This window comes from Xiphophorus couchianus, chromosome 6 (assembly GCF_001444195.1).
Source record: "Xiphophorus couchianus chromosome 6, X_couchianus-1.0, whole genome shotgun sequence".
NCBI classification, from domain to species: domain Eukaryota; kingdom Metazoa; phylum Chordata; class Actinopteri; order Cyprinodontiformes; family Poeciliidae; genus Xiphophorus; species Xiphophorus couchianus.
In genome coordinates, this window is record NC_040233.1 from 13,750,697 (window position 1) to 13,887,197 (window position 136,501).

General features: G+C 39.2%; 16 protein-coding genes, 2 long non-coding RNA genes and 1 pseudogene across 34 annotated transcripts in view; 7 read left to right on the forward strand and 12 right to left on the reverse strand.

The window, feature by feature from the left end:
* The first annotated feature begins 4,929 nt into the window (after nt 1-4,929).
* parla (presenilin associated, rhomboid-like a) lies at nt 4,930-9,800 on the forward strand. Of its 4 annotated transcripts, none has more exons than XM_028019934.1 (10): nt 4,930-5,063; nt 6,152-6,338; nt 6,600-6,704; nt 6,813-6,945; nt 7,047-7,142; nt 7,251-7,400; nt 8,134-8,204; nt 8,281-8,382; nt 8,638-8,735; nt 8,881-9,800. In XM_028019934.1, the coding sequence occupies exons 1-10, from the start codon at nt 4,984-4,986 to the stop codon at nt 9,026-9,028; spliced, it is 1,170 nt and encodes a 389-aa protein (XP_027875735.1). In that variant the 5' UTR covers nt 4,930-4,983; the 3' UTR covers nt 9,029-9,800. The 4 variants fall into 4 exon arrangements, with proteins under 4 accessions (XP_027875735.1, XP_027875736.1, XP_027875733.1 ...); XM_028019935.1 differs by having other exon boundaries at nt 6,822-6,945; XM_028019932.1 differs by having other exon boundaries at nt 6,600-6,945.
* A 473-nt stretch (nt 9,801-10,273) lies between these two features.
* On the reverse strand, nt 10,274-13,496 carry extl2 (exostosin-like glycosyltransferase 2). Its single transcript, XM_028019940.1, has 5 exons — nt 13,374-13,496; nt 12,108-12,553; nt 11,465-11,535; nt 11,229-11,341; nt 10,274-11,151 (listed from the first exon to the last, which is right to left on the reverse strand). The coding sequence occupies exons 1-5, from the start codon at nt 13,376-13,378 to the stop codon at nt 10,749-10,751; spliced, it is 1,038 nt and encodes a 345-aa protein (XP_027875741.1). The 5' UTR covers nt 13,379-13,496; the 3' UTR covers nt 10,274-10,748.
* Nucleotides 13,497-13,578: 82 nt separating this feature from the next.
* LOC114146129 (glyoxal reductase) lies at nt 13,579-20,260 on the forward strand. 2 transcript variants are annotated; one of them, XR_003595847.1, is made up of 8 exons: nt 13,579-13,823; nt 14,967-15,215; nt 15,423-15,524; nt 16,113-16,204; nt 16,386-16,568; nt 16,648-16,707; nt 17,338-17,491; nt 18,973-20,260. XR_003595847.1 is itself a non-coding variant. In XM_028019941.1 (7 exons), exons 1-7 carry the CDS (start codon nt 13,748-13,750, stop codon nt 17,431-17,433), a joined length of 858 nt encoding a protein of 285 aa, XP_027875742.1. In that variant the 5' UTR covers nt 13,579-13,747; the 3' UTR covers nt 17,434-17,995. The 2 variants fall into 2 exon arrangements, 1 of the variants encoding a protein (XP_027875742.1); XM_028019941.1 differs by lacking the exon at nt 18,973-20,260 and having other exon boundaries at nt 17,338-17,995.
* Nucleotides 18,239-38,693, reverse strand: rc3h1b (ring finger and CCCH-type domains 1b). Of its 3 annotated transcripts, none has more exons than XM_028019925.1 (20): nt 38,547-38,693; nt 36,331-36,752; nt 29,580-29,700; nt 28,504-28,743; nt 28,188-28,363; nt 27,824-28,024; nt 27,573-27,705; nt 26,745-26,863; nt 26,332-26,444; nt 26,012-26,248; nt 25,681-25,880; nt 24,827-25,233; nt 24,574-24,732; nt 24,279-24,431; nt 23,864-24,086; nt 23,478-23,565; nt 23,241-23,337; nt 22,825-23,016; nt 21,857-21,963; nt 18,239-21,520 (listed from the first exon to the last, which is right to left on the reverse strand). In XM_028019925.1, exons 2-20 carry the CDS (start codon nt 36,559-36,561, stop codon nt 21,364-21,366), a joined length of 3,354 nt encoding a protein of 1,117 aa, XP_027875726.1. In that variant the 5' UTR covers nt 36,562-36,752; nt 38,547-38,693; the 3' UTR covers nt 18,239-21,363. The 3 variants fall into 3 exon arrangements, with proteins under 3 accessions (XP_027875726.1, XP_027875725.1, XP_027875724.1); XM_028019924.1 differs by having other exon boundaries at nt 21,857-21,960; nt 22,825-23,043; XM_028019923.1 differs by having other exon boundaries at nt 22,825-23,043.
* Nucleotides 38,694-42,210: 3,517 nt separating this feature from the next.
* si:ch211-13f8.1 (uncharacterized) lies at nt 42,211-56,903 on the forward strand. Of its 2 annotated transcripts, none has more exons than XM_028019921.1 (10): nt 42,211-42,721; nt 43,603-44,811; nt 47,047-47,119; nt 48,678-48,827; nt 51,016-52,184; nt 52,500-52,650; nt 53,641-53,860; nt 54,188-54,300; nt 54,403-54,593; nt 54,906-56,903. In XM_028019921.1, the coding sequence occupies exons 2-10, from the start codon at nt 43,644-43,646 to the stop codon at nt 55,085-55,087; spliced, it is 3,417 nt and encodes a 1,138-aa protein (XP_027875722.1). In that variant the 5' UTR covers nt 42,211-42,721; nt 43,603-43,643; the 3' UTR covers nt 55,088-56,903. The 2 variants fall into 2 exon arrangements, with proteins under 2 accessions (XP_027875722.1, XP_027875723.1); XM_028019922.1 differs by having other exon boundaries at nt 52,503-52,650.
* Nucleotides 53,282-55,013, reverse strand: LOC114146134 (uncharacterized). Its single transcript, XR_003595849.1, has 2 exons — nt 54,904-55,013; nt 53,282-53,851 (listed from the first exon to the last, which is right to left on the reverse strand). It is a non-coding gene; the product is annotated as an uncharacterized LOC114146134 (long non-coding RNA).
* A 1,389-nt stretch (nt 56,904-58,292) lies between the features above and the next one.
* On the forward strand, nt 58,293-64,241 carry LOC114146126 (T-cell acute lymphocytic leukemia protein 1). Of its 2 annotated transcripts, none has more exons than XM_028019936.1 (4): nt 58,293-58,444; nt 59,697-60,294; nt 60,512-60,630; nt 62,366-64,241. In XM_028019936.1, exons 2-4 carry the CDS (start codon nt 59,735-59,737, stop codon nt 62,893-62,895), a joined length of 1,209 nt encoding a protein of 402 aa, XP_027875737.1. In that variant the 5' UTR covers nt 58,293-58,444; nt 59,697-59,734; the 3' UTR covers nt 62,896-64,241. The 2 variants fall into 2 exon arrangements, with proteins under 2 accessions (XP_027875737.1, XP_027875738.1); XM_028019937.1 differs by having other exon boundaries at nt 58,294-58,444; nt 60,512-60,600.
* Nucleotides 64,242-65,928: 1,687 nt separating this feature from the next.
* Nucleotides 65,929-69,144, forward strand: LOC114146132 (uncharacterized). Its single transcript, XR_003595848.1, has 3 exons — nt 65,929-66,298; nt 68,752-68,926; nt 69,020-69,144. It is a non-coding gene; the product is annotated as an uncharacterized LOC114146132 (long non-coding RNA).
* otol1a (otolin 1a) lies at nt 67,795-75,066 on the reverse strand. 2 transcript variants are annotated; one of them, XM_028019930.1, is made up of 6 exons: nt 74,962-75,066; nt 72,991-73,087; nt 70,751-71,202; nt 70,585-70,674; nt 70,374-70,445; nt 67,795-69,517 (listed from the first exon to the last, which is right to left on the reverse strand). In XM_028019930.1, exons 3-6 carry the CDS (start codon nt 71,199-71,201, stop codon nt 68,649-68,651), a joined length of 1,482 nt encoding a protein of 493 aa, XP_027875731.1. In that variant the 5' UTR covers nt 71,202; nt 72,991-73,087; nt 74,962-75,066; the 3' UTR covers nt 67,795-68,648. The 2 variants fall into 2 exon arrangements, with proteins under 2 accessions (XP_027875731.1, XP_027875732.1); XM_028019931.1 differs by lacking the exon at nt 74,962-75,066 and adding an exon at nt 73,427-74,583.
* LOC114146127 (protein phosphatase 1L) lies at nt 75,045-81,831 on the forward strand. The gene is made up of 4 exons (XM_028019938.1): nt 75,045-75,924; nt 78,480-78,654; nt 79,056-79,217; nt 79,784-81,831. The coding sequence occupies exons 1-4, from the start codon at nt 75,526-75,528 to the stop codon at nt 80,137-80,139; spliced, it is 1,092 nt and encodes a 363-aa protein (XP_027875739.1). The 5' UTR covers nt 75,045-75,525; the 3' UTR covers nt 80,140-81,831.
* A 2,330-nt stretch (nt 81,832-84,161) lies between these two features.
* Nucleotides 84,162-87,835, forward strand: arl14 (ADP-ribosylation factor-like 14). The gene has a single exon (XM_028019945.1). It carries the CDS (start codon nt 86,632-86,634, stop codon nt 87,169-87,171), a length of 540 nt encoding a protein of 179 aa, XP_027875746.1. The 5' UTR covers nt 84,162-86,631; the 3' UTR covers nt 87,172-87,835.
* A 666-nt stretch (nt 87,836-88,501) lies between these two features.
* LOC114146244 (zona pellucida sperm-binding protein 3-like) lies at nt 88,502-95,158 on the reverse strand (annotated as a pseudogene).
* A 3,638-nt stretch (nt 95,159-98,796) lies between these two features.
* On the reverse strand, nt 98,797-100,546 carry LOC114146366 (uncharacterized). Its single transcript, XM_028020327.1, has 7 exons — nt 100,534-100,546; nt 100,021-100,274; nt 99,857-99,943; nt 99,670-99,711; nt 99,425-99,547; nt 99,231-99,275; nt 98,797-99,111 (listed from the first exon to the last, which is right to left on the reverse strand). Exons 1-7 carry the CDS (start codon nt 100,544-100,546, stop codon nt 98,974-98,976), a joined length of 702 nt encoding a protein of 233 aa, XP_027876128.1. The 3' UTR covers nt 98,797-98,973.
* A 2,047-nt stretch (nt 100,547-102,593) lies between these two features.
* Nucleotides 102,594-109,501, reverse strand: LOC114147139 (schwannomin-interacting protein 1-like). Its single transcript, XM_028021700.1, has 7 exons — nt 109,347-109,501; nt 107,491-107,600; nt 104,937-105,054; nt 104,613-104,819; nt 104,149-104,272; nt 103,679-103,772; nt 102,594-103,593 (listed from the first exon to the last, which is right to left on the reverse strand). The coding sequence occupies exons 1-7, from the start codon at nt 109,374-109,376 to the stop codon at nt 103,542-103,544; spliced, it is 735 nt and encodes a 244-aa protein (XP_027877501.1). The 5' UTR covers nt 109,377-109,501; the 3' UTR covers nt 102,594-103,541.
* A 1,856-nt stretch (nt 109,502-111,357) lies between these two features.
* LOC114147137 (uncharacterized) lies at nt 111,358-112,955 on the reverse strand. Its single transcript, XM_028021699.1, has 4 exons — nt 112,673-112,955; nt 112,483-112,602; nt 112,292-112,410; nt 111,358-112,188 (listed from the first exon to the last, which is right to left on the reverse strand). The coding sequence occupies exons 1-4, from the start codon at nt 112,911-112,913 to the stop codon at nt 111,424-111,426; spliced, it is 1,245 nt and encodes a 414-aa protein (XP_027877500.1). The 5' UTR covers nt 112,914-112,955; the 3' UTR covers nt 111,358-111,423.
* A 1,565-nt stretch (nt 112,956-114,520) lies between these two features.
* LOC114146048 (leucine-rich repeat extensin-like protein 2) lies at nt 114,521-116,045 on the reverse strand. The gene is made up of 4 exons (XM_028019790.1): nt 115,698-116,045; nt 115,458-115,595; nt 115,265-115,383; nt 114,521-115,097 (listed from the first exon to the last, which is right to left on the reverse strand). Exons 1-4 carry the CDS (start codon nt 115,963-115,965, stop codon nt 114,555-114,557), a joined length of 1,068 nt encoding a protein of 355 aa, XP_027875591.1. The 5' UTR covers nt 115,966-116,045; the 3' UTR covers nt 114,521-114,554.
* Nucleotides 116,046-119,778: 3,733 nt separating this feature from the next.
* On the reverse strand, nt 119,779-121,763 carry LOC114146015 (pistil-specific extensin-like protein). Of its 6 annotated transcripts, none has more exons than XM_028019745.1 (5): nt 121,449-121,763; nt 120,945-121,082; nt 120,757-120,875; nt 120,461-120,596; nt 119,779-120,352 (listed from the first exon to the last, which is right to left on the reverse strand). In XM_028019745.1, exons 1-5 carry the CDS (start codon nt 121,714-121,716, stop codon nt 119,847-119,849), a joined length of 1,167 nt encoding a protein of 388 aa, XP_027875546.1. In that variant the 5' UTR covers nt 121,717-121,763; the 3' UTR covers nt 119,779-119,846. The 6 variants fall into 6 exon arrangements, with proteins under 6 accessions (XP_027875546.1, XP_027875552.1, XP_027875551.1 ...); XM_028019751.1 differs by having other exon boundaries at nt 119,779-120,276; nt 120,529-120,596; nt 121,449-121,762; XM_028019750.1 differs by having other exon boundaries at nt 119,779-120,272; nt 120,513-120,596; nt 121,449-121,762.
* Nucleotides 121,764-123,311: 1,548 nt separating this feature from the next.
* On the reverse strand, nt 123,312-129,487 carry selenot1a (selenoprotein T, 1a). Its single transcript, XM_028021358.1, has 6 exons — nt 129,250-129,487; nt 127,295-127,405; nt 125,175-125,301; nt 124,297-124,384; nt 123,925-124,091; nt 123,312-123,839 (listed from the first exon to the last, which is right to left on the reverse strand). The coding sequence occupies exons 1-5, from the start codon at nt 129,381-129,383 to the stop codon at nt 123,967-123,969; spliced, it is 585 nt and encodes a 194-aa protein (XP_027877159.1). The 5' UTR covers nt 129,384-129,487; the 3' UTR covers nt 123,312-123,839; nt 123,925-123,966.
* Nucleotides 129,488-130,346: 859 nt separating this feature from the next.
* The window catches only part of kif2c (kinesin family member 2C), an 8,750-nt gene continuing 2,595 nt past the window's right edge, over nt 130,347-136,501 (reverse strand). For all 3 annotated transcript variants that reach the window (XM_028021357.1, XM_028021354.1, XM_028021356.1), the window contains 17 exons: nt 136,374-136,501; nt 136,000-136,119; nt 135,361-135,458; nt 135,188-135,283; nt 135,036-135,090; nt 134,780-134,942; nt 134,453-134,543; nt 134,298-134,361; nt 133,530-133,621; nt 133,298-133,440; nt 132,823-133,036; nt 132,575-132,685; nt 132,398-132,465; nt 131,361-131,436; nt 131,195-131,275; nt 131,029-131,122; nt 130,347-130,899 (listed from right to left, as the gene is read on the reverse strand). The exon at nt 136,374-136,501 is cut by the window's right edge and continues 22 nt beyond it. In XM_028021357.1, the coding sequence (XP_027877158.1) occupies nt 130,838-130,899; nt 131,029-131,122; nt 131,195-131,275; nt 131,361-131,436; nt 132,398-132,465; nt 132,575-132,685; nt 132,823-133,036; nt 133,298-133,440; nt 133,530-133,621; nt 134,298-134,361; nt 134,453-134,543; nt 134,780-134,942; nt 135,036-135,090; nt 135,188-135,283; nt 135,361-135,458; nt 136,000-136,119; nt 136,374-136,501 (1,756 nt within the window). In that variant the 3' untranslated portion in view covers nt 130,347-130,837. The remainder of the gene's footprint in view (nt 130,900-131,028; nt 131,123-131,194; nt 131,276-131,360; nt 131,437-132,397; nt 132,466-132,574; nt 132,686-132,822; nt 133,037-133,297; nt 133,441-133,529; nt 133,622-134,297; nt 134,362-134,452; nt 134,544-134,779; nt 134,943-135,035; nt 135,091-135,187; nt 135,284-135,360; nt 135,459-135,999; nt 136,120-136,373) is intronic.

A 136,501-nucleotide genomic window follows, 5' to 3' on the forward strand; every position in this document is an offset into this window, starting at 1 on the left:
TCCGGGACCCTCTGCTTGTTTCGCTGGAGTGTCACTTGATGCAGAGCGGCTCTGTGTGAACTCCTGCTTCCTTCACTGCTGCTGTTTCTGAGAGTTTCTGAGTGAGGTGGACTGAGGGCTCAGGTAAAAATGATGTAGAGGGGAGGGACTGCGTGCGTGTGTGTGAGTGTGTGTGATTCGTAGGTTTGCAGCGCATGCAACGTGTGCATGTTGTTGCACAACAAATGGAGAGTGAAAAGTAAGAATGTATGCTATTGTGCATAATAATAACAAGTACTGAGATTGTTAACTTTTCCTGAATTTTTTTTTTAAGCAGGGGCGCCTCTAGAAAGTTTTCAAACGGGTGGCCAGCAGGGGCCTTTCAGGGATGACAAGTTAAAAGCTTCCACATAAAGTTTTTGGAACAGCAAAAATTTGTGTTCTGATTGCTTTCATCAAAATCGCAAAAACAACAAATATTCAGATTGATTCATTTGTACAGTTGTGTTAATATACACTGTAAAACCTCTAAAGGTGCTTTAATATAAAATGAAAGTTCACTTGAGCTGAAGTTAACAAGAAATTGGTCTTTGTTTAAATTCAGAAGTTAAATAAATTAATAAAACTTCCTACTGTAAAATTACCTTTCACACACTAACACATTTAGGTTCAAAATATAAAAAGTGCCATATTATGTAGAGTTTAAGAGCAGAAGTTAGTAAACATAACTGAATATGTGTGTAATTTTTTACAGAGTAATATAATAATATAATACAGTTATCAATAACATTTATTAACATTTTTTATATATATACAAAGCCTTAATGAAAACATCACACGCCACACAGTGAGCGTACATATTTTTAAATCACAAAGATATGACAATAATGGTGATGGAGAGCCACTTTTTTGTTTTGCAAGCCATGTGTGTTTTTTTTTTGTTTGTTTGTTTTTTTGGGTGACTAAATGCATGTCTAAAGAGGAGCATTTTGTGGCAGTAGCCAGTTAGACAGCTGACCAGCAGTATGCAGCAACGGGTGGAGGATGGGCAGCTCTGCATTATATGTAATTTACACTCACTGTTGCCGGGGTGCAAAACAAGGGTGTAGACTCTACCTGTCAACTGCGTGTTGCCACATTTTGAATAGCAAATCCACACTTTTGAAACCTTTTCTGCATAGCTCAAATGGCATTCACCGAGTAGAAAGAGCAGGACAGTGTAGTCTGAAAACGTTCATTTTCACTGCCACAGCCACCTGGTGCACATCCCAAATTCTTGATGCGTTTAAAAAACTCAAGAATTGTTTTCTTGACTTCAGGAGCAGTCTAAGCTGACCTAAAGCCTTGCTTCACAACTTTACCTTTCAGTATCTTTATTACCTACTAGGCTACCAAAACAACGATGTACCAGATACCCCAGTGAGTGCAGTGAAAAGTCACCACACTTGCTGACAACACAATTTATCAAGCATTTCTTTCTTTTTCTTTTTTTTTTAGGAAAGACATGTAATATTTTGCTGAGGGACATCAATATTTAATATGTGGATCAGATCAATAGTGTTCTGGGCATTTGATGCTGTATTGTTCCTGTTATTTGATTATGCTGCAGTGGAACTCAGATACATATTGTGCACTATACACACAGTGAGTGTACATTGAAAATAATTGTTCGGCACCTGTGTGATCGGTTTGTTCAAAAAGCTCTTGGGACTTGCTTGTGTTGCATAATCAAATTGTCATAGCACAGGCATACAGGATTTCTATGAGTGTGCTTTTTTTCACATTAATTTCAAGTGCTCCTCTTGTTACACAATTACTCTTTCTTTTTCATTTGAAATTAAAAATGATGAAACTAGAAAAGTGTTGTTTTTCCTCCAGTGTTTATGTTTATAACAAACATCAAGATTGACATCTCCCTTTGACATCTGTCCAAAGAAAATCACAATCATGCACCGATCCACAAGATGTATGCAGGGTAAAACAGAAAGCAAGCGTGGTATTATCTCACAGGCCCATTGATCACTGTCTTGGAAACTGCCCCGTCAGCACACTTATGGGACGCTATGACAACAGCTAGAGTTTCCTCTGAAGGTATAAAAAGAGCGTGCTGCTGGTATAAGATGTTTCTAGACTTTGTGCTGAAATAGAAGCCTCAAGGCCAAACGGCCTTTAGCCTCACGAGTCTGTGGATGTAAGTCTTAGAACAAATGCAAGAGAGTGCTTGAGCCGGCTTTTTTATTTAATCTGCAGGGATACGATTGCATTAGGGTGAACAGATGTCTAACACGACTGACAAGTTGTTCTTATTGCAGGCATCGTGCTTCCTGTCACATGGGCAATGACGTGCCTCCCCCTGTCTTGTTCTGAACACAAGCTGGCGTCAGTTCGCCAGTGAATCAATGACGGGACCTGAAAGAAGACACCTCTGCGGGGTAAAATGTGAACTGCATTGATTGAAAAACAGCAAAAATAAATAAATTAAAAAAAATGAAAAGGATGCATATAGGTCCTCCAGAATCTGACAAAGATTAATCAGTGTCTTCTTTTCAGCTACAATATCTCTTTGATATGCATCCATGCATCCTTACTTATCTGTTCCTGTGGCCTTCCCACCTCAACCTCTCCCATGTTCGCTGTTCTCACTCCTGCTCTGCTCATCCATCCAGCCTTTCCTCTCCCACATATCTGTGTCCTCCCCTTGCCCCAGACCTGCACCCACAGGATATCATCTGACTTCGCAGCATGTCCTTGGTCTATACAGTGGCAAAGGCATACTGCTCTCCTTTCTTTGTACTCTGGATCTTTGCCCTGAAACTGTAACCCCCTCCTCCTCGTACCACCACCACCACCGCCGCCTTTTTTGTGGGTTTGACTGTATAATGCTCTGTTTAGCTATGGAAATTAGATTGTATTCAAATTTGTGAGCGGGATGTGCTGTCTAATTCTGTTAAGATGAATTGCTCCTACTGGTAAATTCTTCCCCCTCCTCTGTCACTGCAGTTCTCTAAACAATTCTGTGTGGAGCGATACAGCTATGCAGATTTTGCATTGGAGTTGAGCCCTGCTCTGCAGACACTGCAGTGCAGCTTACTCACTGCAAATTCTACCTTTTTTCTTACCTATTTCTGGAGGCAGTGGGCAAGTAAGCAAGAAGTTTGTGGAAGTTGCCCAAATGCCAATAGGAGCTCCCAGTGCCATCAATACAGCCCACCTACTGGCCAAGACTGCTACCATTCTGAAAGGTGTCACAACAAACCTGCATAAGAAAAAGGATAAGGTACTATTAGCTGCTATTATATGCAAGATAGTGTGTTTTTTTCTCTAAGTTTTGCATTCATTATATTTTTTGAATGTGGCAGTAGGCTACATATGGATGAAATAAAAAAAAAAAAACACTTGTGGGTTTGACCCGCCTCATTAAACTGCATTAATTGATTAGTCTAGATTAGTCTGATACCAAGACGTTTGTCTGAAGAATAAATTCTCCTTATCAGTTAGCTGACTATCATTTATTTCAAACAAGGAACATGTAATTGAACATGTAACTGAATTATATATTATCAAAGATTCTAGATAAAAATCGAAAACATCTATTATTTAAAGGTTTAGTAGATAAAGAATTTTGCAACCAAAAACACAAAATATTAACGGATACAAACATGAAAGCACAACAAGTCCAATGTTATAAGCTCTTAGTTGCACTGACAGTTGAGCAACCTATAAATAAATACAACTAAATCCCACCGTTTCTGAAACGTTGAAACAAACCATAAATAAGATAACATGCAAACTAAACTTCTTAGAAAAGTTTTTGACAGGCTTGAACATTAAAAATATTCTCTAAGCTAGTTAAAGCTTAGAGAGCTTCAGCTTCTCATCAGAACCCTGCACAATGAAAGAATGAGTGCCTCGGTGGTCTGAATCTAGCTATGTCTAGCTAATGGCGAAATCTTTGCATGATCACAACCAGTCTGAGTGACCTTCATCTGTTTGGTTGCTGTTCACTTGGATGGGAAGACTTCAGCTTTATTGATGCCTCATGCAGTTTTTCACTCATAACAAGGTAACAAGCCCTAATATGTTGAAGTTTTAGGACATTGTCTTTGTGACAAGAGTAGCTAATTTGACAAGAATTCAAGTCGTGATGAAGGCATTTTAACATTGACATGTTATGGTAATCATGTAATAAGTTAGTAAGGTGTATCCTGGAAGCCCTGCGAACAAAATGATGGAAAATGAATTATTTTGAAGCCACAGTATCAAATTTATAGCAACCATTTAAATGAATTAATAAATAAAATGGATAACATGATCTAACGGATTTAATTAAAACAAAAACAATGATTCCTAATGTTGCTAAAATAATTTGACGTATTACTGAAGTTGTAAACGTTCATCTATACCTTCTTGCCATTATAATGTAGAAAACAGCAAACACGATTTTTTTAAATACTGCTGACTTGCATGTCTACTTAGGCGAAACGTCACTGAGCGTCACAACGTAGGTTTTCAAAATAAAAGTACCCCTAGACTCATATCTATGAACTAAGGAGACTATATTGATATAAAACTGTACAGCACTGGATCAAGAGACCCACTACACTGAAAACCTCATGGTCATTCCACCTAATATTGATCTCTGAACTCTTCCGGAGTCAAAACATTAGTATTGTTGTTTCTAAATAAATGTCAACTTGTTTTCTTTGCATTATTTGAGGTCTCAAAGCACTACATGTTTTTTTTGTTGTTATTTTCTGCCAATAAATACTAAAATTTTGCTTGGAATTTCGGAGACATGTTGTCAGTAGTTAATAGAATAAAATAATGTTTATTTTACTCAAGCATATAACTATAAAAAGGAAAAATCAGATAAACTGATCATTTTAAGTGATCGCTTACTTTTTTTTCAGAGCTGTATGGACGCTTTTTTACAAGCGTCCGTGAAGGCAGCATCAGTTCGAGTCTGACAGGGGGAGGGGCTTCTAGCAGGAGGTCACAACAATCATGGCGTGCAGAGGATTTATCACAAAATGGGGCAAAACAGAGTTCTATAGATCGCCAATTACCTTTTCCAGATGCTCAAGGTGAGCAGTGAAAGCGGCGTTCAGGTTCTGTCTGAAGAAGATTAACCCTGGCAGGAGATGTGTGTGTCTAGGTTTTCCTCTCGTCTAGTAATGTTAAGTTACCTAACCCTTCTGCCATTGTAAATGCAACTAACTTTGTTTGGGGTAGGAAATCGGGGTTGTCAGTGTCATCGACATATATTACTATGTTATTATTACTAATTTCTGATGATGGCCAGTGTTATTCCACTGCGGTTGCTTGTTTAAGGCTGTGCTAAATGGGCTGGAGTACACACACGCTGCATATTGTGCAACCCACATTAAATACTTCATGTGTTTGTAAGCAGAGGGGATTTAAAATTTTGCCATTTAGTTGTTAGGCTTTGATACTGTACGTAAACGTTAAGGATGGAGTACGTGGTCGTAGGTTTGTAGAGGTTGGAAACAAAACTTGGCACAGCTGTTTCAACGAGTGCTTAGGGACTGTCAACAAACAGCAACACCTGGCTATTAACTAGACATACAACTGGCAGTTTTGTTGCCAAAATGAACATTTTCAGTGCCATCAGGGCCCACTGGTTTTATTGTTGTTGTTTTTTGTTTGTTTGTTCGGTTCTGTTTTGTGTGCAGTTGATTGAAATTAGATAATTTATTTTAAGAGTAATAAAAACATAACTCACTTGGCTGGTTTATTAGTTGGCCATTTTTCTTATGTAGTAAGCTAATGGCGCATGTTGTTCAAATATTAGTTTAAGAATAGTATTACCTTATAGAGTAATGTGTGAGGTTTCTTCCACACTATGACTCTCCATTGTTTTCATGACTGAAAATATTTCCAAAAAGCCAAATTTCTCATGTTGTAAGCATAGGAAGTGTAAGGAGAATGTAGTACCTTACTTACTTACTTACTTACTTACAGCCAGCCGACTGTGACTTCTAACCAGCACTTTCTCTTGCATCTTATCAAGAGGATTTCAAACTACAGGAATGTTATTAGGGAATAATCTTTAGCCTATTAAACACTTCACTTTTTAAATCTTCAATATGTCTTCATACCAGCCGATGCCGTATGTAAAAGGTTTTGCTTGTTTGGGGGTTTTTTGGTACAGGCTCAACCCATACCAGCAACAGAGGAGTGGGTTCCGCCGGGAAGCTAAAAGGACGGATACCAAAAAGGGAAATGTCAACCAGCAACAAACCAAAACGTCAACCCCCGAGGCTGGCCCACCGGGACCCCCACCTCCTCGCAAAGTCAAACAGCCAAGGCTCTTTAGACCACTGATGTTCACAGTAGGGGTATGCTGATGTCCGAATTATAACTAAATCTGAATATGAAGTGTAGTAAGAAAAGAAGATCCGTTTTTTATTCTCTTGAAACACCAGAGACACAGCACAGGGCAATTATAGATGACTTGGGGACATCTCCTGAATGTGCCAGGGGGAATTCGATGTATGAAATCAGAAGACTGTTAACTTTGATTTAATGCCAACATCTGTAAATAGTTGCTAAAATAATATGTAGGACAGAAGATGGTTGGTTGTTTGACTCCTTGCCAGTTTGCAGGTTGTTCCTTTGGTGGGGCGGCCATTTTGCAGTATGAGACTCTGAAAGCAAGAGTTCAAACTGCAAAAGATGGAGAGGAGTTAGAAAAACTCGTAATGGTAAGGATTTTACAAAACTGTTTTACTCTGTCTACATCACTTTCAACTTTTGCTAACTGTTCAGTTAACAATCAGCTTGAGTCAGTTCCCCATCATTTTGTTAACGAGGGTTCCCAGGACATGGCGTACTGGCACGACTGGTGGAACCAACTGTCCAGCTTCCAGCGGCAGCTCCTCCTCCTGGTGTCCATGGTAGATGACTTCTGGAGAAGCCTTACAGAGGGACAGAGGACCGCTACTGGTAGCTTTAACAGCAGATATATTTTGGATCCCATCGATTTTGGACGTCAGCGTGTCTCCAAAGGTTTAAAAGTCATGCAATTTCTTCTTAACATCTTCCAGGAATTATGGCTATAAACGCTGCAGTTCTGTGTTGCTGGAGGATCCCGGCGATGCAAAGAACTATGATTAAGTACTTCACATCCAACCCAGCCTCCAGTGAGTATGGTTGTTTGTTGAGGAAAGCTAAAAGTAAATCAAATGCAACTGTAAGGAGTTAATGTTTTCTATGCTCTGCTGTTTGTCTTTTTATTTTCTCCTACCCAGAAACACAGTGCCTTCCCATGATTCTGTCTTCCTTCAGCCACTACTCCATTATCCACATGGTGGCCAATATGTATGTCCTATGGACGTTTTCCTCCGGTATCGTCTCCCTCCTAGGCAAAGAACAGTTTCTTGCAGTCTACCTCTCAGCTGGTAAGTGGAACAAAGGACAGAATCAATACTGGCCAAGTATTAAAACAATAGAGCAGTTTTATTTTGACCTAAGATAAGATCTTAAGTCAAAATAAGATTTACTTACTTCTTATAATGTAATTTTTTGTAGTTGTGCAAAATCCTGATATTATTGAGAAAATATCCACTAATTATGTAGAAAAGGTAAGTCTGGTATTTTATTTTATTTTTTATGTTCTGACAGTTTTGTGATTAAACTCAAGTCAAAGGTTTTCATATGCATAGTCGATTTAGATTAGGCCGCGTAGCTCATTCAAAATCCAATACTTTATGAACCAAACAGCAGCCTGGAGTTGGTCTTGCACATTTTTCATATTTTTGTCATTGTTACTGTTCTAGCTACTGTGTGATGTATTCAGGCAGCAGCAATTTCCAGTCTAACCACTAGATGATACAAAAGTATAACTATTGCCCTTTAATATCCATTGTTTAAAATGTGACAATGTCCAAGGACAAAATTGGTTTTCATTTACTGTACATCTTTTTTTTTAATGACTGAAAGTGTGTGCTGTTTAGCTGTTCTACCATGAGAAACAAGAAGACTTCAAATGCATCATTTAAGTCAAAAAACTAATATTCATGATCATGTTATCTTCTGACTGGAACTGGAACTCTGGTCCAAGATTCTATTCCCTTTACTCATCTTTTTAAGACATTGCAAAAATATGTTTTTGTTTTTTTTTTGCAATTTCAGGCGTGATATCTACTATGGTCAGTTATGCTTGTAAAACCGCCACCGGGCGATTCTACCCATCACTTGGGGCGGTAAGAATGTTTTTAACCTAGTATTTTATTATGAACGGTGAAAAGATCGTGATCTATGACTTTGTTTTATTCACAGTCAGGTGCTGTCATGGCTGTACTCGCTGCAGTCTGTACGAAAGTACCAGAGGCCAAGCTCGGCATTATCTTCCTTCCTATGGTCACTTTCACTGCCGGAAACGTACGTTTCACAGTTTCTACTGTTATCCTATCCTCTGTGTGTCAAAGGTCTCTGGGTGTTTGCTTTTTCTTACATTAAATGTGTAATGTCATTCCTACATTGTGTTTTTGCTGCAGGAAAAAGATTTAAATCTGTGCATGAACAAAGCAAACACGTGTATGAATGTGTGAATGTGTAAGTACGCATGACTGAATGCACGGCATTCAGCAGTGCCTTGTTTAGAATTTTAAATATCTGGTTTTTATTTGTTCTTAGGCTCTCAAAGCACTGGTGGCCATAGATACGGCGGGGCTCATCTTGGGATGGCGGCTGTTTGATCATGCTGCTCACCTTGGCGGAGCTCTCTTTGGAGTGTGAGTCCCTGATCCTTAACCCTCTTTTCGGCATTCTTTTAATTTGCATCAATCAAATTTAGCTTTTTGATTGACGCAAATGTCACCGAGAAGGGAAATCTACTCCTTCTGTCTCGTTTTAACCATCCCCTGTTTTGTCTTACAGCTGGTATGTGGCGTATGGTCACAAACTAATTTGGAGAAGGAGGGAGCCTCTTGTGAAGCTGTGGCATGAGCTTCGCTCTAAGGGTGGCAAGGGCTCGAGGCCCGGCGGTGGGCCTGAGGTCAGAGGTGGCGGTGGAGGACAGAAGTAGCCCTACCTAAAGATCCCTGGAGTTCTCTACCAACAGGAATTCTCTGGTCATGGAAAAGATCTGGATGTTTTCAATTTGTTGAAGTGGGTTGTTATTTTTCATGAATAAATATTAAAATATGCAAACATTTAATCTGCTCAGTTTCAACAGTGAGTTAAAGTTTGTTTTAATGGGGCCATATTGGCATTTTAGGTGCTTCCTTCCTAAAGCATGGGTACCACAGTTTGTTTCATTCTAATGCTTTGATATAAGTTTTAAAAAGCTCATTGCTGGGTTTAAAAAAAGAACATAGAAAAGTGTCATCTCTGATGCACAGGACTTTTTTATTGTTTGGATTTGTTTATGAACTACCAACCATAGTTCTGCCCAGTCCTGTGAAACAAATGTGATTTATATTTGTTTGCACAGATGAACGTTTTGGATCGGTTCTGCCATCTTTATTATTAGAGGCCATATTCGTTCTGTGTTGTTTTAATTATGCTGCCAACAACCATCTTGTGGACAGAGAACAAAAATAACGTTTGATTTTGGGTAATCAAACTGCTGTTGTACTGCAAGATTTAACTTGACTTTTTGCTACATTGTGCATACTGTCTTAGTGTCATTTGTCAGAAGTGGTATTTGCCCAGTTTTAAGACTAAGTCAGAACAACATATATGTTGCAATGTTTTGACAAGTGAAATCTTAGAATCTGAAAAGGATGGACTTTCTTTTTACCATCACTGAATGCAGACATTTTAACATAAAATGATGTCCAAGTTATAACAACCAACCAAATTGTCCTCTTTTGTAAACCTGATTTTATTTATTTTTACATTTCGCTATCTCTATTGCTACAACACAATATCTTCCTAATGTTCTGTGTGACTTGCCCCAACTAAGGATGAGCAGCACCTTTACACCTTTAGAGTAATTAAGATGACTTTAATCATTTTTAATGTAACGCTGCTATTTGCTATATGCACATACAGTTTATGGCTAGAGCCTAAAATTCTTCATACTTTTGGCAATCATTTTTCTTCCCTGGATATCGTGTTTGCAAGTAGAATGATTAGGATGATAGACAGGAGGCCCACCAACTTCAAAGACTTGGAGCTCATCACCAAAGGTAAACATGAAAATAGCGATAGAAACTTAAAAAAAGTTATTGTTCAGTAATCATAAGGAGTTCCTGATTGCTGTAACACCAATCAAGATTTGTCCATTGATTATTGAGACGGGGAATAAATCTGTGAAGCGAACTCATTAAGAATGAATAAAGTATTCTTTTATTGTTTTTAACTGTTTCACAAATAGGACAGTCCTTAAATTGGCACTTAAATTTTCTTCTTTGTTTCTTAGGATCTTAATACTTCTTTTCTCTATCTATAATTTAGAAATAGGTTAAAAAATAAACCATATGAATAATTTTCTGGGCCTGTATTAAATTTCATTTTTTTTAAAAACAACTAAATACCTGTATATGAATAACTCTCAGGTTTTTAAACCTACTATTCCCTTTGAATGATTGCAGTTCAGCAAGTGATTCTATCAAGAATACATTTTTATATCTGACTAGTCTGTGTTGTCATCACTATCCTGCGATGAGAACTACCTTCGGATCACACGAGACTAAAAGCATCGGCTGAATGGCATGAGGAGCGTTAACCAATCAAACAAGTTTACCAAACTCCTCAGCAGTCTCATCTCTTACTTTAACCCAAATCATCCATTTGTAACTTCATCCCCTACTCTTGTGATTGGCATAGCTTGGGAAACCAAACTGGGAAACCATGAGGTTGGAGTAGCAGAGCGGCATGAAGCCATAGATCTGCGCCAGCCGGTTCAAACAGTACGATCTCTGGAGAAGGTGCTCAGGACGATGCCACATTCCCTGATATCCACTGCTGGCATCTTTCTCAAGGTTGCGCAGGTCCACAGGCTTGACAAAGATCCCTGAAGGTCTGTGGACTGTGCCTGAATTTGAGTGTTTTCTTAAATACAGAGCAACAGCAAAGTTCACAGCTATATCGTCACAGTTTTGGGTTTTGTCAACTAAGGCGTGTACTTCTTTAGGCTGATCCTGGAACAGTTGTAGGTAGCGCTGATGGAAGAAGGCAGCACCGATCAGAACCATGGAATACCTGCAGGGAGAGCAGAACTAAGTAAGAGCAAACACAGCAAGGACCCCAAACTGAAGACAAATGCAAGGGCAACTTACATGTCTCCTCCAGCCGCTTCTGGATTCTGCAGCTCAAAGCTGCCATAACTGTAAACTCCAGCTGTTGAGACGTGTTTCCGAGGGACAAATCCAACTATTTGGTCTGGGAATTGCTTCAAGATATAGAAATGTAATGCTCAATTATATGACTAACATAGTAACACAGTTACTTTACAATGCCTCAGTCGTAAGACTGGAAATGCTGTTTTAATTTAATAGGCAATGAATCTTATTACCTTCCACACAGAAAAAGCAAAAGTGATGTCAGGAACACTGACAAGGGTGTCATCATCCAGCATTAACACAACTAAATGGTTGAGAGAAAAAGAATCAGAAGGGATCGAAAGAGAAAAAACTCAAATACTAGGAAAAATTGACAAAAAAATAAATAAAAAGTAGAGATGCACCATTCAGCCATTCCTGTCAGATATCCATTTCCATTTTTCTTTGAGGTCTCCAATTGATCAACTCCACTTTTTTTTTTATAAAGAGCTATAACATAAAAGAAAATAATGTGCACCAGGTGCTTTGATAGAATTAGTAGTTTACTATCCAACCAAAAATTACTAAATATAAGAATATAATTATGCATGTCTCTAACCTTCACGTTGTTTAAAATGTGCTTCAAAGTGCATCCTGTTGGTTGGTTGATTGAGTTCAAAATTTTATTATACAATAAATACAGGAAAAACTCAGGATTTTTGGTGTTTGTCTTGCCAATAATTTAATAGTTGATCAAGCAAAAATTGTCTAATTCCGGTCTCCGGTCTGCTGAATGGCACGTCTCTGGTTTAAAAAAATGAAATAAAAAAAATAAATAGATAAAATCTATGAATATTTTACACATTGCAAACTGATGCAAGTTAAAAATGCACTGACCATTGGTGGCAATTTCAGAGAACGGTTGGAGCCTGTTGCGCATTTGGTTGCTCGCCTGTTCTTTAAAGACCACCGGGACTGGATGAGGACCCAGGGATTCCCACAGCTTCGCCGGAGTCTGCTCCCTGACGTTGTTCCAAACTATGATGATCATCTGAAGATGAGGCACTGCCTGGTAATGGTTCAGGAGTTTGAGTAAAATGTCGGTGCGGTTGTAGGTTTGGATGATGATGGTAAACTTCTCTTCTGGGGCATCTGCAGGTTGACCCTGAGCAGGGTTTCCCTTTGGCGGCGCTGCTCTGCGCAGTACTCCCAGGACCGCAGCAACCCCTCCATGCTCCTCGGAAGGGGGCAACAGAGCTGTCAAGGCTGCTCCGATCAAGAGGATCAGCAGGAGTGGAAAAATGATACACTTTCGCCGAATTCCAAAGCAGCAACGCTGAAGCCTGCAAAGAAGAGGAAACATAGACTGAGTTTTTTTTTTTTTTTTAGAAAAAACGCAATGCAGTAACTGAATGCTAAGTTAAATTTTAATTGGTGATCATGTGCGGTACACAGCTTCAAACATAATTTCCTGACCCCTTTTCATCTCACAAAAGGAATTGAAACTTGGCAAAATACAATTTTCGCCCAGAGGAAACTACGTATCATTATGGGGAAAAAAAAAAAATTGTCTTCAAGCAAAGAAAATTCTGATGTTTGCAATAAGGTACATATTATACTCTGTAGATTTACGGTCTACTGTTACACTGAATTTTGCTCGTCTTATTTACTAATAAAATGGACACATTTAGTTTATGTAGAATATAGAGCAGACGAACAACACAAAGAAGTATTGATTCAAGATCACCTTCTATGCTAAAGACAAAGCAGGGGTTTATGCAGGAGCAGCAGCTCTCTTGTTTCACTTGCACATTGCAAGTGACATTGCAGGCAACAAACCCAAAAAACGTTTAAAAATATACTTAGAATACGTTTATTTGTAGCATTTAAAAATATAAACACACTTGTTATTCCTAATCTTAATGAGCTATATTATAGAATATGGATAAAATTGTTTTCCTTTGTTGTCCTGCCATTCGGAACAAGAGTCTCATGCAGTGATTTGAAAAATATTTCTCGCTATTTGTTTTCGTCACTGCTCATATTTCTCTGCTGATGCTGTGAACTTTGTCCGGTGCGTTGCAAATGTTTCTCTCTGTTGAGTTTAGTTTTTTTTTCACATCTCACCAGAGAAGCTTTTCTACTCTTTTATTTATAACTCACCTCATTTTGCTTGCGTTGAAATCATCTCGTCCGGGTTACTGTGTCGCCATCTTGGTTGCGTAGCTATGACGTAAGTAGCTGACATGAAAAAGAAGAAGAAATCTGCTCCAGAGCCAGACGTGAAAAGGTGGGTTGAGCCACACATTAGAGCTCAAAGGTGATTGGAGGAAATATGTGGGAGGTTTTTTTTATTTAAGTATTTTTGTCTTGGTTTGTTGGATAATCCCGAAAAGAGACTCAGCAACCTGACCCAACTCTCAGCTGCACAGCTCAGTGTATTCAGACGCGCAAGTGTATTTTTGACATAAGAAACGTAAATATTAACTTAGATTTTTTTCAGATCCAGGATTGTTTAACGAAAATAACAGAGAGGCATGCAGTTCTTTCCAGCCCTGAGGTGTCCCACAGTCCAACTCTTCAATGGTCTGGAAATCCCAGTACTTGGATTAGGTCTGTATTACGTTTAAAATGTGACAGTTAAAGTTGGAAGAGTCAAAAGAAAAATGTCTTTGGGTTTTTTGCGTTATATGTTCATGTTGTCTAATTTGCTTTGAAAGGCACAGACAGCTGCAGGTTCTCTATCCTGTCACTTTCTCTTTATTATGTATGTGCATGTTATACTGCAGTTGTCCACTGGAGGCACAGAGAGCGAGTTCTTTTCTGTAGGCAGCACTGTTCTGAAGAAGAAGAAATGGAACCTGTGAATAAAGCCAATAAATACATTGGTCCAAAACAATTCCTCGGATCGATACTCATCCAGAATTGTGATTTTTGCTCTGTGTTTTTAACAACGTTTTTGCTGAAACACATCGGGGTGTTGGGACAAGTTCACTGTGCTAATGTCTGAATTGTATTTTGAGGGAACCTTGTATTAGGTTTTTGTCAAGATTATAGAATTCATAGCCCATCTACAAGTAATTAGTTCACAACTTAATTAATTTGGTGATTATTTTTAAGTGCCACAATTAAAGGAACTGAATGCATATTATAACATGTACAGTATTGTGTATACTAACTAGCTTTTTGTTGGGGTCTTTTTGGTATTGGTCAGATTATTTTTTTCTTTTGGCTTTCTTAAGCTTTTCTCTAGAATTTGCCTCATTCATTCAGCTTGACAGTCATAGAACAATACTTTTGCACCTAGACTGTAATTCCCTAAAATTAATTGTCCTTAAACTAGTACTATAGTATGCCTTAGCCATTCCTTGCAAGATTTGTGGAAAAATATATCACATTTTGGCTCTCAAGAAATGGTCAAAGTGCTTCACCCTTAACAAAGTTGTATTGTAAAGTTGCCAGGACATGAAGCTTTCAAATATGATGTGCTTTTCCACCTGACTTGTGGCAGACCAATGGGAGAAGTCCTTGGCCCCCTTGTTTTTGATGCTGTTGTGTATCATCATCAAGAAAACTTTTTTAAAGATTTACATTAAAAGCCTGTAAGTCAAAGACAGTAAATTCTCAACAGTATTTCTTTATTTTAAAAACATCTGAGAGATCAAATCTTCATTGAATGCCACAATGTTCTGCATCTGTTCTTCTGGTGCATGTTTGGTCTCCTCATCAGAGATGTTTTTGTTCTTTGACTGTCAGGTACATCTCATCGAGGCGGATACTCACATGATGCCATCCTGTACGCGCTCACTGAATGTGGTATTCGCCACCTTGACACAGCAAAGCGGTATGGCTGTGAGAAGAAGCTGGGCAAAGCTATCAAAGAGAGTGGGCTCCAACGAAGTGAACTATGGCTCACTAATAAACTCTGGCCTGGGGACTATGGATACAAAGCTGCAAAAGAAGCCTGTCTGGACTCCTGCACAGCAATGGGGGTTGAATATTTTGGTATGAGCTGGGTACAATTGATATAGCTTTGTAAAACCAATGTAATAGTCAATGTGTTGTCACAAAGCCTCTCTAAATACCAGCCTTCAGTAATAAAAGTTTGCTTTCTTTACTGTCTTCATCTTTTACCTTTGAATAGATTCGGATATCTTCTTGTTTGTTTTTTGTTTGCTTGTGTAATAGTTAGGTTTTCTCTTGTTTTTTTAGATCTGTACCTGATGCATTGGCCGGAGCCATTTAAACCTGGTGGTTCTAACAGAGAGATCAGAGCTGACACATGGAAAGCTCTGGAGGACCTTTACAAAGAAGGTAGAAGGACTTGATGTAAATATTAAACTGATTTCACGGGGCGCAGCATGTTGCAAAAACTTTCCTCGTGCTGTTCATCTTTGCACCTTCCTGAGATTTTCTATCATTTGGGCTCATTTTAAACACAATTTGGAACATTTTCCGACCCAGACTAGGACCGTGTGCCGCTTCAGTGATTTTTAGGTCACATAACAGGAACTGTTTAAGGTGTTCTATAATGAGTAACTATCCCAAAATAAGAGTTGTCAGTCGACTGATTTCTCAAGCCTATGTATCAATCTGGATAAGTAGCCCAACCCAACCTAGTTTAACACAACAAATGTAATGCATTTACCTAATGATCTCCAGAGATTTCAACCCCACTTCTTACTCAGGTAGCTCCATCTGAATGTCCGTCAGCTTCTTTTAACTTGTTTGCACAATTGTTTTTCAATTTTAATTATGACTTTAATTACTTTACAGATGTTTCCCAATCAAAGCACAGACTCTTGTGCTTTTTTCTGTCTTCTGGAATTGTATCTGTAGAGCCAGAACACAAACCTAGATATAGGGCAATGTGACAGCTATAATCTGACCTTATCATTGCAGGGATTTGTCGTGCTATTGGGGTGAGTAATTTTGTGGTCCACCACCTGGAGCAGTTGAAGGAAGACTGTAGTGTTGTGCCACATGTTAACCAGGTAATTTTCCCATTCGTTCAGTTCATTTAAGTGTTTTTATTCTTCAATTAGAGGATTAGATTAGATTCAGGATTGGTGAACTTTTAAGATTGTTGTGCGATTCCCTGCAAAAATTTTTTTTAATGGACCTTTTTCACAGATGCTTCAAAACATTGTCCTGCTTATTTAATAACTTTGCCAGGTGGAGTATCATCCTTTCCAACAGCCCAAACACCTGATGGAGTATTGTCGGAACAATGGGATAGTGTTTGAAGGCTTCAGTCCCCTGGCCAAGGGTCAAGCCCTCAGCGATCCTGTCGTGCAACAAATAGCAAAAAAGCACGGACGAACGACTGCTCAGATCTGCCTTCGCTGGAGTATTCAGGTTGTCTTCTTGCTGCTGTAGTTTTTGTGTCTCTGCTTGTTGTTAACCAAAGTTATATTTTCTCAAAATTATTCCCCAGAATGGAGTTGTCACTATTCCAAAGTCCATCAAAAAGAACAGGATACAGGAAAACTGCCAAGTGAGTTATGAGCCTGTTGTCTTTTGAGCCTTATTAACATCCATACACTGAGGAAAGATCTTGATCTGGTGAACTAAGGATGATATTTCTGTCAATTATAGAGTTTTACCTTCTAAATGATTGGCTCTTTACCAGGCTCTAAAGTGATTTAATCAAAATGGCACAAAACAGATTTCACTTACAATAAATCACACTAAAGATTTTCCGTTTTAGGCCAGTTAGGATGTCATAATTTTAGTTTTCCAAGTTCAGAATAATGAGTAAAGTTAATATTTTAGTTTCCTTCAATTTCAAACGTTTACATAAAACTTAAGTACTTGTTAGAACCACCTTTTAAACTGTAAATCTTAGGTCAAAAATAGAATCTTTCTGCAAACATCCCTGAAAGATTTGATCAAATTGTAGCCCATTCCTCCTGACAGAACTATTTTGAGGTATTGCCTTAAAATACATCCAGAAGCGTGCGTCCATTTATTAAAAATGTTGCAGGTTAAAATCAGAATCTTACAAAGTTCTTTAAAAGGCATAGTAATCTTTGGCCTAATCTTTAAAATTTAAGTAATGAAAAGAAATGATAAATCTTTTTCTAGCATTTATTTTGCATTTCACTTTCTGCCATCTTTTACACAGGTGTTTGGGTTCCAACTTGATGAGGAAGACATGGTTGCTTTAGGAAATCTACATGATGGACGGCACATAAGTTGGGATCCTACAAATGTGGATTAAAATTTACCAGGAAAAACAAAAGGAAGAAAAATCCTGGTAATAACTTTGTGAGTGACAGGTGGGGAAATAGTCATTTTTTTTATGTGACTTCTTAAAGGGGGCCACTGATGTGGATTTCCTTAAAGTCTTAACTTCACATGACAAACTGCATGGGAATTCAATGTGGTTAGCATACCTTTTGTAGTTTTACCTCCTTTAAAGTTTAATATTTAAAACGTGACAATTGTACTTTTTTTGGTATTATTTGAAGTCTATTATCTTCAATAATTGTTGCAGTACTTCCATCATTCAATTTTAAAAAAAATATATCTTCAAATTGTGTACATTTAGTATTGGGAATAAATGTAATGTTTTCAACCATATCAATTAATTTAATAAATAATACTCTAATATATTTGGTTTTCAAAGTCTAGAAATCAAGACTATGAAATTTACCAGAAGTAAAATACACTTATGTGCTTTAATATTTGGTACATGATCCTTTTGTAAATACCTACATCGTAATTGATTGGAATCAAAAGTGTAAGACATTTAAATAAAAATAAAAGTATGTTAAGTGTGACAGTACCGTTTCATATTTTGCAGAAGTTTAGGAAATTTATGCGAGTTGTTGAACAATGTAGAACACGGTTTATGCTGTAAAAGGGTCAAATTGAATCATCGGCCTTGAATACACAACCCATACTGGATCTGAACGGAAACATCTGGAACAACAACTTTTGGGGGAAAAAAAATATTCTGGACTGTGTGGAACATTGCTACATTTCTCTTTAACTCTCAAGGACACAAAAGAATGAGAAAAGCCTTAGTTAGCAATATCATTTAATCTTTCCCCCTCAGAATCACTGTTGCACATAAGTTACATTTTGTTGTTTTTTTTCAATTTCACAGGTTCTTTTTTCCTTTCTTCAAACTTCCAGTTTGAGCTCCCTCTCGTATCAAACAAACACAAAAAAAAGAAAGCAGATTGTATTATACAAAAATGCAAACCAATTTTCACACAGTGAATTCTCTTACAAAGTCATAAAATGGCGTATTAATGGCTACATCCACATTGGAGGAAGATAATTCTAGACATTCCTTAATGGAGTATAATATACATATAAAAACCTTTTTTTTTCTTGCTGAAATCAAACCTGTACCTTAATTTAAGAGATATTTTACAAGGGAGTAATAATATAAAAATCCATTTGTGAATTTCCTCAGAAAGTCTGAGAATAAAATGTGAGCCTCAAACAGCAGTAACAGAGGTCAGTGGTCAAGGGTGTGGGTGGTTGTTTTATCATCAAAAGGGTGTAGGCAGCAGTTTCACTCAAAACAAAACACACAAGATTGAAATAAACATCTTTGCCATTTACTATAAAGTAAACTTCCCTCATACAATCACTGCACAAACGCTCTGCTAAGTGAACAGGTGTTTTAGGCTCATTCAGACCTGTGGTGACCCATCAAGCAGAACAAGCTTTTTGGTAGTTTTGGCTTACTCAAACTTAGAGCTCATTGGTACGACTCTAAACTGTGATGTGTTCATTTTTTCAGGTCTAATGCTCCTTGAACAAATAATGTAAAAAGAGCATTACAGAGGAAATGAAAGCTAATCTGTCAGAAGAAACATCCTGGTTATTGTCACTGGAGCGGTAGTGGGGCGAGGGGGAGAGAAGACCCAAACCTGTTCTAAAATCTCAACACTACGACCAGGTACAGCACAATTAAAGGGGAGTAACCAAAACAAAAACAAAAAAAGAAAGAAAAAAGAAATTAAAAAAATACAAAGAAAAATGAGGGTACGTTTCCTACAATACAATCTATCACACACGAAAAAACATCTCCATATAAATTTTTCCAAAGTTACAGATTTTTGTCTTCTTCGGAAGCATATTCTATAAAGAACAACTTTGTTTGAACACAAAAGATTTAAGTGAACACACATCAATGCACACAGAGGTCCTTCGTCTGGGAAAGGATAAAGTCTGTGTTGGCAACCAGTGGACAGAAAAACAAATAAAAAAACAAACAAAAAAGAACAACATTTAGCTGATTCTAAGTAGAGATCATTTAATATAAATGCTGAGCAAGTAGAGTAAGAGGTGGCACATTAATAGTGCTTTAGTATATTAATGTATGTATACATACTCATATGTATAAGTGAGCTGTGTACCTAAACAATAAATGTAGCAAGGAGCAGCCCGAGGCTTTTAAGTGTGGATGGAGAGAAAACAAAATAGCAACCCTTGTGCTGACAAATTGAAAGAGGCGCCCTACAATACCTGATGTTTATGCCTTGAACTGACTCATCAGTAATCAGGGATTTGTCCGACAGTTTATAAGCAAAATGAGGGCTCAATACAACAACTTGACTCAGAGCAACTCTTTATCTTTTTAACCGTTCGAGCACATGAACTCATGCTAATTGTTTACAGAAGGCAGAGAGCTCTGTGTAGAGAATCAGTGGTAAACAGTTCATCTGTTAAAGAAAGAGCTATCGCAGTAGTAATGGTGGTGATGAAGACAGCACGGGACGGTAGAACCAATATTGAATTGACTTTTTGGTCAGTTGTCGTAAATGCACTTCAGGACAGTTTGGAAGAAGAAGCAGATTTGCCTCTTCAGTAACTAACACTGCTGTTCTTCAAGCTGTAAACAGGTTTTGCGAATCCATTGTTGAGCCTCGACAACAGGAAGATTTCCCAGGATTAGCAGAAAATGCAAATAGTCTAAAGAAAGGAGGACACATTTTCAGCAATGCTTCATTGCTAAAGTTTTCAGGAGATAAGCTGCACCGCCCCAAAATTGCAACAATGTAAAGCAAACAATCAAAATTAAGCAAAAAAAAAAAAAAAACACAAGGGAAGGCAACTTCATAGAAGTTATGAGAACAAGTGACAAGATAATCCCAATGGGGAGGCCTCTGTGTGGCCAGAAGAGAAGCTCTGGTGAGGGAAATGCTTTTGATTTTTTTTTATTAGCCTTAATACAAGAAAAAATTTATATTTTATTATGAGCCAGGCCTAGCTGTGCTCAGAAACGCAGGCGAAAGGTGCTGAACGTAAACCACGTCAAGGTCACACCGCAACCAAGAGAAGCACAGAATATTTCCCTTATCGAAAAAGAAATCTCATTATCAACACAACTGCAATCTCTAAAACAGAATGCTTTCATTAAATAGATACTGCTTTCAAGTATGAAATAGAAATTATGCTGTTCATAAAATAAAATAATAAAAATGATACTTTCCGAAGAAATGCATTTCTAAAAAAGCACCTGACGTGTCCATTTTGGCTGAATAACTGGTGAAATTTCTGCGTTTTCCCTCCACAGACATCTGCATCTGGCCAACCTCTCGTTACAATTTTGGGGGTGAGCGCCGAGCCACACGTTAGCTCTTTCCTATATTAAAGTCACATTAAAAAGCAAAACTTTGAGATAAGCTCCTTGAAATGTATGTGATGTGAAAGTGCTTTCTAACTTGTGCACCTCTCCGTGTAACCGTTCAAACTACAAGTACGGCCCTACAGGCAGTACTCGCCCCACCCCTGTTTTGTTAGGGTGGCGGGGAATTCAGTTTAATTCTGCTTTTATGGCATTTTACCAATTTTAATAAATATACACATGTTGTCATCATCACCACCATTTATTTTTCCTGATGTATCAATTTTGAGCCTTGTTAATCAAATACCAGTACAAAAAAAAAAAAAAAAAAAGAAAGAAATAACACACAAGAAATGTTATTATATGCTCTGGTTTCCAGGCAAGGAAAGTCATAAAAAAGCTCATTCACAGAACAAAAAGAAAGAAAATCATCACGGCAGATACTGCTCATCTTCTAAATAGAATGGGTGTATGTGTGCCTGTGCATGCTTTTCAAATGAGCATCTTGTATGTGTTTGTGTGTGTGTATGTATGTGTGTGCGTGTACATAAGTGTGTGTTCCTATGAGCAGGAGTGGACAACACCATTCTTCTGCATCTCTGAACCAGCAACAACTGGATCAGAACACATGCTCAATGCAGCCGTCTTATTGGTCAGTGACAGCATGGACCCGCCCACTGCATTTTCTTGCAGACTGCTGGAGCCGTTGGACACTTCGCTGAATGAGAAGTGGAGAAAGAGAGCTGTATGAGCACATGTAAGAACAAAAGACAGAAAAGATGCAAGGAAAAAAAATGACATATTAAAAGACACCAATTTCTGACGGGGGTTTTAAGCTCCATATGCATGTCAAGATGTCTTTATTTCCTTGCTGACATAACTTCACAATAAAATGATTCCTATACATAGCAGCAGAGGGAAACAATTTAATCAATTACCTCCAAAACCCGACAGGTTGAACAGAAACTGCAGTGACTTAATAGAAGAGTGTAGAATTTGGCCATCTGATAAAAAATGTATGCCTCCTACAAAGTTGAGCTGAGGTTATACTCACCCGAGAGCCAGAGAGATTTCTTCCAGTTGGTTCTCGTGCTCTGGTTGTCCATTCTCTGCAGACTGCATTTTGTACTGTTGGACATCATGAGCTACTTGGTTTTCCTGCTATGGACATAAACAAAATAAATACGAAAACAAAAAATTCCCATCAGTAGAGGTGTCAAATAATGTAAGATTTGTCAAGCATCTGTACTTAAGTATTTATTTTTCTGTCAATTTCTTACTTTTACTCCTTATATCTTAAGACAAATATTTGTGCTTTCCACTCCCTACATTACTCTCATGGTGGGGGGAAAAAAATGATGTGAAGCCATTTTAAAATCTCCACCTCATGGACAGAAAGCTTGTCAAAGTGGTAGTTAACGCAACAGTCAGATGCCAAAAACACCAAAAACAGAAGAAAAACACATTTGTGTGTGAGAAAAACATGAATGAAGTAACATTGCAAAAAAAAAAAAAGGAAAAGCAAATTCTGAGGCTTTCCCCATCAATGTTATTATTTAAATGATAAGACCGCTGATATGTCGGCTCATACATTTCCATGTTGTCTGCTCAACGAACGAACGATTTGTGGCAAATGCACCGTTTTATCAACCATGAGCTTCTGGCGTTCAAGAACTTGCCTTCAAATCTTCTAAAACACAAACACGTAAGCTTGTATGTTTGGTGTTATTTAACAGTAGTTATCTGTGTTGTAAGGCATTTTGTATAACAAAAACATTTTTAGTTTTTTAGACTTAATTGAAAGTCATTTTGTATTATTGAAGGTAAAATTACTTTTTTTTTCTTACAAAATTTGTACTTTTGTACCTTTACTTAAGTAAAGGAGTTCAATCTGTCATTTTACCAGTTTTTTCATACAACTATTAGTACTTCTACTTCAGAAGAGAATGTGAATGCTTTGAACACATCTGCCTGTCAACTACACTAGAAACCAGTCATACACAGATACAGAAAGTTTCCTACCAAAGCCATCTCTCGGGTCCTCTTGCCAATTTCTCTCTCCACCTGGTGGAGCTCCAAGCTTAACTGCTCATTGGAGACAGCTGACACACCGGCACCCCCTACTGGCCACTTGGGCTGCGGTTGCTGTGGAATCACTGCCGCTGGGCCCTGGCTGGGTTGCACAGGCTGGACGACCAATGCGCTGGCCTCCCTCTGCAGAAGCAAAGAGTTACTGGCGGCCTGCAGCATTGAGACAAAGTAAAAAGAGTGTGGAAGCAGAAAAATGTGGGCAAAAAAAAAAATCTGCCATAAGATATATAAATCTAAACATTTTCATATCTTGATTTCATCAGAACTGAAAAGCTTTTCATTCTTCTTTTTTTTCACTTTTAAAGCACTACATTACTCTAGCTTAGCTTCAGATCCATCCTACATACCTCTATGTTGTGCATCTGTGTCTGTTGAGTGATCTGCTGATTGACCTGCTGCAGCTCAATCTTTAACTGTTCTCTATCTGGGGCTGTCATGGGAAGGCTGTGAAAATACAATGAACTGGTTTAACAATATTTCAAAGTCTCAAGCTTACTTTAAGGCACTCATAAGACTTACTAAATCACATCAAAATAACTGAAAAATCAACAGAGGTGTTGAGGGGGGGGGGAACAAGGGCTCACCGCTCAAAGTGTCCCTGAGAGGAGGAGGCAGTCTGGTGGGAGGGGTATGAAGCTCCAGCCCATCCTCCATGACTTCCATATGAGTAATCTTCAGCAGGAAGATGAGACAGTAAAAAACAAATACTACATGAGAACAACGTCCTCTCCCCAACCAAATACCACATGGAAAACCCAAGAGGAAAATAAACATCTGACGTTAATACTGGACCCGTTTCATTTGCGATCGCTGATATACCGGCTCATAAATTAATTCAGAGATTAATTGAATTAATGTACCCAACAGACAAAAGATGAAATCCATACAATAAAAATAAAAATTAATCAGTTAAGAAAAACTATTTGAGTGACTTTTAGGGCTTAGTTGGAAATACAAATTTAAATCTTACCAGGCATGGTCATGTGTTTAGAGTTGGGGTTCTGGAGAGCGGAAGCCATAGCTTGCACTGGGCCAGTGGTCTGATAGCCAGTCTTTGAAGTGCGGGAGATGGCGCCAAAGCGTGATACAGTGGGCTGGGGGCCAAAAGGTATAATAGGGTCATCATCTTTCACTTCCGTTCCCCTGCGAGGGGCCTCCAATGATGGCTCCCTCTGACCTTTATCATCCACATTCTGACAGAAACAAAGAGGAGACAGAAAAAGAGATCATGATGTCATTACATAGAGCAAAAACAAAGTCCATCAACATTAGAGCTTGAAATAAGGGTTCCTTAGTATAAACTGAATTAATGTGTCAAAAAGAAAACTTAATCCACATTTTCCACTCCAAGCAGAAATAACTAGGAGTCACTCATCTGAACTTACCATCATCTCCATGGTACCAGGAGCCATAACGTTCTTGGGTTTGGCATCCTTTGTGTTAATATAAGAGCCAATGGTTTCACAGGACCAGGGTGAGTACTGCCCTGTGTAGTCGGACTCTCTGCATTTCATCGTTTTGGAGCTCTCGTCGCCATACTGCACACAAGAAAACAAAGTTATTAAAAACATATTCTATACTGTCTATACTGAGCTCTCGAGCATTTTGACTCAATAAACACGAGTGCTTTTTGGAATTAAACAGCATAATGTGAAAGTAGAAAATTTATACTGTGCTAACCTCAGGGGGGTAGTCGCTGGGGAAGGGATGTGAAAGAGTGGGGGAGGCGGCAAATGGTGGAGGAGAGATGACCTTCCTTTCTGCCAGCTGAGATAACAGTTCCTGCCGTCGTCGGTGGAGATAGTCTAGGCTGGGCTGTGAACCGCTGTATTGTGACCCCTTATGAACCAACACATACAAAAATACCACTGCTCAACTCCAGATGGTCTAAACCACTTGTATTCAAAACAAGAAATATTCACAGCTGACATACCCTGACGTAAGTCCTCATAGGTGGAGGGTGGGAACCCGGAGGATAGTAGCCGTCTGGGGCATATCTGTCCCGGGAACTCGCTTCTTGGTGGTAGAGGGAGTTGGCCTGCCCTGCTGAGGGGGGCGGAACATCGAGGGGAGCAGGACTCATTTTGACAAGGGGATCTCTCTGAGACGGATAAGGCTGAGGGGGCGGAGGAGGGGCGCCGTAGGCACCGTGGTGACCTCTGTCATAGTGAGATGGGTGGGAGTAGGGAAAAGGTGGGCCAGAGTGCTGGGAGGGGTAGGGGCGGTCCGGAGCGCTGTAGCCGCTGTAAGGGTCATGGTAAGGGGGTCCTGACTCACTCGGCGGAGGGGCGTTACGGATGTATTCCCGGACATACTGTGTTGGCTGTTGGTAGGGATAACCTGGGGAAACATACAAAAAACGTCAATAACTTATTGTAAGACCACAAAATATAGATTTTTATCATACTGGTATAGGTAAAACACACCATGCTTTCCTAATAATTTCTTCTGTAGTTTACAGAGTAGTAGTTGTCAAGGTGCTTTAAAGATAAAATTTATGTGATATTCTTGAATAAGTCAAATACTTCTACAATATTAGGTAAAATATACAAAAGGAGCTAACTGTATTGTTTTATTCCCATTTTAGTTTGTTTAAAATGTAGAATCATTCTATACTACTGTGTAGCTTTTCTGGTCCATGCAGTAAATGAGAACTTGACACTCAACAAAGGCTCAGTTGTTTCTCTTTATTTTACTGTTGCTTTAAATTGACAGATTTTCTTGGGAAGAAAAACAAAAACCACACATTTTTCTTTGATAAGATTATTTGAACCCCTTTATTCCTACCTGCTGGGTACTGTGGTGGCTCATACTGAGAGGCAGGTGGGGGACGAATGTCATATACATCACGGGGTTGAGGATAAACTGGAGAACCCCTGGCAACCCCAGGGATATGCTTGACCCCTGTGAGGTGATCTGCTGTTATCCTGGGGTGAGCCATTCCATGAGGTGGCAGTGGTATACCACTTTTGGGCATGGGGTCCAGGCTAAAGAAATTGAACATTTCAGCTTTACACAGCGCACCATGTTCTTCTTTGATTACAACATACCCAACAAATCTGTACATAAGTAGAAATCAGTGTAACTAAATGGTGCCGGTCAGTTTTTAGGCACTTACACATCTGGTGGCGATCCAGGAACACTTGGACTTCCTCCATCCAGCTTGGCAGGTTTAGACAGCAACTCATATGGGACTGTGTCGGTGCCGCGGGCGACTAATTGGGGCAAGTTTGGTGCGCCGCTGCCATTGGTGACTGGTGAATGCTTTCGGGTCACTGTTACATCAGGAGTAAGGCCATCGTCTGGAAACACCACTCCTGAGCGACCTGCCATGCGCTTATTCATCTTACGATACCTGGTGAACAATAAAAGGCTTTACAAAAGACCAAACAAAATGCTGTAGATATAGTGGATAAAGGTTTAACACTTTACACTCACTTCTCTAGTTCTTCCTGAGAGTGGGCAAAGGTACAGCTGGCGCCACGAGGACAGCCGCCTTTCTGCTTCATGTCACGACACATGTATGTTTTATATTTGCTGTGCTGAGGAGGCTGAAGAGAACAAGACAACATAACCTTTGTGTTCATGGAACAAGTAAATACTTGTTGTCTGAAGACCTTTTGACATATTAAAATGGCAAAACTTTCAATGTACAAGAAAAGACACTAGTTTTTTTTGGTCAAGTCTATTTAAAGCCTTTGGATTTGGAGTAAGGCTAACAGACAATCAATAAAATTAGGACAGACCAAAAGGATATTATATTTACTGAACAGCACAGATTTAATGCAGATCAGAATTCTTTTTTATTTTTAGGTTTACTTGAGACTTTAAAATATATTTTTTAAACTGACCTGTTGAGGATCAGCTCCTTTTTTGCTGTGGTTTTGAATGAAATCAACCAGGCCATGGACCACTGTTTTCACTGCTACCAACCCCTTCTCAAGCTGCTCCCATGTTGGTGGAGGAGCATCTAAAAAATTGGACAAAGAAAAAAAAAAAGAGAAAGAAAATTAGAAAATTCCTAAAGTCAATATTTAGATTTAGACAAACTACAAATTATTTATACAAGTTCTCAAAGAACTTAGCTGCTGACCATAGGTGACCAATTTTCAACTTGATGGGCCCTGGCCAAAGATCAGTCACTAATTGTTCAAATAGCTACTCTCTTTAAGCACTTTCAGTTTTGTGTCTATGAGATGTTTAACATGTGCAAAGAGTTGCAAGAAGCTATTTAAAATGAAACTGAAAAAGCTGGAGAAAAAAAGCAAGATAAGTTTAGCATGTAACAGCATGGAGCAGCTAATGGAGTATTGCACAGTTACTCTGTTTTACTCTTCTGAGATTAAACTTACATTTGTCATCAAACCCTCTACAGTTTTAGTAATGTTAACAATGCCAATCACAAGTATGGGATGCGAAATACAAAAAAAAAAAATCCATAACCAACTTCTCTCTGTTTCATAATAAAAAGACTAAAAATGGTCTTATGTCAAATACCTTCCCAATTCAATTAACAGAAAAAAACAAATTTTAAATGCTGTTTTTATATTTCATGTTACAGTCTTTGGAACAAAATCAGAGCGTTTGAAACACATGACAGAATACTGATTGATGCATCTTTCTTCATCCAACTTGCAAGTTTCTAAAAGCAAGACAGTTGACGTTTGCATGCTTCTTACCGGGACTGGGATCGATGTTTGCCAGCAGCTCTAAGTGGGGTCGTAGTCTGTTGAGATTGGCTGGGTCCCCAGTCCTTTGCAGTGCAATTGTCAGCTCCTGCACACTTTGAGCAAAAGATGCCGGGGTCTGCAGCTGCAACGAAAGAAAAGACACAGAAAATAATGGCTTGCAGAAATCTCTTAATAACTGGAGTACTGTGACTACTCGGGTCAAAACTATGAATAAAGAAAATAACTGATTTGTCACATACCTTATCTATGATAGACTGCATATGTGACTTGTGTGACTGATCTCCATACAACAAAGAAGACCACTGGTCAGGTGCGATGCGCAACCCTCCTTCCATGGCGATCTGAACAATCTGAGAGTCATGCTCCCGCCGCAGAGCCTCGTACGTACGAAACTCCTCTTTCAGCTGCATGAGAGATGAATCTTCATCTCGTTTGGTAACCTTAAGTCACAGAAGGGGGAGAATATTTTAACGTCCTGCATTCAATACAATTTTTCTAAATAAATCAGATTATTAAAGTCTTATTTCTGCATAGACCATGTTACAGATATTTTGAGTCAACTAATCCCATTAAGCAGCACTAAAGTAACTTTTGTTGACGTACCTTGAAGCAGGAAGCTCTATAAAGCAGCTGTACCACATGGCCTATGCTGGTTTTAGAGGCCTGAGGGAAGCGTGGTTCAAGCCTTTGGACTACAAAAAGAACCAACACTTTTCTGGACAAAGCAGAACCATCTTCCAAAGCGAGGAGAACCAATTTGAGGGCTTCCTCCTGCATTGCTGGTGTCGGAGAAGAGACAACGGTGATTATTTTTGAGCAACAGTGGATTGTCAAAAACTTCTGAAATTTTAATTAAAACACAAGCAGAATAATTTACTGTCTGTGTGGCGGCATCACTTGACATGTAACAGACACCTACCTGGGCCAAGAAACTGACAGCCCCGTGCACGAACAGCGGCCCACAGATTAGAGGACAGCTGCTGGGGATTCTGGTGCTGCAAGATGAGTTCGGTGACAGTTCGCTCGCCAAGAGAGCGCGCCGCTCTCATGGCTCTGACCCGTCCCTCCTCCTCCACCAGCTGGCAGTGGACCAGAGTTACCAATTTCCTCTGCATGGGTCGACTCAGCATGCTTTGGGCTGTGCTGTTCAGACCCACACCTGGAAAAATATTTCATCGTACATTTCTTACAACCTATTCGCCACTGCAACCTCCTAATCTCCTCATTTTAATCATGGTACACAGTGATTTTCTCCGAACATGATATACTATGTAGTACTCTTAATAGGCTAGATAAAAACCCTTATCTGTCAAGTGATATTAACCTCAAAACCTGTTAAAGGGAGGTTCCCTCATTATGGCATCTTTCACAATTTCTCCTCAGCAATAATCTCACTGGTTATTTCTGGGATTCAGAATTGCTGTTTTACAAAATACTGATGAATAATTTTGTTTCAGTCATATACTTAATAATAATAAGTTCTAATGCAAAAAGTCAATTTTACTTTCGTTACAGAGGATATTTTCTGTTCCAAGTGTGTCCAATCGTTCAATGTGCAATTATTTCTCAATCTCATGTTAAACATTAACTTGGCCGAGTTTCTAAATGTTTTTAAATAATTAACAGTACATCGAGGCTTGCATAAAAGCAACCATTACATATTTTTTAAACTGCTTAAGATATTATTTGTATAAATTATCTCTACACATTAAATACTGGGATATTCCCATATATCTATAATTAGAAGGCAAATGAGACAGAAAATTTCAAATATTTTACAGAAACACAAAACTTGACTTTTTTAGGCTCTTTGTATAATCTCCTATTAAACAAAAAGGCTAACATATTGAACAAATTGTTATTTTCAGTATGAAACAGAAACATTTCAAAATTTAGATTTCTGTGTTCTACACCTGTGGAAACACGAAAGAGTTTACAATTTTGACCAAGAAATAAGTTATGCTGAATGTAGGCATCAAACAATAAGTTGGGCACCTCGGGTGTTGCTGAGGGGTTTGAGGTAGAGGGCCAGCTCCTCCACACACTGTCTAGCCACCTCATAGTTCTGAGTGTCCTCTGGACTTGTAATCAAGGCAACCGGCTGAGCCTTGGGAACCTGGAAGGGAAAATAAAAGAGCAAAATTATTGTACATCTTCCAGAAACATCCTGAACCTATTTGGTCACTATGTAGAGTGTTACGGTATATGTGTTTTGCACAGAAAATGTACTTCCAGAGGACCAAACTATTATTTATTGAAACATTTTAAAAGAAAGAAAAAACAAACCTAATTGTATGTATGTACAAGAGAAGGTTTGTATCCTTATAGTAATAGTAGAATATACTTCAGAAGCATCTAACTTATTACACCAATCCTGATTGATCTTATAATTTTGCTGTGCTGATAAGTAAACTATGCTCCAACATCTATTTAACTTAACATACAAATATTAATGCAAGTCCAAATATGGCCAAAACGGTTACTCCAATGATTCTGATCTACGACTGAGATCATGATGGTTTATTAAAAAATGTGATAGTAAAATTTGTAAATCTCACATTAATTGCATAAATCTGTTGAGTGTAATCCTTACTAAAGTACACCATGAAAGCTGCCTTTGTTATCTTCTGAAATTATGTTTCTGAAGTCAGGTGTCCATTAATTATATACATTTTTCATCTATTATTTTAAATACTAATGGTAAAATGTGATTCTTTAACACACCGCCTCTAATAAACCACTGTCGAGTTTGGGAAGAATGCAATTAATTAATAATATAATGCAATCCTCTATCCCTTAAACCCAGCAGGCTGACGAACTACTTACTGAAGGTCATTACATTTGTCTGTTACCACGGTCACAAAACATTTTCTGACCAAGCCTTGTTCCCACATCGGTGTGACATGCGAAATGAACAAGGCAGCAAGGTGGTCAGAGATTGAACCACCACTGCTGCTGCTGCTCTGTCCAACAGGTAGTGTCAGAGTGGAGATGATGAGCAGATGTGAAGTGAGCAGAATCACAAGTAGAGCTCCTCTGCAACTACACTGTTGTCACTCCTCTGATTCCTCAATACTGAGTTAACAGCCTGAGCAAACACCAACAAGGCACTAAACCAATTTTGTTTGCTGTGTTTGAACAACCAAAGAGGAAAAACGCAAGCTCCACAAAGACATTCTTCTTTTCTTGATAGATAACTATATGGAGCAAACTGTGGTGTGTTTTTGTACATTTTGGAACATATTTAAATGTTTGTTTTAGCTGGTACAGATCTTATAATTTAAAGATAAAAAACTAGAAGTTCATATATTATAATTAACATGACCATAAGGTAAAGAGATGGTGAAGAATGAGATTATTGTTTTGTGCAGATTGTAAGAAGAAAGCCTCATTCAAAAAAAAAAAAAACACCCGTTAGACAGAAAAGTCAGACTGAAACAACAATTCTCCTCCATGGGCTGCCACTCCTCCATGGGCTGCCACCTTATCGTGGTGGAGGGGTTTGAGTGCCCATATGATCCTAGGAGCTATGCTGTCTGGGGCTTCATGCCCCTGGTAGGGTCACCCAAGGCAGACAGGTCCTAGGTGAGGGACCAGACAAAGTGCAGCCCGAAGACCCCAATGATGAAGGAAAACCTTGGACTTGGTGTTCCCTCGCCCGGACGCGGGTCACCGGGGCCCCACTCTGGAGCCAGGCCTGGAGGGGGGGCACGATGGCGAGCGTCTGGTGGCCGGGCTTTTACCCATGGAGCCCGGCCGGGCTCAGCCCGAAGAGGAAACATGGGCCCCCCCTCCCATGGGCCCACCACCCGTGGGAGGGGCCAAAGGGGTCGGGTGCACTGTGTGATGGGTGGCGGCCAAGGGAGGGGACCCTGGCGGTCCGATCCTCGGTTGCAGAAACTGGCTCTTGGGACGTGGAATGTCACCTCTCTGGTGGGGAAGGAGCCGGAGCTAGTGCGTGAGGTCGAGAGGTTCCGGCTAGAAATAGTCGGTCTCACCTCGACGCATGGCTCTGGTTCTGGAACCAGTCTCCTTGAGAGGGGCTGGACATACTTCCACTCTGGAGTTGCCCAGGGAGAGAGACGTCGGGCAGGAGTGGGCATACTTGTTGCTCCCCATCTCGGCGCCTGTACGTTGGGGTTTACCCCGGTGAACGAGAGGGTAGGATCCCTCCGCCTACGGGTGGGGGGACGGGTTCTGACTGTCGTTTGTGCTTACGGGCCGAACGACAGTTCAGATTACCCACCCTTTTTGGAGTCCTTAGAGGGGGTACTGGAGAGTGCTCCTCCTGGGGACTCCCTTGTTCTGCTGGGGGACTTCAACGCTCACGTGGGCAACGACAGTGAGACCTGGAGGGGCGTGGTTGGGAGGAACGGCCCACCCGACCTGAACTCGAGTGGTGTTCTGTTGCTGGACTTCTGTGCTCGCCATGGATTGTCCATAACGAACACCATGTTCAAGCATAAGGGTGTCCATATGTGCACTTGGCACCAGGACACCCTAGGCCGCAGTTCGATGATCGACTTTGTCATCGTTTCATCGGATCTGCGGCCGTATGTCTTGGACACTCGGGTGAAGAGAGGTGCGGAGCTGTCCACTGACCACTACCTGGTGGTGAGTTGGCTCCGGTGGCGGGGGCGAAAGCCGGTCAGACCTGGCAGGCCCAAACGTGTTGTGAGGGTCTGCTGGGAACGTCTGGCGGAATCCCCTGTGAGACGGAGCTTTAACTCCCATCTCCGGCAAAACTTCGAACACGTCCCGGGGGAGGTGGGGGACATGGAGTCTGAGTGGACCGTGTTCCGTGCCTCCATTGTCGAGGCGGCCGATCGGAGCTGTGGCCGCAAGGTTGTCGGTGCCTGTCGCGGCGGCAACCCTCGAACCCGTTGGTGGACACCTTCGGTGAGGGATGCCGTCAGGCTGAAGAAGGAGTCCTATCGAGCCTTTTTGGCCTGTGGGACTCCGGAAGCAGCTGATGGGTACCGGCGGGCGAAGCGGCATGCGACTCGGGCGGTTGCTGAGGCAAAAACTCGGGTGTGGGAGGAGTTTGGAGAGGCCATGGAGAAAGACTTCCGCACGGCTTCGAGGCGATTCTGGTCCGCCATCCGGCGTCTCAGGGGGGGGAAGCGGTGCAGCACCAACACTGTTTATAGTGGGGATGGTGTGCTGCTGACCTCTACTCGGGACGTTGTGGGCCGGTGGGCAGAGTACTTCGAAGACCTCCTCAATCCCACCAACATGCCTTCCACTGAGGAAGCGGAGCCTGGGGACTCTGGGTTGGGCTCTCCAATCTCTGGGGGCGAGGTCGCCGAGGTGGTTAAAAAGCTCCGCGGTGGCAGGGCCCCGGGGGTGGATGAGATCCGCCCGGAGTTCCTTAAGGCTCTGGATGTTGTAGGGTTGTGTTGGTTGACGCGACTCTGCAATATCGCATGGACATCGGGGGCAGTTCCCCTGGATTGGCAGACTGGGGTGGTGGTCCCCCTGTTCAAAAAGGGGGACCGGAGGGTGTGCTCCAATTATAGAGGGGTCACACTCTTAAGCCTCCCTGGCAAGGTCTATTCAGGGGTCCTGGAGAGGAGGGTCCGTCGGATAGTCGAACCTCGGATTCAGGAAGAGCAGTGTGGTTTTCGTCCTGGTCGTGGAACACTGGACCAGCTCTACACCCTCAGCAGGGTCCTGGAGGGTGCATGGGAGTTCGCCCAACCAGTCTACATGTGTTTTGTGGACTTGGAGAAGGCATTCGACCGTGTCCCTCGGGGAGCCCTGTGGGGGGTTCTCCGGGAGTATGGGGTACCGGGCCCTTTGATACGGGCTGTCAGGTCCCTGTATGACCGGTGTCAGAGTCTGGTCCGCATTGCCGGCAGTAAGTCGGGCTCGTTTCCGGTGAGAGTTGGACTCCGCCAGGGCTGCCCTTTGTCACCGATTCTGTTCATCACTTTCATGGACAGAATTTCTAGGCGCAGCCAAGGTGTTGAGGGGATCCGATTTGGTGGCCTCAGGATCTCATCTCTGCTTTTCGCAGACGATGTGGTCCTTTTGGCTTCATCAGATCGTGATCTGCAGCTCTCGCTGGATCGGTTCGCAGCCGAGTGTGAAGCGGCCGGGATGGGGATCAGTGCCTCCAAATCCGAGGCCATGGTCTTGAGCCGGAAAAGGGTAGAGTGCCTTCTCCGGGTCAGGGGGGGTGTCCTGCCCCAAGTGGAGGAGTTTAAGTATCTCGGGATCTTGTTCACGAATGGGGGAAGAAGGGAGCGGGAGATCGACAGGCGGATTGGCGCAGCGTCTGCTGTCAAGCGGGCGCTGTACCGGTCCGTCGTGGTGAAGAGAGAGCTGAGCCAAAAAGCGAAGCTCTCGATTTACCGGTCGATCTACGTTCCCACCCTCATCTATGGTCATGAGCTTTGGGTCATGACCGAAAGAACGAGATCGCGGATACAAGCGGCCGAAATGGGTTTTCTCCGTAGGGTGGCTGGGCTCTCCCTTAGAGATAGGGTGAGAAGCTCAGTCATCCGGGAGGGACTCAGAGTAGAGCCGCTGCTCCTTCACATCGAGAGGAGCCAGTTGAGGTGGCTTGGGCATCTGGTCAGGATGCCTCCTGGACGCCTCCCTGGTGAGGTGTTCCGGGCACGTCCCACCGGGAGGAGGCCCCGGGGAAGACCCAGGACACGCTGGAGGGACTATGTCTCTCGGCTGGCCTGGGAACGCCTCGGGATTCCCCCGGAAGAGCTGGAAGAAGTGGCCGGGGAGAGGGAAGTCTGGGCCTCCCTTCTGAAGCTGCTACCCCCGCGACCCGACCTCGGATAAGCGGAAGAAGATGGATGGATGGATGGATGGATGGATGAAACAACAATTATCCGTCATCAGACAGACAGATCTTCAATGTTGAGTCATATGAACTACAATAACAGACTGTGTACTTCAATTACACATTCATCTAAATTCTAAAAAAAATAACCCAATTTATCCACAAAATATTTTCATTGACATTCGGTTTTCACAAAGCTGGACACAGCTCACCACTCAAGAGTAATGTATTTAAACAAAACTCATTTGAGAAAATACTGCTTCGTCTACCAGTGCATCTGTTGATATTGGTCAAGATGGTTGTTTTTAAGTGAAAGAAGAAGAAAATAGTAAAAGCTTTAACTACCCCGTTAAAACATTCCTTTTACGTTGCTACACAACATCAAAAGACCACAAGGAACCAGAGAGCTGGAGAAACATCCTAACCATTAAAAAGTCCAGTTTAAGGTTTTCTCAAGTCATGTAACACAAAAACTAAGGTTTGTTGAACTTGCTTCACAGAATACATTTCAGGAACATGTTTTAGCTTTACCTTAAGCAACTGCAGCTCAACTATGAATCCTAACTTCAATGAATCCATGTAATAATGCTCATACTTGGATAAATACTATTGTGTTTTTATGTCTAGCACTGATACTACGGGGGAGGAGGTAGGCTTAATCCATCTGTCTTCTGTGATAATTGTTAAAACATGAGAGAACTGTCACTGTTTCGGTTTCTATTTTCTTATAGTTTTAACGACTAATTTAACACAGACAGTTAAATTTTATCTGTTTTTAAAAATGAGTAGCTATAATATCTCATGGGGTAATGTCTAATTAAAATGAAAGCAAGCCAAAAATAGAAACAAACATTAAAAAACTAGACAAGAGACAGTCTTGTGTAATTTCTGGCACTAAAGTTGATTTACAGAGGCTGTAATTTGTTTTTGCTTTGTGTTCTGGTGGGAGGGAACAGATTGTTTTAATCAGTCCATTGTATGCATATCATTTTTAAAAGACAAAACAGTCACTGAGGTTAACATTTTATTATCTCTTCAGTCTCAATAATGAAAAGCATATAAGATAGACAAGAAATTTGCCTTAATAGCTCAATAGGTGACCAAATTCACCATATGAAATGATCTTTTTAAACAATGTGTTATACACAAACATTGCATTTTATGTAGTCTGCCACAATATAGAAAGGGAACCTGATCATCTATTTTCCTGATTATACACGAACTAAGCAAATTTCAACAAAATTGGTTTCCTGATGTTATAGTCACACCAACTTATGGCTATATTGCCCTAACAGGTTACCATCATTCATTTTGAATCTATTTTTGCAATACTAAAACAAGACTATAGATTGCTTAAGCTTGGGAAAGTACACACACTGGATCCTATTATTAAAATATAATTTATACAAGTTTTATATGGACTTCTGTCAAAGCATATTTATTAACTGAGAAGGAGAATAAAATGTACAAGGAACTTCTCTACATATGTAACTAGGGATATTATTTAGTCAGTCTGGTATCATATGACATAGCATTAGCACACACCATCACCTAGACTGCATCTGACAAAACATTAGTTTTACGGTTGATGCACACAGAGTTTCCATTACAGCACTACCGACGCCATCAGCTGTGCCTCAAGGAAGGAAAAAAACACTGTGCCTCACCCTGCTAATTAAACATTGCCTCACAGAAATACAGCTTTACACATTGTCCCAGCACTTAGTAAACCAATAAAATACAGTTCATAGCTTAATGAGGTTGGTGTAACACATTAAAGGAATCCCCATGCTGTGAGCGTTGTGTAAAAGAGTATCTTAAGCTGTTCTGCAAACCCAATATTACCTTTAGGTCCACGCATTGAGAGGATCTTTGCACAAACAATATGAACTGCTGCACTTGTTTGGTAATGAATGACAATTCCAACACAGGCTCATGTCTTACCTGGCCTCCCACCAGCTGCAACAGGGCTGTGTTCACAGGTAACTGCTCGATGTCTGTGCTGATGGCCGTCTGGTCAAAGGGACAGGCCTTGCGGTGCAACTTGTTCAGGCACATCTTGCACACAGTATGTCCACAGCCCAAGCTGATGGGCCGGCGAACAGTCTCTTCAAAGGTCTGTGTGCAGATTGGGCACAGCAGAAACTCTGTCCATTGTGGCGCTTGCACAGGCATGGTTATATGTTGATGGGATGGGTGTATATATAAATGTAAGTAAGAATTAACACAAAGAAAAAAAAAAAAAAAAAATTATATATAGATATATGGAAGATTCCACTGGAATCAAGATTTGTTTTTTTCCGAACTAAATCGTTCTTAAATGTCCTCACACATTGTGGATGGTGGATCACATCTCGTGATGAATACTGTAGAAGAGAAAAAAGAAAAGAAAAATGAAAATTGTTAAGATCTTTGGTAAATTAAACAATTTAGCAAACATGTCAAAACGTTGTGACAACTCAATCAACTCAACTCTTTCCAAGCCTACAAATACAAATATTGCCATGTTATGCATTTCACTGCAGGCTACTGTTTTTAATTCCCATTCATCACATAACCAAGGCTTATTGCTGCAGTTTTAGTTTGACAAAACTAAATAGTCTAAGAGCTAATGTTTTCAAGTACCTTTACTCCAAAACGAAACTGACGTATAATGAGAACACAATTTACAGTTTGTATCAAAAACTGAACACATAAATAAACTTCACAATTTATTTGTTTTTACATTGAAAAAACATGCAAGCTGAATGTCTTTATTCCAAGACAGAATATTCTTTGTTGCCGTTTATAATGGTGAAAATGTCATTGTATATCAGTTATCATTAGCTTTTGGTTGGTGGAATAAGAATTCTATTACTAATCAAATTTACAGATGTTTATTCTAACCACTAAAATGGCTAAACATCCAAAGACTTTTTGTTGAATACTTTGTAGGATTTTGTTTTTTAGCTTGTGGGTCACATAATCGGTTTTACATTTAAATTAAAGGGCATAAATTATTCTTGAAATTAAGCTTTTAGTTTGTTTTAGTTCCCTCAAGTTTAAACCAGCAGATTATTCTGGTATACATTTCAAATATTTTTATTGTTCGTGCAGATGAAATCGTTTGTTTTCACAGACAACACGTTTGAGCAATTGCTAACATCTCTGATCATATGTATCTGAAAACTACAATCTAAACAAGTAGGTCCACGATTTTACTATCGTATACTATAGTAAAATGTAATTTTCTCTGGCGTACACAGCTCACCCATTACAAACCAAATATTAAATATAAGAAGATATGCTTAAAATGCACAACCGAAGCGAACGAGAAAAACAACAGCTGTGGGGCCTGCAAACAGGAGCCTGTAACTACTATGACTATGGACAAAGGATACCGAGCTAGCCGTCACCGAAGTCCCTAAAGCAAGATGCCAAATCTCGCCATCAGAAAGTCGTAACACTACGACTTCAATGTTGAGAGTTTGTGTAATTTACTCGATGAGCACGACACATACGGTTTTTGTGTTTTGTTGTAAATGATTCTGTGTATGTGACAAACTAAGCGATTCGTTGGCTAACTACTAGCGAAGCAGGCTATGGGAGGCTAGTTGGCTAGCTTAGCTAAAAAGTAAACGGCGTTAGTTCAAAAGCAATCGATTTACCTGTTTTAGGCATTGGTGTATTTGGCTATAACATAGTTATTATCCTCAGTGTCACTGTAGATTTCAAATTCATATTCTGTCGAGAACTCCAGTTGCTATATATACCTTTGGTCAAGAAAACAATAGGTAGCAGATGAGTGGTAGACTATCGTTTGACTTGATGTGATATTATGTAACGCTAGCATCTGGCCCTAGCAAACAAACATTTAATGTAAATGTATTTGTTTACATAATGGGCACCTATTTCAATACAATATACAATAATATTGGAAGTTCGCGTTATTGTAATGCGTCAATCCAGTCTTAGAGATGTTTAACTGAACGCTTCTTGTAAAAAGAAACACCAAGGGGTAACAAGCTAACGAACAAATGTTAGCAACTCCTCCCTTTAGCTAAATATCTTTATGTCTGCTACTAACCATCGCTATGCGTCATTACTTGACTAAACTAACACAATAGCCATTAATGTTAGTTTCACGTGATGATAAAATGATATTTATCGTCACTACTCACTTATTCCAAATGACTTGGAAGTAGTTCATCTTTCTTTACAAAACTGTTGCGATATTTTCCTGCCATGTCGACTGTGCAGCTTCGCTGCTGCCGATGTTTCGGGGAGGTGCACTGTCAACAGTCCTGCTAGCCGGTTAGAGCTAGCTGGGCCCGGACGTGTTTACGTGCGTGTGCTTGTGCGCGCGCAACCATATCTAAATAGCGCCCTCTGTTGACATTTTACGGCATGCACAACACAAAACTGAGACATGGTGGTTGGTTTTAAATTGGTTTTGTGGCATGCGACCAGCAGATTTATTTCCAGGCTTACCAGGGGGGCTGATATTACAGAATAGTATTTATTAGTGTACGTAGTAAAACGTTGTTAAATGAAATAAATATTTTATTACAGAACATATTCTAGAATGTGAGATGTTAAGCAGAAAGAGGCTATAATTGAAATGTAAAAAAAAAAATAAAAAAGATGAAATGTGGACAAACAAACGAAGGTAAGTGATGTGCAGAGGATTATACAGGAAGAGACAATATCACTTTTGTTGCTTTTGTTTCGATTTGTTGGATTTTCACGTGGGATAGATAACCAATATGCAATCATTTGACACTAATCCCAGCTAACAGTCAGCCCTAAACAACCCAGCCATTGGTGTACTATAAACCAAAACATTTTTATTTTTATTTTTTTTTGTAAATTTCAAGGCACTTCAGAAAATGAAACTTTGTGAGTCACATTTTACAATAGTGAAAAACAAAGATCTGGTCATATTTTGAGGTGGGCTGCATGTTGCACAGTTACTTTTGCCTTTCAACAAGAAGGTCGAAGTTTCAAATCTCAGCCTTGGGGTCTATTTGTATAAAATATGTGTATCGTGTGTGGGGTCTCTCTGGGTACTCTGGATTCCTCCCACTGTTAGGGTAGTTAGTGTTTCTAAACTGCCCTTAGGTATGATTGTGAGAATGCATGGTTGTCTGTGCACTGGCTCTCTGTATTGCCCTCTGACAATCTGCTCAGGGCGTATCCCGTCTGTCGCCTAGTGAATGCTAAAGACAGGCACCAGCAACAATTATTGTTAATGACAAAAAATCTGAGAAAATAAGCTCAATTGCATAAGAACAACAAATATGTGTTCATCTGTAAAAGAATAAAGTTGTTTTGCCATACCATGTTGAATAGAGTTGTTAAAGTGAAGAAAGGTGACACTCAGGTAGCACTGAACTGGTTTTACACTGAAAAGGAATGCTACAAGTGTGATGTTTTCTTTGAGAGTTTTTTTTTTTTTGAGGAAGTCAAAATGATTTGCACTATATGCCCTATCAATGTTTGAGAAATTTTGGTGTGGTGCAGGAGATGTGCATTAGCTTAAGGTGTTGATGTTTTTCATCTTATAAATAAAAACTTTTTAGTTAATGTTACCAATACAATGTAGTTCATAATTAGAAGAACGCTACTTTTCAACATTCAAATAAAAATCTAAAAGCATAATTGATATTCAGTAGCCACAAGTCAACATTTTGTAAAGTCTTAGGGGTATGTATGTTTCCACATCTAAAGGTGAATAGAAAATGTCTGTAGCAAACTATAGGATTTAGATATAGACATCCTAGCATGTGAATGTGCATTGATCCAAATTAGGGGTTTTCAAAGCACTGAAGAGCTAAAACAAAAAACATCTCATGGCATGACACTGGCACTGCCATTCTTTATAAATAGGGGGTGATACTATTGGGATGAGACACCGTGCTAGTTTTCTGAAGCATTGCATTTTGTGTGAAAGTCAAGAAATTACATTTTGATCTTATCTGCAGAGCAACATCTTCCACATGACTGTTGTGTCCAATACATAGATTTTGGCAAACATGAGATCTAATGTCTTTTTCCGTAAAGTTTTCTTTTTGCACTCTTCTATAAAGGTCATCTCTGTGGAGTGCATGGCTACAAGTTGTCCTGTCAACAGGTTCTCCTACCTGAGCTGTAGATCCCTGCTGCTTCTCCAGAGTTACAATAGACCTTTTGTCTGCTTCTGCAGACGATGCAATCCTTTAAATAAACCACCATTTCTTGGTGGTTGGCAATTATTCCACACTCTTTCCATTTCCTGATGATGCATTAAACAGTAGGAGATTCCATAACCACAAGGCTTTCAACTTCTTTACAACTTTATATTTGATGTTGACCGCAGTCCTCTTTGTTCACTGTTCACAAACAAACCTCTGAGATCTTCACATGTTTATTTCTACATAGATTAAATTGCACATACAGACCTTGCTTAAAAAGTATGTGACTTCTAAAGGCAAGTAAGTGTTGAGGAGTGAGGTAATGTTACAGATGGGCTCAATAAAGAGATGGGATCACATCAGGGATCCTCTCTGGGACCTTTTCCAGTTTGCATTGGTGATGGACATGTTGACAGATGGGGTCAGGCAGGAGGCCCCATGGAGTTTGATGTTTTCAGAGTACACTGTCATCTGTAGTTAGAGTTGGGAACAGGTGGAAGAGAGTCTGAAGAGGTGGATACTCTGGAGAGAGGAGGAATTAAAGTGAGTAGAAGCAAAACAGAATGTATGTGGATGAGCAAGAAAGAGACACGTGAAGAACAGTGAAGCTCCAAGAGAACTTCTATAAAAAATGGATGAGTTGAAGTTTCCATGAGCAACTATTCAAAGCAATGGACATGGGTGAAGAAGATAGTTCAGGCAGGGAGGAGTGGATATACACAGGTGTCAGGAATGATTTGTGACAGAAGGATAGCTGCAAGAGTTAAAGGTTTGGTTTACAAGATTGGAGTGAGATCTGCCGTGATGTATAATTTGAAGGAGATGGCACAAACAAAAACACACAGCGTAGGAAGTGACAGAGCCGGAGATGTTAAATTTTTTATTAGGAGTGATCCAAAATAGACAGGACTAGACATAAGCACATCAGAGGGACAGCTTAAGTTGAAAGATTTGGAGACCAAGTTGAAGAGGCGAGGAGATGGCTTAGACACGTGCGGTGGAGGGATAGTGAGCATATCAAACAAAGAGTGTTTCATTCAAAACTGCAAGTGAGGATGAAAGGAGGAAGAATGCAGGTTTATAGATTTGGTAAAGACGTATATGCAGAGGAATGACATGGCAGAAGGGGTTGAGTGAGATGGAGACAAAGACAAGGTTTTTCCTCGACCATGCAGCCTTACATGCAGAATATCTTTCTTTGAATATGATTTTAATGCAAAGAGTGGAGGAGACAAGTTTGAGTCTGTTATAATATTTTAGAGCCTTGTTGCGCAATGTTTTGAATGCCTTTATATATGCTGACAGCATAATAAAACTCCACACATTATACATTGCCTTTGATTTTTAATGTGACAGCCTAGGGCGATCAGTGCCCCCTTCTGGCCAGCCTTCTCCAAAACATTCTGGATGCGCCCCTGCCTGAAACTCGAAATAGTTCAATTTCAGAAGAAAATATTGAAGAAGTGGAGTGTAAAAATCCGTTTCAACTCTGTTTTCTGCAGCGAAAAATGTTATTTGGAAGAGAATAATAGACTGATATTCGTAATGATGCAACAAAAAGGAAATTATACAGTCGCAAAAATTAACAAATACAAAAAAACTAACTATAGAAAAAAAATCACGTAGAACAAAGTTGTTGCAAGATTATCATAAATACAAAGGAAACCATGAATTGTTCCTTATGGTTTCCTTTGTTGCTTTCCATATCTGAGCTCAGATCTATTGTTGTATTGTCCAGCATGATTCAGGTTGACATACTCCCCAGGCAGAGGGGACGGGATAAAATTAGACGGAGGGATGGATCAGCTGTAGATAATATCCAGTAAGAATCAGCTGACACTTGTTTACACAAAACAAAATGTGACTTGCATTCTGTCTCAGTCGCAGATTCAATCTGGAATCGGGAAACTGGCAGCATAAGGATTTTTCTTTTTTCTTTACTTTTCCCCCTCCTTTTCATTGGGGGCATTATTGCATCGTGGGAATAACACAATGTGCACCGCGCTTACGCAACAGAGATCGTCATACTGCAGAGGGTTTGCGGGGCAAGGACGAAATTAAAGCGAGCATTTTTGAATTCCATTTTTGTTAATCCCACTGATTTTCTGAAGGGATTAGCGGACCGAGCATGATAGAGGCACCGCTGGTTCGCCTGGCACCGCTCGGATCGGGAGCTGCAGACAGTAAGTGCAACACAACCTAGGGTCCAGAATGCACTGAGAAATCTTATTTCTTAGTGCTTAGTCCTTTTCCATTTCTTTCTTTCTTTCTTTCTTTCTTTCTTTCTTTCTTTCTTTCTTTCTTTCTTTCTTTCTTTCTTTCTTTCTTTCTTTCTTTCTTTCTTTTTTCCCCTTCTTTTTCCATCTTGATCTGCTGGGGATATATTGCTGTTACTTATGCCTTTATTTTCTTTCTCTTGTTAACGCCTAAGAATGAGAAGCCGCGCTGGAATTCCCACCTGATTGTTTTGGCGCACGTTTTGTTGAGACGCACTTTAGTTTTTGATATTGCGCAAGAATTTATCCCAACTTTAGGGTGATTTTAGATGAGTGGACTGAAAATTCACTTTTACATATTTATCCAGGTACACTTTTCATTTTTGTTAATGCTTTAAATCCTGTTATAGTTATAAATGACCTATTTTGGTGTTAATATTTAGCAAAGGACGTAGCAATAAGTGATGGTTCTAAAATGCTTGACTAAAGCATAAATCTTTTTCTTTTTTTAAGTAAGCGACTCTTTTCTTTTCTTTGTTTTGAATGAATGGCACAAACAGAGAACTTATTCGGGGTTTAACACCCAGTATTCAACAAAAGAAAATAAAACATCTTATAGGCCTACTGCTTAGGATTGTAAGGTCTCAGTAGCAGACAGCAGTTGCTTATTCTCATTCTAAAGGATTATCCTGTGCCCTGCAAAGTAATCACTGGATAATGCAACGTGACTGAATCCACAATAAAGATCTCCTCCCAGGAGAGAAAGAGCAACCAGCGATGGATGTAACGGAAATGTCTCAATCATTCTTGTAACAGCTTCTAATTCTCTGCTTTTTTTTTTCCTTCAGAATATTTCAGAGCATAATCCCTTTTTTGTATCGTCCAACCAATGGATGAGGCTAGATCTGCAGGTAATGTTCTTCCTAAATCCACTTGCCCTGTACCAACTGGCCTTCCCATCAACTGGGGACTCATCACTGGCCCTGTTCCAGAGCCTGATTTCGGAGCATCTTCTTTAAAGACCTCGCTGCCTCCTCACCAGAGTTCAGCCTCGCATGCGCTACAGACCAAAGTGAAGTCGTTGACTCAGAGAAGAACAAGAGGCAGGGAGAGGGAGAAGGACAGAGAGAAGCTGGATGCAGGTGAGATGCGCACAAGTGGCTCACCTGGGCAAAATTCATCTGAAGTACTCCTGAGGCAGAGGCAGAGAGCCAAAGGCCAGTTGTTTGTGCCGTCAACCTCCTGGCGATCAGGTGCTGCAAAGAACTTGAGCAGCAGTGATGAAGATGAGGAGGTAGAGGTTCAGGTTCGATTGGAGATCCACAGTCCTCCTGTGGACCTACAAACGGAGCAGGGGACAGAGGAAAGCGATGAGGAGAAGTCAGAACAAAATGAGGGCCAGGTCAACTCTTATGGGCTCGAGGAAGGCACCAGTCTGGAAAGTCTTCTCTCAGATAACTCAAGTAGTAGCAAGGATGAGCCATCGCTTCCTCCTCTGCCTGCCGTCTCCTCCTCTATTTCTACTACGTCTGCTTCCACCTCATCCTCTTCTTCAGTGAGACACTGGGCACCTCCAAAGGGCTTCTGGAGAGTAGCAAGGCCAGAAACATTGCTTCTCAATGGGGTTGACCCTCACGACATACCCCCAACATTACCCTTAAAGGACTACACCCAGATGGAGGAAGTGGAACCGGAACCTCAGTGCAAGTCCAAACCTTCTGAATCAGTCGGCAGGAATGAGGCACAAAGTGTGGCTGAAGCCACTGAAGCATCATCAGTGTTCAAACATTCAGATAGTGTGGAATTTTATCTGGACAGATGTGAACAAAGCGAAGCAGATGTGGTGGATTCAGCCAAAGGGCTGTGCCCTTCTGACAGCTGGGAAAGCATGTCTTCTCAAAATGGAGTGCTGCATGCCGATCTGAAGCTTAGGGTGAAGGAGAGGGCCTACGCAAAGCTGAGGGAAAGACAACAAAACTGCAGAGAGGCGCGTGATCGCCACGGAGGAGAAAGCATCGACTACTATGGGGACATAACATACAGAGTTGATTATAAAGGTAAGCATCTTAACAGGAAGCAGTGTTATGTAAGGTCAGGTGGAAAAATGTGTAATCAATACTTCAAACAATCTATAAAAATACATGATGGTACCTAGATGCACTTCCCTTCTTTATCTTTCTTTGTTGATAGTTTTTTTTAAAGTAGATTGCGTCACATAAATGATCCCTAAGAGAGCTATGCAATGTCTGACTATTAAACTCGATTAAACCTCCAACAATTCATATAAATAAAAGTAACCTAAGAATCTTTTTTTAAATTTATGCTTTAGGTATTTAAATTTGATCAAAGTTTATGCAGGCTTTCTAATTAATAACTTCCTGTTTCCCATGGGAATGAATATGACATAACACAGAGCCCCACTTCTTTTAGCTGCTCGTCGATATAAAAAATAGCAAGAGGATATGCCATGCAAGAAATTTTAAAGAGATTTGATCTTCAAAAGTTTTTTAAATTGCCTACAAGAAAAAAAGACAACTTTCCTGAACATTTTATTTGACCTTTATTTAACCATGAAAGTCCCATGGAGATTTCAAACTTATTTTTCAGGGGAGTCCTGAGCAAGCGGCAGCAAGAGTTACGCAACTTGCACAGTCACATCTATAATTTAAAAAGCTTAAAACAACTCCAACTGTGACAAACATGGCTAGATGAGAACCCCATGTTATCTTGTTACTATGCACAGTAGCACTTGTCTAAAAGTTAAGAATAGTGGTACAAAGAGTGGGATTGTGGGCTTGGCAATAGGAGCAATTGGAGCTACATAATTATTTATGAGGCATGCCTGAAAAGAACCTCATATGTCCTACCTTCACAAATGTAAATGTGTGGAGTTTGATTGCTCACTACTGGTACTTTTTGTAAAACTGAATATTATGAGACTAAGAGGTAAGTTTTTTGAACAACAAACATTATTAGCTGGTTTTAAAATAAAAGCTCAATAAGGAAATTTCTTACACTTAGTTTTAAGTATGATAGAGAATCTGTGATGCAACCGGTGAGTTATCGGCCCCGTTTTGTCATTTTTGGGAGATAGGTTTCACCCTCTTTGCCTGCTGCTGGTGCTGGACTATGGCAGGCTCAATGCTGCCAGGCAGCTGTGGCTACAATATTGTGAATAACTGAATGCAGTGTAAAGCCCTTTCTAGCTTTCTGAACTAGATAAAGCATAATCCAAGTACAGGCCATTTAAAAAAAAAATGCATCTTAACGGGAAGCATGACGTCTTTCCACCGAATGAACATGTGAAATCAAATTAAAGATACATTTTCTCCAATTTTTTATCATACTGCTCCAGCACAAAGGGAATTTTATTGTAAAGCTTTTATACTTTTTTGTTTTTCCCCAAGGATGCCACTAAGTATAATTTTAGGCATGCTCATCCTTATTATACTTATACTTATTGAATTCTATATATGGGAGCAATTTATGTGTTGACATGATTTTGTTTTTGCATCATAAATCTAAACAAATCTTACAAAATATGTGGGTAAGTCCACTTTGTTTACCATCCAGCTGTTACAGTCATTCAAAGTGCCATTCACGAGCAGTTGCATGTCTGCTTAGGATGTTATGTTAAAATGTGGTTTGTAACCTGGCTGGTCCCCAGCTCTGAACAGATGTCAGATGTGCAGATGTGCATGAGGCTGTTGCTATTATTAGCAGCCAGCGCAGTGGGGGAAGTGTCCCTGTGTCGGTATCTCAGTTTGAGCGATGCTGGGTGTCTTTGTATGCTTGAGGATGAGAGATTATGTATTATCCCATGATGTTTATATATAAAAGTGTACATCTGCTGACAGGCGATGAAAAACATATAGAAGCATATTCATGAAAATACTCTTATTTCCTCCAGTGGCAAAATAGTACAGGTTTTCTGTTTAGCTGATATTAACTAAATTTAATTGTATCCAGTATATAAAAAACATAATAAATAAGCAAAAAACATATTTATTCAAAGCAGAAATGCCCCCCTTAGGTTTCAACAAGAATGTCTGCTTTCTTGGTTGCTGTGTGGCTCCAAGTAAGATCTACATGAGTAGTGAACCTTAATTAAGTACCCTGTGCTTTAACATGTTTCCAGAACGAAGAGTTTCAAAGACAAGCTGTTCTAGTTTTAGAAAGCCACATTATAAAAAATTGCTTTTTCAAAATGGTACATTTGAATTACAGCTTACTTGGTGTTCCACATCTCCTCTGACTTGTTTTTTTTGTTGTTTTCTCCTACTTTATGCCAGTATCAGGGGACCACGATGTTCTGGAAAACACAGACACCACACTTCTCGCTCAGGAGCTTGAACCGTATTTGAGGTAAGCTTTGAAATTCTTTGTTTGACATTTGTTGCATGTGGTGAAATACAACCCATGTAAAATCCATCTTAATATCTACTTATAAAGTCAGTTTTGTAGAAAATGTGGATGGTCAAAGCAAGGGACCTTTAACAAGAAAAGACAACCACCAATAGTAATCGCTAAAGAAGCAGGTCTATTCGGGAGGTGCTGCATACAAGCACATTGGAAAGTTGAGGTGACAGTAAAACAAAGCCCAGTCAAGAGTTTGAGTGAGACTCAAAAGGTCTGGACTTCTTCCAGAGCCACCCTTGAGTCAGAGGACATCTCAGAAGTGACTTATCTGGCTGGCGCTGGGTGGCTCAGTTCGAAGGGTATGCACACCATGTGCAGAGGCTATGACAATCATCTGCAAGTGTTGGTGTTCTGTGTTTTGTCAAGTCCAAAGTCACTGCAGATCCTTACCAGAATATTTTAGAGCACTCTATGTTTTTCTTCTGCTAATAAGCTTTATGAAGATGCTTATTTCTGGCAGGCTTGGTACCTGCCAACACTACAAATAGTACAGACATCTAGCTTAATGACCACGGCACTGATGTAATTTATTGTCCAGTAAACTCACCTGACCCAAACCTCATGGAGAATGTATGGGTTATTGAGAAGAGGTTGATGAGAGACACCAGGCTAAACAATGCAGAAAAGCTGAAGGCTGCTATTGAAGCAAGGCTGGTCACCTCCATACCTCACTGGGTTAATACAACAATTATGTCAAATTAGCTTGGAACATGGACAAACTTTTCAATGGGCTTTTGTACTAAAAATCTTTGCTCACTTGCCCATAATATTCAAATGTTCCATGGACCTAAATCGTGTGGTTTCATTAGCTGTAAACCATAATGATATCACCCTCTGCATAATTCATTCACTATAGTGAATGAGTTACACTTTAAGGACTGAATTACAACAATAAATAAAAATATTTGACTATATTCTCATAACCTTTACCAATCAGAGATCTCTTAGAATCGGCTGCTAATTTCCTGAAGGTTGTAATTGATTGGATGAAACAAGGTGACAAACTCTAATCTACTAAAACACACTGAGCTCTCATCTTGGCACTCAGGAGAGAATGAATCACACTCTGTCCATTCTAATGATAATCCACGTGGCTGATGTATCATGCTATCTTTATCACTGGGCCAGGGGATAAAGAAGTACAGACGATGAAGCACAATGCAGAGCAGCTTAGCTGTTGGGTGTGAGGATAGATGGATGGATGACGTTTCCCTTTGCTGCTTACCATCGGGGCCACGCCCCAGTCTTTTTCATCTTACATTGCATAAGACAGCTTAGGAAGATTCCACTCGATTCACTCAATGTTAAGTTAATCTTTGAAAAGTATGATGTTGAAATGTATCAGCACAGGCCGAACTATGCACATTTCAACATTACCTCAGGTATTAGCAGTACTCAAAAAAGTGCAGATCTATTTCAGTCTAATAATTCTTAAATCCATCATTCCCTTGCTGTTTTAATCTCATGTTTTGGTACTAATTTCCATTTTTATTTCGATCACCAGGTCACTTCTTGTAATAAGCGATGAGCTACCTTTAAGCCCAAGGCATGAGGAAGCCAAGCGTCTTCTAGAGCGAGCCAGGCTCAAGGCTCGCTCCAACCTCCTCAAAGACGACCGCCCCCGACGCTCTCAGTCTGATCAAAGATCCACAGTGTAAGTCGTTAGTTTATTGTGTTGTTTTTTCCTCTTTGCTTTCACTTATGCATGTCTCTTTGTTGTCCATCAAACTGCTCTTTGCCTGGTTTAGCGAGTTACGTAAGAGAAAGCTTTGAAACCTGACTGCCCTTTGTAATTACAAGGCTCAAACTGACAACTCTGTGAAAATATTTGCTCTTATTTTGTTTATGTAACACGGCAGCATCACAGCACTTCAGTTATTCCCAAAATACTTTGTTGTAAGCGAGAAGCATTTAGTTAATATGGGATTATGAATATTTGCAATATACCTTTCATTCATGAACATGATTACAACATGCAGCAGTAACTGAGGCAGAGCAGTACTTTTACACAGTCATTATATAATCTAAGATTGGATGTTTTTGATGAATTGGCAATGGTCCTGTGTTCTAATGCTGAGAACGTGAAATAACTTCTTCTGTATTGTTCATTTGTGTTTTTTTATTAGGCTTAATACTGGACAACATTGGTTTACATTGACTCATCAGTGGTATAAATTTATTTGGGACTTTAATGCATTTAAACCACCCATTGTTGGTGTACATAATGACACAACGTACAACTGCAATGACTTTTAGAAACTTTTCTTAGTAAAAGAATTGAGTTTGCTCCTCTGAACTTTGGTTTAAAATTAGACATCAAAGCTTAAATGTATTCATGCAGTCCAGTGGTTTTCAAACACAGCATAGCTACACTTTGAGGCTTCTCACGTTTTGTAATGTTTCAAACCAGCCATAGGGTAGTTTAATGAGATTTTATGTGATATACTTTTACTGACATTTTGTAGGAAGGAGAAATTAATTCATGTATTTTTTACAAATAAAAAAATCTGAAAAGTAAGACATGCATTTCTAATCACCATTTACTCTGATCCTACCAAATCAAAGCCAGTGCAAACAATTGCCTTTAGTTTTCTTTATTCCTTTAATATGGAAAACTTGCAAAAAAATCTTTTTTGAGTTTTGGATATACAAGGATTTGCACAACCCTTTCATACAATGTAAATCTGACTATTTGAGTTTCTAAATTAAAATATTGCATGCTTAATTTACAGTTTATAGTGTTTATTTGTAAAGAACAAACAAACAAACAAATAAACAAACAAAAAATATCCACAGCTCATTTGGGAGAATTTGTTGAGAGAAGAAATGAGGCTCATACATGCCTCAAATCTGGCCTATATGGAAGAGTTGGATGAAGGAAGCCATTGCTGAAAGAAAGCCATAAAAAGTCATATCCTCCTGAGACCCAGAAAAAAAAAAGTTTTTGAATTTTTTTTTTTCACTACATGACTCTTTGGAGTGAAAAAACATCACTACAACTGAAAAAGTTTCAAAACATGTTTTTATTTATTTTTTACAGTATGTCCTTTGGAGAGGACATCGGGACTCTCTTGTGGCAAATATGAACACATTTCGAGGCCCAGGATGTCCTCCCTAAGGACCAACAGGATTTAACACAGTGGCATGTATGGTTTCAGAGTTATGAACAAAAAAACCTATGTCCTCCACAGAGGACAAAAATATATTGCTGGGTCTCTGAAGATTGGAAGAGAGTCATGTTAAGGAGACAGAAAGCATAACAAAGGAGGGAATCTGGTCATATTGAACCAAAACTGTACTTTTTGGTCTAAATGCAAAAAGCAATTGGTATTGCCTTGAATAAACCATCCAGACCCTGATGGTGGTAGCTTCATGCTGTGGAGATCAAAAGGAATAGAGAACTTGGGCAAAGTTGATGAAAGATGAATAGAGGTAAGCATAGGTCAATTTTGAAAGAAGAAAATCAGCTAGAGGCAACGAAAGTCCAAAGACTTGAGCAGAAACTCAAATTTATGACCTGGCACTATGATACAATTATTTGGCTCAAAGCATATTAGCGTAATTGCACTAAAAGACAGTTCTACAAGTTACTGGTAACAAACGCATGCCTCATTTTTCAGGTTTGAAAATAGTGTGCAAACCATGTTTCCTTTTGTTTCCATTTCACAAACAACTGTGAGGTAGTCTTCTTCTGTTTGATACTGAAAAATGTTTTCTGAATCACGTTCTTCCTGTTAATAATTTCTACTTTCATTTATCTGAAAGTAGAAAAAATGTTGCACACATTTACGTAACAATGCTAGAAATGTCATTGATAATTACATAGTTTCTATTTTATACAGGAAAAATCATCAAGTTGAACCTCCCAATCACACAACAATACAGAAAACTGTTCAAACCAAAGAAGATTCTCCATCCCAAGCCTCATCTGGTCCTCTTCTGGTTCCCACACAAAGGGACTCTTCTCCGGTGAAACAAGCAGATCGACCAAGACGGTATGGCTGTTCCCCCACACGTGTGCGCTTTGAAGATGAATCCGAGAAAGAAGCTGAGTCCCGCTATCTAGACAGAGTGAGACAGCGTGGCAGACCTGGAATGCCCAAGTCCAGGGCGAAGGAAAGTAATACAGACTCCAGCAGTAGTGGCTCAGAGAAGAGCAGAGGCCACAGGAGTATCTCTTTGCCACCTTCACAAAAGCAAGAAGATCTTGTGACAAACGATGAAACAACTGTTATTAAAGAGATCATAGTGCTGGTGAAGAAATGTGAAGCGTGTGGCTCCGTAGTCAGGGAACCTCAGCTGGTTTCCTCACCTTCTGAACTTCAGAACAGTGAGCCACAGCAGACAGCTTCCCCAGAGGACCCGCGTGGAAAATCGACTTCTGTGTCGGTGCCATCAAACAAACCAGATGCGAGCACCCGCCCTAAAGCTCCTCTTACCGTCACGTTTGCCGGAGCTTATGTGCTGGGAGAAAATAAAGAAAGCAGCACAGGGTGGAAATCTTCTGGCTTTGGGAAACTCCGAAGACGAAGCAGAAAGGGGGAAAATCGTTTGGAGTCTGGTCACGGTCCTTACGGCCCATCTTGGGCTCAGCGACGAAACTCCAATCCACGGAACAGGGTCAACTTGAGCAGAACTGTTTCATTTGCTCCTGGGAGCCCCGTTGCCTTAGAGCCACATTTACTGGAGGCATCTGGTGGACTTAGAGAAGCATCCGCGCCATCACTGCCCATAAAGTCAGCCCTGAAGTCAAGCTCGAGAAATCGCTCATCTGCAGGTCAGTCCACAGTTCAGTTCCAGGTTTCCCCTGTTCAGGGAGGAGAAAGTGGTTCTCAATCCCCGGATTCCCCTGAAGCAAGAAGGGAATCTCCTGTGTCTACACACCAAGGGTCACCAGCAGCAAGCAGCCCAGTACCCTGCATTAGGCCCTCCACTCTTAGATACTCCCCAGCCAGAATCCCCACGGATCTGCCATCGGCTGAAATCTGGGATGCCACATCAGATGGAGCAGGTAAGTGAAGACAAGCTAACCGCTGTGCAGACATTAAAACCTGTAGTTTCTGTTGTTAATTTCAAGCAGTAAATCCAACTCTTGCATTATAAAATTGGTTAATCCTCCTATCCTCTTGTAAATGTACTATATACTGTAATACTCCATGAGAGACCTAGAATTAAAATTCGACTCTGTTTTAATTAATATTTTCAAAAGTTATACTATTTATGTTGATATTCATTTTCGATTAGGTAGAGCAGTTTTTGTTTTTGTTTTGTTTGCAAATTCATATGGATATTCTGATCAGTGTAACCATTTACTGTTATGATTAAGCAGGCGTAAGTGGAGAGACAGGTCCTGGTTCAGACTTTCGAGCTCTGCGAGGCATGGGTATGTCTCGGGCTGAGGACCTCAGAGCTGAGCTGCTGAGAGCTGAACATCTAAAAGCCGAGGCTTTGTGGGAAGAAAGCTCTGACGGCTCCAGGTTTGCACTTCATAATCTTACACGCGAATCTCCTCCTACACTAAAAATGCCACAGCAACAACTCTGCGTGGAGCTGTTCCAGAAGGAAGATTAAAACTAGAACTCTGACAAACAGCACACTTGATACTGCAGCTCAAAAGATTGCGTGAATACTTCCACAATTCTGCCCTCTATTGGAGGGAAAAAGCAAGTATTCTTTTGGATATTACATGAAATCATTTGGAAAGTTAAGCACAACATGAAGGGGATAATTCATAAAGCAGTCTCCTCCATAATTTACAATTCCCTTGCATGTGGTACTTACTGTTTTTCTGCACTGAATTCACAAAGCAGATGGCTCCAATGACATGCAGGTGCAAATATACCCATCCATAACACCAGTAATGTTTTTCTACCAATGTGAGGCCTTCATCTGATAATCTATTTTTACCAATACCGTGCAATAGACCTTGCAAGCCTAACAATAACCTCTCATCTAAGTTGTGGGGTAAAGACAGATCTTCTTTGCAGAGTTCATTTATTTATGCTGTGTTCATTTAACCTTAAAGTGTGACAACATGTTCCCAGTGAGTTTATTTTATTATTATTTTCACTGGAATATAGGATGAAATCAACCTTCTATAAAGCCAGCTGCACTGCAGGTCACTATTTTCTTTTTTATTTCAGTTTTCTGAACAACAATTTGGAGTATATTTCTTCATATATACATCCTACATCTATGAGAATACAAAGTAATTTTTTTTTTGGCTGTAGTTTACTTCAGCATACATAAGCATATATGTTCTTTCCTTTAAACGCATTTATCTCAGTGCAGAGACAGCATGCTAACAGTGAAGGAACTTCTGATCTTCTGGAGCAGATCTACATTAGGATAGTTTCAAAACTAGAAGGATATGAAACTTGTGCACATTTAGAACCTGAAAATAACTTGGTGAATTTTTGCATGTTAGTAAAAAAAAGAAGAAGAAAAAAACATTTCTCCTCTTACAGAAAATTTGATGGGAGGCCAAAACTTTTCCTGCGTCGTTTCTTTTCCTCCATCGGGCTGAATAGCGTTGGCAGACTGGTGAAGGGGGGTCGCTCCAGCAGCATGGAACAGCTCAGTCTCCCCACCATCCAACGGGCAAGCTCTGCCTCACCGAGCCCCACACGGAGACCGCAGCCTACCATTCGAATACAGAGGACACCCTCACTGCAGACCCTGCACACAGTGAGCAAGAAAAACAAACTTTATTTTATGCAAGATTTTATTTATCTCCATTTGTCATTTATTTCTGCCTGACCTCTCTTGAAATCATCAGTTACAAACTTGCTGTCTGACATTGGAAGCACAAGATTAACTCCTTCCATCAGTCATAACTTGATGCACTCACGCCACATTAAACAGAATTCAGCAAGCTCAAACTCTTATCAGTTGCAGTCACTTCTGTTTTTACATTTGTCATAAAGGCACTACTCCTCTGAAAACTGCTCTGTTGAGTTTTGCCACTGTACTATAAATGCAATACTTGTTACAATTCCACTTGTTTGCCACTAGGTGCTCCCACTGGCTCAGCTACGTAAAGCCTCCTCTGTTCAGAGTTTAGAGAGAAGAACAGAACGCTCAACAATACTGGGAGAAGTCCAAATACCATATGGCTTGGCACCCAGGTACAAAAAAAAAGAGAGAAAGCCAAAGAAAGTCAAAAACCAGTGAATAATATAAATATTTTTTTTAAAACACATTAATGAATTTAATCTGTTTTTCTTCAGCCCTGAAAGCCCCCAGATTGAAATTCACAGAGGCCTAAGTGATGAAGATGTAATTGTCACCAGAACAGCTCATCCAATGGGCCGGGTCACACAGGCTTTCCCTGATGGGACTATCTTGTTGGAGCTCATCAAACCTCCAAGTGGCCCCTTTGGTTTTGTTATTTCAAGAGGAAAAGGTCGACCAGATACAGGTAGCATTTCTTTACTTTGACATTTACTTTAAAGCATCGTGGTCAATTGAATGCCTCAGTTTTACAGCGTTAGTCCCCCTAACATGGTCCTCGATGTCCACTCTCCTGCATTTAAAAGTTTTGACAACCATGATTCACATAAATGGCCAATTCACAAGCCTCTACAAAAGCTGACAGTATACTTAAAAGGCAGTTAAACTAGCCGTAGGACCACCTCCACAAATATCATCTGAGCAGCTCAACATAGGAGAGAAAACACAAGAAAAATGGTATTAATCAAAACTCTCATTGTTCACTGACTGTTACCTACAGGTGTATACGTCGAGAAGGTCGGTGATGGCAGGGTGGAGGGCCTGCTGGGTGTTGGTGATGAAATCCTACAGGTTAATGGGGAGGCGGTGGCAGGACTCAGTTTGGACCAGGTGACACGCCTCATGACTCGGGAAAGCACCGCCACCCTCCGGATCTTGCCTGCCCGACGCAATCAACGCTGAACGGCGCAGGATAGACGTGGCACACAGCCATTTCCCTCTGGACGCACAGTTAGCCACTGACCATGCACTGCAAACTGACTAGAGCACAATGTGCACGTGACACAATGCATTTGGATGTAATTCTAGATTAATAGCACAACATAGAGTTAAGTTCTTTTAGAGCAAATAAATCCAGCTCCACAAATATCACAGAGAACTTAAAAATGTGGATATTATTGTGTATTGTGATAGGCTCTTCTACCAACACCTTTTGTTGACAGAATTTAGATAAATAAATTCATTTCTATTTAGTTTTTTGTATTATTATTTTAGCACTGATTTACACTAAATATCATATCAAGATGCTTTACAAGAAAAGTACTTCACGTTATGTAGAGAAATGCGTGATGAAATCAATTTAATCACATCGGCAGATTTAAATTTAACTGTATACATTCCAGTTTGATCATATTTATAATACAATGCAGTCAAATAGATTGTATAAGGCCTGCTGGCCTTATACAATGGAAATGGAAAATACTTTTCCATTTTCGAAAACCGAGATGCAAGCATGGAGTCATTAACTTTGCAGCAACAATCCCTCAAGAGAAAACGTGTAAAGACTCAACATCATTAAATCCAAGTGAATTGAAATTCAGTGATCTTAATTTAACAAATAGACACATTCTCGTTCAACAGCCCTTGAATGAAAAAACATCACAACCAGAAACTATTATTTAATGTATTGGGATTACATGTGATAGAAAAGCAGCAGAAACGGGGAACAGGTAGGAAAATAATGGATGGTTTTGAGCTTTCTTTCTTCTTTTTTTTTTTTTTATCACAAAACATCTTAAAAGTGTAGTGTGCAATTGTTTTCAGTTTTCTTCACGTCCATAGTTTGAATCCCATGTTGATTTTTGAAAATTAACACAAGCTTGGATGAATAGCTTATACTTGCAAAATTCTTTTAAATTCTTACCACAGTTTAATTTAGCCCTGAACATTACTGGGCCATTTTAAAACACTTATTGCTTTTAATGCTTTTATCAGAACTTTTTCATATGTGGGATTTATATCAGGCCGTTCGCTTTGGGTCATGGTCCCGCTGCAATGTGAAACTCCAAACCAAGTCTTTTGCAGCCTTCATCAGCTTTTCTTTTCAGACTGCCCTCTATCCATCTTCTAAACAATTCAGCCTTACCTTCCTGGCTGCCCCTCTCTCTAACGCTCTCCTTGCCATTGTTTAAGGTAAAAGTCCTTGCCCTTAATGTAATTTGCAGTTATGCCATACATTTGTCATTTTCATAGTATAGTGGGATGCATTTGAGCTTGTTCAAGTTTGTTTAAATAAATCCACATCACACTTTTGAATTTTATGGGGGTTTTCTGAAAAATATTTAAAACCATGCACCATTTTCCTTTCACTAAATCCCATACATTTGAGTTTGTGGTCGTGACAGGATGAAACAGAAGTTCATAACTGATATTTAGAAAGGGCCAGTTTGATGATAGACAATGGGAATCAAATCCATTTTTCTTTTTATATGTTGCTTAGTTTGGTCACATTTAACACAGTTTGATAGATTTCTATCATTTTTTTCACATTGTGGGACAATTTATGGCACTGTTCAATACTGATCATCAAAAAGACAAAACTAAAATCTGTAAAAAGCTAAAAAATAAAGAAATTGTTTTACCTTTTATTAAGTACATGAGAGCCCCTGTGTGGAGCACTTTATCCCAATTGTTGCTTTTACTCCATGAACTGTGCTTACTTTCGTCCTCTTCTTTTTTGATTTATTGATTGTAAAATAAAATATTTTATTTTGCCAAACATTATGCTTCAGTGTCATACATTTCTTAATTGTGCACTTTTGCTTCATGAAGCCATTTGTTCACAAAACGTTGGCAATATTGTGGACTTAAAGTTAGAATAAAGTAAGCAAAAAATGAAGATGTCGATCAAATAATTCCAACACTCAAAAACATTCACAGGAGATGTACTTATATATTTATTTATTTTCTTAATTATTGATTGTATTTGTTTGCTTTTCAGCCAGTTTTGTTGTTTGTCTTTTGTCAACCTCACTAGCGGAGATTAGTTCACGGAAATCTGCTGTGAGGACAGGATGCGGAGTGATAGTCGTGACTGGCGTTTTCCACAGGATTGATGTAGAGACGTGACTCCACCAATCAAGTTTTCACCGCCTATCTCTATCTATCTATCTATCTATCTATCTATCTATCTATCTATCTATCTATCTATCTATCTATCTATCTATCTATGAGAAATGGTCTTGTATCCATATTACTTTTACAGACCGGGTAATTAATAATTGAACTATGGGGAGAGAAGCGTGTGGAAAATCCGTTATTATGATGTACCTTCTACCATTAAGGCTTGTCCTGAATGTGCTCTGATAGCATGTCAGCAGTTGATGCTCTGCTCTATTATCTGATGCCTCCAGAGACCGATACGCTGTTATCTCCCCCAGCCATGACTGCCACCCCCACCTCCCATCCGTGGACGTCGGGGAACCGCCGGCCGCGGAGAACGGACCCTTTTCCCCCCGACAAAAAAAAAAAAAAAAAGTGGCACAGACGTTTATTTATTTATTTATTTATTTATTTATTTACTAAAGTAACAGTATCCAATTAAGGCATCGCTGGTTCCAGTGAAAGCAGTTGGTCCATCCTTAAGGTATACAATAGATGAATAAAGATATCCCACTCTTCTAAAGAGCTAATAAAACAACTTTTATTGCTTGATAAATGAGCTTATATGGAAGAAAACCTTTTGCTCAGAATACAAAGTTCCCCAAGGCATAACCTGAGCTTTTGTTTCTTTCTTTCATTAACACCCCCCCCCCCCCCCCCCCCCCCCCCCCCCAAAAAAAAGAAAACTAAAGCACCTAAGAGCGCAGCCAGTACAGTCTGCCATATACCTCACGTTGTTACAGGCCGTTGCGCTTTGCCTGTTTGCCTTTTTTTTTTTTTTTTTTTTTTTTTTTTTAATGCCTTGCCCTCCACAAGACTATATAGCCCCAACGACAGCCAAATAATAATGAATCATTTCATAAATAATGGGTTTAGGAGCTTATCGGGAATGAAGAGGCCGCCGCCGTGCGCTTATCTCACTCGGCCACATTGCGGCCTGTGTTCCGCTCCCCATACAGAGAGGGAGCGCACTGGATGCGGCGGGGAATAACTTACACTTGCAGACACGCGCGCACACACACATACACACACAGCTTCACAACTGGTAGGGGGAAAAAAAAGAAAAAAAAAAAAAAAAAAAGAAAAACCTCAGACATGGATGACCCACTCACAAAATGGCTCCACTTACACAGTAACATCAACAACACGGCTGAAACGGTAAGTGCGGAAAAACTCCCTCTCCATGTTGAACCGTCGTGGCGTCGCTCCTCATGTTGCGGTAGAAATACGGTTGGGTTTATTGTGTTGTTGTAATGAGCGACAGATTTAGTCTGTATTTTCTGGTTTTGTCCGATCGAGTTGAGACTGGGGGGAAAAAACGGATGCGAGGCCTGTAGGAGAATCCCCAGAAACAATAAAAAAAAATAAAATAAAAAACGCGTCTATTATAATCAGTCTGTTGTTCGTTTTTCATATTTGCAGAGCTTTATTCCATTAGATTACTCCTAAAAGCACCTTACGCGGATATATACTGGGTGATAAACAGAATGCCAAAACCCTAGCGCTCCCTTGTAGAAATAATAGTATTATGGCCTTCCCATTCAATACATTAAAAATACATCTACAAATTAATTTCCGCAGCTGCTTTTGCTAGTAAAACGACCCAATCCGAGCTACTTTGGAATATTTCAGAAGTAGCGAGAAGAAAAGGAGGAAAGATTTTATTTCGACGCAGAAATAGCCTACTGAGCTCCCGTGTAGATGGTGTCTACATTATGTATGAACGTTGATTATTTTCACCCATGAATAAAGAGCTACAATAATATACTCTTTAATTTACAAAATGCGAATTACAATTGGACATATATTTTTTGGTCTCACTTAAAAAGACATTTCTCTTTGTGGGCTGCGTTATCTTGAATCGAGCATAGCATTATAAAGTATAACCTACCAGACATTGCACACATTAAAAATACCTCTCGAAGCCCACATTACTGGAACATTATTTAGCCCATTCGAGTCTGCTGAATTTAGACAGTAACGAATTTTAACATTAAAATCGAATGCTCGACCTGTACAGGCAGGTTTTGTTGTTGTTTGCAAAGGTGATTTTCGGTAAACTGACTATTTAAAAAAAACATAACACGTTATATAAAAAATCTTTCACTTGAGAAAGATCGTCCGATAGGTCGGGTTTTTTTTAAGACGGAAAAATGTATTGACCAAAAGGAAATAAAACGGCTGATTCCAACTTAAAACGTTTCTTTTTGTATTTTTTGTTTTATATTAACTCAAACATTGTCTAAACGTGGTAATTATTAATAATGTCTGGATAATTAGAAAGGCTTCGTAAGACAAAACAAAAAAATCACTGATCATTCAAGTGAATTCTTATTTAAGATTTAAACTAGAGCAAATGCTTGCTGTGTGGAATAACGATTATATATTAATCGAGGACACTTTCACTTAGGACATTGTGGGACTGTAAAAGCGGGTCACGGTTCAAAAATGATGGAAAAACGGGAGCAGGAGCTTTGTCCTGGAAGTCCCGACGCGGGATCCGGTCCTGGAAAGCGAGAAGACTCGGCCATCATCTCCAGACACAACGGATACAAGGAGGAAGAGAAGCCGAGGATAGAAAGGGGGGAGGAGGGTGATGCCAATGAGAGGGTGAAGGAGGAGGAGGAGGCGGACAAGAAGGAGAGGGGAGGGAGCTTCAAAGGGGCTGAGGAGACGGATGACGTTCCGCTGCAGAACTCGAGCAACGGGACCAGCATCAGCATCATCATCAACGGCGTTGCCAGGGAAACTGCCTCTCTCAACGCCCTTGACCTGAAAAGGGAAGTGCCGGTGATCGAGCTCTCCAGGAGGGACGCTATAAAAGCACTGGAGCAGAGGACGGAGAGCCATTTGGTGCCGATCACGGAACTTCGCAGACCTCCACCGCTGCCGCTGCCGCCGCCGCACCGAGACGACGCTCGAATGGTCCAGCTGAGCCCAAACGCGTTCCCTGTCCCGGCCCGGGCGATGCTCTACAATCTGGCGCAGCCTCTCGCCGCCATCAACAGGTAGGCTACCTTTGAAGTCATAAAGATGTAGACTGTTTCAAATGCGCGTTTTATCTTTTGACGTTCGGACGGAAACTTGTTAAGGCAACATGCACTTTTGCATCTGGGTGTAAAAACTTTTGATGTGACGCAGCGATGTTTTTCCTGATGAAATCCGAGATTTCTCACATTACCACATTAACCTGTGTTTGTTTTCTTTCTTTTTTTTTTTTTATAGTCTTGGAGGAGAGTCAGAGCAGTACAGCATGTACCCCAGCAACAGGGTAAAGCGCCGCCCGGCGCCTTATGAGGTTGAACTCGACGAGGGTAGGCGCATTTTAGATCTTTATAAGTATGGTAAGATGCACTTCTGCTGTGTGCTCCTTCTGCCAGTACAGTCCCTCCTCCGCTCCCCCTCAAGTGTCCCTCCCTCATCTCCATTGTCATTCATCTCTTGACATGGATGTACACTGCTCCCAATCTGAGAGTTGCAGAAGATGCGTTGCAAAGGGGGGGGGGAATTTAGGGTTCAATCTGTGAGAATTGCAAAATCTTACTTCACAGAACAAATTACTATACCTGTGCCTGCTTGTAATTAAAACAAACCATTCTTAGGCAAATTGGGAGTTCATTTGATTTGAAACATCCTCTCCAATGCTGCCCACTCACTGTCATAAAGGGGAGGAGAATTGCGGGTGCTGCTGCCTCCATGCCAAGGTTTTACTGCAGAGTGGGCTGAAGGATTAAGATAGGCTGGGTGTGTTCCAAGAGCAACAATAACCAAAAAAAGACACATTTATTGGGGGTGGAATAATATGACTACCTGCAGAGAAGCTTCTCAGTGTGTCTAAATAAATAAAATTGAAAAAAAAAATCATAAATTGCAGAATGGGATAAACACACCCTTCCAAGCACAATTTCTTGAGATTTGGCAAGGAAAATGAGTGTTTTCTTGTACCCTTAAAAATCTGTTTGTACTGAGGGTGGTTTTGCTCGATATTTAAGTTTGCTTGTTACCTGTATCTAAGCTTTGAAGATGATCTAAATAAAAGTGAAATGAATTTCACAGTTTTAATGATGGAGTTAAACACTCCCCTATAATGCACACACTTTATTTTTGCAGTATGACAGGCAGAAGCACTTTCTTCTTTTATTCCTAAAATCCACAATTGAAAGTCAAATCTTTTACATGCAAAAAGCATGTGAGTGTATCTGGACAAAAAAAAAAAATCCTAGATTGCAGAAAGGAGTTAACATTCACTCCCAAAGCTTTTCAACTTCTATTTGATATTTGAGGCTGGGTATTTTGGGTGGGGTTTTTTTGCTGTTGTTTTTTTTAGCTACCTTCAAAGTAGCCTTCAAAGAAGTGTGTCCAAATAAATAAAAATTATTACGGATTGCAGAACAGGGCTAAGTGATCAACCCAAACATATTTTGCTTTTGAGATTTCTGCAAGCAAAATCTTGTATAGTTAAAACTTTATGGCGGAACAAAAGATAATGTTGCAACCAGCATATAATGCTTAGAGTTGAATATTTCAAATAAAGTTTTATGTCCCTATCTTCAGAGAAGCTGAAGAAGTGTGTGTAGACAAATGCAAATTCAATAGATTGCAGTATATAGTTAACTCAACCTCAGAAACTACCTTTATTCCTGAGGTTTGGCAAAGATAATAAAAAATTTTAAAACAGGACAGTTTTGCCATTTCTATATGAATGCTGCATCTTTTTTGCATCCTATAAATAAATAAATAAATAATAATTTATTTCAGGACGTCGTAAACACATCCCTCCAAATGGCAGTTATTTTTGAGGTTTGCCGAGCTACAGTGAATCAAGAATTTCTTATATATAATAATCCTTGATTATATTGAGTGCAAATGTTGATTACTGCGGTTGCTTTCTACTTTTTTCTTCTTACAAATATTGTGCACCCTTTTCGCTGCTACAAATGTTACGATTTTTATAACTTTTTGCTTATGAAGATCCACATTTTCAGTAATGTTTGAATGTCATGTTTTAGCTGCTTCACTGCTATGCTACTTTAGATTTCTTAAATCAGTATTTTTCTTTCTTTCCATCCTCTCCAACAGCTGGCCAGCCTAAGATTGTGCGTCGCATTTTCACAAACAGCCGTGAGCGTTGGCGGCAACAGAATGTAAACGGTGCGTTCGCGGAGCTTCGCAAACTCATCCCCACTCACCCTCCGGACAAGAAGCTGAGCAAAAACGAGATCCTGAGACTTGCTATGAAGTACATCAGCTTCCTCTCCAATCTCCTGGAGGACCAGGACGGAGGGCGAAATGTTGGCAACAGTACTGACGGAGACACGGGCCTGCTGGTTGGTGTTCCAACCCACGAGGGAGGCCCTCAGGGTGCGCCACATCAAGAAACCATGGTGGGCCTGGCGAGGGATGATCTTCTGGAGACAATGTCACCAGGCTCCAGCTGTGGTAGCCTACCTGATGGGGATGGGGACGGGAGTCCCGAGAGCTTCATGGAGGACCAGGACTCGCCTCCAGCTACAAGGACTCTAACAGCATCCCGCGGACCCTCACTGCATCTAGCGGCTAGAGATCTGAGGCGCAACGGACGACCATTAGATGGTTCCTCTCGACGATGATGGTGACACCGGGAGAGCACAGTTTGACATCAAAGACTGAAGAAAAGCAATTACAGATGATTTGAAACACCTCAAACACCTTTTATCTTGGAGTAATCAGTTTAGGAAGAGTTATCTCACTCGAAAGGGAAAGACAATGAATACCATGGTTAAATTTAAACTTGTAAATTGTGCATGTGCCATGTTCTTGATCTACCTTACTTCTACGCTTTGAAAGTTCCAAAGACACCCTCTGAAATGAAACTATAAAAAAAGAATGAAAGAAAACATTTTAATTCAAACACTTATTTAGAAGATGTTAAGCGTAAGGAGTACATTTTGAACTAAATCTGCAGTCGCCATTGATTGCAAAATGGTGCATAATATGGTATTGATCCACTTTGCTTGAACAGTTTTGCAGGTAAACTGGTCCAAAATGCCAAGATATAAACATAAAGACGTAAGTGGGACAAGTTTCATAGGGTAGAATAATAATAATAAAATAAATGTTTGCAAGAGGCTGTTAACACAGTGAACAGGTGGGCCTCTGATGCAGTTATGTATGTATTGTAAATAGTATTATATTTCCACTGCAAAATATAATAACAGTGACTTTCTAGTCATGAGGTTTCAGATGTACCATAGTGTGTTTGTGAATGGGTTTACTATCAAAACTCTCTTTAAAGAGGCAGGACTCGAGAAGAAGGAAGAAAAGAAATTCAACTCTACATGTAACTCTATAATAAGTGAACATATAGATGGAAGTCCATCAAATGTGGTACCGCTTCTGTCACACCCGGTGATTAGAAAATCAAACCGAATATTTCAATAGTCAAACAATTACACTGTGTGTGAATAAAAACCACATGTATTTGAATTGTTGTGGAGGTACAATATAAACAGTGCTCTTAAAGTGTACAAAACAGGGGTCAGATGAAATCTTGAGATGACTCATTAAGTTCTTTTGATATGAATGTTTTAATGTTTTTTTTTTTAAAACTATAATGCAAATGTAGTTTAGCAAGGTACACAAATAAGTCCCTTTGTTTCCGCATTTTACGTGTACACGTACACTCCCACCACAGCTACCCCTACCCACCACCACCACCACTTTGCAGTATTAATACCATGCGAACACCAGCAGTTTTCTGGAAGTGTTGCTCACTGTTGTTGGTTGTTCTGCTTTTGTAGCAGAATCTGGTAGCTTATCTTGGTACCTTTGGTATTTTATGAATTACAGTAAAGGGGCATTGTACGTTTGGTAATGACATATTTGTTGTATGATAGCTGTATCTATAAATATATACAATGTTAAAGGGATGGATTTTATACAAAAAACAGAATAAAATATACAGAGAAAATTTGAAGTTTTCTGTGGTGTGTCTTCATTTTAATATATTTGTGTTACAGTTTTATTCCGCTATCATTTGGGTTTAGCTCATCCAGGACCATTTTGAAAGGCAACAGTTCTACCAATTGCACCATCGTGCAGCACCGGCTCAATTCAATTCAATTCAATTCAATTCAATTCAATTCAATTCAATTCAATTCAATTCAGTTTTTTAATTTTAGTTATACTCATTTTGATTAAGTTCAACGCTTATAATCAGATTATTTCATTGCAATTCAATTCAGCTGAGTTTGTATGTCTGGTCAGATTGATTAAGTTTAGTCCTATTTGTTCAGCTCACTCAAGTTTAGTTCAACTTAATATAATTAATTGAACTCTACTTAATATAATCTAATTCTGTCAAACTGAGTTAATTTCAACTCAGTTCAACTCACTCATTTACATTTCGCCTAGTAGATTCAGTCTACTTCAGATGAATTCAGTTCAGTTCACTTTATTTCTGTTTATGGTACTTCACCTTTGTTTTGTTAATTAAGTGAAACTGAACTCAATTCACTTCAATCTTAATTAACTGAGATCAATGTAATTTATTTAATTGCAACTCACCTCATCATTTCAATTAATTTTAATTTGACTAATTACAGTTCATTCAATTCAGTTCAGTTTCTCCCCTGGCTACACATCAGTTTGGATCATTTCATAGCTCGAGAACTTATTTTTTATTCCAAATATTTTACCTTTTCTTTTTCTCACAAGGATCCTATGTCTCACTTTCTGATTCACGACAGTAAAACATAAATTACTTATCTAAAAGGGCAGGCAGTGTTATGCCATGCAATTATTTCCCGCTTCATTTGAACACAGAGCAAAGTTTAAAACCACAACCTCTTCAGAGAAACTCCCTCAGTGGGCGCTACAATCCTCACTTCCACCCCCAACAAGTGACAACTTCCTGTGGAGGTAACCATGGCTTGCTGACCTGCAGGATATCCTGCCATTGTGAAAGTGGTTTTTACAGCCTTTGCTGCACTCGTTTGCTCATTGTGGCGTCTGTGCATTTTGTTAAAACAGATGTTCAGATCAAGTATTCACTGAACATGAATAAGATTCTTGAGCAATGGAAGATTCACTGTTGTTTCACTAACATAATTTATAAAAAAGAAAAAAAAAGATTTATTTTTTTTTTGCAAAAAAGCAGCTTTTTGGTGAAGTTGACTTTAACTTTGTGCGACAGGGTATACTACCAGTCCTACTACCTCAATACTGAGCACTCAGATATTTCCAAAGGCTATTATTGCTTCCAGAGAGCATCAGAGACTACCAGGTGTTTGGAGACCTCTCCTGCGCTCCGCTCTGGCTGAGCTGCAACTCCACCGAGGGGCTCTCTGGGTTAATGCCTGCCAAACGTTTACCTGCTTCAGTTTTCCTGACTCTCAGAAAAGACGCAGGCTCACAAAAGGGAAGGATAGAGGGAGCATACAAGGGACTGAAAGCAAGGGAGTGAAAGGATGTGCATGTGTGAGAGTGCCTGCTTATGTGTTTTTGTGTGTAGGTGTGGACGGGCTGGTGTGTATGTGTCCGCATTTCATGGATCTGTTGGTGCGAGCTGTGTATATGAGTGTGTATGTGTTTACGTTTATCAGCTCTGTGCAGATGGGTGGCAGAGTGGCTCTTGCAGCCAAATGATTCAGTATGCTAATGAGTTGTTATCTGCGGTGCTGCAGGAACAATATACTGTCTTTCTCGCAGTGGGAATCCAGCCTGCTGGGAACAGATTACACTGCACACACCGCCAAGGTAGTTATTTATATTTTCACATCGAGTAGTTGAAAATACATAAATGTACAAACACACTTAGACACTTGCACACGTTTATGCCTCTATGTATGTGTGTGAGGGCGTGTGTATGTGTGTGTGTGTCCATAAACAAACAAGCAAAAATAACATTTCAACAAACTGACACAAATGTATTGCCATCACCACAAGCAGCAGCAAGAATAAGATGGAAATTTGACAAACACTCTGGGTCCTTCCGCAGTGGATGGAGATGTCATGGGCCTTCCTCTTTAACAGGTATCATTGTTGTTTCTGTCTTTTTACATGAAAGTCTACAAATGCTGTTCCCCTAATTATGGAGAACTCTTAATTAATTCTGAATGCTTTCCTTGAGATATCCTATTAAATAGACAGTTTTTGTGTGACAATTCTGTCTTTTTGAGTCAGATAAATCTTTAAGGCAAAATTAACATCTTCAAGTATCATTTGATCAAAGAAATGACGCAAAATATCTCTAAGCTGCACTAAACAGATTTGCATAAGGCATATTAATTTATTTCTACCAATTAACCTTTATTGCTGTCAACCCGTAGGATGTGACCACTGATGTCCGTAGTGTTTTCTGTACGCATGTATTAAAGAACACATGAAGCTCATTGGATGGTGTTCATAAATGTAGCATTCCAAATATCATTTCTTTCTTCCTAATGTTTCATATCATGGTAATTTTGTAGTAAACATGTATTCATGCCCTACAGTCCACAGGTGTGGTTAACGTCACCCTTAATGATTAGACTCCATTTGAAAACTAGAGGAAGCAGAAAGACAATAAAAACTTTTGTTTTGTTTACATTTCCATAAAACCTGGATTGGATTGACAAAATGTGAAGCAGTTATGTATGTCTAGTTTGCAGCTTGCAGGTGATTCAAAAAATAAAATTGTAAATTACGTTTTCAATATTATTTTGTTTGCAAAAGATGTTATTGGTTCAAATGATCCAAAAAAGGAAAAAGTTCTGTTGCATTGTCTATATACATTGATATTTTTTTAAAGTTTTATTTTAGGCCAGTGAAGACGTATATACGCACAATTTGTTTTTCATTCATCAATCGGTGGAATTTGACAAGGCTTCATCAGCAAAAAGGAAAATCCAAACTACTAAAACTTGTAGAAATTGCAGCAAAATCTTTACATTCCTGTGGTATTCAGGCATCACTGGCTTAGTTTTGTATCTTTTCCTTTATATTGTCAGAAAATAGCAACATAATATTTTTCTTTAAACAATTAAAATCGATTAAAGTGGGATTTAAATTAATATTTCACAAATATAACTAGGGCTATCCTGCTGATTTAGAAGACAAGCAGTTAAAACTGCTTGACAAAACTAAATTAGAAAAAAAAAAAAGAAACATGACAGCACCCATATTTTCTGGTTGCTGTCTGCTATTTGGTAGCAAAATGAAAGATAGTAATGAACCTGGAGGAACAGATACAGACACTAAGACAGATTCATAGTAACAACATATTTCTCCTTTTGGTAACTCATAAGTTTGAGTTTTTGTTTCCCAAATATAATGAGTAAAACTACTGTCAGTGTTCATATAAGTATCTGTTTACAATATTAAATACAATACACACACTTACACACGCCTGCGCGTGTGCGCACACACACACACACACACACACACACATGTGTATGTATGTCATGTTTAAATTATTTTAAGCTGGAGAAAATGAGTAATCAGTACTATGTATTTTAGTGGCTTTAAATCTCTGGTGTGTCTTTCAGGAGCATTGGAAGGCTGTTCTACTCCATGCACACAATCAGTTGGCTTGACAGCAATCATGAGAAATTTGTCCTGATCGTGTTAAATGTGATTAGTTACTAAGAGAATAAACCAGGATTATTAATATTCATATTTCCATTCTAATTATAGCAAGGTAATTCAACTTAACTATTATGAGTCAGACCAAGTCTTTGTGAATCAAGTAAAAAACCAAAAAAAGAAAGAAAAAGATTTTGAGTGTTTTCCATCCAGCTCTGTGACTGGTATCATGTTTAACGCTAATATTAACCTTCTCTGTTTGCAGACAGCTTCCTAATTTTCTAAGTTAATTTTCATTTTTTCGAGTGATTAGATTCAGATATTAAAATTACAGCCACATCGTGTTTTTAGTCTCTTTCCACAACCTGTTTGCCTGTCTTCTAATGCAAAACGCGACGTTAAGGTCCCCAGTAATTATTTTTTGCCAAATATGAGCATATTATGCCCTCTAGTGGTTACTTGGGGTAATTTAAGGTCTGAAGAATTGATGGGATTTTCTTACTGAAATCCCAAATCCTTCATGAAATTAGTACTGGCTCTCTTAATAAACAAAAATCCATACATAAGTGTTCTTTCAAGCAGAGTAATTTTAATGCAGTTCAACCAACAAAATTTGAAATAAAAAAATGATGCCCTCTCAGTGTCCTAGTGTAGTAAAACATGCAAAGTAATTGGTTTGATCAGAGTAACTCTTAAGACAAAAAAAAAAGAATTCTAAGCTGCAACATTTTTACAGAAACATAAGCTGAGAGATAAGCCTCTACAAACCACAGTTGGAAAAGGAGCTAACGTAAGAAAGTTGTAAAGTTAGAAGTTGCACTTAAATCTTTTTCATAGCGCTTGTTTTTGTAGTTGAGTTTGGGTAAATCAGGAAGCCAGAGAAGGTGCTATCGTCCTCGCTGCTGGAGTAAATCCCGTTCCAGTCTCTCAGGGTCTCCAGCCACACCTGATCTCCCTCGCTGAGCTGCATCAGGACAAGGTTGGAAGCCTGGTCGATGTCCTGGCCGTAAAGGGAATCTCGTGTCCTCACTTTCCGCACCCCATTAACCACCAAGGCAACCCGCAGGGGCCGGTTGCGCACAGTGATGTGATAAGTGAGTAAGTAGACTCCCGAGTGTGTGACGTTGAACTTGTTGAGTGCCGGGTCCCAGTGACCCTCCTCATTGTAATAGACCTTATCAAACTTCACAGGCAGTCCGGGTGGAGGAAAGGACCGACTTGGGAACAAACCCACACTGAAAGCAGAACGAACCGGCTCCAAACTCTCACCTGGATCGCCTTTTGGGCCCCGAGGGCCCCGTACACCTTTAACTCCCCTCTCTCCCTTCATTCCTGCTACTCCCCTTGCACCTGGAGGCCCTCTTGCGCCAGTCTCTCCCTTCTCTCCTGCTGGCCCCATTTCGCCTTTTGAACCATCACTGCCATTTGCTCCTTGAGGACCCATCTCACCCTTTGGACCAGGAGGCCCAGGATCACCAAGATCACCTTTCTGTCCTCTCTCACCAAGCAGACATTCTCCCAAACGTCCCTGTTCACCTTTCTGACCCTTTGTCCCAGCTGTCCCTGGAGGACCCATAGGTCCAATGGTGCCCATAGTTCCATTGTGACCAGGCTCTCCTTTTTCTCCTGCGTCTCCTTTCAGCCCATTGATCCCATTTTCACCTTTCTCTCCTTTGAAGCCCAAATCACCTACGGCATGTGAAGGGTTTATGTAAAAAAAGGGAGAGAAATTATAAAAGATTTTGTATCATGAGATGCCGTTTAACCATTTAAAGGTATGTTTGTTCATTTTAATTTTAAATATTGTGGCATAAAAGTAGGGAACACATCAATGTTTTTCTCCAAAATGTATCTGTAATGGTGCTACTAAAATGAAATTCACACCATGTCGACAAGAACTCGAGCTATCTACACATACAAATGATTCAGAAACCTTCACTGTATAAATGATGTGTAATACGTTATGATGATGAAATAGATCATAAACATTGAAGAAGAAGGTAATCCAAACAGGCCTACAGGAAAATTTATAGAAAATATCAAAAACCTTTCAACACAGCCCTGCTCTTTCAAACTAAATTCTGCCAGTCATCCGACTTAAATCCATTTTTTTTAAAATCAATGGAAATACCTGAAAATCAGGGAGCATAGATGCCTTAATAACTTTGAAGATCTCCAGACAGTTTGTGTGAAAGATAGGATCACATTTACAACTGAGAAGTCAGTCTTGTAAACAAAGGTTATTCTAATCTTCTGATTTAACTTGCATAGTGCAAAATATGTGAAGTGGAAGAATAATGATACTGGACTTTCCTAATCACCTATTAAAGTGCTAACTGTCTGTGTCATTCTTTTTTTTTTACTACATATAATTTACAGACATACTGTATGTGTTCATTTCTTTGTATATTTTATGTTTCTTGAATTTTTACTAACGTGGTGCCAATTCCATGTCAGTAGCCTCATTAGAAATATATCTGCAGAGAAAAACATTGCCGTGTTTTGACAGGTGATCCACATCTAGTTTTTGAAAGAAGCTACAAACCTTTTTCTCCAGGTTTCCCTGGGACTCCAGGGGAGCCCGGTAAACCGTTTGGCCCTTGATCTCCTTTTCCACCTGTGGTAGTTTTGGTGAAAAAAACAAAACAAAAAAACAAGCAAACAAGAAAGCCAATGTCAAAAAGATAACATTTTGTGGCAAGCAGACAGCAAAAATAGAGCGTCAACAAGTATCTTTCTTTTCATTCTTGTTGAACCTTTCTCTCCGTTTAATCCACTGAGCCCAGGTAACCCAGCGGGTCCCGGAGAACCCGGGGGTCCAATTTCTCCCTTTTCTCCTGGTAACCCTAAAAATAAGAGGATAAATTACGTAAGTTTGGCCTCCAAAATTTTATTCAAAGGAAAACAAAGATCCAATCTCACCTGGAGGGCCCCTTTCCCCCGGTGACCCCTTTTCGCCAGTCGGACCTTCGGGACCTTTCTCTGGTGGACAGCACTCACAAACATTGAAGAAGCATTCATTGTAGTCAAATGTATAATTTCCAGGGGCATTTCCAGGGGGGAGGATTGCATCAGTGAGGTACTCAGTTGGGTAAGCCTCACTGTTGAAGATGCTGCTGTCTGTTGGGGACAGGGAGTATCCATCCGTCATAAACCCAGTTGTTTCTTCTGTGTGCAGGCTGCTGGAGGGAGATGGGTTTTTTGTAGCAATCTGTCCAGACCTTAATCCCCCACCGAAACCACTGGTCCCAGTTTGAGGAGGCTTGTTGGTGTTCTGAGGTTTGGGCCAACGTGTGGTCCTGCCACCAGACGTGAGCGTAATAATGAAGGCCATAAAGACGGTGGTCACCAGGATGAGATCAGCGGATGGCATGCTGAATGATCAGGTGGAAGTTAGAAGATGGGTTACTGGTTGTTTATTTCAAAGATTCGCAAAACAAAAATGGCTGTTTTCAGGAGAGCAGCATCGTTTTCGAAAGCCAGTCAAAAAGTCATTTCTGTTGACGATGTAGGTAGAGGTGGAGTTGAATCTTCTCGTTCAAATGAAAAACAACATTCAAAATTTCAAAATGGGCTTTGAATAGCTGCATCCCATGCAGTTTATTTTGACTCATTTTGACAACATGTGTAAAGGTTCCAAAGGTTCCAATTTTCCTTATTGTTCCAAACCGTTACTCTTGGCATAAATGGACAATGCAATACAAAAATTCACATCTTCTCATACTTGAGCTAATGATGTCAAAGTACTGCAGTATGATGTAGCAGGTTAGTCAAACACAAAATAGGACAAAATTGTGAAGTGGAGGAATAATGATAGAGGGTTTTCCTATTTTGATTTTTGTAAATTAATCTCTGGTCTGCATTGTGTTCTTGTGTGTGCCTCTGAACTGACCCTAAATCTGGACTTTAACTGGACTATCATAACATAGCAATCTGATTTGATCTAAGCCATTTATTGTAGCCTGCTGTAGGGTTTTTGTCTTGGTAGAAAGCTAACAAACAACCAAGACTCGAAGCTGTGGCAGCTTCTCTCAAGTTTTCTACGGTAAAGTACCTGTGTTTATTTCCATCCAACTTTCAATAAACTCTTACCAGTTTATCTTTCCCTGCTAAAGAAACATAACGCTGCCACCACCATGTGGTAAGCACCTTTTTCTCCACATATTTTTTATGTCCCCTGCACTCATGAAATTTGAATAGAGTATTTTTTTTTTCTTTTGAAGCAAAACCACAAAGATTTCAGGTGACCTTCAGCATGCAGATCTTAAAAACTTGAAAAAGATTTAGAAAGCATGTGATAAAATCCCAAAGACCAGCAACCACTGTCAAATTCCAAGGTCACTCCAATGAACACGGACATTAGAAACCATCATGCAATTTTAACTTCCGTTCTCCTTTCAGGTTACAGACGCACTTTGGCAAAAGCCTGCCAGTCAACACGGTGCTGTTGTTTCTAAAATTGTATTGTGGAACTGAAATAAAAAAAGACGGAAGTCCTATATTGAACAGAAACTCTGAAATTCTCTGTGCAGCAGTCATTTCAGTTCAAAGTTAAAAAGCAGTCTGCTTTTAATGAAATGGGGAATGGTTGAGGCGTTTGTCAGTAACAGATACAACAGCAAGAGTTTGTGATAGAATGTGGGTGCACTGATGTCACTAACCTGGAAGATTACCTTTGCAGGAAACACTATTGATACATTAAAATTTCACAAGTAATATTCCATATGTAATATTTTCTGTCAGTTTGTATATTTGTCACAAAAAACATGCTTTACAAACTTTTATCATGCAAAGCAATTTGAATTGCCTTATTGCTGATACAAATACAAATAAACTACACTTGACATGACAAAAAGGAAACATTTTCCCAATCAAGAAGTGTAAATAACGGGAAATGTAGTTCATAACGTGTTAAAGATTTATAGCTCAAAACTTTCTTAAGTATATTGCTGATATCAAAATGTGTAATTCTTCATATTTTCTAACCACAGTGCCATTTCAGCTAGGAATCTGAATAGCCCTCTCCTATCAACATCTGTGTTGAAAAATAACAATATTTTAAAGTGATAAATGCAAGATTATTTTAAAGTTTAATTTCAAGATTTTTCTGGAAATAAGCTCTGTAGCAAGGAAAAGCATCCAGAAGCAAAATATATATTTACCTGGTTATGTAGACTGTGATGATTCTTCACTCCATCCCAACCAAGCAGGTACTGGTGGTGCCCCCCTTTTATTGCTCACGTAGCCTAACTTCGGCACCTTCACACCAATAAAAGAACAAAACACAGAGGGTTATCAAATCGTAGGTGGGCTGGACTGGACAGATTATGTGACTCTTGGATGGATACGAAACAAAGCAGGTTGTGTACAAAGAAGGACTTTCTTCTTTGCAAATGGGATATGAATACTGTCCCCCGAGACTACATCAACTATTAAAGAGTTATTTATGCACATTTGCTTTTCTGAAAACAGGAAGACATGCCATTTTACAAAAGGTTCTGTTAGCATTACGCATTTTGTTTAGCTGCACAAGTTCAAACACAGTTCGCAGGAAAAGGCATTTCATAACAAACTAAGTGTACAGGGTAGTGATCACACCGTCTGGCAGTACTTCAAAGCAGATCAATGGATCACTGTACACCCTGTGGGAGGAGGATCAATGTCTTGAAACAGGTGGCAAGGAAACCCTGAGCCAACCATTTACTTCCTTGATCAAGCACACCTAAAGATCAGCCCAGAAAACCAGAGAAGCATAATGGAAATTTAACACTGATTAACTGATCTCAGTGTGTCAGAATATCTGACATTAATGTCAAGCTTCTACACGCAAATCTCTTCAAACGTCTTTTGAGGTTTGCTCTTTCCATCAATGTGCTATTCAGCTTCTATGCAAATCTAAAACGGATTTAAGGTTAAGATTTACCCCTAAGTATTAGCTATACTCAAGCTTAGTTAGACTGAATGGATCTTTGGTCTTGGTGCTATTTCCTAGACACTGGACTTTGGCTGGTCCATTCAAATGTGGGAACAAGGTTTAATCTGGGGTATTTCATTATTGCCCTGACAAGCTGAAAGAACGTTGTTTATTTTTCTGTCTATGCTGCATGAGTTTAATCTTGGCTGCAATCTGACTGAATCTTAGAGCATGGAGGTTATGGGCAAGTTTATGCTTGAAAACCTTGAAACTGGAATTTCTGATTCCTCAAACAATGCACTATGAAAGCCATTGCCAAATAAGTAAAGGCATTTAGAGTCACCATGTCATAATATCCTTCATTTCTGCAGCAGGAATTCGGAGAAGTGGTATAGATTCCAACCTTCTTTTCAATATGTTGAACAAATCAAGTGTAAGTTGAAATTCCCATGCATATAACAAATCTGTGCAGGTAGAGCACCAAAAGCAGCTTTAGCTAAATCTGTCTCTGCCATATGAGATATGCTTCCCTATAATGGCCCAATTATTTGTATTATTTTTAGGCACATTGTATTTAATAAAAAAAAAAAAAAATTTAAACTGTTGGTTCTCAGGGACATAAGAAATAAAAGCTTGTTGTGACATTTATGGCATGCAGTTTTTGGTGCATATTGTTTTAATTGTTAAAACAGTGAATGACATAGCTACAAGTAGCTAAAAATTTAATTAAGTTAAAATAAGTTTATTTTAATCCACTGTAGTAACTTATAACCAATGCTGTAAACAATGTGTCTATGGACCCCTAATAGTGTAATTCTCATAGAAATGTTTTTTTTTTTTTTTTACATATTATTTTATATATATATCTTTAACCAATTTAGAGTATTATGTGAAATATGGCGGGGTTTTTTTCTGTAATGAGTTTTGTCTCATTGATAAATTCAGTTGCTCATTGTAGCGAACGGTAAATACATGCTATGATATATAGCGGAATATTTTAGATGAGTTGTGGTTGGTTCTGATGTCTAACTTGCGGGATGACGTTACGGTATTTTAAAGCCGTGGTGTGTGCTATTTGTCCAGTGTTTCGCTCGAGTTCGCAGCTGCGCACACTTGTCAGCGGACTGTATTGACTTTAGGGTCACTTTGTTCATTGTAGAAACCCCTTCCGCTTTGTCTTTTCAGAATAAAGGCTTCTCTATGCAAGCTTCGTCCACACCTTATTGTTTCTCTGTCGCGTGTTTAGCTTTATTAAGACAAGCAATCCACTTCCGGCTGCGTCCCCGTCGTCTCCCGTTTCTTGTGACAATTCTCAAGAAATGAGGCGTGTAGTGTGAAAAAAAAAAATCATATTAATACGGAGGCTAAATACACGTTTAAGAAAAGGGGTCAAAGGCGGGAAAAGAGGACACCTCCAAGTCTCCTCCGAGACTCTAACGTCGCTCTCCGATGTGCGTCTGACCCAAAAACTCGGCCATTGAGCGATGGGATGTGGGAGATCTGCTCAGCTCCCTTGCAGCTGTTCAGGGGGCCGAGGATAGGACCAAGACATCGGTCACAGTCACCGGCAGTGTGGCCTGTTGGTTCTCCGCCCGATTAGTGCGCGAATGCGCTTGGGAGTCGCTGGACAAACCAGCCCACGGAGGAGCTTTTTCAGAGCCTAAATTCCGTTTTTGTCCGTCATTGTGATAGCAAATCGATCTCTTCACAGCTCCTCGAAGCGGATGGAGTGAACCGTGCCAAAAGAGGAGGGGGTAGTCAGACTGCAGCTCGGTTGCGTGTGATGATAGGAGACACAATGACGCTCCTGTCTCTTTTGGGTCGGATCATGCGCTATTTTCTTCTCAGGCCGGAGACGTTGTTCCTTCTGTGCATCAGTCTGGCGCTGTGGAGCTACTTCTTTCACACCGACGAGGTGAAAACCATCGTCAAGTCCAGCCGGGACGCCGTGAAGATGGTGAAGGGGAAAGTGGCGGAGATTTTGCAGAACGACCGCTTCGGAGGCCTCAGCGTCCTGGATGCGGAGTTCTCCAAGACGTGGGCGTTCAAGAACAACAACGTAGCCGTGTACTCCATACAGGGCAGGAGGGATCACATGGAGGACCGGTTCGAGGTGCTCACCGACATCACCAACAAGAGCCACCCGTCTATATTCGGGATATTCGACGGTCACGGGGGAGAGGTACCGTATCGCAGCCCCGTTTCACTACAGCTGCTGCATCGAGTTTAGATGCGGTGGATGTTGCGTTTGTTTCCAGTTTAAAATCGATCTGAATCAATGAAGACAAATGTGAACAAACCCTATAGTTTCTGCCAGGGAAAACTACACTTTTCATGCGAGGAGGGAAATTTTTCCTCATGTAAGGGGGAAAAATTATGAATTATAAAGTTTTAACCAAAAATAATTTGCTTTGACTATTTGGATTTTCATAAACTTTTCAAACTAAACAGTCATTCCCCCCCCCCCTTTTTTTATTCCTTGTTTGTGTTTTCTTGCATTAACGCCCTAACAATGGCTGTGCCTCTCAGGGAGTTGACTTGAGGGTTGTAACAATGAGCTTTGTGTGCTGTGTGTATGTGTGTGTGTGCTTTTTGTCCCTCAATTCACTCCCTCCACTGTCAAGGGTCAGTATTTTCTCATGCTGTGCCTGAAGACTCCTGGTTTCAGACGCCATCTGTCACTGAGAGTGTGTAGTTTGAGACTTCTCTGAACAATGAATCCTATGAGTGTATGGGATTTTGGTATTTCTGGAAAAAAATAACTCAATAAAAAATGTACTGTTGTTAGTGTTATTTCAGTGACAAAAGTTAGTGCTATTTTTCCTTAGACAAACCAGAGGAACTGCTGATGTCAAGCTCAAAGTTTCCATTTCTGGTCACTGGCCAATTGCTTACATGTTTAAAAGAAAAAAAAACTTTACTTTTAATGGCTATTTAAGTTTAAATCTTGGAAAATTAGCACTTTTATGGTCTTTTGTCTGGTTTACCAGAAATGTCAGATGCGCCCGTCCTACATGCTGTTGCAACAGACACAGTATAGTTGGTATTTGCTCATTTGGACTTCTTTATTTTATTCCAATAAACTAATATTTGTTGTTCTTGTCAGTCTGATAAGAACAACATCCGCACCCCCTCAATAGCATTATCTCACAGCACCAGCTATTGTTTTATGTCAAGTTACTTTTTGTTGTTTAATGTACATTAGACAACAAATGCATATAGTTGTTTACCCATTTTTCCATATATTTTTCCACTCATCTCCTCTTAAGCGTCAAGACAGTTTCCTGCTTTGGAATCAGTTGTGAATGCATAGAAACTATATTGAACGAAGTGATGCTCCTGCAGAGCCATATGAGGAGAAATAGATCAGTGTGTTGTGTCCCTGAAAACACAAAGAAAAATTTTAGACACGTCTGTGTTTTCCCCTCCCTGCTGTATTCATTGAATCATGAGTTGTGCCCCTGAAAATGAAAGTCAGCACTAGCTGCTGCTGCTTTCAAAGCTTGATTTACAGAACTAATGTTGTGGAAACACACACACACACACACATTTACAACTTTGCTCTATCAAATTCAAGTTTATAGCCATAGGCTGAGAGAGGAGCAAAGCCATTTTGATATAACAGTGATGTCAGCAAGAAACCCAGGCTACACATCAGTCCACTTTTAATACCACGGCTCCCATATTTTACATTCACTAATTAAATGCACCAGCAGTAAAATCTTTTGGCTATTAAAAAGGTTTGCAACTGCATTAATCCTGCCGTTTTTTTGCCGTTTGCTGCAAATGGAAAACTGCACTTAAAGCTCTTTTCCTCATCCAGTCTCAAAGAGTACCACTCTATCCAATTAAATAATGCGCAAGTACTCTTTCAGCAGAGCGGGAGGTGAGGGGAGGGGCAGAAAAGTGACGGTGTTTCTCCCATGTTAAGTAGGATTTAGTTTTTATCTACAATTTCATAATCTCGGGCTAATACCTCTCCTCTGGTTCACACACCTTTGCTGCAGCGGATTTGCAATTTCACATTCTGCAGGATGACAAACTGACTAAAAAAACTGAAGAGAGGGTGTTGCGATCGTTAGCACTGTAACTTCGCTGCAGCATTGTGGCTGTCTTTGTGCTGCGCGCAGTCAAGTCACTGCCAAGAGAAGCTTCACTTCTGAAAATAGAAATTCAAAGAAAACTTTGCATGAAAGGTCATATTTGCTGGAAACTGTTTAAGCACATCGCCACATCAGAAAGCAGCACCATGAATAATGTGAAATTATTTTAATTATCCGTTTTTAAGGTGTAAGAAACATGGACTGTATAAAGAAAGGAATTCAGATGGTTAATTGTACTTTTTGGTCTAAAGAAAATTTTAGCAGGAAAACTGAGGGAAGAAGCAAGTAAGTAGATGTTTGTGAAGGATGAGGAGGCTGTTCAATGATTCAGCTCAGACTAGCTGCCTGCTCAATGCAGCTTAATGGCATACGGAAAAATTATACAAAAGACTCATAGAAAAACATGTCAGATCAGCTTATAATAAAGTTCTAATAAAATCTGGCAAAATCCGGTCAAAGTAAAGCAAACCTTGTTCTCTTTGTGCAAATTTCCATCACATTCATGGCATTTCTGAGCTCACTGACGGCATCCACGCAAAGCACAACTCTGCTCTGTGCCTCCACTTTCTTGTCGTATCTCTCTAATCGCCACTGTGGGTCTGTTTGTGTTCCTTTGGCTTCCTGTCTGCCGCAGGCTGCAGCTGATTATGCCAAGGCCCACCTGCCTGAGTCTCTGAGGCAGCAGCTGCAGGCCTTGGAGAGGGAGAAGAGGGAGAGCGCTGTCTCTTACGCCAGCATTCTTGAGCAGCGCATCCTGACTGTGGATCGGGAGATGCTGGACAAGCTCTCCGCCAACCATGATGAAGCAGGTCGAGAAGGAGAGGCGGGCGGCCAGAGGGAGGGGGATAAATTAACGTGAACCGCAGCAGCCCAATGAAGGGAGAAACTGTGATAAACTATAATCAACTTTTGGCGCAATAATTTATGTCACATACTCTCTTAATGTGATCTAGAACAATCTCTGATAAAAAAAAATAAAAAGAATCTGTTCTACATCATCCTAAACTTACCCTGTAGGGGAAGTTTCGTGAAAAGATGCAAATACACTTTTTGTGAAAAGAAAATACAACATTTACTCTTAGCAACAATATTTTTCAATTATGTAGTAATTAAAACAAGATATTGAGTAAATTTTAAATATTTGATTTTTTTATGATGGGATTTTAAACATGTTCTGGTTTCTGTTGTTCCCTTCGAACTTCTCATCCAGGTACAACATGCCTGATGGCTCTGTTGTCAGACAGAGAGCTCACTGTGGCCAACGTCGGAGACTCTCGCGGAGTGTTGTGTGACAAAGACGGGAATGCCGTTGCGCTGTCGCACGACCACAAGCCATATCAGCTGAAAGAGCGCAAGAGGATCAAGAGAGCAGGTAGATGCTGAGGCAGTACTGCAGTGCATCCAACATAATCTACTGCAACACCCTTCGCTGTGACTTTAGTGTTCTTTGTTGCCATCTATAGGGGAAATCCAATATAGCATTCTGTTAAAATATACTGCATCAGGAAAAAAAAATAAAAAATTCTACACACTGATATCTCTGCAAATTCTGCATATTGACTATGTGATACACTGCTGGCTTCTATATTTCTATTCAAGTCTTTTCCATTTTTTTTCTAATTTATTAGGTCGTTTAGGAATCTCTATGGTAAATCTGTAAAATAGTTCAGGTTTTTTTTTTTTAACAACGTTTGCCCACTTTAACCCAAGTCTAGATATCAGTTTATCCCATTTTACCTCACTAGACTTGTTTTTACAAAGTACTTAAACTTTTGCTCAAATGGTATTTCTTTATTATTATTTTCATTTGTTGCAAAACAGCTATACCATATAAGCCTTTTAGTGGTCATAATCACAACATAATTTGTTTTAATAGCTTTTTTATAACAGAAGTAGACATTTTTTCTGAAATAACTTTGTATTAATGTTTATTTGCAGGAGGCTTCATCAGTTTTAATGGATCCTGGCGAGTTCAGGGAATCCTGGCCATGTCTCGCTCCTTGGGGGACTACCCTCTCAAGAACCTCAACGTGGTCATTCCCGACCCAGATATAATGACCTTTGACCTGGACAAACTACAGCCTGAGTTTATGATCCTAGCATCTGACGGTCTTTGGGACGCCTTCAGTAATGAGGAGGCAGTGCGCTTCGTCCGCGAGCGCCTGGACGAGCCTCACTTCGGTGCCAAGAGCATCGTCCTCCAGTCGTTCTACCGCGGTTGCCCCGACAACATCACAGTCATGGTGGTAAAGTTTAAAAGTGGAGCTGGGGGCAGTAGCAAGGCTGGTGTGTAGGTCTGGGGAGCTCACACTGTGATCAGAAGGATTTTTTTTACCCCTCGTCTGGATGCAGCAGGAAGGTTACAGGAAAGCTGAGGTGTGTACTTATAACAAGTCGGCACATAAATTTCCTCATGTAAAAACAAAGCTATGTTTTTCAATTGTCAATTTATTCAGAAAAGGACATTTAAACATACTGTAACTAACCTTTGTATGATTGATCAATTCTTGGAAAAAAAACAAAACATAAGTGCATAGTAAGTACAGAACTACTACAGACACAGGGGATTTTCTCTTAACCAGCACATACCAGACTGTGACTGCTTTACTTCTGTTTACTATAAATTGCACACGGACAGTACAACTCCACTGGAAGCTTTTTACGGGATGCTTTAAGGAAAAACTGTGTTACTATAGGAAGGTGCTAAAGCTGTAAATGCAAAACCACAGGCTTGTGGTAATATGATGATGCTCTGAATTGTATGTATCTAATCTTTCTTATTGAACAGAAGCAGTTTGTCATATTAAACAAGGCTGCAGAAGATCCAATATACTTAATTAACTTGAAGCATTGCTGTGCACAGATCTAACCTTTGAGTGTACAAAACTTACCCCCTGCATACTTGAATGGTTCCTGTTTAGTGTTGACAGTCTCGCCCTTAGCATGCATTCAGCATTAATGCATGCTGAACTGCATGGATTCTATAAATAAGCTGTCGACACGACCAGTAGGGCGGCAGACAACACAGTGCTCCTGCTGTGACTTTGGAGGTCCTTTACTCATCGAGCTCTTAAGAAGCACATGTTTCTACATCTGTAAGCTGTCTTCCAAAAAGTAGTCAAAAACAAGTGTAAATGATAAAAGGGAAGCCTCTTTATTGCAAATTCTGAAATGAAAAATTAAATAACTAATTGTTTTTTTTTCAAACAAAATAGAATTTGCAGTTGATTATTTTTAATAATCTTAGGGGTTTTTTTATCCTAATGTGTAATCTAAGATTTCACCAAATCCATACAACAATTATACTATTGTTTGTTGGTTTTGTGTTACAAAGTCATATGAAGACACACAAACAAATAACACGCCGGCATCACCTTCCTGCATCTGAATGTCTGAATGGAAAAGACAAATCCTGATCTTCAGGTAAACCATCAATTTTCCACATATATCATAGCATTCTGTGGGACTACAGACTTTCAGCTTTGAGATGCTGTGGAATTATTGCAGCAATGACCTTATAAGAACATTTCAACCTTCAATATGCAGACACTCTATCTAGGCTGAAGAAGATTTGATTACCTCAGCTGAGTGCTTCAAGTGACTCCAGCTGCTCTAATTGTTTCGGCTAATAATCATTTGACCACTTTATGACACTTATGGTCCCTAAAGCAAAGTGTGCTTCCATTCTCAGGGAGTCAAGAAAAACTGAATTTAAAAGGAAACAGTGATTATACAAAGTGGGGCTGCCTAAAACCACACACACTCACACACACACACACCCTCCTACACATATTACATAGGTGTAACACATCCTGATTTTTTACAAAATACACTACATTTCTATCTGTTCAGACCCATGTCAAATGCATTCTTTAGATACACGTACATTCAAGGCTGGATAAATAACAGCATGGCATAAGTTCTTGATGATCCTGACTGTTAGTTTTGTCACAGCAAAAAAAAATAAATTAAAAAATTAAAACGTTGGTTGTTTTGTGTCAGCTGATGCACATTTGGGCTGTTGTTTCTCGCTAATGTTTGTTACTGATTTTCCTGGAAGTGATCGCTAAATAGCCTTTGCAAAGCTGAGATCATCGATGTAAATGGTTTTTTTTTCTGTGAACAGGCTTTGATGGAGTTGTTTAAAAGGTTTCCATCAATTTTCTTTCTCCTTTTCCTTTGCAGAATGACCCCTACTGAAATCTAATTTCACAAAAATAACTTCTTTTTTTTCCCCCATTTGGATTGTTTTAACTCTTTCAAGTCTGCAGAAGGTGGGCGGCACTCAAAGAGAAATTATGGCCAAAATGCCTAGTTCATTTGTTAAACATGCACATAAAAGCTGGGAAAACAAAGTAGTTTTTCAGAGTGCTCACAATTTTTAATGGTTGTTTGGACATATCAGCCAATAGTAACAGAACCCTTAGTAATATTAACACTAGGATGGCTCGGTTTTCGAGTCCTTCCCATATCGGCTCAACAGGGCCAAAAGGCCGGAGTCCACCCTGACGACTCTGATGGCTCAAATTAGCATCCCTTCTTCAATTGTAAATGTGGCCGTTGACCGTCAGGCCAGAGGGTAGGAATGTGAATAGTCCATGTTGGGGGTGGGTGCGATCTATGATGGAGGCAGCTCTACAGTAGACTCTCCTGTAGGTAGTGCTCTTCTTGTCCCCTTCCATTTTAACTCTTTTCAGTAGCAGGATATTGTACATGTTAGCTTCCTTAGTAATTGATATTTTACAAGAAAACTACAATAAAGCTGTAAGCTCAAACAAATTTGAAAGAAGCTAATTTAGCTTTCTGAAGGAACGGAGCATAATTGATGTAACTGGGACTAACTAAGAAAACTAAATGTGGAACATATCTTACAATAAGAGATATTCAAATAGTTAGTTCACCCATATTTTAGGTGTGGACATTACACGTCAATCTGTCACTGGTTTTTGAATGAGGTGTGTTCATTAAAAGGTTTTTATGTTTGTAAAACCTGATTCAGTATCTGAAATCTACATCTTTTCAATGTTTTCACCATCTGCAGCATCGCAATGTTAATGAACAAAGTACTGTACTTAAAGTGTTTGTCATAGCGCGCTGTTTTTGACCAGATGAGCACACAAGATTTTGGGTGGTGAAACAAATGAGATGATTCATCGTGAACTCCTTGCCTATAAAGGGAAGGCTGCTGGTAATGAAGCGGATATACTCTCAAAGCAATACAGCTGACTTCACGGGCAGCGGCGACATGTCAGAGAAAGTTCCAGTAAGCCACACTTGATTTGCTACTGCTTTCACTTCCTACTATTACCACTGTATACCATGACTATGTTATCATCTGAGAGCAACCATAAAAACTTTTTTTTTTTATTTATTTTTTATTAAACAGGTGGTTACCTGATGCCTTATTTATTGAGTTTTTGGATGTCTCTGGCAGATCAACAAGATCTGCATACTGTATGTTTAATCTGTCCTGTACCTCAGTAGAAGTTTACAATAAAAACATTTTACTCTGAGAAGCTTGAGTTCTGAGTATTTAAACCATGCTAATTCATATAAAATATTCATCTTTTAGCAATTCTATAATACCAGAAGCCAGAAAAATAATTTCTAGAACTTTACATGTCGATGTTTGTATAAGTGTTTTTATCTCGCATGTGGCAAGATAAAAGCATGTGTAAGATAACAGGTATTTAGAACCTGTTAGTTCTAAATACCTTGCTCAAGAGAACAGAACATGAAAACATAAGCAGTTGTCATCACATAAAGGCATCCTGTTGTGCTTTTTATCACCTGTTCTGGAATTTGAATAAGCTGTGTGCTAATAACAAGGACGCTGTGTCTAAATAAACACATTGTTGTAAATCAGTCAGTTTACAGTGGCTACTACATGAGTCACTACTGGTGAGCTAAAGCTGGGAAACACATGATCTTGTCGGACCGCACCAGCTATGCTCCCGTCAGGCCAGAAATAGCTTCTTCTCAATGTCATCCCTGCATCCTCGCCCTGAAAGGGAGAGTACACAACTCCTTATTCCTTTTCAAGCACCTCAATAAGTTTTGTAAAGGGGGCCCAAATGGGAAGACAGCGCTAACAATCTTAGAGTGACGCATCAAAAGAAGCAAACTCAAAAAAGAAGAAAATGGAATGTTCAAAGTTGTAGTTTTTGTGTAAATGAAATTATGCACACCGTAAAATGTTCCATTTTAATTCCAGGTTGATCGGTAGCAAAACACAGAACAATCTAAAGGAGGTGAATACTTTCGCAGGTCACTGTACCATGAAAAAAAACAAAAAAAAACTGGAACAAGCCTTTTTATATATATAGGCGTGGACATTGTCCCCCCTGGTGGCACCTCTGACTCAAGGTCGGAGACGGCGTGCAGCAGGTGGACTGCCTTAATATAGCCTGAACATGAGCTTATTGCACTGCCCACGCCCCCACATTGGTGTCTTAACAGCCCTATAAGCAAATGTGTCACACTTCAGTGTTACCGGAACACTTTACTTTGCCGTGTGTACTTAGCAAATATAAGCGAAAGAACAGAAGGGTATTGACTACAGAGGAAAAGAAAGAATAACATTTACTTCATTTTGGGAGCTGTCAGTAAGTCACTTGAGTTTTCAACCAGCATGGGACAACACGAATCCAAATCCTCTGTTGAAGCCCGCGTTATTTTCCACCGCTGTTGTCCAGAAGACATGAGCCTGAAAATGGATCCTACTCCATCCTCCGTTGTCCACATTCAGAGGAAGGTGCCCTCTCCGGTGAGATGCCTACATCATTCTGCCCAGACCACGGAGAAATCCTCAGCCCACTCCTGGCCTCTGAGTCGTTGTGACACAGAGGGACTGGTGTATGTGATGGATAACCCAACTGGTGGCGTCTGGGTGAAACCGAGGGAAAAATGGACCCGATCCTGATGGGAAGAAAGTTCGATCAATGGAATGCCATGGATTTTACTGGAAGAATCAGTCGAGATGTGACTGAATACCTTTCTGTTCAGGTTCCTTTCATTTGGGTTCCCTAAGGCTGATGTTCAGCTACTCTGCAGCTTGTGGAGCGGGGCGAGCGTGAAGGCCTGTTAGTCTCTGGGGAGCAGGTTGTGCACCGATCACTGCAGTGATTTAAGTGTTACTGTGGGTTACGCTGAGCAAGCAGAAGCCTGCGTTTACAAAGTCAGTGTTACATGTGTACTGCCATGTGTTGGTCATTTATTGGGCATTGATCCATTGGATTTTGCAATGGATACAATCGTTTGAGTAAAATATACTTTATTATTTTAAAAAGAAGTCAAAACAAAAAGAGAAGTCAAGTCGGATAAAGTGCTTGAACCACTTTCATTGGAATGTGTATCAGTAGAACCTTCCAAAGTCTGACCTAACCTTTATTTATTTTTCTCTCCTTTTTATTTATTTATATTCATTGCTAGAGCACTGAAAAGAAAAAAAATACAACCGATTTGTATTTATTATGTTTTGATATTTTAGTTTGAATGTAAAACCTTGAGAATTAGAACTGGTGCATTTTTTTTAAAGTCAGACCACATTTGTTTTCACTTTAATTATTATTTGTGCATATGTGTTTTTTTAAATTATTTATTTCTTACTGAAAGATGTGGTGTGTCTGACCCCAGTGTTTACATTGAACATTTTAGCCTCTGTTGTTTTGAGTACACAGACTCCCTGAATAACATTTTCCACACTTCATTGAAGTTTAGCTGCCTAATGCAACTTGATTTATACTTAAGCAAGGGGAAGGCGTAAAGATTTATAGTCTTGTATTATGATGGTCAAATATTGCTTATATTTAAAATATTTTATGATTAATTGGATTTGTCATTAAAACTGTGTTGAGTGGATTTTTAAATTTTTAAAAAATGGAAATTTATTGTCACAGTCACATGTTGACTATAGTACTTTCTGACACTTGGAGGAGCAGAGATATGTTTGTTTACCCCAAAGGGCTGTTTGACATGTCTGCACACCAACAGTGCTAGAATTGCTGAAATTAGCATCATATTTACTGATTCCAATTTGGTTATAAATTTAAAAAAAAATTGTTCTCTTTTGATGGAATCTGGTGATTTTTTTTTTGTTTTGTTTTACTTTTGTGGTTTCAAATGCACTTTAACTGCTCAGAGTTGAAGTATATGGTTCTGTATGCATACATTTTCTAAAACCTACTTTAAAGTGAATAAAATCCTTATTGATTTTGTTGTGAGAAAAGGGAAAGTTCAGTTGCTTGTTTTGGTGTTTCGATCACAATAGATACAGAAAAGTATAAAAGCCATCATATTTCGGGCACTCAAACTTGAATTATTACAGACTGTTCAAAACACAGTTTTGATTTGTGAAGTTCGAAAAGTAATATTCTGCTTTTAGGACCACAAAGAGGATGGCAGGGTGCCATTTATTCAACAACCGTCACTACCTGTTAAACAAATACCTAATCACCCATTAATGTTCCCATAAAAATATGCTGTCTAAATACATACATATTTTTTGAGTCATATGTTTAGCAGCATGTAAGCTAAATGGTTAAAGAAATATTGTCAAGAATGAAACTATTTCTGGTTGGTGGAAACATCGTTCGACTATAAATGAAGGATAGGTCGAAACTTTGCCCCTTTTTCCGCGACTTGTCAGTGTACAGTGAATCATAATCAGCACCGAGATAATAGCTTATCTATTAAACTCCGGGCAACGCATTGTGCAAACAGTACACCAGGCCGGTCATGCAGCTGCGCCTCACACCATTAAAGCGTCTGTGTGAATTCACGCCGCCATGGGTCACCCGATCTCCAAACAACCACAGGTTCAAGTCCTTCTTCTGGGCCTGGACAATGCTGGAAAATCCACTCTCCTCTACAAAATGAAACACAACGTTGGCGTCTCCACCGTCCCGACGATCGGCTTTAATGTGGAGATGTTGGACGCCAGAAAAAACAGGAAGAACATCTCCGTGACCGTGTGGGACGTCGGTGGTCAGGGGAAGATGCGCGAACACTGGCAGGACTATTACCAAAACGCGGCAGCCGTAGTGTTTGTGGTGGACGCCTCGGACTTTGGGCGCATGGATGAGGCGCGCAGCGAGATGAAGAAGGCGCTGCGCAGCGACCATCTGCGGGGCTGCCCGGTCATTCTGCTCGCCAACAAGCAGGACGTGAGCGGTGCGCTGACCGTCACCGAGATGAAGGATAAGTTCAACATGAGGGAGATGTGCGTGGGTCGGGACTGGCTCGTTCAGCCTTGCTCCGCTTCGACGGGTTTCGGAGTCGAGGAGGCTTTTAGGCGAGTGGTTCAAATGGTCAGACTCCCCCCTTAGCCTGGAGCTGTCAAAGACAATATCAATAAGCTTATTATGTAAGACTCTTCTAACTTATTTGCGCCAACAGCGAACTTAGCAGTCATATTATGCAAATAATTGTTCTGTGGAGTTCACAGAACAATACATGTCGTAATAAGTTACTTTTTAAGCATACTGCATTTCCAGTCATGTTTCAAAGTGGTTCGATTATAATGAAATAAATTACTTTGTTTTGATTATGCAACTTCTCCTAGACGTTTACATTGGTATTCAACAGAAGACAGAAGTGGACGGACATCGTCAGCATGTCCACCTTGCTGGTTCTGGATGCTCCTTAAACAGCCCCTTTTGAAATATGAATACACAAAGTACATTCATTGTTCAATGGACATTTTTGAAAACGGTCATTCCGAGTGTATGAAGTGCAAAAGAAAACTTTTGGGTTTTCGACATCTGATGCTTGGGAAACTCTTGCACTAACCGCATCGGCAAAAATATTTCGGATTAATTTAAAGTTGTGGTGGCTGAGCCTGTGTGAAAGTGTTTCTAGACGTTTATTAATTTACCACTCTGTTGTGAAATCTTATTGAACTGTGCTGCTGCTATCTTGCCCAGGTTTGTAAACAAGATCTGTTATCTCAATAGGGCAAATCAGGTTAAATTAAAAAAATAAGTCATTTTCTTTTGTGTCCAGTTTATTAGAAATATGTTTATTGCTACAATATTTAAACATTCTTTTACTGAAAGGAGAAACCTAACCTGGTTTTGTATTATTTTACTATAGAAAGAGATAGAAGGGCAAAATGATAGAGCGTTGTTTAAATGTAACTAACTTAGTTGAGTAAACATAGAAAATAAGTAAGAATCTGTTTGAAACTTCTTACTCTATTGCAATGTTTTGAAGATATTACATAATTTATGCTCAGAAATAATGATTAAAATATATTGTAAATGTTATTAATTTTTAAAACAGTGTATGGAAATTAAATCATCTTCAAAGAGACAACCATAGTACTGAAATATTGTTGTAGCACCAACTATTTCTAGCTTGAGCTGGTATTAATCGTTGTTCAATAACGCAATATCAAGAATTATATTATTTAAACTTCAAAAGAACAACAGACGTGTGTTCCTATTACCCTTCTGGAAATTTTCCCAAAAAAGCCACGGGGAGAAATATTAACATTTGTCAACTGATTTTACTTTGATCAGTAATCAAGAAAAAATGATGTCATAACATTGGTCAAACAAGGAAATACGGTGAATTCAAAACGTAAGCAGTTTAAGTCATAAAATAGAAACATTAGCTGGAGATCACAAATAATGACTTCTTAAAGTTCAAGCATGTTCAAACAACATCGGCGTCATTCATCCTGGAGGGGCCCGCTCGTCCTCTGCTTCCGTCCTTAATGGTCTCTTCGTAAGTCGGGAGATCTTTACATTCCTCATATGTGGGGAGAGTCACATCTGCAGCAGAAGCTAGAGGTGGATCAGCCAAGGTGTCCCGCGAACAGCTCTCCATGAGCATTTCCTGTGACATAGTGACCGGCGGCTGTCCGTTTTGCGGCGGGCTGTGCTGCCTAGATTTGGAGCATAGCATCCTCTGGATAAAGTAGCCCAGGGCGAAGAGGAGCAGCATGATAAGCACCCCTGAAAGTTTCCGGGTGACCATGGCGATGTTGTAGTAAGTCTTGTCCGCATGAGGTTTGCAACAAGGAACGAGCGTGGTGTTTTTACAGCAGATCTCGTCGTCCCTGCAGATGCTCAGTTCGCATCTTCGGTACGAGGAAACAAGTGTGCGGGTCAGGAGGCAAATACTGAAAACTATCAGTGTCCGGCGTATGCTGGAAAACATATCTGCTGGGATCGGAACCGGAAAAAAACAAACAAACAAAAAAACAAAACAATTAAGCTCTAAAAATCTACGCGTCGAAAGATTCCTGGATTGAAACATAGAAATAGAGAACCAACGAGTCACCGCATGCCCAGCGGAAAAACAAAGCGACCAGTTTGAGCCATAAATTTTCAACAATTGGCATTCAGCCCTTTTTTTTTCTTTTCCCAAAAAAACACTATTCCAACAAGCCCGGCTTTAACTTTTTATTGTACTCAGAAGTCCTTCCGACGCATCAGGCATTCAGTGTGTTGGTAAGTCGTAAGCCCACTCATGAACATAATTCCTAATCGAGAACTGGACTCGTGGAAACAAAGAAAAATGGTCTTCAAATCCCAAATGGCGTGAGGAAAGTCATGTCCAGAAGAGCTGTGGGATTGTTTCAGGACCACGGACAGCGTACACGCCCTCCGGGGGGAAAAATAATGGGCGGGGGGTCACGCTGTCTGTGGCGCTGACGTAGACCTTTTAAATTGCAAATAGTCTAAAACTCTTCTCTGGCAAGAGCGCAAGTAAGATCCATTTGCAATAAGGTTTAGTATTCACTTGTGGGTCAAGCTGGGTCAGCGCAGTGCAATGCGTTGATCCACTTAGACTGCGACGTCGATACAAAGCTCAACGTGGTGTCCTTTTACTGATGGGGGGGGGGGGGAGGGGATCACTACTCATTGGGCAGTTTCTGAATTTTACAAAACACAATAGCGCTGCACCTGTGCTTTAATTTTGCCCAGAAAAAAAGGGGGGAAAAAAAGAAGAAAAAAAAAAGAAAGGAGCTAAATTTGTATGGGGTCGTTTTACTGGCAATGTTGAAACCAGCATTTTGTGTTACGTCATAGCCTTAGCAAAGATAATCGATAAAGTGACTGCATGATTAGGTTGTGGGTTGTAATGGCAGGAAGTGGCCCTTAAAAGCATGTCTGGATGTCTTCTAAATTGACACGAGTCAGTGTCAAGTTACTGCAGATGAATCTTTGCTCTTGTCAGAGATGCGTTGTTTGTATCTGTGAAGCAAACAATGCATTCTTTACATGTACACGTCTCTCTGTGTGGTTTCAAGGGAATCCAATGCTAAATAAATTGATATAGCAATTTATACCAAGGTCCATAAACTGGCAGGAGGTTAGAGTTACATTACATGTTGCACAATGTCATTGGAAAAAATGTGACTAAATATGTTGAAACAGAGTTCTCAAAACATACAGATGAATCCAACGTGAAATAAATTGCATGAAATAAATTCAAGGAGAAACTCATATTCATTACATAACTGGATACATTTTTCAAACATTTTAACATAAAGCTTATGAAAATTCATAATCTCAAAAAAAAATTACAAAACAAGTCAAAGCTTTTCAGACTGCAATGTCAGCCTACAGAATTGGTCATGTATTGTACACATTATGCCCTCATATCTGGTTGGGACTTTAAGAATTACTCCATCAATGCAACATGGGACGAACGTGAATAGTCTGTGGCTCTACAAGTGTCACAGATTTGCTAGTGGTCTACAGCTCATCCATTCCTTTGGTCTGGTGTCAACTTTCATTAAGACTCCACAGATTCTCTGTGAGGATTAGCTCAAGTCAAAATGCCAGACCATCATGCACAGTCAGTCTTTAAATTAGGCATTTCAATGTTTGGAAATGTCAGTAGGTGCCAAGTTCTGCTGGAGGGGAAGAGAATCAGCAGCTCTATGCAGCTCTTCAGCAGGCCCAACAAATGAAGAAGAAATGGTTCCCCAAATCACAGATTGTCAGGCTTCCTCACCTGATAAGTCTGAGGAAGCTTGCAACAGTTTAGTCCTTTTTCTTAGCCCATATATGATCCTTCAGACATGGATACATCTACAGTGGTATTTTAAACACTTCTTGTGCACTCCATGTGTAAATGCCCGTTCCATTATATATGCTGATTGTAGGTTGTTACCCATAGTACCCAGTAGGGGGTGCTGTAGTTTGGTTCACGTTGAGTTAGTGCCTTCATTTAAAGCGAAAAATAAGAGGAAGTGTTGCTAGTCTCCTGTCAGTCAGCACTTTGGGCTGAAATATCCCACGGACAAGAGGAAGAGGATGATATTCTTCATCTTTATGACTCTGGACTGTAGCGCACATTTTCAGAACTGGCTAAAGGCTAAAGGCAGCACAGTACGGACTTTACCACCATAAACTTTGCAGCCCTTGGACAGCGGAGCGAGGTGCATCTTTAGAACCGCATTAGTTTGTAAAGTTAGCGTTACTATGTAATGTATTCATGTTTTGTGTCAAACAAAGGCACTTAAGCAAATGTATTTTCTTTTCTTTTAGTTTTCACGGTGTATTTGGAGCACGGTGTATTCAGCGCTATTCAACAAACTTGGTTTCAAAAGAAGTAAACACGAATCTACTGCACCCGTCGAAGCTCTCCGTGTTTTCTTGGGTCTGAGGGACTGCGACACCATGTCTTGCAACCTCAATCTAGATAGGGTTCACTAAACAATTTCCTCAGATTTTATTATCCTGTTGCTTGTTTGCTTCATCTGACAAATGTCTTTCTTCCACAAAACTTTCTACATCCAGCCATCTATTGAATAAGCTAAAAATTAGCTACTTTTGCAAAGGCTTCATTGCTCACTTCCTTGTGAAAGTTTGCCAATGAGTTTGTGTAGTACAATTCAGTAAAGCTAATCTTCTCCCATAATTATGTAGGCCATAGCAAGATATTTCACATAACTTATTTGGTAAATTAACTTTAATGATGCTGATGCACTTAGAAACATCTTTAATTAGGTAGTTATTAACATTTGTCTCACTAATTTATGTGTATGGAATACCAAGAAAACAACAAACCTGGTCACTGGGTTCCTGGTAGAACTTGAAGGCCACTAGCTGGAACCTCAGCTTGTGCTCCTCAACTCTTGGCAAGAAATAAGAATTGGAGTTTGTCAGGAAAGCATCAACTTTCATTGAGACAAATACAAGTTTATAACTTACAGAAACAACTGTATATTTTAATGCTGCAGCAAAATAGACCGTCACTGCTCACCCATAATGCTCATTGAAATCATATCTTACAGCTGCTTCTGCATCGGGAGTTGTAGTGGCAACACAGTGGTCAACATAAACTCGAAGAGGTATGTGGTGACCCATAATAATAGATACTTCAAAGCGAATGAGATCACCCACAAAAAATGTGGTAGATCCCCTCTCATACTGCCAATCATCTGCAAAAGGAGTAAAAATAAACCTATTATTTTCCCTTAAATGTGCTCTGTAGCTCATCCGATAATCCATATCGAGAAAAAAAACAAAAAACAACAAAAACCCATGTAATACCACTCATAATTTGCAGACTGAAGTATATCTGGCCATCTACAGAATCTATGGAGGTAAAAGGAATCCAGATGGGATATAAAGAGATGGCATCCTGAAACAAAAGAATGTATATGCCTTTAAAAATACAGTGGGGCTTATGCAATCTGTACACTAGAAGATCATATGGTTTCGGCAACAACTATCCACCATTTTGAATATAAAGTACTCACCTGTCATAATTGCATTCAACTGGTACAGCTGCTCCATCCAGTCTGAGCAATCCATCTAATGAAGGTTTGGTGAGTAGGCCAGAACATTGGAATAGATTATCTTCTCTTCTGTTGACTGGGAAATGGCAAATGCATGTGCATTAGTCTCAGTGGCATGATTTTTTTTTTTTTTTTTTTTACATGAGCATTAGTAACGGAGTCATATATTCTGTGACAACTTAAAAATGTTCCTTCACCTAAAAGGGGGGGGGAGGGGAAGAAAATACTGAACACTGGGTCATATTTCATTCAACAAATTATTAGAAATTACATTGGTCAGACGTAAGCTGGATAATTCTGAAACTCTTACACTTGTGTGAAACAGTGCATTAGAAACACAAAATCACCTGGATGAGTCAAATCTTTAAACAGATATTTAACCAACTCTTCTGATTAACGAGTCTTTTAATCCATTTGTGAAACACAAATCCAGATAAAGTGCAACTAACTCAGAAGAATTGAGTAGCTTAAGGCGCCATTCAAGCAAAAACTGAAAACACGTGAATGTTCACTTCTTGAATAAGATTTTTTTTCATAGTTTCGATCTGCAGCAGTCGGTGCTTACAGAAAGTTTGGTTCCACAGTCTGTCAGCCGGGCCAGAATGGTGAACTCTTCGTCACTTGACTGGACCGGCCCGCATCCTGCCCCTTCGCTCGGAGAGTTCGGTCCCAGTTGGAGATGTGCACCGTCCACCTTTAGGCTCTTGTCAAACATGTCCGCCTGCACCAGAACCTCACTAGAATCTGGTGGCACTTTACCACGACTGGTCGAGGTCGAACACTGAGCTCCGGCGCTTCGCCGACAGCTGAGGCTGGACTCCCCCATATGTTCTGACCAAAGCTTGTGGGCTGCTTGTTCGTGAACCCCGACTGTAGTCCAGCCGACCTTCTGTAAAAGTGAATAAAAAACGATGAGCCACCAGGACATGATTCGTCGCAGGTTGCGATCCATTCTAAGACACGTTTGGAAGATACTGGGCCTTCAATCCACGGAAGGTATGTCCGCAGCTGCAGGTGATTAAGGCTCCTCCGACACACCTGGTGAGGAATATTTATGACCAGCTCTTCATAACTGTTTTTTTCCTCGACTTTGCCCTGGATAAAAGTTCATAATGGATTTTTTTTTCTTTAACATTTTTTTTGTTTGTCATTAATTTTTTTAGATTCTAATCATAAGTCATAAGTGCTGTACGCCTAAAAGTCCACAAGATGGCAACAGAGCTGTATGACATTATTTCTGGAGTTTACAGGGACGGTAATAACCAAGAATAATACTATCAGTTTGTACATAATAAACTGACAGACTGAAAATCTCATGACTTTGAGATTTTTCAAACATATTTGTAATAAAATCAAAGTTGGGTTGTCCGAAGAAACAAATATTGATAATTAAACAATTGATTAACTTAATAAACACTTGGACCTCAGCAGTAAATGCCCATAATATTGTTAGTATTCAAAAGTACTTTTATGGTAAAGCTTAACATGCTTAACATTTTCTTTACATTTTCACAGCTTTCATGTATTTTTATTACATTTTAGGTTCAAGCCATGTAACTGATAGATTATTTTTTATTATTTTAGGAATTATTTGTGTAAGAATATAATAGTAATATTTGACCATGATATGTGTTTGGTGAACATAAACGAGTCAAATAAATCAAGTAGTTATTAATAGGTCTTAAAGTCCAAGTTGAAGTGCAAGTTCTCTGTAGTTTCAGCATGAATCAAAATGTGACAAGTGAAAAAATACATTTACCAAGGATTCACTTCTTCATTAGTTTCCTTTTCTCAATAAATACACTTTTCAGTAGACCAGATACAGAATTTAATAAATAGCATTTTAACACTGGAATGGTTAAATTAAATAACTTCCTTCTTCTATTTACTTGTTGCTTTTCTTGAGACCATAATGATATGACAGTTAGATGAAAAATAAATTCTTAACATTTAGAGCAACATGTGTAATTCAGTATTGTAGCAACTTTTTATAACGTAAATTTCTCGCAAACATTTTGTGAGATTGAAATTAATGAATGGGATGCCGATGAAAATTTCTAAAATAAAATCATGATGTGTATTATCACAGCAAGTTGAAATATTTCATAATTTACAATTATGAAAATACAGAGGACGTCATATGTATCTCTTACATGCACATCTTGATTGCTTCAGTTATTTTTTCTCAGAGACAAAACAACTCATATTTGATTGCTATAAATAAAATATTTTCTAACATTTAGATATAACATTTTTACGCCTGTGTTTTCTGGTTTCTGCCCAGATATAGCAGCTTAGTATCATTTAATATGGTGAATAAATTTGGAATAATAATAGATTGAATTTTACATCTTGAGTACCTGACAGTTTTTTTTTTCTTTTGATATATTCTCAGAGATTACATCCCAGGTCCCTCTTAACCTCAGCAACCACAAATATCCGAAGAGTTTGTTCACATGACAAGGAAACAATACAAACCAAAGCTGACAAAACAAAACCAACTATTCACTTTCAGTACTCTTTTATGAATAACATATGCAGATAACCTGCATAGTTGAAACATCCTTCCCGCAACTAACCTTCGTTTAGTCACTCCCAAGGTTGGCACATCATGGGATGCCTGGGAAAGATTCTTACGAGTGGTATTTTGGGACATCCACTGGGTGATGTACAGGATATAGTTCTGTGGTAAAAGATGTTGATACAGTGGCGTCTTAACACCTTGTTGTCATTTTTAGGAAGATAAGAAAGTTGCTCGCTGGATTACACTGGATACTATCAATATAAAGCAAGAAGGCTGGATAAGAGGAACTAAAGTAATTTTTTTCTCTTCTTTTTAATAGTTCTATTAAAACCCCAAAGCCTTTTACAGTGATGATTAGGCTCATCTGCATGTAAGACACTGGACTTTCCAAATGAAGTGTACGCAAGCATTGCTAAGCATTCAGGGTGAATTAAACAATCAAGGTAGTGGTTACAGGAAAATTCTTCTACATGTTTATTATCATGTGTTTTTATAGCAACCACATCAACAAATGATTGAGACCATCACTTTAAACAAATGAAGGTCTTCTTGTAAATCCTAGGTAATGTAAAAATCACAGTAAAATCAAATATTATTAATCAGAATATTAATAATATTAATATCAGTTACTATTAATTAATTAATATGATGTTTAACTAATATTAATGAATTAATATTTAGTCATTAAATATTAATAAATATATTACAGAATATGTTGATTTGTTTACTACAATTAATCCATTAATTTCCATTGATTGATTTATTAATCAAAATTAATAAATTAAGATTGATCAATTAATATAATTGAGCAGTATTAATTTATTAATATTGATTAGTATTAATATTCACTAAAAACTGAACAAAATTTTTAAAAAGCTTTATTATTTACTAATGTGATATTACTATTATCACCTTCCTAAAATAAGTTCCTCAGTCATTTTTTGCCAAAAGTGATTTTTTTTACCATCTTTTTTTATATATATATATCTGGTGATTTTTTTTTTCTTGAGAAAAAATTACATTGGCAATTATTTTAGGAAGTTGATAAAAATCACATTTATGAGAAGCACAGATGACTCCATTTACAGATAATTAAACATTTAATTAGGCTGTGATTTTCAAAGAATGTTTTGCTTATTAGTAAATGACAAAATACACCATGGAAGACTTAAGAGGATTTCTTTCTTGAACAAAAGTATATACTGAATTTTGATTGTTCTTAACTTTGAGCTTCACAACCTGTTGAGTCTCAAACATTAATATCCCAAGCAAACTTTCACAGATTGTAACTTTAATATGAGACTTTGTGGTTAACTTAAGTAGTTTTTAAACAGGTAGCCTGCCTCGGTTTAATTCATAAAGATGAATTAAACCATAAAGATGAATTCATAAAGATGAATTAAACTCTAGATGAGGGTAATCCTTGCTTCCCACAGAGGCTACCACCTCTGACATCACAGGTCTCTCTCAGCCTCAGCAGCCACAAAAAAACCAAATATTTACTTTCAGTACATTTTTTTCAGTAACAGACAGTGGATAACCTGCCCTTTCGAAACATCATTCCCTCAACTAACCTACGTGCACAACTTACAGGTCAAGTTGCTCATTTACAGACTGTTCAGGAATCTTATGACTGGGCTTATGAAATCATAATTATGTTCTGAGAAAATGATACCTGGTATGTTCACACATCAGCTCCTCAACATGAGAAAGGAATGTAGGCAATGCTACAGACTGATGTCAAGTCTGAATGTCAATGTCAATGTCAATGTCAAATTTATTTATATAGCACCTTACAGCAGACAAGACTGCACCAAAGTGCTGTACAAAACAACAACACAAAAACAACAACACAAATGACAAAACAGAACACACATCATTTAAATGCCAGAGAATAAAAGTGAGTTTTAAGAAGCGATTTAAAATGGTCCAGGCTGTGGGCAGATCTAATCTGGAAAGGTAAGTTATTCCATAAAACAGGAGCAGCAACAGAAAAAGCTCGATCTCCTTTCCTCTTAAGTCGAGTTCGAGGAACTGTAAGTAATAACTGATTATTTGATCGTAGCGTTCTGGACACAGACTGGAGATTTAAAAGGTCCCGAAGATAAGGGGGGGCTAACCCATTTAAAACTTTAAAAGTTAACAAAAGAATCTTAAAATCTATTCGATAAAAGACAGGCAGCCAGTGTAAAGATGCCAGAGTTGGCCTTATGTGGTCATGCTTCCTGGTTCCTGTGAGAAGCCGTGCTGCTGCGTTATGGATCATTTGAAGTCGCTGAATCTGTGATTTTTCCATCCCTCTATATAAAGAGTTGCAGTAATCCAGTCGAGTTGTTATGAAGGCATGGATAAGTCTTTCAAAGTCCTTAAAACCGAAATAAGATTTAACTTTTGCTAAAAGCCGAAGGTGGTAAAAACTCGATTTAACGACAGAACTAACTTGTTTATGTAGCTTTAGAGAGCTGTCAAAAGTGAAACCAAGATTCCTAGCAGAGGTCTGATAAGAGCGAGCTAAAGAACCAAGAATCTGATCTGGATTTGTAGTCTGAAGTTTCTGACCAAATAATAGAACTTGAGTTTTGCTTTCATTGAGGTGAAGAAAGTTTTTTTCCATCCATAATTTAACTTCAGCTGAACACTATCTAAATCAAGAGAAATCAAAATGATTTGTTATAAAAGCAGTTTAATATGAGAATAATGCCTGGTTTTCAAATTATTTTGCACAAAATGGGAAGACGGTCAACATTAATGGAAGATAGGTGAAGAAAAACACAGAACAGTCCTGAAAGAACTCTGAAAGACTACAGACTGGTGTGGAGGTTCACCTTCTAGCAGGACAACTACCCTAAATGTACAGCCAGAGCTGCAGTGGAATGTTAAAGACTATTAATGTGTTCCAGTAAGTCAAAGTTCACACCTAAACCAAATTTCAAATCTCTGGCAGGAATTGTGCCTTCTAATCGGTTTTGCTGAGCATGAGCAATTTTGTGAAGAAATAAATTGCAGTAGTGTGCAGAGTCTTTGTAGCTGTGATTGCACACAGATACATATTCAGATTTTCAAGTGCTGAAAATAAATAACTGAAAATTGTGTGTTATCTTTCATCTGACAATTCTGCAGGATTGTGATTTTAAATCTGACATAATGTAAACACTCCGAAGAGAAATGCATTCTTTCCTTTATTTTTTTCCCTTATTTTATTTAATCAGGTAAACCCCGTTGAGATCTAGATCTCATTTTCAAGAGGGACCTGAGCAAAAAAATTTGCAATACATAGCAACTTGGTTACAAGATAAAAACAATTAATACATATGCACAAGTATAAAACAATAAAAACAATTTAAACACAATGACATTCTTTTGAATGACACTGCACAGTTTTTATAAAATCCAGTATTTGGAATTAATCACTAGGTTTTAACTGTAATTGACATTTTTGATTTCAAATTGAATCATTCTGACTTACGAAATGAGTGAGAATCAATGATTAAAAACAAGACAGAACATCAGGTATCATGCAGGAAAAAAGTTTATTTGATCAGTTTTAGAACCAACTAAACAACATCACCATAAATAGTTAAAATAAATAGTCCAGAATAAAAAAAATATTACATTATGTAAACATCACATATTCCAAAATATACTTTATAAAAGTACACTGTCACATATCATCTTGATGTTAAATGGAATCATCACAGACTTACAAAATATAATAAATAATGTTATTATAAAACATAGACTTCAGTGTTTCTTTTACAGCTGGATTTTTTTTTTTAAAGTAGCATGCAGTTTAACTGTTTGAGAAGTTGCTGCTTGTTTCTTGCTCTGGAGATCGGTGAGGATTTAGTTAGTGTGTTCACCGAGGCTCATGTAGCCAATGGCTCGGTTGATCGTGATGGTGCGGACTTGGAAGCCTTTCATGATCTTGCAGAGACGCTGCCGTTGATTGAAGCCGTTGGCGCTCGAATGGCCCACAGAAGCCTGAAGAAATACAAAGGCATCATTAAGGCTTTGTGGAAGTAGCTCATCTGGTAAAGTTGTGCTTGGGTTTATCAGAAATATATTTCTCACTAGTTTTTGAGTGAACAGCTAAGGCTTACCTCCGCTGAGTTCCAGGCTGTTGGGTTAGATGACCTAAAGCAATTCTGTCAATTACAAAAAAAAACACTTCAGTTTTGTTTTGTTTTTTCATAAAAGAGTTCAATTTGTAGCATGAAAAGAAGTACAAATGTATCAATGCTTACAAAGCAACAAGTATCAGTTCAAAAAGCACTGGTGATAATGATTGACAAACCTCCATGAGCTCTTTGAGGGGGAGGAGAACAGAAGAACCAAGAGTACCGTCAGAATCCGGCAGAGCTGAGAGAACCTTGTAGTAGTGGCTCAGGTCCTTTCCGATGTCGCTCATACATGTCTCCTATACAGAAAAACAACAAACATCACCTTCAGACTCAAGAAAAGTGACGCCTTGAATTCTATTGACAGAAAAAGCATGCTTGAACACATAAAACTTTGTTAGGTAGCTATTTAGACGCCTACCCGATCAAATGCTGAAGTAGTTTCCCCAGAGCATACTGAACCCTGTGGGACAAACAATTTACAAAGACCCATTAAAACCACTTTCATAAAAAAATTGATATGCAGCACAACTTCTGTGATTTCTCTTTATAAATAAATTATTTGACTGTCAAATTACCGCCACGTGATGTCAGTGTATTGGCTGTACCTGCGGCGAGCACACAGTCGGCGTCCTGGTCTTCAAGTTCAGCTCCATGTTGTGCCTGGTGCAGTTCATTCCACTGAACATCCTTGTCTGTTGGGAGCAGAGAGGTTTAGCACCCCAAACACAGCGGCAACAACGTAGAATTCAACCTTCACCAAGTCACCTACTGGATCGTCTGGTGCTAGAAGATTTGTGATGTTTTCCAGAAGCGTCCGTGCATAAAAGACACAGGAGCCGGTCATCTGTCCGTTGGGCATCGGTGGCAGTGACCGACTGACCACCCATGCAGGACAGCTGAGTGCCAGGAGCAACAGCACAGGAGTGAAGTCTGGCAATAAAAGAAAAGAAAAACAGAGTAATGTTAACAACTTTAATCTTCTAATTATTTTCTTGCTGAGATCCACAGAGAAATCACATGATACTCACAAAGCTTCATGAGTGGCATCCTGGACTTGAGTTTCTCTGAGTGTAATTGTTCAAACTCAGGCATCCTCAAGGGTTTTATACCCTAAGTAGGGATTTTCTCTTTTTTATTTCTTGAAACTGAAAGTGCTATGTCACATCAATCGCCCTTTTGTGTCTAGTGGGTGAAACTGGAAATAACAAATCTGTGAGGCTACTTGTGTTAACTATTGGCATTTATACTACCAAGCGAGAATATTAGTTGATGCTATTTTGACCCTCCACAGTCATACTGCTACACAATTCTCCATTCAAAAATTTTCAAAGCAAAACTGGATGTATTTAATTTCTTGTAAGAGAAAAAAAGAAATAAGTTACAAAATAAGAAAAGGGTCCAAAGGTTGATGTGCACTTTGATGATAAGCAAATATTATTACAAGAACACTTATATGTAATTGTTACATGAACAACAAATCATATAATGTTTATTTGTGTTTTTAAAATTAACTTTTGAACCTTTTTTTTTCACATAGCTGCATTGAAATAATACGTCGTGTAAATTTTGGATTATTTTATCTTCATTAAGGTGATCTGAACAAAGTTGGTCAAAAAGCAACATTTTATTTTGGGTCACATTTTCACGTCAAAATTTTCATAAAATGAAAAAAAGCAGCAAATAAATTTTGAAGAATGAGACGTTCTAATTAAAACACTTTAGTGCAGATGCTCTTGAGCTTTACAAGGGCCACGCGTCACTTTTTTATTGGTTGCAGTTATTATGGTTATGTTGACCATAATCCAGCAGGCACAGTAAGACGTTATAAAATAACGTCATGAAACGTTATTTTTGTCGAAATAAAAAAAAAAAATTGTCATGAAAAAAAAACTGAAAATGAACCCTTTTTATGGTATGAGATATAGAATAAAAAGTTTCAAATTGTTTTAGAACCAGAACTGATCAAGTGCAGAAATGATAAATATGGAAATAACCCTTTAATTCTATTCATTACTCTAGCATGCTAGAGATCAGTTGTTTGCTGTAGCACTTTCAAAAACAGAGCACTGCAATTACACTATTGTATTACAGTCATGTTTAATAAATTGGAATATTATTGAAAGTTAATTTATGTCAGCAAATTAATTCCAGTAAAACACATTATACTGATAGATTAGACACAGCCTGATGACTGTGGGCTTATACTTAGGATCAGAATATTACACTAAACCAATAAACATACAGTTATAATACCGAAATGTGGGCTTCATAAAGGTATGTTTAATACCTGCTACAGTTTTCAAATTGTACTTTTAATCTGATGAACAAGCCTCACTGGAATCCATAGTTTAATTTATCAAATAAGACTGAATGTCTGTCACTCTGTTACACTTTTTTCTTGTAACGTTCTCTCGAAATGCTGTCCCAACAAGCAGCCTTTCCTTGATAACTGCCGTCACAACGTGGTAATAACTACGTCCTTTCTTGCATCAAAGTATTAGTCTCATTAGACACAACTGGTGTTATGTCTAAATTATTGATCTCTATTCTTCTCAGTAGTAGTCCACATTTATTTTGCCAGATAAAGTCACATGCTGACAGTAGGTTACAGGTCAGATTTCCTCTCGACCAGAAATCAGTATCTGCACTGGTGAACAAGATGAATAGTCTGTGTGAGAGGTTATGTTCTTGGTTCCTCCTTGCTCTGGGTGTCAAATTGCAAAGTCAAATTTCTTATAAGTTATGTTCTATACAGTACAATATTTGTATAATAATGGTTTTTTGTTACATTACATAACTACATTTAAAAAAAAAGTTAAATTCAATAAAATATGGTATGAATGAATCTTTGAAGCTAAATTTGGTTTTCCTATGGCTTCTTACGAGATATTTTTCTCATTCTTTTTGTTTATCTGTGTCTTTTCAAGCAGTATTGTTGAGTCCATGAAATATTGAATCAAAAGTGTCTTCTTCTAGCTATAATCACTGTTGTAACTAGTCTGATTTTCAGTCCAATTTTTCCTAGTTGCCATTTATCAAGAACCTCTGATGTCATTTTTTTGTAGGATACCTAATTATTTTTATCAGAGTGGTTTCCCGTGTGCTTCCTGTAACTCTTTTTCATAAATTGTCACACAGTCAGAAGTGTGAATGTGTGAATGAAGATAAAAACCCAGCAGTGGCTGGTTTGTAAAAGTAGAAAATAAACGTGTTAATGAGCGTTGACGTCACTCTGCCTTTCGGTTTCCAGGAAATCGCACATTCTATTAGCGCTTTCTGAGGAGCGTGAGACTTCCAAAGCACAAATTCTTCTGAAATCCAATTGAATGCAGCTCACAACAGTTCACAATTGAAACATTTATTACTGGATTTGTTATTACAATCATTGTACAGTACATTTCTTAATGAAGCAAACAATATAAAGTTCATCTTTGTGTGAATAGACATTCTTAGAAAGCTGAGTGTGGAAACACCAAACATCTAATCAATTTAATCATTCTTTAAATAAAGTCTCTTTTGACATGTACACACATAAAATAGATTATTCTCTGACTCTTATGTGTTAATATGTAACTGACATGTTTTATGGTCGGCATAAGCAAATAAAGCACAAAACATGATTTTGCATATTTCCTATCCGGAGGTTTGTACTTTTATTTGACTCCATTTTTTTTTATTAAACTATCTTGATGTTCTTACACTATCGATAGAAACAAAATGGTAAAATATGTTGCAAGCAGGTGCTAAAAGTGAATTTCAGTAATGAAACAGCTTTGATACAGTGCTCATAGTGGAATAAATGATACACTTTACAAATACACAGAGCACATCAACAAAATCAAGTGTTTGGTGTGCCACATTGAGAGGTTTAAATTAATTCAGTCCTAAGATGAAAGGCAAAACAAGAGAGTTGTTCCCAAAAATGAGAGTGCTGTGCAAAATTCACCAAATGTTAAAAGAACAACAAGAATACTGTAGAAACGGGGTAACAGGATTCCCCCATCCAAAGAATTATACAACATGACTTATCTTTAGTGGGAATGAGAAGCCTGCACCAACTCATTTGTGCCCATTTTAAATTACTGACCTCATTCTCTTTTGACTTTGGTTTGGGGCTTTTTAGACTGAGTCACGCGATACGATAAACTGCATGCGTGTTCATGCTATAGGCTTTTTTGGGGGGGGTTTCCAAACATCATGACCATGGCTCTAGTTAGTAAAAACACAAAACAACAGTCTGTGGCATGGGAGGCTGGATGGCGTGCAAATGGACACGTGTGGATAGGATGTTTATTTAGAGACCGCTTTCTCTGTTTGGTGCCGCTGATGGCTGTGCGCATGCCTGTAGCAAAAAAAAGAACAAAAGTCAAAGATACGTAAATTCACTAATTTGAAACACTGGCTCTCTGCTACAAGTGGAAGAATACCTGGTTAGGTCCTCTATGTCCACCAGCATAGCATCTTGTTCCACATGCAGCTCATCCCTCATTAGTAACAACTGCACCAGCTCCTCGTTTAGATCTGCATAAGATGATCAAAATGTTATATTTCAGAAAGCCCCTAAATAGTGCCAACTGATAATAATTTTGTTTTACTAATATGTTGCCCACTAAAGTACCAGAGCAAATTACGATATGACTGCCTTTAAATATAATTGACATAGTTAACCACAAAATTTGCCCTGCGACAGACTGGCGACCTGTCCAGGGTGTACCCCGCCTCTCGCCCGGAACGTAGCTGGAGATGGGCACCAGCAACCCTCCCGACCCCATTAGGGACAAGGGTGTACGGAAAATGGATGGATGGATGGAACCACAAAATTTGGAAGGTCATGGAACTCCCATTTCTCAGGTTTCTAACAGCTTGCATGCATGCTAGTGTTGTTTGGACTACTCACTCTGAATTTGTGAGTGTAAGTCATTTGTTATGACTTGCAGCTGTCCCAGACTCATATCCCTCATGTCCCCGTGCTTCAGGTTCCACTTCACCAACCCCTCACTGATGTGGGGCAGATGAGGGAGCTGAAAGACGCATACAAACGAATTGCTGTGCATCAGAACAGTACAAAATCGAGTTGTTTTCAAGAATTCATCAACTTTAAATGGGCCTTGCAAATATTCCCCATCTATAAAAAGTGGGACAAACTTGCTGACCTTCACTTACCAGGGGCTTTCTCTTGCATCACACACACAAACCAGACAATTGACAGTTTACTGAAGTCCAGCAAGTCCCTAATGGCATCTTTATTGTGTTTACTGTAAGAGCACCCATCCATCTAGTTTCCCCTTTTCATTTGCTGTGGATCTTTTATTGTCTTATAAAGGTGTAGCAGTAAATCTTATCTCTTTCTCGCTGACTAACCAGGTCGGCAACAGGCGAACGTCTGTGCAGCTGGATTTGCCTCTCCACCTCCACCTGCATGCGAGCCATGGGTCGAGCCAGTGCCAGCGCCACCCGTGCCTCCTCCTGCAGCCTTCTCTGCACCCGCCAGAAGCCGCTGCAGTCGTCCAACGGATCCGAGTCCTCTTCTGCCGTGTCCCGGTCTGATAGTGATGAACTCTGCTTGCTCTGCACAGGAAGTAAGGGAATTAGTGGAAAGTTGCAGCAGCCAGGGTGCATTTTAATGTGCTTGTGATGCACGAGAGGAGCTGGACACGAGAAACAGGAGTATCTGCTGGTGCATACCATCGGTGACAGCGGTGTGTCCAAGCTGGTCTCGGTCCTACTGTCCTCAGCATCACTGTCTTTGTCACTGCTGCTGTCGTTGACAAAGCAAACCTGCAGATTCACCCCGCTCTGCAGCCTGAGAGGAAAAATAAGAAGGTTTTTAGTCGACACCAAACTTAGAGTTAAAAGGGAAAACTTTTAATTCCATGTGTGTTCTTTCTTTTTGTTTTTTCACAAGACAGCAATAAAACCTCAAACGTTTGGGGGATTGATGTCTATGTAAAGACCCAAAACAACAATTCTGCATATCTAATGATTAAAACCCATCAAGACACTAAATTAAAATGAGATGTTTAAATAAAAAAAGTGAAAAAGGATCTATTTCTTGAATAGATCCACAAGTAGTAGCTTTTTTACCAAGGTTGTCTTTGAATACAACATCAACAAATCTGGCCCAAGCTGTAGAACGTAGATTGCAAATAAATGTTAAAGCTAATAAATTGATTAATCAGGAATAATTAAGAGTATGCAGGGCCTTAATTGAATTCCCAGGATCTAAAACAAATCACGATAAGCATTAGGAGGGAATGAAATTGAAAGTAATTATCAAAAAACAAAAAAGCTAAGCTAGTTACCTCACAGTGTCCCCAACCACAGCTTTTCCAAACCAATAAATGCGCTATTCATTCAATATCTCACCACGGCACCCCCTACTGAAAGGAAACCACTCAACAACCAGGATCAGAACAATTTGTTATACATCCCACAAACAAGATGAGGTGGAGCTGGAATTTCCACTTAGAGCTAAATCCTATGATAATGTATCTATATTGGGGGTCACGTGGCTCATATACCACAATCCCAGTTTAATGGATTGCATCACGGATCACTTCTCTTTTCACAGAGCGCTTCCTCAAGCTAACGAGAAAGAATCTCTGGGTCAGAGGGTAGGTGTGGTTTAAATAAGGTAAACAGGGGGTAAAATAGTGTCTAGAAGTTACAAGAGGTCAAGGCTGTTGTTGACCAGAAATGACGAAACAGTACTGTCACAGGTGTTATGAGTTTTTTTCTTTTTTGTGGGTGTTATTGGCCGTGATGTCAACCAACTCATTCCACTGCACGCCTTTTGTAGTATCCAAAACCTCAATTACAAATGTGAAATGTCAGTTTTGGGGGATAGTAACAGCCATCATGTTACTATGTAAATAAAACAAATGAGGCTGTGTTGTTGAGGCTTTTGTTATATAATCTTAACTGACAAAAAAAAAGAAGAGAATGGACAACTAAAACACTTAGTTTTATTTTTTTAAGTTAGCCTAGCGTAAAGGTACGGGCAATGTTTTCTGAACTTGATGCCACGGTCAGAATATTTTCCTCTGCAAAATGTCAGAGGGTAACTATACACCCTGTGACTTATACCAGTTTTTCCCGAACTCCAACCTCTTTGTTCTGCTTTTATTGGAGGGAAAAGGCATTTAATCCAATTCCTGTCTGTCTCCTTGAAGTGAATCTGTCCTTACAGGAAGCATTTTACTTTCTGTTTTACACTTCCGTCTGTTAAACCAAACAGAATCCAACCATTTTTATTTTAACATTTTCTTCTAAGTTACGCAGCTGCTCCTCACACTAATTCAAAATACATTTCCACAGACTGCTGGCACTGCATGGAGGCTCAGTCGGCCACTGTACCAACATGTTTATCCTCTGAGGACGTTGGAGCTAAACCCTCTAATAAATCCAACACACTATGATAAGTAGTATCCTTATAGGATAAACGTGTTGGATGGATGAAAGATAGGTTTGTCAAAAAGTAGCAGAATACTTTAGGTATACTAGGAATGTGAATCATTACTATAAAGGATTTTGTATTTTTATTAGTACTCACTTTTGCTGTGCTTTTAAAATATTAATCTGCACAAATAGGGCTCATTGAGGACCAGAACTGAACAATGAGTGGCAGCATCTAGTTCATATGCCCTGCAGCTCTGGGGAAAAAAGGCCTTGAAAACTATATGAAGAAACTGCTGGCTTCTTTTAATCAGGACTGAGGAATATGGCTATTTGCAACATCGTTCAAGTAAAGTTCAACTATTACTTTATCAGCTTTTTCTTTTTCTGTCATGTTTTAACTTCTTATTTGTTGTGTCGGATCAGCATTTTAATGTTTCTTTTTATGCTTGTCTGTTTTTGCACAGAAAGTAACACTGTGACTTAGCACATTTTTATAATGATATGTTTTTGTTGTTGTTTTGAAAAGTCAGTTCTTAATAGGGAAGTCCTGGTTAAAAAAAAAAAAAAAAGAGGTGACCACATGTTGGTCACTGACAATGTCGGGGTGACAAATCAAAACTGAACCAAAATATCAGGAGTTTTATTAAAGCCTTTTGTAATATATGTTGAATACGTGGATATTTAAAAAAAATAAACTTTTACAAAATATTAATGCTATCCTACCCATTTCTCAAGTTAATATACCGACAGTTTCAGAACAGTAATTCTGTTAGATTTAGTAAAAAAGGCACATTGATCAAACTCAAACCAAACACACTCACAGACACAGACTGAAACCTACCGAGAGGATGGGGTGCTCTTGCTGCAGCTGGTATAGATGACAGGCTCGTCGTCATAGAAACTGCCAAGGGCAAGTTTCTGCCTGATTGACTCTCTCTCATTCCTCTGAGCCTACCAGGAAAAAAAAGAAGCACGCATGAGTGATAAAGGATATTAATAAAAGTGTGGCTGCTACACTGCCACATCCACTCACCTGCCCTAGACATTAGCAGGGACTGAAGTGATTGCTTACAGCTACAAAGGCTTTACTAGCAATAATATTAGGGATGGTTAAAGGTTTCAAAAATAGTATTTTTACCCTTTCAAGAGATTATGTTTGGTAAACAATTATTCAGTGATTTAAATGATAAAGATCTGAGTTTTTCAGATGCCTCTCCATGTATATAGACTGGTAGATCACAAGAAGTCAGATCTGAGCTGCTGTCATGAATGAATATCAAAGGTATTAACTTTATTTTGTGTTACAGCAAGACTTTCAAAAAATGACAAAAAATTAAAAAGCAGCAGAAAAGCATGAATACATAATATACGGGTTTTTTTCTACAATTTGTGTGTTTATTTTGATTTATTCATTAAATCATCTTTATGTGAATTGGATTAATGTCTACATTTTTCTTCATCTTTATTTCTTTTCTTTGCCATTTTAAAGAATCATGTTATTTAAACAAAAACCTGTGGTAAATGCAGTTTTGATTTTTAATTGAAGCAAAACCCACAAATATATTAAAAATCTAAATTCCCTGTTGGAGAGTCAAACGTCCACTAGATGGCACTCTTTTCTTGATTTTTCTATATAACATTGAATTGTGCTTTACATTTTCGCACTGTTTGAAAAATTACAAAGGCTAGCGACTTTACAGATTGTACACATGTGCTAAAAAGGTTTTCTCAGCTCAAACGCCATCAGCTGATGTATTTCTCAACAAGTGTTGCATAAATTATATTCAAGGGTCCCTCGGGGTAAGCAATAGTTTGTAAGGGCTCACAAAGGTTTTCAATGCATCAGGCCAGTAATACTCTTACATTGTTATTTGAGACATTTACCGTTGTTCACAACTTCAACTCTTTAGCTCCTCTCATCGTTCATGTCATTCCATTTAGATTTCTACACTTTTGTTTTATCCTAATCCTGTATGGTATGAAAGCTGAGGAATCCTTCCATTTTGGAGAAAGTCTTGAATTTCAGTCTTGGAATCAAATTAGAGTTCAAGATTGCTCTTAGCACCAAAATAACAACAATAATCTCCAGTGGCTGTAAATATTTAACCAAAAATCATATCCAAATTCAGTCAGACTCGCACAAAATTTTATAAAGCTGCACCTCAAGTTCTGTGACGCACATTCAGATGAGGATGTGATGTCAGAGCATGAATCAGGTGAGACACTTTACAATTTTGCTTCCCCACGACAGATGGCCAGATGTCTCCCCCCTTCCTCACACCAACATAATTTTTCACCTTGAGACATAGTAAGTACATATTGATGAATGGAATGGAAAGCACAGACAACACAGTGAAGCCGTTTCATTCATCAACCACCTCAACCTATTTTTAGCCTTCAAGAATGTGATTTAAAAAAAGACAAGTGTCACTACAATGACTCAAAATGATTTATAATCATGTTAATCCGGATAAAGATTAAATTGATATAAATATAAGTGAGAGACTATTGAGAGATGCACAAATCGGAATCACATGAAAACATCCACTCCCTTTTCAGACATCCACTCATCCATTATGGCTGACATCTCCAGCTGCACACCCATTACGCAGATACCTATCCCCCATACCTGTGAAAATCATGTCACGAACACTCTACTCAGAATCTCCACACCAACGCAAACCCAAATCCACACACCTGGTAAACGCGTTTCTCCTGATGCACCATCTTCTAACGCATCGTACCAACACAGCCGTTCTGCCCTTCTCTACACTGCAGTGGAGCTCTCGTATACTGCAGGTCCATGCAAGGAGAGGAGAGTGAGGGAGGAGAGCACGGGGAGGGGAGAGGCAGCAGAGAGTGAAAGGAGGAGGGGTTGAAAGTGTGGGAAGAGACGGAAGCAGAAGAGGAGACAGAAATGGTAGAGAGTGGGAGAGGGAGGGGAGAGTTAGAGCTGCCACAGTTTTCCTGATCTGTTATCTGTGCCTCCATCTTCCCCACTTGCATTTAGCCTCCATCTTTCCTTTGCTGAAAATAAAAATACAAAATATGTAGATTTGGTGAAGGAATCGAGTTCCAGGTGAGTCGGACTATATATTAATTTCCGAATGAGACTGCATTACTGGAAGGCAAAACAACGAGAGAGGCCCTGTTTCATTTGAAAAGGGTTCTGTAACAGATAACACTAACACGGCCCTGCTATTCTGTCCAACTTCTGTCTCCTTGTTTCCTTTCTAGTTTTTGTTTGTTTTTATGTGAACTGATTAAAGCACAATCTGCCATAAAAGAGAGAGAAGGAAGCCGATGATGCATCTGCTCAAACATACTAAAACGCTCTGCTCTCAGAGTGCTGTATCACAGTGAAGCAGTGGGTCGATCAAAGCATTTTGAATCATCATTCAGCCGTCATCTGCGCAGAACTAAAAATACCCAGCTTACAGAGGGAACTTCTCTCAAGAACATATTAACTTTTAAGTTTATTTTGTGTATTGAGAAGCAGTAACTCGCACAACATGGTCACTCACAGAGATGCTGGACAGCCTGGATCGTCCCCCACAGTAACAGCCTTCAGCTTGTGGTACCAAGATGTCCTGAACTTCATCAGCCCAGCTGGGGCTCTCAACCATGCAGCGTCCTTCGTGGTGCTGAGCATCCCTGCTGCTGTCACCGTCCTCCCACCAGTGGCCTGGTGTGTCTCCTCTGAACATTTCTACTTCTGCTAAATCCACATCATATTCTTCCAAAAAGGCCAACTGTATAGAAGAGTCCTGAAAATTTGGGGTTGAAGGTGAAATCCAAGCAATATTTTAAGATTTAAAAAAAAAAACAAAAAAAACATACCTTCAACTTCCAAAAGCTCCTTCATATATTTGAATTATGTATACCAACCTAAATCCATCTTGTTTAAAAAGAAGGCATTTAGGATTCTCCTTAGAATTATTTTTCTCTTATATCTGGAGAAACAGAAAAAAGACGTACTCCGTTTCCAGAGTGTGTAGCGTTGCACATTCTTCGCCGTCACATGAGCCCAGTTTCAGTGAAGTGTAAATGTTCCTCGTTCACATGCAGCATCAGAGGGTGCCCAAGGGAAAGAACGCCATGTGGAAATGTATAACAAGAGACAGAATGGGGTGAACATGCACATGTTTTGCAATATAAAGTAAAACACCTGCTGATCAGTAAATTAGAATTAAACTTAGTAATTCAAAAGTAGCTTTATATAGATACACATTTCACATAGCTAATATGGATTACAGTCAACTAAAAATTACTCAAATTTGAACATTGTAAAGGACCAATGAGATGGATGTCTACAACAATTATGGTCAACCAAATCTTAAATTTTACATTTTGAAGTAAAGGCTCCAAAATTTGGAACAAATGTAGAGGCAGCGAGTTTTAGAATCAATATAAAATTTCCACTTATCTGGAAATTGACATTATCTGGTGTTAGTCCAGTTATGTTGATTTTGGAACCAATTCCCTTCCTGATGTCAATATGTTACTGGCTAGCATGTTTAAAATCCAGTTTTCAAAACATACAGTTGATTGAGTATACCCCAGTAAACAGCATCTTTCAGTACAATATTGAACTGGAGTTCTAGTTCCAGCAGTAAACCCCTTAAACGCCACCAAGGAAATAAATGAAGATTCACGTCAAAAATTCTCCAGACAAGACATTGTTCAAAGTTAAACATGTTTATTAAACTCTCAGGAGACCCAGGCACCTAAAAAGGAGAACAGTCCAACTTCTGTTACAGGAGAGCATTGCCACTTATCTAGGAGTTAGGTCCTCCCAGTCAAGGTCTGGATCATCTTGGCTTGCAGTGTGATAAAGCAAAGGGAATGACTCCCAGAAAGAGTCAGGATTTGCTGGACTTTGGTATCCAGAGCCGATCTGTGGAGACACATTTTGCTGCTCCTCTGGCATTTCGTGGCTTCCAAATGACATTCTTGGAGCAAAGAACAGCCTGTCAAAAGGACCAGTCCTTCTAGCATATGGGCAGTAACTGCTTGGCATGTTGGCTGTAGTTGTTGGAACTGTGGGAGTAAGGTAATCCATGAAGAATTGGTAGAAGGGGTGGTTAGCTACCTGAGGCATTGGATTTGCTTGGGGATACAGTTGCCATCCTGGACGTCTATAAGCATGGTAATAAGATCGCAGGGGATGATTCTGCTGTTTAAGGTAGTGAGAATACAGTGGGTAGAGTGCAAAGAGTTTTTTCCAGAAGTAGGGATTTTTATAAATTGGGCGAGCTGTGACAGCAGTGGTCGTGGTGAGAGGAGGCATAGTGGTAGTAGTTGTAGGGGGTGGGGTATACAGGCAGAGTGGATAAGGTTTATATGGACTACAAGGAAAATACATGGGACGCCATCTTAAATGACGTCTCATACGATGAAGGCTTAGAGACTCGTGAGACAAATTATCCTTTAAAGGAAGAGCAGGCTCTGTTGTGTTCACCTCAGCCATTGGAAACATGGTGCAGGTTATATTAATGCCACTCTCCCTCCATCTCATTGTGAGGATGTACGTCCCATTCTGAAACAGGGAACAGGTCAAGTTACACAATGCCTTGTGCTTTTACACTCAACTGTAGAGACGCAAGTTTGGAGAATAAGGCAGTGGGAGCAAAATGGCTTACCTCTTGTAAAACTGTACAACTATCATAACGAACAAGTAGAACAAGTCCAAGCTTAGTCTGGTTCACCAAGATACCACAAGCTTCAGGCACCTGGTTAAGCGGTACATATTCCGAGTTGCCTGCAAGGAAAAGCCCAATAACTCAGCTGAGTAAGTTTAGACAATTTAAACAATTGCTACAGAGACTCCTACCAATGTCCAGTTGTAGCTCAGCAGCACTCAGGCCCATCACTTTGAATTTCATTTTGCTAGGGCCACAGTGAAGCGAAGAGTTAGAGGTGCGCCATTCATCTCCAGTAGTCACGCCAGTTTCTGTCACACATACACACAAAACATTAAATGTTTGTCAGTAAATTACAGTTAGACATGAAAAGTGGCTTACCATTGGTGTCAGCTTGGATTGAGGCATTTAATCCAATGTTTGGGCCAACAGCCACAGAAGGAGCCGACTCAAACTCTTTTCCAGTAAACGTAGCATCTTCCACTTCAGAACTCCTCCCCAATTTAAGTGCTTTAGTTAATCCTCGCCAGCTAAAAAATGTTAGACCAAGTGCTAAAGAACACAAGAGCAGTGCAGCAGCTATTGTTTTCCATTTTCTACGCCACGCACCACTTTCCATCATAGCAAGGAAACACAACAGCTCAGTATGATGGATAACTTCTCAGTCACACCTTTTAAATAGTGCATGCAATCTAAGTGCCAGGTGATTCAATTAAGGAATCAACCAATCAGCCACAGCTCACCCCCTGTTGCCAATTAGGTTCCAACTGGTGATTCTTTAGCATCTGCTCCAGATTATAACGTTTATTTATCTGCTCAAAAGAGAGATCTTAATGGTTGGATGACTCCTGCCATTAAAATCAAGAAGAAGAAGATCTTAATGCTGACAAGAACATTATAAACCATGACCTCACACAAATCAGCATCAATTCAAACAACTTTAGCTGTAAAAATTGGTACGGTACCCGAAAGCTATTCTCAAGAGTAGCATAACTTTAAAATGTTTTTGCTCAAGTAGATGCAAAAAGAAGTCAGTCAAAACATGACCAAAGAGTTTTAAAAAAAACCCAAATATTTAATGAATATTCTGACTGAACACTTTGATCACGACTGTTTCCCATTTAATGAAAGAAATAAACCCACGGGCAAATAAATGTGAAGAAATGAAGTAATATAATCATAAATTAACCAACAAAGGCACAAGAAACCAAGGTCTAAATTTCAGTTGTTCTCATTATAAAGCCTATGAAACCAACCAAACCCCAGATGGCAACATGGATATGTTGCCGTTTGAGTATATCTCGTATATATACTCTAAATTCACTTGCCCTCCAAACAGCACAGCAAAGTTCAGATAGAAATTAACATTGAAACAAGAACACTTGCGTACTGTGATCAGAAAAAGCAGACTGCCTGTATCAAACTGTGGGTATGTATCTATGACCTCTGTACCATCAATTGTACCCAAGAGTAGAATTACTTAAGATTACTCAAGTAAAAGTTTTGTGAAATCAAACATTTTTAAAATTACAAATAAAAGTAACTCATTGCTCTCCAACTGTAAATATGTAGGATTATTGATTTTAATATCCAAAAAAATCAAGACAATTGTGAATGTAGCCCAAAATGGTGGGAGTTTGCCCTGCAGTCGTTGGATTCCCAGTCCATTTGTGTCCCTGGGCAAGACACTTCATCCACCTTGTGTTGGTCAGAAGAACAGACGGCAAACAAAAAAAAGTTAGCCTCACTTCCATCAGCCTGTCCAAAGGCAGCTGTAGCTACAATCCAGTACCTTGTTATTGGTGTGTGTAAATGTGCCCTTTGACATTTCAGTTGGAGATATAAAGAGAGCACTATAAGTAGAGACATTACAATGAAACCCAGACATGTTTCATTGGAATGTGGGGCTGAGTAGAATGCACATACAACTTCAGATTTTTTTTTTTTAAATTAGAAAAAAAAGCCTTGTTCCACCTAGTCCTGTCAGAAGTAGGACTTCATCAACTTGAGAGCTGAGCCATGTTTCACTGGCCTTAAGATAGAAATCATGGCCTACCTGAATAATTGCAGTGAGACTGATCAATTTTGAAAATACTTCATTTAATCCACCCCCAGTAAGTTTAATTTTTAGTGTGCAAAATTAATCACAACACCAGCTTGTTAGGCTTTTGGGGTAGCATTGAAATACCATGTCAGTATGCATTTACTTGAACACAAACAAATCACAAGTTGTGTTTTCAAAAATTTATTTTAAAGCTTCACACTAGCCTTTATGAGAATAAAACATGTGAGGAAAATGTTCATTTGGAACAACAGGCAGGTACTCCATGGGATACAACTGTGCAGGGGCATCAGAAGGACCCTGGGTAGGTGCAGGAGACTCTGTAGTTTTAGATGAAATTGTTGTCGTCTTCTGTCCTGAAGTTGGAGACTTTGGAGGTTTTTCAGTTGGATAAGGCAAGAAGGGAGGAAATTCTGGAAATTGAGGCCAGTATTGGACAGGGAAATATGGTGGAAAGGGAATCTGAGGATATGGGACTTTAGGTACTGATGTGGTAGGTGGTGGGGCAGTCGTCTGAGGTGGGAAAGGGTAGAAGTACAGGTGTAAGGGAAGTTTTGGAAGTTGTGGCACAGGTTTTGCAGGTTCAGCCGGTGCAGGCAAGAGATGAGAATAAAAGTCAAAGTAAGGCTGGCTGAGCATCTGGGGAACCTGCGGCATCTGGGGAACCTGAGTTCTTGCACTTTTGGGACATAACAGAGACAGAGGATGGCCTTGCCAGAGCAGTGGTAGCATGTAATTTCCTCCCTTGTGATAAAAAAACCCAAAAACATTTGCTTATTTTATTAAGTTTTATGCAAAGCAGTAACTGCATAAGAAATCTCCAAGTTCAGAAATTTATCCCGACATCTTGCAAAGTTAAGCAAGACAGTTTTACTTTAACACAAACCATTTTAGAACAAATTATGGGATACCTGCTGAATCATGTTGCAGCCATCATACGGAGCCATCAGAACAAATACCATCGCGTTCCCATGCATTCTGTAGCCACATTTTGGAGGGACCATGGAAAGAGGCACCGGGGGCTCGTGTGCTGTGGTGGAGGGGGAGGGGGAACATCAATATCCACTCCAAGTAACAAATTTACTTTGAACATGTTAGTTTTACCTTGCTCCACTGCAAGTTGTGAAGCTCCTGGTCCAAGTGACCTGAACTTCATGTGGTCACCAAAACAATGCAGAGAGGTTGCTAAGGGTTTCCATTTCTCCTGGGAGGTCTCTTCCATGTCAGCCTGCTGAGACCAGCCTATGAAGGAAAGGGAAAAAAACAAACAAAAATAAACTGTCACTCTAGATTCAGACAAAACTGTAGTACGGGCTGGAGACACCTTCCTTTTATAATACATACCAGCAAAATCTGCTTGATAATCTGTCTCATCATCCAGTGAAGCGTTTTTAGAGTGCTTTTTGCTTCCATATGGGACCTCAAAAACCCTCCCGAACACGATGTTTCCTTCTTGAACTCGACCTGAGGGAGGAAAGCCAGTTTCTCTCTGCACGATTCGTCTCTGGGATTTCCTCAGTCGAAAGCAGTCTGTAGTTTTCACCCAGTAACAGGTCAGAATAACAAGTGCAGCCAAACAAACGGCGGGATTTTTCACCTTTTCTCTACCCATCGTGCAAATTCTGTGAAGAGGTCTGTGAAGTATTGCTTTGTCGCGCCTTTTTAAAATAATTCGTCGTTTGGAGGCAAAGACGGTATTTCCTGCACCGGCCAATGAAATGGTGCGAGAGAAAGTGGCGTGTAATCAGCTGGGACTGGCTACACCTGATCATCGTTTGGTCTGAACAGTTTCGTTACTACTGCGTGGGTCTTTAAGTCCGTCTAAGTATGCATTAACGCTGGCGCATTTGCACAGCATTTCAAACTAAGAATGGAGCCATGAAGTGGCACATATGCCCAATAAAAAAATAATAATAATGTAGACAACAAGATTTTATTGATTAAAAAAAAAAAGTAGCCAGCTTTATTTCATCTATAATCATTTAACCCTTGTGCTGTCTTGTGGGTCAAAAGTGACCCACTAGCATGTTTTCTGACTTGAAATTTTATGACTTTTTCTAAATTGATCCCATCATTAGAAAATGTAATACTTTTTTTGTTTACATTTCCATGTGGGCTGTACACCACTAGGGTACAAGGATTGTCTTATGGGTCATTTTGACCTGTGAATTAAAAAAAACACTTAAAACGCCAGAAAAAGAGTTCAAAGGCCACACACAAATCCTCTCTAATACACACACACACGCATGCACGCCTGCACCCCTTGTTCCCCCCCCACACATGCACATACACGCGCATATGAAAGAAACTAGATTGGTGTACGAATTGAACTTGCATTTTACCTGCACTCTCAATCTGCAGCTAACCCCTCACATCAAGCTGCCAAACACAACAAAAAACAATCTCAGCCATAATAAAAATAAATAAGGTATAGAGAATATGGCCCTGCTACAGACGGACGACCTGTCCAGGATGTACACCACCTCTCGCCCGGAATGTTTGTGGGAGATAGGCACCAGCACCCCTCCCAACTCCACTAGGGACAAGGGTTTAGAAAATGGATGGATGGAAATGGATAGAGGATATGAAGGGATGGAATGTGTTGGAATATGAGTACCCCTAGTTGGTTTCTTGCTAAAGCCATGAGTAGATGTTTCACTGCCCAACAGGTGCTATGTTGTACATTTGCACATACTGTTCATGGAATCTTCAGCATAAGATGTTGAACAAATTATTGTGCTGAAGATGTTCAAGGTAGGAGATTCTTCATATGGTGAAGAACATCTTCACTCTATCTTGACGCTATGAAGATGTTCTTCACCAAAACGTTCAACACAACAAACATGCTGTGTTCAACATTTTGTGTTCAACATAAGATGTTAAGCATAGGATGTCCTTCATATTATGTTGAAGATGTTCAACATAAGAGCATCTTCATCACATAGGGATGTTCTTCATCTTAAGTTCAACACTTTATGTTGAACAGAAAATGTTCTTCATCTTGTGTTGAGGATGCTCAGCATAAGAACACCTTCATCTTATGTTGAACATATATAAGTTTGCATGATGTTCAGCATCTTATGTTGTTCAACATAAGATGCTGAAGTTGTTCAACATCAACATAAGAGCTGATGTTGAAAGTTGTTCACAGAATCAAGCAACATTTTACTTAAAAAAATGGCACCTTTTAAATTTCGTTGTTCTTGTGACAATGACAATAAAGATTTATCTCAACATTTGGTATTGTTGTTTTACGAGCGGTCTCATTATAATTTTTTGTTAAAAAAAATAAAAGAATGAGCTTTGCAAAAAATTCCAAATTGTTGACTTTTTTTCCCTTTCAGTATAATTAATTCAGAAGTAATTACTTCACACTTATAGAATTACGATTTAAAAACCTTTACTGCGTAAAAGAGAACTGTTATGACACTTGGTTTGAGGTAAAAAAAAAATACTGTTGATCATCTTTTTGTATTATGTCACAAAAACACATGTTAAAAAATTAATTAAATTGAGTTGAATTGATGAATAACAGATTGTTTCATCATGCAAAATAGATTTTAGATTTAAAATTCAATTAATTTGCTTTATTTTAGGGTTTGGGCAGGGTGGGTCATTTTTGACCTGTAAAAAAAGGGGAGTAAACAGAATGTTAAGATCGCACAAAGGTGAAATGTGTGTGATTTATTAAATGCATCATAAATTGTTACATTTGGAAATCATTAATTTAATTTGAATTGATAGTTTTACTTTGCTCACTTTAGAATATTTCAGAATTTTCTTCGTAGGTCTTCCATAATCAAAATGACTAACACGATCAAACAGAGCCACACTTCTGCTTGGTCAACCTGCAATGTTTGTCCTACGCACTACCTTTATTAAAGTAAAGCTCAAGATTTATTTTCTCCATCCAAAACAAAATAAAGGTCTAGGAATAGTCTATATTTCAGAACTAAAAACAAAAGTTTAGTTCTGAAATAAAGTTTAAAGAGGACTGTAGGCAGATATTCCTACAATCTGACAGATTTGGAAAATGTTTGCAAAGTAAGAAGATTGGAGTATTTTGAAAATCTGGTCTTCAGTGAAGTAAGGAAAATAGGTTAAAAGGTCAACACCTTTGTAATAGAGGTCATCAATTAAGTTTATTTGCATAGCACATTTCAGAGCACTACAGCATTTTAATCAGTATCAAGAACCAACCGTCTCAGAGACAGTTTTTACCCGATAGCAATAACAAAACTAAATGCAATCAAAAACAACCATTAATCATCATGAATGATGTGAGAATGTGGCTATTCTTATTTACTAGTTTTTTTTGGGGGGGGGGGGGGGGGGGGGGGGGTTCCCAGTTATTTATTTCTTACATTATGTGTGAATTGTGAGAGTTATTTTTTTGTTTTTAAACATATGCACTGACTGATGGCACTTTTTAAATTTCGTTTTTGTGACAATGACAAAGATTTATCTTTATATGTTAACTTTTGAGACAGTTATGAGTCTCTGAGGAAGGAGGGAGTTCTGGATATTTGTGGCAAAATATGAACACCATTTACAGTGGCAGTAGTAAAAAATACGTCTTTGCACTGTGCCCAATCTGGCACTCCCCAACTTTACAATTTACCCTCTGCTTCCATCTAGTGGATGACAAAGTGTAGTTAGAATAAAAGCTGAATAAACTATATTTAGTTATATCAAGAGCAATACTTAAAGGAAAACTATCAAAGTAATATATACACATTTAAAATAAGTTTTATACTAGATAGCAATATGTGCCAATATCTCTAAAAGTCGCAAGTCACCAATTTGAGAACCCTCAACCTTACATCAAATTAGTCTGGGGGAAAAAAAAACAAAACTCAATCAGAAATTACACTCTATTTAGAAAGTGTGTCCCTTTGTAAAAGTAACCATTGTTGACCACCTGGATATTTGAAAAAACAAACCATTTAAAATGATAAATGGCTTGTACAGCACTTTATCAAGTCCAGAGGACACCAAAGCAGTGAACACCGGTCATTCATGCACACATCGACATACTGATTGTGGCAAATTACTGGCCTGTAGCCCAGGCCTACAACCCACGAGAGGCAAGGCTCCATGCACCCGCACTACTGGGCCCGCCGAGTACCACCACCAGGCATGGTGGGTGCAGTGTCGTCAGTTACTTGGAGCACTATATGCAAGTAATTTACAATTTGACTGGGTGCCCACTATCCCACCAAGTGGTTGATCATCATGAAGGTTTTAAGCTTTACCTTTGGCAAAGTTACAAGAACTGATTGTAGTCTGATTAAATTTCCATAGACTATACTCTTTTCACCTCAACAAAAATGTCCAACTTGACCCATGCCATACAGAGACTTTAGTTTTCATTTCAGTTTCAAACTGAAATAACCCTGGTGGGAAAAAAAGAAATAAACCTACACATTGTACAATCTGCAACCAAAGACATGAGTCCCTTTTATTTTAAACATTTATTTCAACTTTTCAAAGCTAACCTTGATAAAACATGTCCTGAAAATGTTGCTCATCTGGAAGAAGAGGTAGGCAGACGATAGGATACCACTTTGCAGGAGTATCATGAGGAGTCTGGGTAGTGGCAGGATCTTGTATTATGCAGGGAGCCGTTTGTCCAGGCACTGGACATTTCCCTTGAGGACAAGGAAAGATGGGAGGAAATTCTGGAAGCTGAGGCCAGTATGGCCAAAGGAGCTCTGGATTAAAAGGAATCTGGGGATAAAGGACTTTCGGCTCTTCAGTGGGAGGAGGAGCTGTTGGAGGTGGATAAGGGAATGGGTAGAAGGGGAAACGTTGAAAAAGATCATCTGCTGCTTGAAGATAATAGAAGTCAAAGGGCCCCACGGGAGGAACCACAGGCCCCACGGGAGGAACCACGGGCCCCACGGGAGGAACCACGGGCCCCACAGGCCCCATGGGAGGAACCACGGGCCCCACAGGCCCCACGGGAGGAACCACGGGGCCCACGGGCGGAACCACGGGGCCCACGGGCCCCAGGGACCCCAGAGGAGGAACCATGGGCCCCACGGGCGGAACCACAGGCCCCACGGGTGGAACCACGGGGCCCACGGGCCCCAGGGACCCCAGAGGAGGAACCACAGGCCCCATGGGCGGAACCACGGGGCCCACAGGCCCCACGGGAGGAACCACAGGGCCCGTATGTTCGGGACACAGCAGGGACAGTGGATGGCCTTGCCAGAGTAGAGGGAGTATGTGATTTCCACCCTGGAAAGCAAGACAGAACGTTAGTTTAGGAAGAGTTACTTTATTCCTGTTTGCATTTTGCAGTATCTGCATTAAACGAGTTTGAAGATGGCCCTTTATAGTGGTATAAGCAAAATATAGCAAGACATGCGTGACTGTCACATTTAACGGCTTGAGGTACCTGCTGAATTATGTTGCAACCTTTAAATGGAACAATCAGAATGAATGTTATTGAAGTTCCATATATCCTGTAGCCACATCTTGGAGGAACCGTGGACAGAGGTATTGGGGGTTCATTTGCTGTAGGCGTAGAGAAGTTACATCAGTATGCAGTTCTGTTTATGCATATTAAAACTGAAAAATTACTACCTTGCACCACTGAAAGTTGTGAAGCCTCTGTTCCAAGTGACCTGAACTTCATGTGGTCATCAAAACAATGCAGATATGCCCCCAAGTGCTCCCATAACTCCTTGGAGGCTTCATCCACATCCATCTCCTGGGACCAGCCTATAATAGCAAAAGAAGACTCAAATTTGTCACACTTGTTTTTAAAGCATAGAGGCTACACAGTTATGGTCCTCTAAAACCTGAGGTCCTGACAAATGTAGTAACTCATGAAGCAAGTGTAGCAAACCACTGTGCTCGGCCTGGTTTAACCACACGAGTTTGAACATGCAAACTACCTATTGGTTAATTTAGTTAAGTGAATCATGCAGTGTCAACTAGTGTTTCAGGGTAACACAGCACAACTTATTATTTACCCACACCATAAAGTCCTTCACTAAACAAAAACGATGAATATCTTTCAAGAATTCTCTGCTTCTCAAATGTACTCGACATTATAGCAGCAGCATCAACACTATTAGCACATACCTGCGAAGTCTGCCTGATAATCAGATTCGTCATCCAACGATTCATTAAATGACGACTTTCTGTCGATATCCGAGCTCTCGAAAACTTTCCCAAGCACAATTTTTCCTTCTTGGACAACAGCTGTGGGAGAATGGACATCCTCTCTCTTCGCCACTGGCCTCTGAGCTTTCCTCAGTCGACGGCAGTCCGCAAGCGGCACCATACAACACATTAGAAAAACAGCTGCAACCAAGCAGACTGAGGGATAGTCCTTCCGTCCCACACCCATTGTTTTCTGCTGCCTAACTATTGTGCAGCAGTACTGTCACCTGCTATTTAACCCTTAATTAATTGGCCACTTAAACCCAGTGTGGCAGGTGCTGCAGCAGTCAATGAAATGTCGCGAGACCTGCTGCACTGTAATTAGCTGAATAGTTTACAGCTTAGCAAAAAAAAAGAAAAAAAAGTTTACAGCTTAGCAGAGGTAGGTGGAGTTACATCTCCGTCCAGTTGATGGCGGTAATGCACAAAGTCTGTAAACTGCCATAAAATGCAACAGAAGAAGAAGAAGAAGAGGCAGGTGGAGTGACCAGACATTGAACTCCAGCCCAGCAGGAATACTTCAATATATTTCTATTGAAATAATGGGAGACGGTAGTGTTGATAGCCAAGATGAACCTGGGAATTCAACGTCTTCACCAATGCCTGGTGTCACCCTACACGTTGATCTCCTAAAACAAAACTTTCTCCACAATCTTTATGCTGCTGTTCAAAGACTTCTGAAAGTTGTTGGAGATGACTGATAGTGACAAAGCCTTCATACATGGGTGCCTTAAAAATGGCTAATGTGTGAAGGTCAGATTCCAGTATACTGTGGTTGCATCCCAGTGAACTAGAAAACCTTTGAAACTCCTGAAGATTTATTACACAGTGGTATAGTTCAGGTGTCATCTGGACATTTTGATCACCTAAAGCTGAGGTGAACAAAAGTTCACCTTCTCAGAATACCACAAGATTATATTTCTGATCAAGAAATGGGCATCTACTGAAAAGAATGTCCATGTTCTGCGCAGTACACCCATTCATGAACTACATCAGTGCAGCGTAAGCCTCTGCTAAGTAAAGCCCATGTCGATCATATTCAACCATGAATCTGGCTTTGGTGTTTGAGGTAGAACATCTACGGAACGTGGTTCATATTCAATAATCTGAATGTGAATATGGTTCATAATAATTTACCATTGTATTTTTGCCAAATCCTAACAATTTTTCTGGTTATTTAATGCAACAACTATAGCATACTCTTCCAACTCCCCAGGCCTGATTTTCTATATTTGACCACACATGGGGCTCCCTGAACCTTTAGATCTCGATATCTAACCTGATTTGCCTAGGCTATTCAAAAGGGAACAAAAATGCTTCCTAACCACATTAGCATGAACACAAGGGAGATCAGACCGCTTTTATCTGTAAACCACAGATGGTTTACTGAGACATTAAGATGCATGACTAACAGTATCAACGTGATTACACATTGACAAATGCATATAGAAATTGATTTCATAAATTCTGATTTGCAGAAAAATGCCCATGATTAAGTTCATGCCAGCATCTCCTTACATGATTGAAGTATGGAGGAATTTACCTGACCTCTCAGCTTCTCTCCTGACTGCAACAACTTATTTAAATTATTCCAGAGACATGCTTAAATGTTTATAAAAAAAAAAAAAAAAAAAACATTTAGATGTTAATCTGCCCTCCTTTTTGTTTCCACATTTAGGCAAGGAAATATACAGAAAAGGAAAAAAATAATCAATCTACACAAGTGAGATAAATTAATTGGTCTTTTTAAATCTATCATAAATGGAAACACTTTAACCCAGCTTCACACAGAAATTGTTACAATGTTTTATTAATATTCATAGCTTCCTCCAACATATGTAAATATAAAAATTATTCAGAAATCTTTCCAAGACATGGTCTTAATGGCATTTTCACAACAATTATTACAGATCTTAATTGGTTTATTTTTGATACGGTTACCTACATCTCTGACAGGTACACTTAGAATTCTACATATGGCTCGTTGGTACAAATAACATTTTTTTTTCCCCATTCACAAAAGTCAATTAAATGAAACAGGTTAAAGACTACAGTAATCAATGTTAAATCTCCCCTCAGTGGACCACTAATTGTCTGGATGAAATCAGCAGTAGTATGGATAGTACAAGAACATAACAGAACAGCCTAAACTGTTGCCATGGATCCCGCTCTGGCGTCAGGGGCAGGACGTCTCTACGGAGCGCGGTGAAGAGTGATGGGGGCATCCAGTCTGTGCCAGCAGTTCTCATGCCTTCAGCGCAGACCTTCATAAACATCACTTCACAGCTCAGAGAGAAGCCCACCTCGAACCTGGAGACAGACAGAGTCGGTATGGGTTACACGTTTCACCTCGTCAAAATTGACCTAAAATAAAAGAAATTCAGAAGAAACGTACAAGGAGGGGCTTTCAGCTCCAGCCAGGATTTGAAAAGTAGGGTTAGGAGTGGTGATGCGTTCTTGTGTTCATGTGAACATTCATCTTCATCTCGTTGTCCAGGATTTGCACGAGTTGTTGCATGGAGGGGAGGTGACCCGACTCTAGTTTCGACCACACTGGCACGTCTATGAAAACAAGACTTTGAATGAGGCTGAATTTTTCTTATGCTTGGAGCAGCAGCACAATAACAAGTAATAAATGTTGGTTACATGTAGCTCCACACGTCAAATATAATAATGCATTTTCACCAATAAAAGTCTGTTAACATCGCACAGTCGAACAAGAAGTTAAGTTTATTCTCTGAAGCCATGCTGGAAAAGAAATGCTCACCGTTTAATGTGATTTCAAACGCTCCTGTTGACATTAACTGGTTTTCAATCATATTGCTGAAGAAGAACACCATCATGCAGGCATATATCTGACAAGAAGAACAAAGACTGGGTTAAAAAGTCTGAACAAAAAAGTTAACATGAGATATGTTCGTTTTGACCGGGCAGGCATTAGAGAAAATACCCTACCCTAACCCTGAAAGTAATAGAGGAACAAATCAGTGGATTTGTTCATTCAGAAGGCTTGATAAATCGATGGAATAAGAAAAGCTTCTTTTCTATACTATTTTATCAGATTTGGACTGATTTGTTCATGTCTAACAGAGTGAAACCTTCTTTCACAAAACGCTCTCCTGATTGCATTAGAGCATCTGGTGTCATCAGTGAAGCTGACCTCAGATTTATTAGTACCTGGTCAAAGCAGATTTTTGATACGTTTCTCTATATCTATATCTGATGCAATGTTTACAGGTTATTACCCACAACAGATACCAAATACTGTCGCTATCAAACTTACATTTTTATTGCATATGAAAGGAAAACTAACTACAGAATATTGTGATGCAACACACTCTGATGGGAATATCAATGGCTCTGGAGAAATCAATCTAAGCAATAGTGAACCTTAAAAACATGCAGAGCTCTGCTAGAGAGCATAAAATGAAATCGTGGGACCTTTGGTTTTCTTACAAGTGCACATGTACACTCTGACACCATTTTTCTCCAATTCTAAATACAACCCAAGTGATTTCTGTAATAGCGCAAAACCCCCCAAAAACAAACAAACAAAAAAACACAACAGTGCAGCTGAGTCAAATGGCAGCATCCCCCCCAACCAACCTTAAGTGTGTGACTTTAAAATGAAACAGAAATCCTCACCTTATTTTGCTGGCCCCACTCCCAGATTCCTGGGGCTTGAACACCAAAGAGAGCAAATGGGTCCCTGCCGATTATGATCAGTCCGATCACCAGCAGTTTGAACATAGACAGGAAGGACGCAACATGTCTGTGGAAATAAGATCCGATTTCATCAGAAACAGAACACAATGCACACTGGGATGATGTTATATCCAATGCTTGAACAATCAGGAAATATGGGCAAAATGTCTGTCCTACATGTGGACAGTCTCTCTGCCATTTATTCATTTACATCATTGAGGGGTGAGTGAACTGAAAGTTACTCAAACTTCCCTATTCTCCATTTAAACAAGTTCTTTTCTTAATGTTGCCAATGTTTGGTATTGCTACATCAACCACTGGAAGTCCTACTTGGACCACAGCCATGTGCTGGAAGCCCTGAACTCTGCACACATATTCCTCTACACTGTATGCAAGAGCTCTGTTACAGCGTTTTATGAGTAACCTACGTGGATCATTACCTCATGCCATTCTGTGCTGGAATGCACAGCCAGCATATCTTCTATGATTGATAACTCCATGCATTTTCTTTTTTTTTTTAAATGTGGGGCAGACAAAAAGTAGAAGAGCATCAGTCATGTCTATGAAGAAAATATAAAAATGTTTTTTTTTTGTGTGTGTGTAAACGCCTCAATAAAAGTAACTTGAAGGACTTTTAAGTTTAAGCAAAAAAAAAACATTCCATTTCGTATAGTAAATGAGTAAAGTCATGTTTTCTAGTTGACCAAACTTTAAAGAATAAAAGAGTTAATTTATAGCTATGAGACCAACCCTGAAAGCGTACAATCTGAGCTTAACTAAAGCTGGACTCTACAATCTGTGCAACTTCTAACATTTAAAAGCAGAACTGGTAAAACAAAAACCTATCTGAAGGAATATCTTTTTCTTGCTGTAACATACGCAAGCGACAAACTTCACAAGAATTCGAAGAAATGATGTCTGGAACATTTGAAGCATGTGACAAGATATTTAGGAGAGTCGCCTCTCTTACATGTAGCCAATCTCTTGTGTGCTCATTAAGTCAACCAGATGAAGACCCAGGAGTCTCGGTAGCACACCCTGCTGGACTGTACACCAGAGGCTGCATAAAACCAGCCTCCCATCAATGCAAATATAGTGCAACTCTAATGGGACCGAGGTTTCACAGAGTCTGACTTTGATTTCTTGAAATAAGAGAAACTTTGTGAAGTAAGCAATAGAACCAATAAAAATCTATTGATTAGTATTAAGGATTCAACCAGTGATGATCAAGCACAAATTAGCTAAAACAAATTAATTATTCATAAGTTTATTAACTTTAGTGGTTTAATCCAAAATGTAAAACAAATAGACCCATTACATACATTCCATGCCACAGGCTGAAAACCTCTAGGTCACAGTGATGTGGTAATTCATCTAATTGCCAAACAAATACTGAGTACATATACTTTAGAGAACATCACAATCTACATAACAAATAAAGTTCACTGATTAAACAGAATTGCTGAATCTACATTTCATTACTATTCTCATTTATTGAGGCACCTGCTAATCAGCTGAAATCAGAAAAGGCAGGGTACATACCACTGCATCCCGATACCAGCTGATGATTAAAAAGCACATTCCAGATCCAAATCTGCAACCGATGACATTTAGCCATCTGTTACGCGTGATAATAGCAAATGAGTATCCAAGGCAACTTTAGTTTGTTAAACAAATTATACCTGATCCTGGGCTGGACTTAATCCACATGTAAGCCGCTAGACCAGTGGTTCCCAAAGTGTGGGGCGCATCCCCTAGCAAAGGGGGCACAGTGCCATTACAGGCATGGGAAGTAGTATGGATGAATGAAAAAAAAAACAGTTACACAAAAGTGTTTCACTGTAAAGATGGTTTGTAGAGTGTTTTGTTGCAACCTGAAGTGTGAAATAAACTTCAGTGGAGTTTGAAAACAAAATATGTGTATAAGTTTATGGTTGAACGATGTGTGTGCCCAGTTGATTTTCTTTTTTCTGTTGTGGGGGGGATTTTATTGTAATCCATAGGGGGGCCCAGAAGAAAATCTTTGGGAACCACTGCGCTAGACAATGGCTGTCCCTTACCGATAGATGGGTATAGGAAGGTAGTTCTCCCCTTCAATGCGGATGTCTGGGTACCGCTGGTACAAGGCCTGCGTGTACTCCTCAAACACCCGCTTGTACCCTCAGGAAATGCTGCAGAAGGAAAGGAGAACAGGTTGTACAACTGGAAAAACAGAATTTAAGTAGCCAAAACAACATAATTATCAGCATTTCCTGAAAGACAGTACTTTCAGGATAAAATGGCTTTTTTTTAATCCCGAGCAGCTGAATGCCATAAAAAGATTTTCTCTTTTCTTCCAAACATATTGTGGAGTCTGAGGCACATTTCACATGTTCCTGAGTTACCGGCACCAACAAGTGATTTCCTTCCTGATCTTCCACAAATTCAGTCATTTAAATAAATGGCCCTTTTCATCAAATGAATGAACAATAACAGAGATTAAGAACAATGCTCAAGTATAACAGAGTTCAGAACTTTCCTCATGTTTTTCTTTCTGCAGTCAGATATTTAACTGCAGTGAGTTTTTACTTCTAAACACCTGTGGAATCTGAACATTTTATTTACCCATAGTCGCACCAATGTGCACAACATTAATTTTTTTTCCCCAATTCAAATAAACAGATGTTGCTCTCTCTGCATAACCTTCCTCCACTCGGTTTTGAAAGTAATCTTAACAAGTTAATCTTGGCATAACTTGTTGCAACTTGTTTCTCTTATTGAGAATATATGCAATGCAGTCGAGGGTCTGCTTATGCTCATCAAGACTGTCAAAAATCATAATTTGAAATTCATTAAAAACACGTTTTCTCTGCTTGTTAAAACTTTCTAAGTGATGAGTTGTTCTGAACAATGGCATCAACTCCTGTCATATTTGCTCAGATCAGAGGTATTTTATGCATCATTATACCAACTTGATGTGCCGAGTATATTATATATATATATATATATATATATATATATATATATATAAATAAAATAAAAAGAGTAAAAACACCAACCAGGTGAAATTGTGTCCAAGTATAACACCGTGTAAATAATGCAAATCAATAGTCAGTTTTTCTAACTTCCTGTTTTGTTTGTCCCATTTGATGTTTCTATACAAACAGCTTTACTGAGAAATGAAGTTTCACAATCTAGACAGACTTGTTTCAGGCATGTAACACAAAGCACTGTCAGAGGTACGATGTGACTTTAACTGAACAAAAGTAAAGTGGAAACCCTTCTACTAACACACATTTGTACAAAACTTTAATATTGATAGTCATGATGGATTTGAATAGAACCATGTTGCCATTTTTCATAATGTTTAATCTCTGTTTAATTACATTAGCATAGTCGGTACAGAAAGTGTACCAACATCGTCACCACTAAAATATTTAATCTTTTATAAAAAAAAAACTTTTTTTTAAATAAAAGATTAAATAGCCAAGTAACCAAAATTAACTTGCTTTACAAATGAACCAAGTTCAACTAGGAAATGTTTCTTGGGTCTAATTTGCATTATGTTTACATATCAACACTGCTGCTTGTCAATCTTTTATTCAGCGGCACGGACACTTGCTTTGGCCGTCTTCGTTTGAGGTTCAGTGAGGAATTTTATACCTGTGCGATTCAAACCAAAAGTTTTGAATCGCACAGGTTCACTCACCTTCGGAATGTAGTATGTACCTTAGGTAAAACATGTCTGTCTAATCCACAGACACTAGGGCGGTTCTTAGAGGATTTAACATGTTTCACTGCGGAAGTGGAGCCATGTTTCCGATGTGTGCGGAAGCTGTCAAATATTTTACTTTCACGAATTTTGTTTCGGCGTTTCTGTAAGAACACATGGTAGCGGACGCCCTCCTTAGTTACCGTTTTTCACCTGCACACAAACTGACATCTTATTTGCTTGTGTCCGTACGGCGATGTTAGCTGGCTTCTTTTAGCTAGCTTGCAATGACTCGCCAGATTTCTTTTCTCGTCGTCCGCTTACCAGATCTGAAACTTAAGCAGAGGTCCCGTAGCAAACTGCATCTTCATCTTCTTTATGCCGCTAGTGTCACCAGCCGTGGAGCAGCACAGCGAGAAAACCCCCAAAACGAGGAGCGAAAAGCGCAACCACTTCATGGCCACACGGTCCACGGTTGCTTACTTCTGCTCTGCGTTAATCTGTAATCTTTTTCCCCCTACTGCTTAAACCCCGCCTTTGCTTCTTACTCGCGACAATCATTCGGGTGGTCAGAACGCACAGAGCACCCCCTATTGGTCTGGTTGTGGATATCACCTTTCAACGCTATTGTGAGCCCCGAGTGCTCTGCAATGCTTTTAATGGACGTTTTCTTTTTAAAGTATTCGTGATTTTAGTTTAAGATTTATTAGACGTGGATTGCGTTTATCTTGTAAACTCTCAAACTCCCTTAATTTAACAATTATCTTCACAATCCTCCTCACCCTTGGAACAGCACTTCATAATGGCCTTGCAATAGCTGAAAATGTTCTTAAAATTAATAAAAACTTTTCAGCATAGTTTGGTCACATAAGCTTACATAACCTTATTTTCATCAATTAAAAAAAAAAAAATCAAAATATCAGTTAAGGTGTTATTTTTATGTCTTAAGTAGTTATTTTAGATGTAACTAGAAACAATGTACTGTCAAGTTGTATCTTTGTCTTCTGTCTTATAAAGCTCATTTTAGTGCATTTTGTTACTGACAAAACGTATTAAAAATCTGTAGAATTCAATTCAGTATTGCGCAAAAGTATTAAGACACCCTTTTCTCACAACTGTAGTAGATTTAGGCATTCTTGGTTTTGTTTCTTTATTGACAAAGTGACCCAAGAAATCTCAAAGTTCCAACAATAACTTCATTCTCCCGAGTTATCAGTGCACTCTAACAATTATTGCAACAATTTAATATTGAGGTACGTTTAGGAGCTAGACTTAAGTCTTCAACTTGTGCAGTTCAAGTCACGTTTCAAGGAAGAGTAGAAATTGTAGGAAGAAACACCTTGATAGTGTTTTTTGAGGTGCAATTTAAAATTAGATATTAATATATATCATTTGAGCTATTTCAATAAAAGGTACACAGCTACAAAGTGGCAAAAATGTAATTGCAAACTATTGTAACAGTAAGGTATGTTTCTTGCTGGTTCATTCTTTTAAGCATGTCTCTTTTTCATACATTTACTTTAAAGTTAAATATTTACTTTGAAATTAAACATTAATTTCATTTTATCCTAAAAGACTATGCACAAAGAACTAGCCAAAATTCAAATTATTCACAGTATTGGAAAGCAAATGAGAAAATATATCTTACTTTAATTCAAAATATTTACCGATATCAGTTTAACATCTGCCCGTGGAGTAAAAAGCTTTTTATTTAATATTCTGCAGAATAAATCTTATCATATTTGCTGTAGTTTGCATGTAAGAACTGCAAATTCTGGATTTCTAAAACCATGCCATTATTGTTTTTTTTTCTCTTTTTAATGTTAGTGTTGAATTTTATTTAACAAAACATGCATTACAATAAAAACAACTGAAAAAACCAATTCATCTCTCTGCAGGAATATCTGGCTTTTCAGAGGTTCAGCCTGGCCATGCTCTCCTTTACCACAGCAGACTGCAAAGCCAGAACTGAGTCTGCAAACAAAGACAAATGTATGCACTTCAAATTTTGTGGTCATTGGTAATCGTTAAAAAAAAAAAAAATAAATAAATAAATACTGGAAACACCTAATCAGAAAAAGACGAGTCAAATCCTGTACAAACCCAATAACTTCCTGGAGTAATCCACCAGCTCAGGAAGCCCTTCCTCAATGTTGTATGAGATTTTGTCCATTTCCTTAACAACTTCATTTGCTCTCTGAAAAACAGAACATAAAAAAATGAATAAATCAATTTTTCTTAAAAAAAAAAAAAAGATAAGAAAAACTACCTTCAGCTGTCCATAGACTTTTTCTTCCAACTCTGTAACCTGAGATATGATGTCCAGCACGCTGGCATCAACAGAAGAATCCTGTTTTAAAAAAACCAGTTCATTAATACATTCGAAAAAAGTACATCATTAAGTTCATGATTTTGGGTGTTGTGATGCAATGCACCTCTTCGGAAGAACTGTTTATTGGCTCCTTCCCCTTCTGTGCTGTAACTTTCGAGTTAGCATTCAGCTCCTTCACTCTGCCAAAGAAACAGAAATGTTTAAAGTTGTAATAGATCAGATGTTGAAAAGAGTTTTCATTGAAAGGATGACTAAAATGACAAAAAGCAAGTTGTTGGTCATCAGTTTGAAACGGCAACTGGCAATAGGGAATCACTTCTCTTGACGGATGGTCTGACTGATTTTGATTAAAAAGCAAAAACAAAACATATTCATCACAAAACTAATTTAGAAAAGGCTCTAGATTAAGCTTTTTGAAAAAAAAAGATCTCTTCTACTTTTGAGATGAAGTTAGAAAATAAGGATATATCACTGTGTTGAAGAATAACTCAGAATGGCTTGTTCTTGAATAGCGCTTTATGAAGTTCAGCTTTTATCAACAAAAAAAAAGCTAGAATAATTTTTTTTGTCACTCCTAAAACCAAACAATTATAAAGATGCAGCTATGTAAATCATTGTGTCATTTTGAAGAGTGACAAACATCTCAGTCATTTTGAAACACAAACATTCACTTAGAATTTATGGCATGCATGTGTACTATGGACAAGGTTTACATATGGTACAATAAAAAAAATTAGGACCCTAGAAGAACACAAGAATGGCAGGACAGACAGGTAGGGGAGGCAGGACAGGGAAAGAATGAGAGACGGACAAGAAAGATAGGTGGGTAAATAGGGAGGAATAAAAGTCGAGTAATTATAGTATTAAGAAAGGAAGGACACAGGAGAAGGAAGTATACTAGTAAGAAAAGATGCAGAAGATATTTAAATTATTGTATAGACAAACTCTAAAAATGCATACTTTTTCCCTAGTCTTTACTCTTATTCGTGCATGTCCAGAAAACTACTAGAAATCAATTTCCAAATCTTTCTGGATTACATCTGATTTATTTTTGCTAAAGCATAAAACTGCCTTCTGAGCATTCTTCAAGAGTTCTGATTCCATACTCCATTGTTAGGACACGACACACCGTCTCTGTACCTGTCTGCGTAGCGAAGTGTATTCATTGTGTATTCGCATGAGGCCATGCCTGGAGACACCATGGCAATCTGAAATGGAGAGTGGAATATAAACATGTTCATTTTAGAAAACAAAAACTTGTACACAAACCAAGATGAACACAAAGACAACTGGAGGAGGTTAGGTGAGTCTCCATACCATGCAGGTTCTGGACTTTTCTCCAATGAAGGAATCCCTGAGCACTTTGGTCAATGTACTCATCCGAAAAGGAATGTGATCACTGTTCTTCCCCAGAGAGCGAATACACTCCTACAAAACACACATGAGAGAAGCTTTAACGTTGCTCCACCTGAATATAATTTTTTTCCCCAAAGTTTATCTGACCCTAACTTATGGTTTCAGAGAAAAGTTCTTTCTGCAGGACGAGCACGTTTCATGCTTTTTACCTTGAGAGCCAACAAGCTGCGGTTGATCTCGGACGTCTCCACCAGAGTGCTGCGATCGTTGCTGCTGACGTCCGTGCCACGCTCGTTTCCCGCCAAATCGACCAATGAGAATTTGCCGTGCAAAGTGGCAGCACGGTTATTGCACCGCAGGACAATCTGCAGGATGGCGTGGGAGCGGGAGGAGTTTGCGTTGGCTGAGGTCTGCCCTGATGTTCTGAACAGGTAGATGTAGAGGAACGACTTGGATTAGTTTTATTACAAGACACAAAGATGAGTGTCAAAATAGCAATATTTATTGGCCATTCATACTAAAAATCTAGAGTCAGAACTTGCTCCAATCTCCACAAGTTAAAGGCTGTATTTGTAGAGATTTAATCCAATTTGTGGGCCATTATGAGTAATGATCATTTTAAAAATAAGTGAAAAAATACAATTCCTGCCTATTTCCTACTATATGAGGTTACCCATCTCATACCTGCATGCGCTTCCTGTCTGTATAATCTTGATGACGTCTTCTGCTGAGAAGACACAGACCTCCTCCAGTCCCACCACCTGAACCTGTTGCCGGTCATCCTCTAAGACACGCAGCTTGGCCTTCTTGTTCAGCAGATCATACACCTGAATCGAAACAGGAAAACGTTTCTACGGGGAGAACCCAAACAAGCTGATTTCAGAGTGACTCGTGCTTCATGAGAGCTCCTTCTTACTTTGCCATTATAAATCTCGAAGAAGCTCACGTAGACGCACAGATCCTGATTAGCAAACCTCCTGTGGTTGAGATTGGTGAAAACATCTTGGGCTGAAATATGAAACATTATTAATACAAATGTAGACCAAATATGGGGCACCCTCAACATTTACTGGCATTTAAAAGAAAAAAAAAGTCTACCTGTAGATTTTTTTCCTTTACACAAGTAAGGATCTCTCTTTTTTTAATTCAAGATGCCCTTTAGCAAGCCCTGTGAGAGTGCATGAGACCCCCAACAATGTAAGGTGCAGGAATACATATCTATTAAACATTCTCTATGTGTTGTTCTGAAATGGTCCCTGTGCTATTAAATAGATTTATCTATCAGAGCTTTCTTAAAGAGACCTGATGTTGAAGATAGCTCTTCAGCAGTTGTATAAATATGGTTATCAACTCTGTATATCAACCCAGGGTTACTGACTGTCGTCTTACTCCAGCTGCACTTATTCTACATGAACATACACATCTGATGACAGAACAAACCTGGCTAAAAGTTGGATTTTTCCTCATTGTGAGACAATGCAACAACAACAACACAAAAACAAATAAAAGATGAATTTATAGTAAGCCCTTCTACACATCTTTACCAGGTGTGCAAATAAATGAAAAGGACGCTGTGTAAGGTTAGCTGAATCACTTCCGTTTGATCTGCATTTTCAAAACACTACATATTTAAAATAATCTACATTCAACTGTTCACAGAGAAAGTAATAAATTGTAGTTTCACCTGCTAAGGCATAGATTCCTCTAGCACTGTTCTGCTGCTTCCCTGTGAAGTCACCTCCCATTGTCTACGAAGATTTAGGAAAAGAAAAATCCATTCTGAATTGAAAAATTGACTTAAGCACAATCTTAAAACTTGTAGGGTACACAGAGGCTTACATGGGTCTTGCCACTTCCAGTCTGGCCATAGGCAAAGCAAGTAGCCATGCAACCTTGAAAAATGGACTGCACCAAAGGTTTGGCAGTGAACCTGAAAGAAAAACAAATAGAAACTCAAAAATTAGAAGAAGAAAAAAAAAAAGCACTTTAATAAATATTTACTTAAGTTGCAAACTTTTGTTTACTATTGCTTGTGGATATACAGCACAGTAAAATGTTATTTACTGTTCAACAAACATATTAAACTGAAAGAATTAATCTTTAGTTTGAAATAACAGACTTTAAATTATTTTAGGTGACAAACTGAATGCATTATTTCATATTTACATGTAGACCAGCTCGTTGGTAGCATTCTCATCAAAGGAGTAGTCAAAGTGGAAGACCTGGTTCTCCAAGTACTTGGTCAGGTCCACTTTTTGCTTTGGCTCATGGACCAGTAATGTACCTTTGCCAGGAACGGACACCACATCAATCTCCTTCTTGTTACACTCTAAAAAACACAAAAGTAAAAATTAACTTTGGGTTCCTCTGTTTATTCCATTATAATAATTTGGCACCGTCCCATTAAACATTTTCAACACACCCTGCTTGTTTAGAGGCCGTTTGCGAACACACACACAAATCTTGTGAGGCTCAATCTGTGAAAGTAAACCAGCGATTAAGGAAGTGGAGTAAAAACCGTACAAGTAGAAAACAGCCTCAAACACAGAACACTACCTCTGTGTCAGAACTCACCGGATCAGAAGTGGTTATCGGCAATATTTCCAAGGTTTCTCTAAAATCCTGGATCATCTCATAGAACTTCTGATTTGGTCGAGATGACTCTCCAAACTAAACCAAAGGGAAATTAGTGTTTGATATTTAACTTTAGACAAACAAATTGGTTAAAATAGATTTTCTCCCCCAACCTTTCCCTTCTTGGGCTGCATGTCAAAGGGCTTCATGACACTGGAAATCCTTTTGTTGCTTTTGTTTGCTTCCTGAGGAGTCACAGATTTTCTTCTGCCTGCAATGCAGAGATGTGGGGATCATCATCATTATTATGTTATTGTACAGAGTATGTACAATAGACCTGTAACAAATTTTTCAGGACGATAAATTGGTCCAGAACTTATTGCAATAAACAGTAACATTGTTTTGAGACCATTTTCAAGTAATATAATAGTAATAATGGCATTAAAATGCAAGAACACATTCTCAAATATCAATAAACTTTAAATTCTAATAAATATTTAAACACTGGAACCAGAAGACATTTGGAATATCCAAGATAGATAATGAAAACAGAAACAACAAACAAAATTAATTACAGAGTCTCTGTAAGCAAAATTGTCTTTCAAAAAAGAGATCAAATCACCAGACTGAACACCTGTATTGTTCCGTTTTGGTAAAAAAAGAAAAGAAAAATACAATAAATCAAGCAAATGAAAATTATTGAGTTTCTTTTAATTAATCATAACATATATTAATTGATTTACTGTTTATTGTGACAGGCCTATGTACAATAACCTACCCATCTAATAGTTTTACGGGTAAGAATTACTGACCTCTTGCTGAAGGCAGAGAAGGCATTCTGTCAGGCTCGTTTTCTTTGACCGACTCATCAACAGGAGGCAGCGGCTGTGGTAGTTTGGCTTCATTTCCTCTCCGCACCTTAGAAGGGGGAGCTGCACAAAGAAAGAAAGAATGGAATTTATAAAAGATATTTGATTTTTATTACTGAAATAAGTAAACCACTGAAATGTGGAAGCATACAGTTAAAATGAATACAGATTACACAAAAATACTTAAATGACATCTAATACAAAACAGAGCCAGTACACATCCCTAAAAACAACAACTTTATATCCAAAGAAACAAGTCGGTTGTCTAGATATGGAATGTTTTCAAACAGAAGGTATTTTGGGGGATCACTTCTAACCAGAGCTGGTAGACTGCGCTGATTGGGTCATTTCAGAACAGATTGTCTCTGACTTCCCCTGAGAGGTCGCCATGCTTGTTGCCACTGGTGACACCACAGGTGCTGGTGTCTGGAACAAACATGTCTGC

Excerpts from the sequence above, each read along its gene's own strand:
- LOC114147139 (XM_028021700.1), bottom strand. The coding sequence starts at position 109,376 with ATGGTGCATCAGGAGAAACGCGTTTACCAG. Across the intron at positions 105,055-107,490 it reads AAGAGCACCCCATCCTCTCG|GCTGCAGAGCGGGGTGAATC; the intron begins GTAGGTTTCAGT and ends TTTTCCTCTCAG. Across the intron at positions 103,773-104,148 it reads CTTACACTCACAAATTCAGA|ATCTAAACGAGGAGCTGGTG; the intron begins GTGAGTAGTCCA and ends CATCTTATGCAG.
- LOC114147137 (XM_028021699.1), bottom strand. The coding sequence starts at position 112,913 with ATGATGGAAAGTGGTGCGTGGCGTAGAAAATGGAAAACAATAGCTGCT. Across the intron at positions 112,603-112,672 it reads AATCCAAGCTGACACCAATG|AAACTGGCGTGACTACTGGA; the intron begins GTAAGCCACTTT and ends TATGTGTGACAG. Across the intron at positions 112,411-112,482 it reads TGAGCTACAACTGGACATTG|GCAACTCGGAATATGTACCG; the intron begins GTAGGAGTCTCT and ends TTTTCCTTGCAG.
- rc3h1b (XM_028019923.1), bottom strand. The coding sequence starts at position 36,561 with ATGCCTGTGCAAGCGCCACAATGGACAGAGTTTCTGCTGTGCCCAATC. Across the intron at positions 26,864-27,572 it reads AAACATCGATCCCAGTCCCG|ATGCTCCTCCACCAACATGG; the intron begins GTAAGAAGCATG and ends CCAATTTTTTAG. Across the intron at positions 23,566-23,863 it reads TAAACACATGACCATGCCTG|ATTACTCATATGGAAGTCAT; the intron begins GTAAGATTTAAA and ends TTCCTGCTGAAG.
- LOC114146129 (XM_028019941.1), top strand. The coding sequence starts at position 13,748 with ATGCAGTTCTTTCCAGCCCTGAGGTGTCCCACAGTCCAACTCTTCAAT. Across the intron at positions 16,205-16,385 it reads TTGTGCCACATGTTAACCAG|GTGGAGTATCATCCTTTCCA; the intron begins GTAATTTTCCCA and ends TAACTTTGCCAG. Across the intron at positions 16,569-16,647 it reads GCCTTCGCTGGAGTATTCAG|AATGGAGTTGTCACTATTCC; the intron begins GTTGTCTTCTTG and ends ATTATTCCCCAG.
- si:ch211-13f8.1 (XM_028019921.1), top strand. The coding sequence starts at position 43,644 with ATGGATGAGGCTAGATCTGCAGGTAATGTTCTTCCTAAATCCACTTGC. Across the intron at positions 48,828-51,015 it reads TCTGATCAAAGATCCACAGT|GAAAAATCATCAAGTTGAAC; the intron begins GTAAGTCGTTAG and ends TATTTTATACAG. Across the intron at positions 52,185-52,499 it reads TGCCACATCAGATGGAGCAG|CAGGCGTAAGTGGAGAGACA; the intron begins GTAAGTGAAGAC and ends GTTATGATTAAG.
- LOC114146048 (XM_028019790.1), bottom strand. The coding sequence starts at position 115,965 with ATGGGTAGAGAAAAGGTGAAAAATCCCGCCGTTTGTTTGGCTGCACTT. Across the intron at positions 115,384-115,457 it reads ACAACTTGCAGTGGAGCAAG|CACACGAGCCCCCGGTGCCT; the intron begins GTAAAACTAACA and ends CCTCCACCACAG. Across the intron at positions 115,098-115,264 it reads GCTGCAACATGATTCAGCAG|GGAGGAAATTACATGCTACC; the intron begins GTATCCCATAAT and ends TTTTATCACAAG.
- arl14 (XM_028019945.1), top strand. The coding sequence starts at position 86,632 with ATGGGTCACCCGATCTCCAAACAACCACAGGTTCAAGTCCTTCTTCTG.
- LOC114146015 (XM_028019745.1), bottom strand. The coding sequence starts at position 121,716 with ATGGGTGTGGGACGGAAGGACTATCCCTCAGTCTGCTTGGTTGCAGCT. Across the intron at positions 120,597-120,756 it reads GTTGCAACATAATTCAGCAG|GGTGGAAATCACATACTCCC; the intron begins GTACCTCAAGCC and ends CTTGCTTTCCAG. Across the intron at positions 120,353-120,460 it reads CATGGGGCCTGTGGTTCCTC|CCGTGGTTCCGCCCGTGGGC; the intron begins CTCTGGGGTCCC and ends GGCCCGTGGGCC.
- parla (XM_028019932.1), top strand. The coding sequence starts at position 4,984 with ATGGCGTGCAGAGGATTTATCACAAAATGGGGCAAAACAGAGTTCTAT. Across the intron at positions 5,064-6,151 it reads ACCTTTTCCAGATGCTCAAG|GCTCAACCCATACCAGCAAC; the intron begins GTGAGCAGTGAA and ends TTTTTGGTACAG. Across the intron at positions 8,205-8,280 it reads TCTACCCATCACTTGGGGCG|TCAGGTGCTGTCATGGCTGT; the intron begins GTAAGAATGTTT and ends TTTTATTCACAG.
- LOC114146366 (XM_028020327.1), bottom strand. Across the intron at positions 99,712-99,856 it reads CGACTGTGTGCTCGCCGCAG|GGTTCAGTATGCTCTGGGGA; the intron begins GTACAGCCAATA and ends TTTGTCCCACAG. Across the intron at positions 99,548-99,669 it reads CTACTTCAGCATTTGATCGG|GAGACATGTATGAGCGACAT; the intron begins GTAGGCGTCTAA and ends TTTTCTGTATAG.
- LOC114146127 (XM_028019938.1), top strand. The coding sequence starts at position 75,526 with ATGATAGGAGACACAATGACGCTCCTGTCTCTTTTGGGTCGGATCATG. Across the intron at positions 75,925-78,479 it reads TCGACGGTCACGGGGGAGAG|GCTGCAGCTGATTATGCCAA; the intron begins GTACCGTATCGC and ends TGTCTGCCGCAG. Across the intron at positions 78,655-79,055 it reads CGCCAACCATGATGAAGCAG|GTACAACATGCCTGATGGCT; the intron begins GTCGAGAAGGAG and ends CTTCTCATCCAG.
- LOC114146126 (XM_028019936.1), top strand. The coding sequence starts at position 59,735 with ATGATGGAAAAACGGGAGCAGGAGCTTTGTCCTGGAAGTCCCGACGCG. Across the intron at positions 60,295-60,511 it reads CCTCTCGCCGCCATCAACAG|TCTTGGAGGAGAGTCAGAGC; the intron begins GTAGGCTACCTT and ends TTTTTTTTATAG. Across the intron at positions 60,631-62,365 it reads TTTAGATCTTTATAAGTATG|CTGGCCAGCCTAAGATTGTG; the intron begins GTAAGATGCACT and ends CCTCTCCAACAG.
- extl2 (XM_028019940.1), bottom strand. Across the intron at positions 11,536-12,107 it reads CTCTGAAATTGCCACCAATG|TTGTGTTAATGCTGGATGAT; the intron begins GTCAGTGCATTT and ends TCAACCATTTAG. Across the intron at positions 11,342-11,464 it reads TTGCTTTTTCTGTGTGGAAG|CAATTCCCAGACCAAATAGT; the intron begins GTAATAAGATTC and ends TATATCTTGAAG.
- otol1a (XM_028019930.1), bottom strand. The coding sequence starts at position 71,201 with ATGCCATCCGCTGATCTCATCCTGGTGACCACCGTCTTTATGGCCTTC. Across the intron at positions 70,675-70,750 it reads GGGGGAAAGGGGCCCTCCAG|GGTTACCAGGAGAAAAGGGA; the intron begins GTGAGATTGGAT and ends TCTTATTTTTAG. Across the intron at positions 70,446-70,584 it reads TGGATTAAACGGAGAGAAAG|GTGGAAAAGGAGATCAAGGG; the intron begins GTTCAACAAGAA and ends AAACTACCACAG.